Source organism: Eucyclogobius newberryi, unplaced genomic scaffold, assembly GCF_026437365.1.
Source record: "Eucyclogobius newberryi isolate DKJ021-1_F unplaced genomic scaffold, fEucNew1.0.hap1 SCAF_2, whole genome shotgun sequence".
Lineage (NCBI taxonomy): Eukaryota > Metazoa > Chordata > Actinopteri > Gobiiformes > Gobiidae > Eucyclogobius > Eucyclogobius newberryi.
The window spans coordinates 40,510,130-40,617,581 of NW_027315834.1; the positions used below are offsets into that span (position 1 = coordinate 40,510,130).

The 107,452-nt window shown below is 42.5% G+C and overlaps 4 protein-coding genes across 8 annotated transcripts; all 4 read right to left on the reverse strand.

Moving 5' to 3' along the window:
• Positions 1–11,351: 11,351 nt before the first annotated feature.
• rabgap1 (RAB GTPase activating protein 1) lies at positions 11,352–45,864 on the reverse strand. 2 transcript variants are annotated; one of them, XM_072455330.1, is made up of 27 exons: positions 45,730–45,864; positions 40,710–40,942; positions 39,451–39,480; positions 38,484–38,724; positions 37,332–37,545; positions 37,073–37,247; positions 36,711–36,868; positions 36,386–36,496; positions 36,202–36,268; positions 36,030–36,132; positions 35,779–35,948; positions 35,551–35,719; positions 35,352–35,445; positions 34,207–34,357; positions 22,099–22,212; positions 21,458–21,532; positions 20,350–20,475; positions 20,075–20,218; positions 19,160–19,201; positions 18,964–19,092; positions 18,263–18,355; positions 17,783–17,893; positions 17,483–17,587; positions 17,026–17,109; positions 14,147–14,218; positions 13,374–13,574; positions 11,352–13,305 (listed from the first exon to the last, which is right to left on the reverse strand). In XM_072455330.1, the coding sequence occupies exons 2-27, from the start codon at positions 40,860–40,862 to the stop codon at positions 13,183–13,185; spliced, it is 3,255 nt and encodes a 1,084-aa protein (XP_072311431.1). In that variant the 5' UTR covers positions 40,863–40,942; positions 45,730–45,864; the 3' UTR covers positions 11,352–13,182. The 2 variants fall into 2 exon arrangements, with proteins under 2 accessions (XP_072311431.1, XP_072311432.1); XM_072455331.1 differs by lacking the exon at positions 39,451–39,480.
• LOC140368347 (probable G-protein coupled receptor 21) lies at positions 27,568–29,949 on the reverse strand. Its single transcript, XM_072455332.1, has one exon. It carries the CDS (start codon positions 29,886–29,888, stop codon positions 28,635–28,637), a length of 1,254 nt encoding a protein of 417 aa, XP_072311433.1. The 5' UTR covers positions 29,889–29,949; the 3' UTR covers positions 27,568–28,634.
• A 1,397-nt stretch (positions 45,865–47,261) lies between the features above and the next one.
• Positions 47,262–95,517, reverse strand: rc3h2 (ring finger and CCCH-type domains 2). Of its 4 annotated transcripts, none has more exons than XM_072455336.1 (20): positions 95,126–95,517; positions 86,943–87,259; positions 86,523–86,640; positions 86,158–86,385; positions 85,329–85,504; positions 83,003–83,203; positions 82,791–82,923; positions 82,546–82,664; positions 82,375–82,487; positions 81,840–82,139; positions 81,156–81,355; positions 80,246–80,559; positions 79,719–79,862; positions 78,208–78,348; positions 77,428–77,589; positions 77,098–77,338; positions 76,902–76,977; positions 75,930–76,122; positions 49,579–49,724; positions 47,262–49,495 (listed from the first exon to the last, which is right to left on the reverse strand). In XM_072455336.1, exons 2-20 carry the CDS (start codon positions 87,171–87,173, stop codon positions 49,345–49,347), a joined length of 3,387 nt encoding a protein of 1,128 aa, XP_072311437.1. In that variant the 5' UTR covers positions 87,174–87,259; positions 95,126–95,517; the 3' UTR covers positions 47,262–49,344. The 4 variants fall into 4 exon arrangements, with proteins under 4 accessions (XP_072311437.1, XP_072311436.1, XP_072311434.1 ...); XM_072455335.1 differs by having other exon boundaries at positions 75,930–76,149; positions 80,246–80,556; positions 95,126–95,516; XM_072455333.1 differs by having other exon boundaries at positions 75,930–76,149; positions 95,126–95,515.
• An 846-nt stretch (positions 95,518–96,363) lies between these two features.
• On the reverse strand, positions 96,364–98,169 carry LOC140367565 (zinc finger and BTB domain-containing protein 26-like). Its single transcript, XM_072454092.1, has 2 exons — positions 97,862–98,169; positions 96,364–97,363 (listed from the first exon to the last, which is right to left on the reverse strand). The coding sequence occupies exons 1-2, from the start codon at positions 98,165–98,167 to the stop codon at positions 96,476–96,478; spliced, it is 1,194 nt and encodes a 397-aa protein (XP_072310193.1). The 5' UTR covers positions 98,168–98,169; the 3' UTR covers positions 96,364–96,475.
• Between the last annotated feature and the right edge of the window lie 9,283 nt (positions 98,170–107,452).

Sequence of the window (107,452 nt, forward strand, 5' to 3'; positions counted from 1 at the left end):
ACTCCCCCCCCCTCTTCCCCCGACGACTATGCTGTCATGCTCAACACCACCCTCTCCGACTCCCTTGACTCCCTAGCCCCCTGGAAAACCTCCTCCGTCTCATACATCAACCCCGCCCCCTGGTACACCCCTGAACTCCGCACCATGAAGCAGACTGGCCGCCAACTCGAACGACTCCTCAAAAGAACCCGCCTCACCGTCCACGCCGAAGCTTTCAAATTACACATCTCCTCCTACCGTGACGCTCTCCAAGCCGCCAAATCTGCCCACCTCTCCACCCTCATCAACAGCTCCCACCGGAGCCCTCGCACCCTGTTCTCCACCGTCAACAAGCTGCTCCAGCCACCGGACATCACTCCACCCTCCTCCCCTGACCTCTGCAACTCTTTCCTCCTTGCCTTCAATGACTAAATTTCCAAAATCAACAGCTCCATGACTGCCGTCTCCATTAACTCCATCACCACCCCCACCCCTGCCCCCCCTCCTCTCCCTGACCACCCACCCTTCCCTGCCCTCACCACCTTCTCCTCTGTTAACTCCTCTCATATCATAGACCTCATCACCGCTTCCAAAACCACCACCTGCTCTCTCGACCCCCTCCCAACGACTCTAACCAAGGCCTGCCTCCCTGCTCTCATCCCCCATCTCACCACCCTCTTCAACCAGTCTTTATCCCTCGGCCATGTTCCTTCCATCTACAAACTGGCCTCCATCACCCCCATCCTCAAAAAACCCACCCTAGACTCCGCCAACCTCTCCAACTACCGCCCCATCTCCAACCTGCCGTTCCTCTCAAAAACGCTGGAACGCATCGTCGCCGCCCAACTTCACACCCACCTCCAGTCAAACAACCTCTATGAACCCCTCCAATCTGGCTTCCGCCCACTTCACAGCACTGAAACAGCCCTGGTCAAAGTACTCAACGATCTCCTCACCTCTGCAGACTCCGGGGCCCTCAACATCCTGTTACTACTAGACCTCAGCGCAGCCTTTGACACTATAAACCATTCCATCCTCCTACAAAGGCTGCGCCAACTGGGTGTTGAGGGCTCTGCACTTGACTGGCTCACATCCTACCTCACCAACAGGCAAGAGTTCATTTCCCTCTCCGGTCACTCATCCACCCTCTCCCCAGTAACGCAGGGGTCCCCCAGGGCTCAGTCCTCGGCCCCCTCCTCTTCATCTGCTACATCTTCCCCCTTGGTCACATCCTCCGCCAACTCAACCTGGACTTTCACTGCTACGCTAACACACCCAGATATACCTCACCACCAAATCCACCCAAAACCCTCCCCTCAGCCACATTGAAACCTGCATCTCTACAATAAAATCATGGCTCACTCTCAACTTCCTCAAACTGAACAGTGACAAAACAGAGCTCCTCCTCATTGGCACCAAATCCACTCTCAATAAAACTGGTCCCTTTTCACTCAGCATCGACACCTCGACCATCACCCCCTCTACCCTGGTACGCAATCTCGGTGTCATCATGGACCCCACCCTCTCCTTCACTCCCCATGTCAGCCACATTGTCAAGACCTCATACTTCCACCTCCGCCGCATCGCCAAAATCCGACACTGCCTCACCCTCCCCGCTGCTGAATCCCTCATCCATGCCTTCATCTCCTCCCGCCTTGACTACTGCAACTCCCTCCTCACTGGCATCTCCTCCCATTCCCTCCATAGACTCCAAATGGTCCAAAACTCCGCTGCCCGCCTCCTCACCCACACCCGGTCCCGTGATCACATCACTCCCGTTCTCCGCTCTCTCCACTGGCTCCCCATCAAGCAGCGCATAAACTTTAAAATACTCCTCCTCACCTTCAAAGCTCTTCACCACCTTGCCCCCCCCTACCTGTCTGACCTCCTCATCCCCCACCGCCCCACCCGAGCTCTCCGATCCTCCTCCTCTCTCACCCTGACTGCACCAACATCCCGACTCAAAACTTTTGGCGACAGAGCATTCTCCCGAACAGCACCCCGACTCTGGAACTCCCTCCCCCAACCTGTCCGCCACTCTCCCTCACTCACAACATTCAAATCCCGCCTAAAAACATACCTCTTCACCCAAGCCTATGACCTCCCCTACCCCTAGCCTCCTCTACCCCATTGCCTACACTTCTACCCCCTGTTACATCCCCATCTTTTTCTCTCTACTTCTTCTGTCTTGTTCATTTTATCTGTATATTAATGTGTTCTGTACGTGTTGTCCCCCCTGTCTGTAAATACCCCCCCCCCCCCCCCCTTTTTATTATGTTCAGCGTCTTTGGGTCACTGAAAAGCGCTATATAAAAATAAAAGTTATTATTATTATTATTATTATTAAGACAAAAGTAAATTAAACTAAACCACAGCAAATATATATACAAGTAGCTTCTAAAATGCTGCTTGAGGTTCATGCAGTTGCTCTTCAGGTGGAAAAACACATTATTTTGACGTCATGTAAATGTCTAAAGAGACATAAAGACATAAAGAGACATGAAGACATAAAGAGACATAAAGACATAAAGAGACATGAAGACATAAAGAGACATGAAGACATAAAGAGACATAAAGGCATAAAGAGACATAAAGACATAAAGAGACATAAAGACATCAATAGACATAAAGACATCAAGAGACATAAAGACATAAAGACATACAGAGACATAAAGACATAAAGAGACATAAAGGCATCAAGAGACATAAAGGCATCAAGAGACATAAAGACATCAAGAGACATAAAGACATCAAGAGACATAAAGACATAAAGACATACAGAGACATAAAGACATAAAGAGACAAAGACATACAGAGACATAAAGACATAAAGAGACATAAAGACATAAAGAGACATAAAGAGACATAAAGACATAAAGACATACAGAGACATAAAGACATAAAGAGACATAAAGACATCAAGAGACATAAAGACATCAAGAGACATAAAGACATACAGAGACATAAAGAGACATAAAGAGACATAAAGAGACATAAGGACATAAAGACATACAAAGACATAAAGACATCAAGAGACATAAAGACATAAAGACATACAGAGACATAAAGACATACAGAGACATAAAGACATAAAGAGACATAAAGACATAAAGAGAGATATAGACATAAAGAGACATAAAGACATCAAGAGACATAAAGACATCAAGAGACATTAAGACATAAAGACATACAGAGACATAAAGACATAAAGAGACAAATACATACAGAGACATAAAGACATAAAGAGACATAAAGGCATCAAGAGACATAAAGACATACAGAGAAATAAAGACATAAAGAGACATAAAGACATAAAGAGACATAAAGACATCAAGAGACATAAAGACATCAAGAGACATAAAGACATAAAGAGACATAAAGACATAAAGAGACATAAAGACATCAAGAGACATAAAGACATCAAGAGACATAAAGACATACAGAGACATAAAGACATACAGAGACATAAAGACATACAGAGACATAAAGAGACATAAAGACATAAAGAGACATAAAGAGACATAAAGACATAAAGAGACATAAGGACATAAAGACATACAAAGACATAAAGAGACATAAAGACATCAAGAGACATAAAGACATAAAGAGACATAAAGACATACAGAGACATAAAGACATACAGAGACATAAAGACATAAAGAGACATAAAGACATAAAGAGACATAAAGACATAAAGAGAGATATAGACATCAAGAGACATAAAGACATACAGAGACATAAAGACATAAAGAGACAAAGACATACAAAGACATAAAGAGACATAAAGACATCAAGAGACATAAAGACATAAAGAGACATAAAGACATAAAAAGACATAAAGACATAAAGAGACATAATATGAGCCATAGAAGTTTGTCTTTGTTTCTAAACCCACTTATCCTCTGATTATAATACTTATTCTCTTTGGTGTGATCACATGAACAGTCACTTTAGTACATTTTGTCTGAACATAGTCATGTTAGACTGCTGCCATGACGACAAGAGTTTTACTTGTATCTGTGAGCTCTGGTGGACAACAAGTCAAAAAGTAAAAATCTTAGCTATTTTTTATTCTTTACGTTTTTTGAGAGAAAGTATGTGTACTCTCTACTCCACTACTACTAGTACTACTCCACTACTACTACTACTACTACTACTACTACTACTACTCCACTACTACTACTACTCCACTACTACTACTACTACTCCACTACTACTACTACTACTACTCCACTACTACTACTACTCCTCCACTACTACTACTACTACTACTACTACTACTACTCCACTACAACTACTACTCCACTACTACTACTACTACTACTACTACTCCACTACTACTACTACTCCACTACTACTACTACTACTACTACTCCACTACTACTACTACTACTACTCCACTACTACTACTACTCCACTACTACTACTACTACTACTACTCCACTACTACTCCAACTCCACTACTACTACTACACTACTACTACTACTACTCCACTACTACTCCAACTCCACTACTACTACTACTACTCCACTACTACTACTACTACTACTACTACTACACTTCTACTACTACTACTCCACTACTACTACTACTACTACTACTCATATGTCGTGACACATATTCATGTGCAATTACTGTCGTGATCACATGCAATGGTATTTATGTATTTATTTATTCATTTGTCTATGGGAGTTTTTTATTTATTTATAGGAGATCTTCTACTGAAAGTGTTTTTCAGACTTCCTATAAGTGATCTGTTCTTCTGTATTTACCTCTGTATCTACCAGCGTTGCACCAATGAAATTTCCCCATGTGGGACAATAAAGGAATATCTCATCTTACTCCACTACTACTACTACTACTACTCCACTACATACTTTAACTGAAGTGTTACTGTAGAAAGTATTTTCCATCTGGTTTGAGGAGTTATTTAAGACACAAATATGCATAAAGATGAATAGAAAAACAATGTGTTTGAATTGCTTGTGATCAGCACAAATATTTATTAAAATCACACTTTTAACAATGTAAGAAGCTACTTTTACTTACACCATATTTTAAACTTGATTTGAATAATTTATATGCACAATTTTACTTAATTTACTAAATTAAGTACTGGTACTTCTTCCATCATTGCGAGTGGCTAGAAATAAATTCACATCTTCTAAAATTGAATCAACACATAGTCTTACTTACTAGTCTGATTGGAAGGCACTGCTAATATAATACTAAGCGCATGGATCTATCATAATATAGTTCCCTCAGTGTACGGGACAAAATGAAGACGGAGAAAGACAGTTCGAGCTGACGCAGAAGAAGACGGAAATCTACGTGAGACGAGAGATGCGATGGGATCCGTCGCACTAATAAACAAACGCACGTGTGTGTTGTATCAGTCCACACGGGGGAGTGGCATGTGCACGGGGGAGTGGCATGTGCACTTCCGCCTGAGTTCTCAAATCACCCAAAAATCGTCCATTACACCTTTAAGCTTAATCAGCTTTATTGAGCGTTTAACCTTGTTACAACAGTGTTTCCTCGTCATTATCTTACTCAGAATTGTATCTTCATTGATTCCTGCATGTTTGATTTTATCCAGAATAGTTCTGCAACTGGGGCTTGACTGCTCAGAAAAGTCTTGTTTTCACCTACCCCCTATCCCCACCCACATCCCTCTTCTTAGATACTTAGATGATTATTTGAAGATATAAGACTCTGAGTGACACATGTAAGGTTGCAATTTCACTTAGCAACATTTTGAAAATAAAAACACGTAAATAACAATCTGCAGAGGAACGTCAGTATGAAGAGGCGGAGCTAATCAGTCCTGCAGTTTTGAACAGGAAGTCAATGGACCCGTTCTATTGTCCGGACTGACTGGATGTTTGACCTAAGGTAATAGGAAATAAAACTGTTCATTTGGACCACATGTGTTTAAAATGGACAGTTTACAAAATACAAAATGACATGCTTCAATAAACACATTAAAATATCCACAACACAGTGTTGGATTGAATACAAATACCTAAAATACATATCAGAATACACATTTTCTTGATTTGGTGGTATTCTAGTTAATTTCCTCAATCAAAGGAATATATTTCTTCATCAGACTGCATGGTATTTATGTGTCTAGTGGAATAAAGAAAAAATGTATGTGAGATTTTTGCCTCTTCAACTAATAATAAATAAATGCAGAACAAACAGAAAGCTGCCGTTTACACTTTATCATAAAGCAACTCAACGTGAAAGCATTTTAAATATTCAGAATATGTTCTCATTTTGTACGTTCCAAAATACTTTTTAACACAGTATTCAAAAATAGTGCAACATACTTTTCCCCAAACTGCCATTACTGCATAAGAGTATTTGGTCACATTGTTATGGGAGTAAGAGTGTTTTGGGGCTTTTGAGTTCCATTGGAAAGAAGCAGGAGAAACACTTTGAACTCTTGGATCTCTGCACTTTCCGAACAGAATCATCATTTATTTATCTCGAGATTCTCGTGTGGAGTTTTGTCAAATCCCGATCCAAATGGAACGGCTTTAGTCAACAATTTAGCTCAAAGTGTTCACACAAACCAAGTCACGTGTGCAAACTGTGACGGTTCAGACTCGTGTGGGTCAGAGCACGACATTCTGGTCCATTAGAACTTCCTCACATAAACAAGAGGACGTTAAGACATATACGAAGCATTTACAAAGATGTATTAATCATTAACAAATCATGAGCAAATGTTAAATCATAATTTACTGATCGTGAATGACAAAAAGAGACAAATCTACAAAGTATTTATAAATGTTCAATCATCACAAACTAAACCTTTCATTCAAGATCATCAACTTTAACCCAGTAAATCATTCTTTAACATGATTGGTTTGGATTTGGTCAGTGGCGAGTTAATGTTTCCTTAACACCTGCTTCATAAACTTATTGTAAAGTGTTTTCTTTTTGGTTTGAGATAACGGACTGTGGTAATTACAGAAACTATAATGGAACCGAAATAATTGGTGGTTATTTGTGCGGAAATCATCATCAATCTTGCAAATAAATCCATTGTTTATGTTTAATCATTATTAACTTTGACGATGCATAAAATGTTGTCTATAAAACGAGTCTGGTGCAAAACTATTGGTTCATTTGATACTTTTAAACGCACAGCAGCTATTCACAAGGGCCCCTCTGATGAATTCCTGGTCCCTCATGTGTAAAATGTATGCGGCGTGCAGGGCTGTCAGGAGATCAGTTGACAGGGGTCATGAGGTCACGAGGTCATGAGGCAACTGTCACCTTTGGACTGTCTGTTTCTGCCTCTTTGCGTTTGTATTTTTAGCTCAGGATGAAAAGCGTTGGAGGCAGAACCAATGTATCGAGGGCTTGAAGACGTGCCACGTGTTTGAGGCAAACGTCTGACAAATGTGTCAGGATCTCGCACAGAAACAACACACGGCAAATCAAAGGAAAAAATGCATTCAAATCACAAAACAGATAAAGGCCAGAAAAAAGAAAAGAGCAAATACAATCTTTTCAGAGACCGTTCCAGATTTAGCTGCATAAAACTGAAACGGTGATTTACCATGTTTTAGTCCTGACTCTGGGCACCAGCAGGAGGCCGGTCCATGTTGAGTCCTGACTCTGGCACCAGCAGGAGGCCGGTCCATGTTGAGTCCTGACTCTGGCACCAGCAGGAGGCCGGTCCATGTTGAGTCCTGACTCTGGCACCAGCAGGAGGCCGGTCCATGTTGAGTCCTGACTCTGGCACCAGCAGGAGGCCGGTCCATGTTTAGTCCTGACTCTGGCACCAGGAGGAGGCCGGTCCATGTTTAGCCCTGACTCTGGCACCAGCAGGAGGCCGGTCCGTGTTTAGTTCTGACTCTGGCACCAGCAGGAGGCCGGTCCGTGTTTAGTCCTGACTCTGGCACCAGCAGGAGGCCGGTCCATGTTGAGTCCTGACTCTGGCACCAGCAGGAGGCCGGTCCATGTTGAGTCCTGACTCTGGCACCAGCAGGAGGCCGGTCCATGTTGAGTCCTGACTCTGGCACCAGCAGGAGGCCGGTCCATGTTTAGTCCCGACTCTGGCACCAGCAGGAGGCCGGTCCATGTTTAGTCCTGACTCTGGCACCAGCAGGAGGCCGGTCCATGTTTAGCCCTGACTCTGGCACCAGCAGGAGGCCGGTCCATGTTTAGTTCTGACTCTGGCACCAGCAGGAGGCCGGTCCATGTTTAGTCCTGACTCTGGCACCAGCAGGAGGCCGGTACATGTTTAGTCCTGACTCTGGCACCAGCAGGAGGCCGGTCCGTGTTTAGTCCTGACTCTGGCACCAGCAGGAGGCCGGTCCATGTTTAGTCCTGACTCTGGCACCAGCAGGAGGCCGGTACATGTTTAGTCCTGACTCTGGCACCAGCAGGAGGCCGGTCCGTGTTTAGTCCTGACTCTGGCACCAGCAGGAGGCCGGTCCGTGTTTAGTTCTGACTCTGGCACCAGCAGGAGGCCGGTCCGTGTTTAGTCCTGACTCTGGCACCAGCAGGAGGCCGGTCCATGTTGAGTCCTGACTCTGGCACCAGCAGGAGGCCGGTCCATGTTGAGTCCTGACTCTGGCACCAGCAGGAGGCCGGTCCATGTTGAGTCCTGACTCTGGCACCAGCAGGAGGCCGGTCCATGTTTAGTCCCGACTCTGGCACCAGCAGGAGGCCGGTCCATGTTTAGTCCCGACTCTGGCACCAGCAGGAGGCCGGTCCATGTTTAGCCCTGACTCTGGCACCAGCAGGAGGCCGGTCCATGTTTAGTTCTGACTCTGGCACCAGCAGGAGGCCGGTCCATGTTTAGTCCTGACTCTGGCACCAGCAGGAGGCCGGTACATGTTTAGTCCTGACTCTGGCACCAGCAGGAGGCCGGTCCGTGTTTAGTCCTGACTCTGGCACCAGCAGGAGGCCGGTCCATGTTTAGTCCTGACTCTGGCACCAGCAGGAGGCCGGTCCATGTTTAGTCCTGACTCTGGCACCAGCAGGAGGCCGGTACATGTTTAGTCCTGACTCTGGCACCAGCAGGAGGCCGGTCCATGTTTAGTCCTGACTCTGGCACCAGCAGGAGGCCGGTCCATGTTTAGTCCTGACTCTGGCACCAGCAGGAGGCCGGTCCATGTTTAGTCCTGACTCTGGCACCAGCAGGAGGCCGGTCCATGTTTAGTCCTGACTCTAGCACCAGCAGGAGGCCGGTCCATGTTTAGTCCTGACTCTAGCACCAGCAGGAGGCCGGTCCATGTTTAGTCCTGACTCTGGCACCAGCAGGAGGCCGGTCCCTGAGGTCCTCAGAGTCCGAGATGGTTCATATGGCACTAACATGTCTGAGATGTACTTTGGTGCTGGGCCATGGAGAGACTTGTGCACAAGCAGAGCTGCTTTAAAGTCTATTCTCTGAGCCACAGGAGCCAGTGCAGAGACCTGAGAACAGGACTAATGTGATCATACTTCCTGGTTCTAGTCAGGACCCGAGCAGCAGCGTTCTGGATGTACTGCAGCTGTTTTACAACTCGTTTGGAGAGACCAGTGAGCGGCCGTTACAGTAGTCTAATCTACTGGAGACAAACACATGGATAAGTCTGGTTTCCACACTAAACGTGTGGAGGTGGTCTTAGGTATATTAGCTGTGGATTTGATAGCATTTTTTATGCCAAGAACTTTGGTAAACTCATTACACTTAGATGTGGAAAGTAGTTCTAATGGCAGCTGAGCTGGAGGGTTGTTAAATCTGTTTATTGTGGCAAACACGACATTTATACAACAAATGATATTGTACAAAAGTACAGCTGCATTTATAAAATGAAAAAAATACAAAATGTAAACCCTTCCCATAGAAACAATGTCCATGACCTGCCACAAGTTAGTTCCATTCCTCTTAATCTATGTGATGTACATTGGCATGATGAAGAAAAAGATCTAGTCTTTATCATTTATAATCAATATAATCATATCAATTCTATTTGTCCTTAAACTCCTGTTTTATACCAATGAGAAAATCACCAAATCTCTGACATTTCCACATTTTTACACTTCATACTTCTACAAACTCCTCCATGGGTGAAAGCCCGAGCAAGCTTACATTTGGTGAAAATCATCTTGAGTGGGGCTTCAACAGTTATTAAATGTTTAATTCTAACATTTAGAATAAATTTGATAAGAATTTCAAAAACAGTGCCTTTTTGTATGGGGAGTAAAAAATGTACTTTTCCTAAACTTTAGCCTGACCAAACTCACATTTTAGTCTCAGTGCGGCGGAGCTGGCAGTTTCACTTACCAAAGCAGAACTACACCATGTCCAATGTGTTGTTTGTTTGTTTGTGACAAAGCTCAACTACACCTCAAAGCCCATAATAAATACAATGGTCTCTATAGTAACGAGAGCCTGCGAAGTTCGTTTGATGCCGCTTGTAGCTTTCATTTTTAGTCGTTTTGTGTTTGGGCATCACTATGGAAACCGTTTTTGTTTGTACAGTAAAATGTGCTTTAAAAAGTGTATTTGGTCGACTGAAGACGTCATTGCAAATGTGTAAATGGGATCTCTTTGTAACCCTGGAGTTAAACGCTCCTTTCGGTGTGCAGCCCTCGGGGGACATCACAGATGTCCCAGCAGCCATCATCACTGGAGGTGCAAGTTTTATGGGCTCACACAAAGTTATAAACACCTCAGTGGAAGTATTTTGACAAACAAATGGGGCATACTGCATTTGTGATGGAGCATCAGACACAATGGGGACAGAAGTGTCGCCAAAACAGAAAAGGTTGGTTTTGGGCTCAGGGGAAGCAGCCTGTTCAAGTAGCAGGCAGATGGAAGTATGTTTTTAATTGGCTATATCGTTTTTGTGCGTGTTCATGGTTAAAAACTCTTCTCTATATCAATAGTTTTCCCTGATGGATAGATACAAATATCCACTGCAGCATGTGGCCCTTTTATCATTATTCTCTTTTATTCTGAGAAAAAGGGAAAATATCTGGATCAGATTTATGGACTCTAAAGAGCTCGGGAAACTGATAACTTTGTAATTGTATTTTAAACGTTTTCTCGATTTAGAACGTTTAAAAAAAGAAACAAATGTATGATATATACACAATTTTTAAATGATTTAAGAGTTTGCATGAGAACACAACAGGAATAACATGATGGATAATAAGGAAAATATTCATATTGGTATAAAATGCATTATTTTAACATTAAAAGCAAGTAGAAACAGTAAATAAGTAAAAGTTGCGCAGTACAGACTGTTTGTATTGAGCACAACATTAAAATTGTACTTTTGATGTAGTTGAAAAGAAGAATATAAGTGATTGAAAACATAAGACGGCCCCTGTGTGTCATGAACAAAGACTGAGACAGTTGTTTGTGTTGATATCTTTATATTTAAAGTCATGATGTATACACAATGCGTCTACACTATTACAATGTCACACGTTGATAATATACTTGTTGTTGAATCATAAAGCTACGTTTTGGCATAAACCAAACAGCAGTCTGAGTGAGAAGCATGGTTCAAACTATCATAAAAACATAAAAGGTGGATTAAATGGTAGCGCGCAGCAGGTAGGTACAAGTATGCCACATTAGTAATAGTTACACGTTTAAAAACAACAAAAGTCAGTAATAGTTTTTTACCACTCAGTGCTTTGAGGAGCTGTTCTTATTTTAACCTCCTTTAACTTTTCTTTGATTCAAATCAGTCAGCGCCTTCTTCAAGATGCAGTAAACAGTAACAATATAAGTGGGATGTGATGATTTCTGAAATAAATAGGAATGTTGTTAACCACATAGTTTAACAGTGGCTTTGCTGTGTTTAACTTGAAAAACTGGCATTTTAAACTTCAATGTTTAATTTTAGTTCCTGCAGGTTTTTTAATTCCAAGGATTTACAATGTAGTGGACACTGTGTACTACTGTTTTATCACCATGTTATAAGGCCTACCTTAATAGTTTTATATTTTAGGAAGAGGCAACTGAATTATTAATGTTCCTTCTGTACTAAAGCTGTATCAGGGGCATGATTTAAGACACTGCAGAGGACTGTTCTGCTGAAGTGGCAAACGTGGAAACAAAAAGTACTTAACCACTTGTGACTTGAGCCTCTAAACAGTGCATTCTGCCATAAACCTTCACCAGAAGATCTCGCCACAACAATGTTTAGCAGTGGTGAATCTCAAGCCGTTACCGAGTCATATTTAGTTTGCTTTCTGATTTATCCAATGACATTTGCTGCAAAGTGCCAAATAAAACCTTGACATACAATGACATATATGACATATGTTTAGGGCATTATTTTAGTGTGCGCAGAGCTCAACGGACCGACATCCAAACATGCATTTTTTTGGAAGTTGTTAAACTTTAAACTTGTGCTGAAATGCAAACAAAATAAACCTCAACAGCATCATTTGCACTTTTTAAAACTTTTTTTTTTAAAACTGTAAATGACATGTAGATGTCTTGTATTTATCTCATCATGACACGTTCCTATTTTAAGCCTCTGACTGTACATCACTGCCGGGAGCAGGCCTTACCTCATTCCTGCATGCTCTCATACATGTTCTTAGTGCTTTATAGTTCTTGGACTTGCGCACATTGTTGTATACACAATAGTTAATCCAATCATTCTGATTCTCACAGACACACAACACTCTCATTTTCTGTTAGCACACTCAGATACAAACATAAAAAACTCTTGCTCAAAGTAAATTAGAAAAGCTCTGTTTGACTAGGCAACTATCATCACTCGTACCTATAAAATTAACAAAACATAGTTTGTGCCAGTAGTTTTAGAGGATTACGCAGCGCATTGTGAGACAGAGTACAAGTTTAAATGTCTTTCCTCAGATTTCAGCAGTACTCAGACAAACCAGAGGAGCAGCTGTCCTCTTGACACATCTCTGTGACACTGAAGTAATATCGCACTTCATACCGTGTTTTCCAGCCCCTCCTCATCAGCGCAGCCCGCTGCAGTCCTTTGGGTTGGGGAAAGAAATGGCTAGGACTTATTAGATCGAGAGAAATGGGTTACAAGAACATTTGAAAGATTTCCGAATGATCCGTTTCGACAGTCTTGGGGTTCAATGTCAGTGTTAAAATAATGGCCCGGGGCTGTACAATGTCGGGCTCCACAGGTTTCGGCTTGAACACTTCTCCAGATGAAGTGGAGTGGTTTAAGTCGGGGGCTGGCATATTAGGAAGTCTCCTTCCCCTGCGTCCCAGTGACCGTCTTGATGGAGGTTAGAGTTCGGTTGAACCAGGTTTTCTTGGCCGCTTGCACCTCGTTCAGGGCGAGCCCCAGTGTGTGCTCCAGATCCTGTGAAAGCAGACCATGTTAGGCCTCAGTGCCGTGTGTAGAATCTGTGCAGAGCTTGTAATCATCACCTGGATTTTACACTCAGCCTCCACCAGCTGCAGTTTGGTCTGAGCCAGCTCCAGCTCCATCTCCCTCAGCTGGTTCTTCAATGCCTCCTTCTCCTCATCAGTCTCTTCTGAGCCTCCAGGGGGCGCCGAGCTCATGGCGGCCCTCACGCGACCCTCTTTGTTGAACAGACTGCTGCACTTCTCACAGCCATCTACTTTGGACTAACAAGGCAAAACGATACCTTCATGTATTCATTGAATCATTGCTTTTCTCCCATTGTAAAGATAGAATAAAAGTAGCTCCATATTTTCTAACTGAATGTGACGTCAGTCCTTCAACGTAGGTTTTCCACTTTAGTATTACCCCAGTGTCGACATCATTCACTACAGTTATATGCAGTTAGATTTATGCCTTACTTTTTTACACCCTTGTCCCGGTCTACAGGCAGGTCAAAGAAATGAACAGGGGGCAAACGGGGTATAAGAGACGTTCAAGGCCGTCTAGTCATTTAGCATTAGTGATAGAACTTTGTAGCTAAATAAAAATGGCATAGAAAAACCTACACTTTTTGCAACCATCTGGTCCAAACACATGTGTAATATTGTCCTGACTGTTTACCTGATGCCTCTTCTATTCTGCTCTCGTCTTTATTACATGCAGCAGGAACAGGACAGACACATATACGTTTTTGTGAAATTAGACTAGGCCATTTATCCGGGGTCTTTTTGCAAAGACAGTCATTGTGTAGTTGCCATTCTGCATCACAGCTTATTTGGAGTTTGGAAAGACTTACCCGGATCTTCTCCAGCTCTCCGCGGGTGGCTGTCTGTTGTTTCTCCAGTCGTTCACTCAGCTGGGAGCAGATCTATAGAAATAAGAGGCGTATATTTGAAGAAAATCTGAAGGCCACTTGCCAATGCTCACAAAATAAATGCTTTGGAAGTCAAACTGATGATGTTGTAATAATCATTCTTATTACACAGAACTAAATAACTATTCTAAAAACAATTTACTTTCATTTTGTTTTTTGGTCCGTAGGCTTTATTGGCAGGACAGATCAGTGTGAAATGGGGTTAAGAGAGGGAAGGACATTCAGAAAATTCTCTCTTTCCACGTTTTCAGAGATGGATTCTGCTTCCTTCCACATGGCACTATTTCAGTATTTATGTCTCTGTAAACAGGTTCGCTCAGACAATGCATCCTTGTCTCCAGCAGACACACTCTGGGGGACTTGGTCACATGGTAACCAGCCCTGGATGAAGTACACTTTCCTCCAAACGCCAGGGGACAGACCCATAGAGTATGTGTCAAAATGACACATTTCCAATGTAGATCATTTCTGTTAATATCCATTTCATGGAGCATTGATGGGTGTAATAATACCTATTCAGACTTTAGAATTTAACACATTTATCCCAGTCTTCTCTGATAAAAACCTCACATTATTTGCAAGAATTGAGGCCCAAATGTGCAATGAGATCCCTCATCTCACATGGTTTTAAGACTTTACTTCTACCGTTTTTGATCCATGGGCACATCTACCATTTTGAAGTTTTGCTGGCGGCTGCAGAAATGTCTTCACCAGATCACTTTCATCAGACAACTTTTTGTTCTCTTTAAACAATCGCCCATTTGAACAAAAGTGTCTCTCTAAATTGGCATTTTACTTTTATAAGAAATTGGGATGATCTCCTCAAATAAACTCCTGATCCTCCAAATAACCTGCCATAACCATTGAGCCCAATATATAAGCAGTTTACACATCTCACTTCGAGGATAACATTGTATTTTCTTTTTGTTCTTCTCAGTGAAACAGTAACTTATTTCATCTCCCCTTTTATTTATTAATTCAACATCACTGATGCTATTGGAGTGACCAGATGACATGACAAATCTGAAAAGTCGTTTTTATGAGTTCGCTTTAGTTAACACTATATTTCAGGCTGTTTGCAGAGCCGAGTAGTGCCGCTCATTTGTGCTGCTGTATCTTTCCTGTTCATTCTAAACACACTGTGGATGCTTAAAGACACTCACAGGCTGCACTCAGATCAATGTGACATGAGTCATCCTAGCGGGTACATTGGGTCGTCCCACCTCTCGACAGACAGCTCCAGCTGCTCTCGCTCTTTCTCTTCCCTGTGGCAAACACTGTATCTCTTCAACGTGGAAATGTGATATCTTTGTGTGAGATCCACAAATCTCTTTGATCTTTATTTTCTGTCTCTGGTCTTCTTCATTTGTGCTTCACTGCCACTGTTCCACCATCCTCTTCTTGTTTGTCCATCATGAGCTGCAGCTTTCATCTTACACTTACTCCTTTCTTACCCTCATTTCACCTCTACCACCCTGTAAATCTACAGAACTAACTGTGACAATAATACATTAAGAAAACTGAAATTAGACACTAAAGTAATATATAATCTGTGAAGTAGAAACACTAAAGTGAAAGTTGTCTCCTTCCACATTGTTACCGTAATAAGGCATTTGAACAATTTTCTTCTGCCTTTACAAGTAGTTGTTCTTTCATTGTATTTGAAAGCATTACATTTACTTTTAAGTCAAGTATACACAGTCAAGTTGAGGCCAATTTTGTCATCTTGATAATTAATAATAAAAAAGGTAGCGTTCCAATCACACAATTAGCTCAACTTGTCCCTCCTGCCGTTACCACTTGTGTTCATTTTCAAATGTTGGTCTATCACGTCTTTTGTGCGTCTGTCTGTCAAAGTTTTTTTTTTTTTTTTAAACAAACCCCCTATTAACATACTCAGCCCGGCTCTCAGTGACATAGTCTCCAATCTTCACATGAGCTGTCAGTTCCGATCCGTGCCATTTTAGACTCAGGTGGAGATAAGACCCGTTCTAAATGAGTCTCATTGCTATTTCTGTCTGACTGCACTGAACTGTGGCATAATGTTACTGCAAAGCCTCTAATAGTGCGTGATCAGGGCAGCTTTAGGGTCTAGAGTGAAATTACAAAACTGAAATTACAAACTCACAAAACTGACTTCTTTCCAAAAACAAAAAGCCATTTCTCCCACGCGTTTGAGTGTTCTCTGCACATCTTTTCAATATTTACCAGCTTTAAAAAGGCAGCAGAACACTATCATTATAATTGCAATTGCTGTATTTATGATATCATCAAACTGACAAGATTGTGTGTTGGTCCTGGAAATGTTATGACCCAAACAACAATCAAGTATTGCATCTAAATTTCAGTTTATTTCAGCTTATAAACGTTATCTTTATTATGTGAATTATCATTGCATTCAAAGTTTGTCTCTTGACACTACAAACTATTGATTACTTTCACGATTCTTAATAACATTGTCAGATATTTCAGACCTTGAAATCCCTCAGGAGATGTTATCCTGCATGAATCCTACACATGTATTGATTATGTCCATTTTTATAGCTGAAACCATCTGTTACCAGTCAAGGACATTTGCCCATGTGACCTGGGGACAGTGATTAAAATAAACATCCATAAGCAAATGCATCACTGTAAAGGCAATTAGTTGGGAATTTGTATGATCAAAACTTAATGTTGTCACAGTGAATGTGTGTTATGTTGTGAGCAGTGAAAAGCATGTGTCCAGTTAAAGTAGAAGCAACCACATTAGAAGTAAATAGTGGTAAGTGCATGATAAACGTGATTCCTGATGTTCTTACCTGTTTATATTCCCCAATGATGGAGCCATTCTTCTTGATTTCGGATTCTGATTTGTCCAGCTCTCGTCGGCACATCTCCTTGAGCTGTGAACACACAGTTTAGGTTTAGTGCAGAGGGCACAGAGCAAGGACACAGACCCCCCAGAGACCACATGACATCCTGCTGATGTAAAGAAGACAGAAAAGGCTATTGGCAAAATCGAAGCGTACACACATCACCCATCTTTAAGACACAGACATTTGGAGGTCAGTGAGAAGCACCCATGGGACCAAGAGCAGCAGATCAGACCTCTGCCCTGAGGGGCCCCACCTGATCTGAACGACACAAGGTGACCTCCACAGTCTTGGGTGATCAGGTGATGATTACTGTATATGTATGTGTTAATTATATTCATTTACAGTGAGCATTGTAATGTGAAATGGTTGAAATGGACGCTGTGGCTTTTTGAGCTCTGACCTGTGCCGACTCTTCCTCTAGACGCCTCTTCTCGTCCTCAGACTCGACCAGCTTCTGTTTGGTCAGCAGTAATTCTTTATTCAGAGCATCAGCCTTCTCCTCAGCCTGGGGAGCACAACACCGCACACTATAACCTCCCGGGCACAAGGGCACAGAGGAAGTGACACCAGCTGCACTTTCTCCTCACATCGCTCTTTTTTATCAAGGACACGATACTCTGTACAGTCCAACCCAGGATTTAACCATGACTGGGTGCAGTGGCGGCTTTTACGAGGTGAAAATGTGTACGCCAACACTTACGTTGTCGAGGTCTTTGCGCAGGGCGATCTTGCTGCTCACTAGCTCATGTGCCAGGTCGTCATTTTCCTGCTCCAGGCGCATGTTGGCCTCCTGAAGTCGCCGGTTCTCACGCTGGACAGAGCCGGGACAAACGAGAATGTCACAAACAGAGAAGGGAAGTTAATCATTAGAGTTTGAAGAAAAAGAAACGGTGTGGATAGAGAGCATAGACAGTCACAGGGGAAGACTACAATTACACAGTAAAGGATGTCTGTAATGTTTAACTGACTTGTACATAATTAACAGTGCCAGCTCTGCATCAGAACTCATTCTACAGACGGCAAAATAATTAGATGCTGCATTAAGCGTTTCAGCCAGAAAACAGAAAACTAAATATGAAATACCTGTAATTGGGTTATAACCTTGTTTTTACCAATTGATGACATTAAAATGCAGGTGTTTTTCAGTGTTACAGTTGAGGATTCAGAATGTGACGTCTACCTCGTATCTCTCGATGGGTGCCTCCTGCTGCTCCTGCTGCTCTCGTATTGTGTGATACTCCTTCTCAAATTTCTTTAGCTTTTTCTGGCTGATCTGTGAATGCAAACATTATTAGAAGTTAGCCAATTAGCAATTGCCGAATCAAGTCCCTGTTGTTTACTTTCATTTACCACTTTCAACACATATAACACACCTTAGAATTAGTAGTCAGGTGTGTGCAGTATATTCAATCATTCCTACATCAGCAGATCCTGAATACTATTTTCCAGTGTCTCCAGGGAAAGTAAATGTCACCAGGATTCATCACTCAATGACATTGGGGACAGGTTTAGGCTCTGGTTAGTGGCTCAATGTGCTCCAGAAATTGTGAAAACTGGGACAAAGCGTCTTTTTGCTTCGTTAACAGTTCAGCAAATAATGAAAAAAGATGATAAAAAATGCCAAATATAGTAGATGGCCATGTTAAAAATGATAGGTGACCCAATCAAATGACTTTCCAGGCAGCCGATAATTGTTTCTATAATAAGATGTGTATTTTCAAGCACACAAAGTGGAGTTTGAAATCAGTTCAGGACATGTGTGAAGGAGAGGAACCTCATTTTTATTCTGCGCCAACATTTTGTCAAGGTCCAATAACTCCCCCTAGTGGACATCTATGTACTTACAACTGTCAATGTGTAAAAGTAAAGAGATTCTCTCACCTTCATGCTACAAGCCAGCTCCATCAGTTTCTTAGCGTTTTCTTCAGAGCGGTACCTCTTTGGAACAGGAACTCGAAAGAACTTAAGTGCCCCTTCAAAGTCTGCTTGAATCAGGTCATCTTTTGAGGTCTACAAAGATGAACATGTCCTTAGAAAATGAACAATGCAATACGGTACAGAGTAGTAGTGGACTTACCTTGAGAAGTGCCAAAGCAACGTTGAAGATGACACTGATGCCCTAAAAAAATATAGTTTATGAGCACATTTGTGTACAATGTAAGCCATTTAGGACAAGCGGTCATAAAGTGAGACCAGTAGCCTGGATTTGGGCAGACTTACTGCACTCATCCCAAAAGCACCCCGCTGCTGTTACTACTCATGTTTGAAGGTGAAACTTCTCTTACTGTCAATTGGCAGTAGTTTCACCCTGAAGTTGGCAGGGTTTAAATAAAATGATCACAAACATGCCAGGTGCCTTCTGTCATGCTGCAGTCCTCGAAATCAGTACATGTTACTATTCATTTAAACTATACCTTTTAATTATTTTAACTCCCTCAAAAAATGTTAGGTTAAGAAGTGGGACCAATAATTGCATACTACACTACTTTGATTAAAATGAATTTACTTATTGAAATTTAAATTACTTTACCTATATTAACTTCATTTGGTACATAAAGCATAAATCCAAAACATTCAAAGTATAACTGAAAAACATTTCTGGTTTACCGAAGTGTCTGAAGATTAAATCAATAGGGATGGACAAAATCTCATGCCAAAAGGTCTTCAAATATGCTCTAAAACTGATTTATCTGATCTAAAAAAGATTGTGCACACATGAGGAAAATCATCTTGAGGTTTTTTTTTTTTTAAATTGCGTTTACATTTAGCTAAAGAAATAAAAAAGGTTACGCTGCAGTTCAGTTCCATCTCTTGAGACGCTTTAGTTCCAAAAAGCAGTGTAGTACAATGACAAAATTGCGAGGCCAAAATTGTGACCTCAACCATACAATTTGTCTTATCATTTTATTCTGCTATGAATTATCAAACTATTTAAAACTCTTATTTTTTACCTAAATGTATCTTTTCTGCTCAAACGACTTGGTGAGTTTACCTCGCACAGCAGCAGGTCAATGATATGGAAGACCATGTAGAGAGGGAACTTGGCTGTGAAGAGCGTGAGGAACCACTGGGAGGCGTACATGTGCGCTTCCAGACCCACGTTCAAGAAGTGGGCGTACAGATCTGGGATGTACTCCTGTTCAACATAGACGGGAGTCAACAGAAATGCTAACGCCAATAGTAATCATTAGAAACACATGAGAATCAGTCCTATGCACTTTAAATCATGACTAATAAAAAAATTCTATATATTAATAAATCACGCACCTGCATGAGTCTTTCAAGTTGGAAGAACTTGCAATGCAGATCCTCAAAGTTCTGCTTGAAAAGGTCCCTGAGGCCATAGTCAAACATAATCTTGACCAGTACACTGAAGGCCTGCTCCTCTGGCATCTGAAGAAGCAAGAGCATCAGTAACTTCTTATTACCTTTTATTACCTCATACTTCCACAAGATGGTACCATTCATTAAAATAGTTGATTCAATATGGACTGGAAAAACAAAACAAAAAAGCCTCAGAATCTCTAGGCATCCTCCTGGGTATTATAATGAACTAATAATCAAATGTGCCACTCAAAATCCATAACAACCATTACTTGTTTTTTATTTACATCATTACGACACAGAAATATTGTTAATTCCTTTAGCAATTCAAAACTTGTACATAAAGTAATTACTGGCAGATACATATTTTTGTCATTTATGCATCTCTCCAACTTAGGGTTTAATAAGGCAATTAAAGGTGGTATGGACTATTTTTTTCAGCACATTTTTTATCATATTTCCTCGTGGCGTGGATAAATCATTTGTCCTGCCACGTATCCATCATAAAACGCACCTACCGCTCACCTGCAGCCGCGTCAGGCTCGTCCCCACGTTTCCGCGTGCCTAAGCGCATGGATCTATCATAATATAGTTCCCTCAGTGTACGGGGCAATGAAGACGGAGAACGACAGTTCGAGCTGACGCAGAAGTGGACAGAAATCTACGGGAGACGAGCGATGCGATGCGCTAATAAACAAACGCACGTGTGTTGTATCAGTCCGCACAGGGGAGTGCGCATGCGCACTTCCGCCTGCGTTCTCAAATCGCCGAAAAATCGTCCATACCGCCTTTAATCTACTATTCTGTAACAAGTCGGCACAAGTTTAAGAAAGGACCTTTTTTCATACCGTTTGAATAGAATCAAATTAGGGTTAAAATGGCTATTATAGCTGTTGCTAATCACTAGCGTTTGGATAGCGTAACGCTTTTAGACTGATGTAGACGTATAGGCTTCAGGAATTATACCATTCCCACAGAACGTCAGAAAGATAGAGATAAAAACAAAACAATTCCCTTTTCATGTAGATGGAAAGGCATCCTGGAAACTCACGTGCAGGAGCAGCACAGCAGCCAAGAAGGATTGTCCCTGGCAGTATCCAATCTCCTCGTCATATACAGAGTACGCCTGGAGAAAATGCAGAGTTTTTCCATTTCAAAAAACGGCTACACAACCATAGTGGCCAATTGAGCTATTAACACAATTAAGGCTTATTAATAGAGAGTGTGAGGATCAATTTGACTCGGAGAAAAAGGAGGGGAGGACACTGAATAATTCAAACCCACCTGAGGAGTTTCCTGCCCGCGCACAGATGAACGTGCTCACCTGAGCTGTGCATAATGTATGTGTTGGGAATGGACATCGTGCACAAGCCCGTGTCAGAGCTACTACACCAAACATCTCTTTTTCTATCTCTTCTCAGAGTTTGATGGCAGCGTGCGTGTGTCGGTGCATGTTTTCAGTGAGAGCGCAGTGCAGCAAAATAAATCCCATCGAACTGTGTGAAGTTTATTCAATTGCAGATTTGTTTTGCATTATTCGACAGGCACGCTGCTATGAACCCAATGAACCCGCGACAGTCATTGCTGGTTTTCTGTTTGCACACGATATTTCTACTGTTGCTTATACTATAGCAGTCGTGAATTATGTTAAAAAGAATGTGATTAAATGAAATAATGCGTGTGCATTGCCACCTTGCAGATCTTGTAGAGTGAATCTTGTCCATCTCCACCAGTGTCTTTGAAGTAGTCATGAGCTGGAAATGTCCTGTTTATGTCTCTGGTGATCGCACTGTCCTGTGGAGATTCCTGTGAACAAGACAATTATAAAAAATTAACAAGGGAGTGAATTGTGTTATGACTTAAAAAACACCGCTTCCATGAAATCCCCACAGCAGTCAATTGAATTCAGCATCTTGTGGTTCAGCACAAGCTTTATCACAAAGAGCACATGACTAACTGGCAGCGTCCTCTCCCAAGGAACACACCATCTATTACAGGGCTTTCGGCGAGTTTGCCTCCGTACTTCTGACATCCTAAAAGGTCCCGTTTTAGATCCTGCTACGATTGAAATCTGGTGGTGCACTGTCGATGCCTGTGTGCTTGCAGAGAGAAACATTGCATACTGTCGTCACATCAAAACTGTATGTAATACAACAGAAACTTGAATATTCAGCAAAATACAAAATGTATCAATGAATGAATATTAATATAAAATGCATTGCGAATACAAAATTATACAAACAATTCAAGCAGGGTCGAATAGTCTTTTCAAGAGTGAACGATGCAACTCAAGATCAGAGAATGATGTCGCTGTAGCCTCCAACAGAACACACAGCTCAACTGACCCTTTTTTTCATACACTGCAGTGTTGACAACAGTGTTGACTGTTTTTCTTTTGTACCTAGTACTGGCAACAACCGGACTATTCAAAGTCCAAGTAACCTGACCTTTACATAATAAGATTTATATTTTTGAAGCACATCCCATTATGCCGCCACTTTTAGGAAATAAGGCTTTTGCTGAACAGCCACATCAAATCAACATCAGCAGCTTTTTATCATCTAAAAACATTGCCAAAATCAAAAATAGTGTCCAAACCAGATTTGGAGAGTCTTATCCATGTGTTTGTCTCCAGTAAATTAGACTACTGTAACGGCCTGCTCACTGGCCTCTCCAAACGAGTTGTAAAACAGCTGCAGTACATCCAGAACGCTGCTGCTCGGGTCCTGACTAGAACCAGGAAGTATGATCACATTAGTCCTGTTCTCAGGTCTCTGCACTGGCTCCTGTGGCTCAGAGAATAGACTTTAAAGCAGCTCTGCTTGTGTACAAGTCTCTCCATGGCCTAGCACCAAAGTACATGTTAGTGCCATATGAACCATCTCGGACTCTGAGGACCTCAGGGACCGGCCTCCTGCTGGTGCCAGAGTCAGGACTAAACATGGACCGGCCTCCTGCTGGTGCCCAGAGTCAGGACTAAAACATGGACCGGCCTCCTGCTGGTGCCAGAGTCAGGACTAAAACATGGACCGGCCTCCTGCTGGTGCCAGAGTCAGGACTAAACATGGACCGGCCTCCTGCTGGTGCCAGAGTCAGGACTAAACATGGACCGGCCTCCTGCTGGTGCCAGAGTCAGGACTAAACATGGGGAATCTGCGTTTCAGTTTTATGCAGCTAAAATCTGGAACAGTCTTCCTGAAGATGTGAGACAGGCTTCTACTCTGACAATGTTCCATCCAAGCTAAAAACAGTTTTGTTTAGCTGCGCATTTGACTGAGGGATTTTTCTTTGCACTCTTCTCTTTAATGCCTTAAATTGTTTTGTGATTTCATTAGTTTAGACAATCAGTTCTCTACAAATAAACTTGTCTTGCCTGAACCGTCTTCTGTCAAACAAATACTGGTAATGTTGTCACTGCTGTGTCAAACTTTAATAAATCTAATTTAAATGATCTGTGAAGCTGTGAATACAAGCTTTGTTTAATTCAGGCCAGCATGAGGTTCCCCTTGCAACTTTTCCCAAGGCCTAAAGTCTACTTCCACAGCGGAAGTGAGTAAAACAAAACATAATGAGTATAAGAAGAGATGCAGGAAGAAAGGAATTTTGGAACAAAGTGAGCTAATGGCACTCAGAGACCAGTGGCAGCAAGATTATTTTTAAATCCTGACAAACACCTATTGAAATTCTCTCACCACACCCTGGAGCCCAAAGTAACAGGCCGTTTTCCATGGGAAAACAATCACATTTTGAATAGAATTTAATTGATTTAAAACATTTTTGCTTATCAGGTTACGTAATTATGGCCAGTGTAAATGCAGTACAATGTAATAAACAGCTCAGTGGTTGAGTAGCCAGGACCCTCACCTCACAGTCGAAAGGTCACAGGTTCTCAGCACATGTTTGCCAAAACATGCACCAGAATCAGATATGGTTCTGACCAAGACTAAATCAAGATCTGAAGATGGGGCGCCCACTGCTTCTGCCAGGTTCTTCAGCAGCACTGAAGGATGGGTCAAACGCAGAGGACAAATTTCTCCATGAGGACAGTAAAGTCAGCCTAATCTAGACAGTCAGTGTGTAGCTGGATTAAACAGTTGAAAGAATACGGATAGCACTATTAATATCGTCACAACTATCACATTATTTTACTGGAGTAAAAGCAACATGGATTCCATTGTTCCATTATGTGCTATAAATGTTAGTCTATTCTAATCTACTTTCAAGGCAATCAAAGTGCCATTCACCCTTTCAAGGCAAGGCAAGGCAAGGCAAGTTTATTTGTAGAGCACATTTCATACACAAGGCAATTCAAAGTGCTTCACACAGCAGGAAAAATGCATTCAAATCACAAAGAAATTACAGAAATACAATAAAATTAACTAAATTAAAAATTATCAATCCAACTGATTTTCTAAACTAATAAAATCACAAACAAAAGAGAAGAGTGCAACGATAAAAATTAACTACAATAAAATTAACTAAATTAAAAATTATCAATCCAACTGATTTTCTAAACTAATAAAATCACAAACAAAAGAGAAGAGTGCAAAGAAAAAATCCTTTCAGTCATATGCGCAGCTAAACAAAACTGTTTTTAGCTTAGATTTGAACATAGTCAGAGTAGAAGCCTGTCTCACATCTTCAGGAAGACTGTTCCAGATTTTAGCTGCATAAAACTGAAACGCAGATTCCCCATGTTTTGTCCTGACTCTGGGCACCAGCAGGAGGCCGGTCCCTGAGGTCCTCAGAGTCCGAGATGGTTCATATGGCACTAACATATCCAAGATGTACTTTGGTGCTAGGCCATGGAGAGACTTGTACACAAGCAGAGCTGCTTTAAAGTCTATTCTCTGAGCCACAGGGAGCCAGTGCAGAGACCTGAGAACAGGACTAATGTGATCATACTTCCTGGTTCTAGTCAGGACCCGAGCAGCAGCGTTCTGGATGTACTGCAGCTGTTTTACAACTCGTTTCACATACACAATCACACACCAGGGGGTGAGGCAGGATAAGTGTCTTGAGGAAAGTTGAATTTTATGCTAAGATTTGTTTGTTCATTTTCTTTGATGCAACTGCTGTTGTGATACTGGACTCTACAAAATGTAATTCAATTCACAGTTAAAATGTAAATAAACATTCAGAGTTGCACCATGTACATGTGCACCCACAAACCAGTGGGTAGGTAGTTCAGATCTTGCCTGGGCACAAGACAAGTTGGTTTCCCGTCACAGCATTTACTGTGACTAGAGTAAAAACAATTGTCTTTGACAAAAGGGCCTTCCTCTGGCAAAAGAACGCCTGGCATTAAAACATGCCAAATCACCATAACTTGTTTGCAATTGTAATTCCTGAGAAAGGGCAACTAGGTGAATGAAACAGCCTTGACGTAATTACTATTGTCTGTAGCCGAGTCGACACGGGGCTAGAGCCTATGAGAAAGATCCATGTTACACAAGCACCACTTATTCATCTGAAGAGCAGTACAAAGACCCTCCACATAATGACCCATTAGCTTCTTTTTCCTCACTATTGGTAAAAGTCATTGAATGAGAGGCCTAGAAAAACATTGTCTTGGTAGTGTGATGGACAGAAACTAGAAGGGAAAGTAAAAACTCTTTACAGCCCTGCTTGGCAGAAAGTAAGGTATCTGGGCTGGGCTATATTTGGCCAAAATACAATTTTGTTTCACTTTTATTAAATCAACCATTATTATTATTGACTATTATCAATTGTAAAATTGTAATGAACACAAACAAGGTACTACCTTGTTAAATCAATGCTCCAAACCACATGCTTTTACTGACTGTTGGACTAATGGCTGTAGACTACTTGATAAAAAAGACACTTATCAGAAGATGTGAAGTTATAGAATGGTGAATCAATATATGTTGTATTAACATTTGCACCGCTCTGTGTGAAAAATGAATTAATTTGTACAGTTTTTTGGATGTGTGGTAAAGGTACTAGTCCTGGCTGCGAGTATGGACACAGTGTTCTCGCTGAGGGGTTTCAGCATTGCGGGTACTTTTTGCAAGCGCCACATGGTTTGTCCTTCAACCTCAGCCCAGCGAGAACACTGGGACAAGAAAACCGCAGAGCAGGTCATCTGTGGGCGGGCTGAGAATATCCTGCTGAGATTCCAAAAATTACACAGGATAATTTCTATCAAACCTCCATTCAAACTCCCTTGTGATATAGAAATAGCTAGTTAGATTGGCCTTTATTGTCCGCATAGAGAAATTTGTATTTGACCCATCCTTCAACCAGTGCCACCCGTCTGTGCTGCAGCGCTCAGGGACCCATCTCCATCTTTGTGCTACGGGCTTAATGGGGTGAACAGGAGTCCAGAGGAAACTCACTCAGACTTGGGGAGATACATACAACCTCTGCACAGAAATCTGTTTAAATGTACTTTCAAAATAGGATGTCTATATTAAAATCCTAACTTTCTTACTTACAGCCAAAGCCTAGAAAAGCATGACATTGTTCCAATACATTTAGTTAAGATGTATCTTCTCAGAAGAGTTACACGACATGTACATCACCAACATGGCATGACAGGATAAAATATCTAATTGGTCACAGAGAATCACGGTGCATTTTTTATATAATTGGCATACGAGACCATGAATCATTCTGTCTATGACGAAAGCAAACACAGCAAATGGTCCTAGAAATTCAGAGCAGCATTTTGTATGGTGACCAGTCTTCTCTTAATTTGATAAGGCTGCCCTTCAAAGCATCAGGTCATGAGTCGCTTCTAAGTGTAGGTCTGCGGTGTCTTATTAATGTAAAGAGCACAAGAGGAGCTGTTGACGCTCCGGTCAGGCTCCACCAAGCAAAGAGGTCCTTAGCTTCAGTCAAGTTGGTTAGCTTTGTAGAGTAAATCTACAAAACTGTTATTTAACTATGTGATAATGGATGGCTTCATTAGGCGGATTGAAAACCTTAAATTGTTATTCCTTAAAAAAAAAAGTATGCTTACTTTAGTAATCCGGTGTGAAAATGTTAAATTAGTTAAATTATGGCGAACACATCTCAAAGCATAGGCAAAATGATTATTGAATAAGGTTTATTTGTACAAGGTTTTTGTGAAGACATGCTACCATGTTGTTGCACACCATACAGTTTATTAAAAAAATAAAGAAGTAGTTGATCAACCGCATTTAACTTTCAATCAATCTTTTTTAAAATATATTTGGCACTGCTTCACTCGGATAGTGTGCATACATATAAAGTTCACATGACAAGGACACCAGAATAACTAACCTCACACATCTGGCCAAACTTTAGACAGAAACATAACTTAATCTCATCATCTCATGTAATGTAACAGTTATATTTGTATTGGGTTGACTAAATGAAACTATTGCACGTTATGGACATGTGTCTTTCAGAATTTCGTCATGGAAAAACAATCTATAGCACATTTACAGTATTAAGTACAAACTAGTTACATTCGAGTAGATCACATTTATCTTAGTCATGGTGGGAATGTGCAACATATGGAGCCACGATGAGTGCACCGACGTATCAGACTCAGGAAATGGAGGTCAAGCTCCTGCTGCCATACAGGGGGTTTGTGAGAAAAAGAGCTTCTTGTCTGCTTTGTGCACATGTACTTTGTGTGTTCAAGTGTGTGCATACATTCGCACACAAACTCTGAACTCAGCCACTAAACAGCCAACATTCTCTATTTAGTCACAGTTCAAATGTCACCTACACAAGAGATTTGCAGCAGTTAGGTTCTTTCAAAGTGCTTTAACAAACATTTCAAACAATTACTCACTGAAATTACCTTACACATTTGGGGCACAGAATAAAAGTTTCAATCTTTCTTTTAGATGATGTAGTGTTAACGGCGTTAACGGTCTCTGTACAAATGTAAATACTCAATTTATATTGTCTTTTTATGGCCCCAAAAAACACACCAAAAGTCACAAAAATTAAATAATACCCACCATATACATCTTTTACTTTAGTAACCACATATTTTAAAACCCAGACCGCTACAGTACTGGGGCACACCAGTAGCTCACTGTTGGTTCTGGCAGATAACAGAACAGGTTTCATAATTTTAAATGTATATAATCTTGCAGGTTCCTTCAAGCCATCACTACATTTTTGGCCATTTATCTCGAACCTGACCTGAGCAGTTAGGCTGGTTCATTCCTTTAGTGATTCTACAAAGTCTTGTGAGTACTAGTGTACGGTATATAAGCTGAGAATTACACATGAGAAATTCTACCCATCCTTGTTTCCTCATGGTCATATCCATACCCAGGGCTAGCGCAAGCTTTTTCAATAGAACCTACATACGTCTTTTTGGTGTGTCTGACTCCAACACCACTACTGCTGCGCTGTAAACACAAGGAGCAAAGGCGCTTAAGGCCCTTTCTGAAAGCTGAATTAGACAAGCTGTAAATGAGACAGTTACAGAAACTGTTGCTAATAGCAAGCCATGTGGTAATAAATGATGCTGCTGGATGGTGGTAGATTCCTGCACTTTCTAACAGGAAGTAGAGGATGTAGGGCAGCCACAGGATATAGAACACACTGGTAATGCGGAACAGCACCATGGCATAGCGTCTGTCGGGGTAATTTGATGACTGCTGATGCTCTGGCTGATGGTGATGAGGGATTTGGGTGTGGGACAAATGAGAAGATTGCTTTGTGGAGCTGTCTTTGTCCCTGGAGCCCTCAGCGGGCCCCCGGTACCGGGCATGACGCTCGCTGATCTCTCGTGTGTGCTGTCGGCAAATTTTGAAGATGTTGGCATAGGTAAAACAAACCGTTAGTGTGGCAGGGGCATAAAGCAGAGCAACAATGAGAGAAGTAAAGGCCGGACTGGTCTTCCATTTGAGTGCACACCACTCTACAACGTCACCATGGTAGCCCGGTTTACCCCATCCCAGGAAGGATGGCAAAAAGACTAGAGCCGAGTACAGCCATATCAAAACAATGCAGCAGCGCACGCGACACGGTGACACAAGGGATCCATAAGTCAAAGGTTGTGTGATAGCAATGTAGCGATCAACACTAACACATGCTAATGATGCCATGGAAACAGACTTCAGAACTGACACTAGGTACCCAAACACCTGGCAGGTAAGTTTGGGGTCGAGGCCTTGGAGATGGGACAGCAGCGACATGGAGGGACAGAGGCAGCTGACTCCCACCAGCAGATCAGCGTAGGCCATAGTCTGGATAAAAACACTGGTCGTGTGGTGGCTCAATGAGGGTGCACAGTGAAACACAAAGATCACAACCAGATTCCCAGAGATGATCAGCACAGTGAGAAGGAGTATAACAGACACTTCCAGGAGACAGGTGTTAAAGATGTGGGAATACCCAGTCTCCAGCAGGCAAAAGGGGGTAGAATGGTTTGACACGTCCGCCGAGCTCTGTTTTAGAGGGTCAAGAGACAAATTCATCGTCTTGGGCAGGACAAGATGCTTACATAATCCACTGGCCATATACATTTCTGGGAATAGATCCTGGTGAGGTTTTATTTGAGTCAAAATCCTCCATCTTGTACAGCCGCATTTAAAAACTGTCCATTCAAGTCCAAATATTATTTACATAATCAAACTATAATACGTTGATAGGAATTCAGATCCAACTTGTGCTTGTTTTGCCGTCTCTTTCTCTTTAAAGTCATTGATAAAGTCATAAACAGTGATTGTGTCCTTTAGTTTTCCTTCCTTCAGACAGTTTTAGTCTGGTCCTTCACAAGTGGATTAAGGCATATTAGCATGACGAGGATGAAGCCATGGGAGACTGATAATTCAAAGCACATGTAAATCCAAATAAAATCTCAGTTTGGTTGTAATGTCCGTTTAGAACAGCAGCTGAAGAAATGTCTGGAGTAAAAGACAAGGGCAGCCATTCCAGTGCAGGGAGTCCCCCAGTACATTGATCTAGCGTTGCGCTCGCTTCCTCTCTCCCTTGTTCTCCCTGCTGAAGAAACCGTGGCAAACTAGCCCTGCCTCTTTCATGGGACTTTGACCAATCATTAGCAGCAGAGAAACAGCTCTGTCTTCCTCTCTCTCTTCTAATATAATGTTTTTCAGGAGGTATATCAGATACAAAATCCCCGTTTAAGAACATGGAGTTTTGACACTGACTTTTTGGCTACATACGGTTATATTTACAGCAGGGTAATATGCATTTTAGGCAGTACAAACAGCATCATGGACAAAACAAGATTTACAGTGTAGGTCAATTTACTTAATTTTATTTATATGTGGTTGATGGGATTTACCGTTACCAACAATATGTTTTAAATGGCAAGTTAAAAATGTTACTCAAAGCTTGATTTGAACTTCAAAAGAAGCACAACTAAAAAGAATATCGGATCATACCTACTTAAAAAAACAAAAAATAAACTAATAACATAAGACAGAACCAAATATGCATATTTGTTAAAACAGAATTAAAGTTTGAACAAAATATGTTTCTGCCAAATTGTTCCATTGTTTTCAATACTGTTGAGAGATGGGGAAAATGTGATTTGGCGATGACAAAATTAGAAACCTCACATGGGAAAACACAGTCCCTACACTGTTTGCCTAAGCAACCCATGATCTAAACCAGGGGTGCCATTGTGTCGATCGCGATCTACCAGCCGACCCTTAGGACACGTTTTTAGTTTATAGCCTGACATTACAAGTGAGAGCTCTACAGCAGCACGAGTGGACCGAGAGCTACAATCAGCATGTTAGTATTTTAGCCGCTTTTCCATGAATTTCAGCAAGAACACCACTGTGGGCTCGACACACAGCATGAGCATGTTTGTGAATTTTGTCCATTGACAATGGCAATAAACCTTATTCTGGATCTGAGCAGCAAGCGGCTCGCTGAAGCGGCTCGGCAGGCTGAAAGCGGCTCGGCTGGCTGAAAGCGGCTCGGCTGGCTGAAAGCGGCTCGGCTGGCTGAAAGCGGCTCGGCTGGCTGAAAGCGGCTCTGCTGGCTGAAAGCGGCTGGCTGTAAGCGGATCGCTGAAGCGGCTCACTGAAAGCGGCTCGCCAAAGAGCGCGAGCCGCGTAACGCTGTTAGAGAGAGGAGAGAGAGTCAAAGCAAGAGAGGCGAGAGAGTCAAAGCAAGAGAGGAGAGAGAGTCAAAGAAAGAGAGGAGAGAGTCAAAGCAAGAGAGGAGAGAGTCAAAGCAAGAGAGGAGAGAGTCAAAGCAAGAGAGGAGAGAGAGTCAAAGACACTTCTGTTTTTAGTTTATAGCCTGACATTACAAGTGAGAGCTCTACAGCAGCACGAGTGGACCGAGAGCTACAATCAGCATGTTAGTATTTTGGCCGCTTTTCCATGAGTTTCAGCAAGAACACCACTGTGGGCTCGACACACAGCATGAGCATGTTTGTGAATTTTGTTCATTGACAATGGCAATAAACCTTATTCTGAATCTGAGCAGCAAGCGGCTCGCTGAAGCGGCTCGGCTCGCTGAAAGCGGCTCGGCTGGCTGAAAGCGGCTCGGCTGGCTGAAAGCGGCTCGGCTGGCTGAAAGCGGCTCGGCTGAAGCGGCTCACTGAAAGCGGCTCGCCAAAGAGCGCGAGTCGTGTAACGCTGTTAGAGAGAGGCGAGAGAGTCAAAGCAAGAAGCAGGAGGAGAGAGGAAGTGAGTAGTTATGGCCAGTATATATTAAATGGTCTAGTTCAGGGGTGGGCAATTATTTTCCTCCGAGGGCCATATTCGAATCCAGGCAAGTAGCGGAGGGCCGGACCGCAATCATTGGTGTGAAAAAAAAAATAAAAAAATCCAAAAAATTAAATATCAAATAAAATATCCCTTTTCTGTCAAATATAGGCTATTGAATCTATTATTTAATTCATTTCACATACTATTTATTAAGGATACACGTGCAGACAGATGCCTGAGGACAAAAAAGGAAAAAAAACAAAAATTATATTTTCTAATATTACTTGGACAAGCTTGGCGGGCCGGATTGAAAGGCCCGGCGGGCCGGATGTGGCTCGCGGGCCGTAGTTTGCCCACCCCTGGTCAAGTTAAATAGCAGATTTTCTCTCCCCTTTTTATATTGCACATTTGTATATAATAAACAATATTAGGCTATTAATGAAATATAGCATAATTATGGTTAAACAAAACTAAAAACCTGTTTAATACTGACAATAAAAAATAATACAAAATTATACAATAATTTAGATCTATAGGTAGATCTTCAAGCTTTGTTGAATATAAAAGTAGCTCGAAAACATGTGGGCACCCCTGGTCCAAACACCCTTTTCACACACCGACTCGTCCCACCACACGAGAAGATACAATTCTGTAGATGACACTATCAAAAGAAAATCAAGGGGGGGATGTCCATCCATCCATTTTCTACCACTTCCCTTTCGGGGTTGCGGGTGACTGGACCCTATCCCAGTGACTTTGGGCCTTAGGCGGGGTCCACCCTGGACAGTGGCCAACTCGTCGTAGGGCAAGGGGGGGATGTATTTATCAAAAATAAGTTATCAAAGTAATAGACTTCACGTTTAAAACGGAACGAACATAAACAAGATGAATGGAAAGAGGACGGTCACACATGGTTTTTTTAACATGTTTTTAATGTAGAGCCGTTGAAGAAAAGCTAAACGCTAAAATAAAACAAACCATTATAATGCATTAGTGTATCTTGGTAAATGCAATTAGTCTAATATTCATAGTGTAACATTAATTAGGAATTGAGTATCAAAAAACAGCAATAATGTGAGCACATTTTAACTTGGTTAAAAGTATGGTGAAAAGTTTAAGTGAAATAAGGAAATGCTGGAAGAAGAAAAACAAACACTCCATTGTGTGTAAAGTTGCATAGTTCTAAACTGCAGGCTGCATGTCCCCTCCATGTTCTCCATGGTTCTTTGTCCCAAGAACTCATGAGTCCAAATGTGGGTCAGAAGTTCAACTGCCTAATGAGTTTATTTTGTGACTGGCTGGCTGTTAATTAGTCATGTTTCTAAGCTCATATCAGTACTTGTAGTACTTGGCAGCAGCTGCAGTAAGTTGCTCCATAAAGGGCCTTATGTGTAAAGATGAACACCAAGTACATTTCTGCTTCAATCAAAGGCTTTCTATCAGAGATACAGGGGCACAAGAGAGTCCTCACTGGGACATGTTGTGCACTGTGCATAAAGCTCATTCCCCCACAAAAAGAAGGTCACAAAGAACACAATACAAATAACTGGCGCGTAAGAATGGCATGTTCTCATGTCAAAAAGCACATGAGATGATGAGATTCATTAGCAATCAGTTCAAAAGAAAAACATGCATCAAGGAACAATGTTCTTAACGGACTCATCCCACAAAGACTTTTGTCAGAGTCATTTTGAGACTAAAATAAAATATATTAAATTTTGAACATTTAAGATGAATTGATGCAGTAAAAACACTCCAATGTATTATCAGTAGAGTAAAAAATGAATGTAATTGATGTGAATTATGGGATGTAGAATTTGAGTATTTAAATACCGTAACACATTGACAGCTGTGTCATGTTAAAGCAGCACTGACCATCTTAAATAAAACATAAAAATAAAGAAAGAAAAGCATTCCAATCAGTTATAGTGGAGTTTTGTAACACTCTTGTATAACCATAGTCAGGTCACTAGCAGTGCCCCATCACAAGGTTGGAGCACATGAGAGATAAACATATTTATTAAAGGTGGCCCCTGAGGATGCAACAGGCCTTAGTTTTACACAGCAGAGATCGCAGAGATCACCAACAAGAGCTGTATTATAAAACTGAGCCAGAGCAATGTAAACAGGGAACAAGTGAAATACATCTTACCTTTGTAATTAGAGTACGATATTCTTCAACTAAGTGATCGTTGTTATGGCAACCTGCCAGAAGCTGCCAAACTTCCCCTCGAAGTGCTTCAGGAACGCCATTTCGCACCAAGGCAGGCAGTTGTCTGGGACGCACTGACAAATTCAGGTGCCTTAAATTAAGCAGAAAAAGACTGGGTTGTGTTCAAAAAAATCGAGTATCGATTTATTTATTTTATTCCGTTTTTTTAAAGATTTTTGTGGCCCGTAGGCTTTACTAGACAGGAGAGGCCAGGGTGAAGTGGGGGATGAGAGAGAGGGGAGGACACGCAGCAAACAGCCAGTTGAGTCGGGACCCAAACCCACAGCCGGAGCCTGGCATACGTGTGCTGCGCCGTAACCACTCGACCACCGGGCAGCACACAGTATCGATACTTTTAAACAACATTCATTTATTATGAATTGTCCAGACGGCCATTTAGAAGACAACGCGCTGTTACTGTCCAGAAGCTGCTCGATCTGCCAGAACACAAGCTAATGACTGACGTGCAAACGAGTTGGAATAGTTCTTTTGATATGCCGTTTGTGCTGCGCTCAGCTGTGGACCTGATCAGATGCTCCTCTCAGCTGAGGTGAGGAGGAGCTGTGGACCTGATCAGATGCTCCTCTCAGCTGAGGTGAGGAGGAGCTGTGGACCTGATCAGATGCTCCTCTCAGCTGAGGTGAGGAGGAGCTGTGGACCTGATCAGATGCTCCTCTCAGCTGAGGTGAGGAGGAGCTGTGGACCTGATCAGATGCTCCTCTCAGCTGAGGTGAGGAGGAGCTGTGGACCTGATCAGATGCTCCTCTCAGCTGAGGTGAGGAGGAGCTGTGGACCTGATCAGATGCTGATCTGTGCAGAAGATGCTGCTGCAGCAAGTTCAGATCAGGCCAATAGTTTGGCAAGAAATATGCAATACTTTACTAGATTGTGTTCCTTATATTTCTATTTGGATCAGTTGGTTGGATGTATGAAGTTATTATAGCATAATGGATTTATAAATAAGTGCTCTGTGGATAAACATGAAATTTCATAATTTTTTGTATCTAGAGTAAAAAAATTACCCATTTGGTTAAATACAATTAATTAATTAATTAATTAATTATAGACTTTCACAAAAATCCTACCACTTAGACAGCAAGTCTCCCCAAGTTTCCAGGATCTTCTCCGCACACTCCTTTGAAACATCGCCAGAGCCACTAAGTAAGGGTTCATCATTATCTAACAAAAAAAGGCAAAATAAATATTACATATTTGTTTTCTAATTGAAAATGAGCTCTTGAAAAACAATATGCTCCAGTCTGTTTAAGCCAATGAGAAAGTTACCTTCTTCCTCATCATCCTCGGGAGGTGAGGGGACCATGTTTCCTGGTCCACTGAGCTGGATGCCAGGACTTGCTGTGGTCTTACGCTTCTCTCTCTCAGTTTCACTGTCCAAACTTACTACCTCGTATAATGTATCTGACGATGGACTCTTGCGCTCCTTTCGCTCCATCTAAAAAATTTACAAGTGTTAAATTCCATCACAGAACCGTAAAACAAGGCTTTTCATACCTGCCGCAGTTTAAGGTAGAACGTTTCAGTGTAGCTACGCTTGCTAAACGGCCAGAAGAGTCTGTCATTTGGAGAACACACTCTGACACGTGTCTCCAGTAAAAATCTAACTGGTTCTTCTACCTCAGTTATCACTAGGTCCACTGCAGTGGTCATATACATGAATTTATCTGTTAAAAAAATTCAATTAAATGTTAAAACCACATGCCAACTGATATGCACCAAAGCCAGATCATATATTCAGCAGTCACCTTTAGGGGTTTCCTCATTTACAGGTTGAAACTGTGGCGTGTTGGGGTTCCAACTTCCTGTGATGATGTAAGATTTCCCATCAGAGCTTTTACCCATTGATTCCTAAAGAACAACAATTACAGCTGAAATAAAAAATGGAAGACACCGAAGATACAACGCCGGGACACTCACCAGGTCAAGCAGGTGCATGTCACTATTCTTTACATTTTTTCCAGGGCTTAACAGGAGACCAAAACACCTGAGGAACAAAGAAATATACAAAGCTTAGCTTACCAAATGAAGAAATAGGAATTATGTTATTGGTGTAGGTATTGCAATGTTGTGTCAGATGCTTGATCAGTGTCACTAAAAATACCTTTCGATGGCTAATTCCTTATTGGAATTCTGTTGAATATAAATAACAATTTTCTTGTCCATTCCTGCTCGGAGTTTGAAACTTTGCTTGTCTTTGTCCTTTGCTACAGCACTGAAACATGTATAAACAAATCCAAATATTACACATCAATGCGACATTTTGGAGTGCAAAAGATGCAGAAGACCTGGTATCTGGTATGTCAGAAAACATTCAAGTTTATTTTTAATAGAAATGAAAAGCAGCAGTACTACAATACTTTCAGTCATCCCTTTATATCACTATACATACACATAGTGTTATAACTCAAATTAATCAGATTTCTTACCTGAAGGTCCCTTTCCCATCATCCTCTTTGATTTCAAGACTGACAGTAAAAGTGAAGAGATCACTGTCAGGGGTTAGGGGCGGAGCTTGTTGAGAGAGCAGGGACTTTTTCGCCGAACGTCGAAAAGCCGTAGCGAAGCTGTACAATATCCGACTCACCTGAAGAAAACACAATGCGGAAACAATCACAACATTTGAAGAAACGGTTTAATTAAGGTTTAAAAAATTAATGTTTTTAGGTGGATGCTGCGTGAAAGAGCTGTATGAGTTTGGAGAATATCTTATAGGTTACTGTGGCCATTTTGCATGTCAAGTAGTGATTTGTAGATGCAGTACATTTTGTACAGAATTTTTGTCTCTTACCGCCTCCTGAATTTGGCAACGAAATACATGAATCCTGAAGATTTCAGCATTGTAATGGCTCTCAGTAAAGGCAAAACAGTCACTCTCTGGTGTACCGTCGTGGCCTCGCACACAAAACAGAATCTTGTAGATGGGGTAGTTGGCAATTTCAGTGCTGTTGTGTGGATCTATTAACCTGTACAAAGAAAATTAGAATAAATTAGATTTTGTTTATTAGTAGTAAATACATAAATATGAATGATCCAATCCACTTATCTACCTGACAGTGCCTTCAGATACTCCTGGCACAGACAGTGTGACATCCAGGGGAAGTTGGCACTGCCCTCTGAGGATACTCATCATGCGGAGAGCCTCGACCTCACTGCGAGGGGCGTTGACCGAAGCGCACCCCAGATATGTCAGCTGGCTAAACACAATACTGTCCTCATCTGGGATAGGACTGATGGGACTGCCTTCTGATGACGATTCATCACCTGGAGACATTTGGACACGTTACAGTGACCTACACAGCTTGTCTACTTTCACTGACCTGTGGTCTTTTACTGGCTCGGAGAAAGCTCAAGATAATTTCAAATCTGTTAAGGATAGGCCAAATTGCGTCTCGTTAATGAGTGTTTCTTAAATTTTGCCCAAAAATGTCTAGACCTGAATAGAGATTTGTCATAGTCCACAATGTTTCCTCTACATTTAATAGTTGTGCCGTGTACGTGGTCAATCATTCGTTCTCGTGCGCCGTAGTGGAACAATATAGGCCTACGGTACAAGTTTATAATTGTTAATCATATTATTTGCATTAAATTTAAATGTTATTTAATGCTATTTAAAAAAGGTATTAAATCTCTATAAAAGGTCTTAAACATTTCTTAGGGGGTTTGGGCCATTGTAAGTACTTGTAGTACGTTTCATTTCATATTTCATAAACAAAATTTAATTGATGAATTAATAATTCTGCACAACTTGCATTTTGTCACACAACAAATTGGGACAGTTATTGCATCTGTCACATGGTCGTGTTTGCAAGAAGCAGCGCTGCTGCTGCTGCTGCTGCTGCTGCTGCTGCTTATGAAAGCACGTCGCAGCCACGGAGATGCAAAATACGGACCAGATGAGTGGAGTTACGGATTGGATTAGGCAGGAGAAGCATGAAAGAAAACATACTGGATTTCTATGTAGCAGTAGTCTCTTATGGAGTAGCAGAACAGCTCGTTTTGATGATCAATGATTAGCGCTGCATAATTTGATTGAGAGGGCAGGGGGGACGCTGTTGGTGAGGCGCCCTGCCTTCATAATCTAGAATAGTTTATGAAGGTTTCAATTTATTGAAGCGACTGGATGATCAAAGTCATAGTAAATACATGAAATACATGAAAAAGGCAAAGAGCAAACTAATGAAGGGCTCTAAATTGCTGACCTCGATAAGACCTTTCATTCAGCTCACTCTCCTGAGCAGTCTGCACTGGAAGAGCCATTTCCACAGAGGGTGGGCTGGTGCTCAGGGGGTCACAACCTGGTGGCACTGCAGACACAGTGAGGTGTCCACTGAGACCTTCCATGCCAGAGTCTGGTCCAGGCCTAGTGTCAGACACAGGCGGCTCCATCAGGATGTCCTCCAACTCTCTCTGCAGCTGCTGCTCGCTTCCATTCCCCACGATCTGGACAAAAGTGTAAACCGCAGACAAAGAGACATCCAGAAGACAGAAAAAAACAAATTTAGATAATTTCAAAACAGTAAAAAAAAGAGTAAAAAAATATTTGATTTGACATTTGAGATGTAAGGTCAAATAAGTCAAACATTTGCCAAGTAATCCAAGTGGTTCAAGTGAGCCAAAGGACTAGAACAAAGGAGGTGGTGCTGAGAGAAAGTGTGTTACTGTTGATAAAACAATATTCTTCATCCATGTCTAGCACATATAAGATCAGGTTGTTAGTGTAAACAAGAACATGCTATTAACTTACCTGGGCAAAGGTTACATTTTAAAAGTATCAGGAATCACAATGCACAGCAGCAGCAAGAGGACAGGAGCAGCAATGTTTTGCTAATTAATAATAATAAATGTATATGTCTTTATGTATACATGAGATTGTTATTTCCAATAGACAACCAAAATCAGTTTCACAAAAGCGTGGACATCTATTGAGTGTCATTTGTCTAGCCCAAAATTCTATTTGCATCAGCTTAAAGCCAAAGCTTCAGCAAGTTAAAGGTACGTTTGACTAAACTAGGGTCAAAGTGTGTACAAGCTACCACCAGCATCAGTCAACAGCCAGCAAATATACAAGAAGCACTAGTCACAAAGATTCACCACTACAGTGTGACATCACAGAAAAAACAAGTAGAGACTAGAGAGAGAGAGAGGACTGGGAGCAAAGAGACTGACCTTAAAGCTGACCCCTTCCTCAGAAATCACCTGCATAACAAATAATAAGTTTAGACACACTGGCTTCTCTCGCTCAGAGTGGCCTGACTCAAAAGTGCGCAGGATGTGTGGGTCAAAACCAAAACGTGATGTCTGAAATGACTGGGTGAACGGGGGTGAATGGGTGTGATTTCACTAACCATGTATAACAACAAACACCAATACAAGTCGAGTGCTTACGGTCCCTTCACACAGATGCCACTGCACATAAAACTACACTGGCACACTACCAGACGCTGCTGCCCGTTTGAGGTGCACTGTAGGACATTTGAAAGTTTCTGGCCCCATCTTGTGGACAGACTTTTAATTCATATTTGATCACAGTAAATCATAAAGTAAACATGTAATAAAATATCATAAAAATAAAGAGAACGCAAAATTACACTTTGTAATTTTCTCTTCAACATTTAAAATACATATACGGTCACTGGGGTCACCTGTCCTAAAACCACATTCAAAACACCCAGCCACTAAAAGGAACTATGTATTCAGGACACAAAACAAAGAAAAAATGTTAGTTTTTTGTTGTTAGCAGGTCAGGGAAAAAACACAAGTGAAAGGAAAAAGATGAATGAAGAAGTTACACTAATGTAAATGTGAACAAAGTAAATACAGTCTGGTAAGGCAGTGGTTCTCAACCTGGGGGTTGGGACCCCCATGGGGGTTGTGAGTGGGGTTGTTTCAGGGGGTCTCCAGATGATGTGGGGAATATTGAAAATGTATGTAATAGTCTTAAATAAAGCTTGACAAATGTAGATTCCAGCCAACTGGAATCTATAATGGAATTTTAATTTACGAATCAATTTATCTCGGCCTATCCCCTGAAAATATAATCAATTAACAGAAATAAAGCTACTTTATCACTTTGCGGGTAGTCCATCTTTTGTGTTTGGGGGTCACGAACACAAACAGTTATTTTTTATGGGTGTCGCAATGGAAAACGTTTGAGAACCACTGTGGTAAGGGATGATGGACTTTGCTTCAAACTACTTTCTGCAATCATTCAGTTTACATAATATAATACTAATGGCAATACAATCAAGTACAAATTTTACAGTTGTTCCCTTTTGGTATCACATGGTACTGGATTGTTTTAGAACTACAAGAACAACGGTCTTAGATTAGCTATGATACAAACTAAATATGTTGAATATACATGATCATGAAATAGAATTAATCTATTTCGTCATCTTCTTGTACACTTGCCTCAGTGGCCTTACCTTCAGTCCTGTCTTTTCATCGTCACTACCATTATTAGTGGACGAGGGTGTGTCGTCCCCCAGCCGGGACACAAGCACAAAGTCCTCACTGTTGAGCGTGGACACTGAGTCTGAAGACACACTAATCTTCCCCACCGAGCCCTTGTCATCCATGGTGGCTTCACTTAAAGCCAGGCTTCACGCAGCTCATGAATGGAAGACAGGAGGAGGTGAGAGATGACGAGCAAAATCACCTGAAAAAGGAACAAATGAACAAAAACAAGCAGAGGTTTGTTATGATGAGATGAAGAGCACATTCGGCTACTTTTTCTTTTTCATAGTATATTGCGGACAAGCCTGTACATTGCATATGCGTCAGACTTGTTCTTGGCTGCCTTCTTTTATTACACTTCCTGTCAAATCAATCTTCTCCTCTCCTTGGCTTTACAAATATGGGCATTATTGTGTACTAACGTTTTCAATATTTTGGGCAAAGTTTACTCTGCCACCAAGGCCATTTGGATAACTTTTGATACCCCTTTGTTAATGTATTAAGTGTAAAAAATTCTGCCGACTTTCCCAATGGAAAAACATGAGATTTCTGTCATTGCTACGGCTACGCCGAAAGAAATATGACAAAGCTCTCGTTGACAAAATGGAATTTTGTGCCAAATTTCATTAAATTTCGAAAAAGAGAAATGTTTGCCCAACATAAAAACATTTATTTAACTCTGCAGGGGGCGCTAATGTACCAAATTCAATTATTTCACATCAAGTTGGTTCAGTTAAAAAACTGATTCAAATTTGACACAATTTGGACTTTGTGGGCCGTATTTTGTCCCCGTATTTAGAGTGAACAGGATCCTTTTACAGGGGGCTATTTTGAAACCTTCCTGATCTTAACGCTGGTGTAAAGAGGCTGTGCTTGGCCAAATAAAGAAGGATACATTTATTGAAAGGAAGTTTTAAAAAGACGGATTGTCAGTTTAAAAATAGTCTTTTTGTTTTATCAAGTATCTCTTGATTAAACAAATTTCAAACAGAATCAAGAGGTTTTAACCCAATCTGCATCTCTGAGCTCTGTCCAATCAGAGCTAATCAGAGGTAATGAGGTGCTGTTATGTGTCTGTAGAAAGAGCAGATACAGCAGTGGACTGGGATGACTTGTGCTCAAATGTTTTAAAATATCAACTGTAAAAATAAATAAAATATAATGCATAAGAGAAGCAGAAGCTGCAGAAGCATAGAAAAAACTGAAATGTTCAGGAAAACAGCCAATAGCTAGCTACTGAGATTACTTTATTGTATAATGTTTATATGGAGGAGTAATGGCAGATATGAAGTAGTATCTGTGAAAGTTAAACTAACAAGAAACCTCTTGATCATAGAATTTGCATTTTTATTGTTCAAAAAAACAATGTAAATGGGTATTGGTTGGACCTATAAATTGATGTAAAGAGACAATTCAGTGTTGACCCAAGCTAAAAAGTCCCATAATGTTAAAATTTGTATTATTCTATAACTTTTTATTATAAATCAAAGTATTAACATTGGTATCAGAGCAGGAAAAGTTGTTTCAGGGCATCTATAAAATCTATAGATGGAAGTTGAATCAGTAGAATCTTTTAAATGTAGATTTGACAAGCTTGATGTCCAAGGGAAAGCATTTATCTTATGAGTGCAGACTGGCCCAAAAGCTTAAACCAGAAAGAGTGTTGCTTGCAGTGTCTCGCCTTGAAATGGACAAATAATGAGGACATTATTAGTATTTGTTTTACATTTTCTGACATTTAAATAATTTGGTCTTACACAAGAAATGTTTTCCTGGTCTTAGAGACTGCTTTTCTGAGGATTTCTCTCAATCAGCAATTTTACTGCACAAAATGTCCACTGTCAACTAAACCTTGATTCATTTTTTTTTTTTATCGTGACAACAGCTGCACACACACATGCTAGCAGCTCCAGAGAGGCTCATAATGGCAGCTGTGTTGCCCGTATTCAAACAAAAGCTCTGTTACTTACTTCTGCTGCCAAACTAGTGCTTATCAACGTTATCTACAGTTTCATTTTACTATGTCAATATTCTCCAATATTGTTTCCGTAGTGCGATTCTAAATGTAGTAGCCACATGCGAGACAAAATGTACCTATAAGCAGAGTGCCATTTTAAAAGTTGTCACCAGAAACCTATTAGACAATTATAATAGGTGTTCAATAGTGACCGCACAACTGCAGGTCAATTACTTCAAACCACACACTAGTTCACAGTCCATAGTTTGCCTTCAAGATGCATAAACAATATAGAAAAGACTCAAATACAAGACAAACCAGTTGCCTGGCCACCTAAGAACACACTGGGATCTTCTCTTCCGGAGTTCAGTGGGCGAGACTGACTGATGAATTAACCAATCAGAGAAAATCAGCCACTGTGATATAACAACACTTCTGCTTCGTATACACGGATATTCATGAGGAAATGTCTTCCGTTGTGCTACAAATAATTGTAAACCAGTATGCCAATATTACCTTTGTGTACCATGTTATAATTCAAGACGCATGCAGCAGGGATGTCACAATAAAACTAAAGTATTGTTGTGAGAATAGACATCATAATTTAACAGTTACTCATGATTATTGACCTGACCAAAAGACCTAAAATGACACTTTACAGTTAGGGTATATTTTTTTCTGGCTACAGGTTGAATTGAAATGACTTATTTTTGCTTCTAAAATTGACACGGTATATTGTGAGCACAGACTCCGCTTAAAGAGCTGGCAGATTGGTGTGGTCTCGTTCCCATGATTTTCATTGCGTTGCTTATCGCAGGAGCATTGTTTTCAGTAGCACACAAAGGTTCTCTATACCAGGTAGTTAATGCGTATCTGACCACGCTCTCCAGCTCAGTTGGCGCAGAAAATAAAGCTGCTGTTGAAGCTGAGAGCACATACTGTCCACTTGAACGCTCCAGGTGAATGAACATCTACTTGGAGTCGGAATATCTGTAAGTGGAGACCTGCTCAATTACAGTGTCATGAATGACTCCGAGGCTGAGGCTACAAATCACCAACACACTCAGGATCTGCAACCACTTATTTTGTCTTATTAATAAAGTAGCAACAGCCCATAAAATTACCTCAGCTCCGTACACTCCGTCTCTGAAGATAAACAGGCCAGTGTCACGTGTTTATCCAAACACAGACACTCACTCTGTCTCCTTCCTCTGAGCTGAACTGTGTGTTCTGGGCTGCCAGCTGAGCCCTGTGTGCACCTCAGAGAGCCACAAAGAACCACGGAGCAGTCAGGCCAGTCAGTCAGAGTGACACACAGGGGGGTACGAGTAAGAAAATAATAGGGCCGGATTACTTTGATCGTTAAGTCAATTACTCGGTCGATGGTGTTTTAGCCGACCAAGATTTTTATGACTTGACAAATTATTTTATTTAGATTAAAAATATGTATATGGAACAACAGCAAAAATTAAAAGATACAGAGTGAGTTAGTTGAAGATTTGGGAGTGAATCATGAGTTTAATCTATATCCCTAACATAAAAATACACTGTTTACTACACAGTTTTGTACCTTTCAGTATAGCTGTAGTCTTTTGAGTGCCAAGATACATGGAGATACTTCCTAGTGTAGATGTGTTTGTCCTGTTTTGCCACACCCCCTTTTGGTCTGCTATTTGGTTGCTAGGGCATGACTTTAGTCAACAACAGCTCTACAAAGTAATAGGAAGATCCAAAAAAATAAGCTGCAACAATAAGCGTAGTTGGAATGTAATTTCTTAAAATTGTATTAACTTTTATTTGGACTATTGGCATGAGTGTCACTGTGTGCACATTCACTTATCACTACAAAAAGAATGGCTGGTCACATTAGTTGATGCTCATTATGTGAAACTGACGCACAGTCATATAAAACTGCCCCATAACATAACTGCATATCTCAAATTATCTAAAATCCTGTATCATACCATAAGATAAAGTTTTAATTTGCAAGTGGCAGACTTTGAAATTCACTACTGTCATGTGCTCCAGTTTTGTTTTGTATCTCCATCAGAAAATCTTGGTCACAATTTATTTAACATTGTGTGGCTTCAGGAAAAAAACAACACACAGATGATCACACATGCAGTCCAGTACAATGGGTTCATGTTGGTTTGTTTTGACCCATTGTGAACTTTTAAAGCTGCTTCAGATCAGAGAGCTCACTGTTCACTGTTGTAAAGTGTAACGTGGATGAATGTAGGGATGGATGGATGTATGTAGGGATGGATGGATGTATGGATGAATGGAGGGATGGATGGATGAATGGAGGGGTGGATGGATGTATGTATGTATGTAGGGATGGATGGATGGATGAATGGAGGGATGGATGGATGAATGGAGGGATGGATGGATGAATGGAGGGATGGATGGATGAATGGATGGACGTCTTGAGCAGATGACGTGTTCTGTCCGTGCATTACTCTTTCTACTGTCACAATCAGAGCTGGCTTGGTCCTCACCTGCGCCTCTTACTCATGGCCCGAGCTGCACACCTGCACAAAGTGAACTCAGACATGTCTGATGTCCACCTCACACACATGAAGCAGAGGCCGATCTGAGGCACGACTTGACATACCAAGCTTTGGAAAATATGACAAAAAGTGTCGTTGAAAGCAATTCATAATTACAAACTATCAGTGCCCATGCTTTATTGTCAACTTCAACCAGAGACGTAAAGGGTGACACGTTAGCTTGGATGCTAACACTGTAGCATCACCGATCAAAGGTCTGACAGACACTTAAGATCAATTTAGGCTACTGTGTTAGAGAGATGCTAGACAACTATGAGTTTCAAATTAGTTATGGATATCAATTAAATGTATTCTTTAATTCTCGTAGCCAAAGGCAGGGATACAGGCCACTAATGTATACTGTGGCTGCTTGCTAGCGACTGCTAGCCATGCTACCTTTATAGTTTGAAATTTAGTTAAATTTCACAAAGTATATGCACATTATATTGAAGGCAAGAGCGTGTATTGGAGCATATAACTTACCCTTTCTCCACAAATGTGTTTATTTCCACCAAGGTTGTCACAACATTGCACTTTCCCGTATCATCAGCAGCCAACTGCATCCAGCCCGAGCCGAGCTGTAAACACGACCTGCTGACAGTACACTGCGCATGCGCCTGTCAGCTCCGTGCTACAAAGGCGTTGGCAGTTGGTGAAATATCAAATAAACATTTACAAGGCCAGAATAAAATCTGACAACTAGAATAATCAGATAATCCAAAAACATTTTTGTAGCCTGGTAAATTGTAACAGTAGGCATATAATGAATTTTAAAATAATCATCATCATTTCATTGTTTGTCTATGCCACATTGGATTTTTTTTTCTAAAAGTATAAAAGTGTGAGCAATCAGAAAACATCAGATTACTCTCATCAGATATTACTGTTTACATGACATGTCAATAATCTGATAACTCCAGAAATCCAATTATGATTAGATTTCTGCTGGATCTAAACATAGTTGTTGAGTGTAACTTAGTTACCAAAAGCCTCCTTAGTTACTGTCTGCGAGAGGCTAATTTAGGCTATGCAATATTACAATTAATGTAGCCTACTCCCCAAGTACTGTAAATAACTTTCTTGAGGCAACCAAGCAGTGTAATATATTAGGCATACATTTTAACAAGTAACTAGTAATGTGCAACTAATTCATTTTTCAAAGTAACTTGAAATACAATTTAAATTATACTATTATAATATTTTATAGTATTTTATAGTATTTTTGTTCAGTTTTTTTGCATGAAATCTACTAACAATCAACAGGCCTCCTAGTAATGCATGTACAGATCCTCCAATAATATTGGCATAAAAGTAATTTTGTCTTTGTGGTTTAATTGAAACATGTTTTAACCCTAATCATGCTGTTTAGTATGTTTCATATATTTTCTAATTTGAATAAGTTATGTATGACTTTTATCATGTTTATTATAATATAATTTTATTATAATAACAATATTGTAGACATACACTACTGTACCGTTTTGCTTCTGTTCACAACGTTAGGGGTTTGTTAGACCTATCCTATACTGTAATGTATTTAAGTTCTACAGTCAATTACGTAAATATAGACAATGGCACATTTAAACCAAGAGGTCTATATTAATGAATACAGAGTTGAATAATACATTTTTTGTATTGTTTATTGTAGCATGCTATTTTGTATGCTTAATTCTTCGTTGTCATGTTTGCTGTTCCAAATGCAACTCAATAATAATAACAAGATGCCACATGGGCACACAGTCGGTAGTCACAATTATATACACAGAAGAAGAAATCGTTCAAATAATGTACAATTCATCAATAATTAAAAGCACAAACATCTTGCTATAATTTGGTATTATAATATAATAAGTAAAAGGCAAACCTTTCACGTGGTATTTCCGAGGAAATAAATGTAATACATAACAGTATTATTCATTATTGGAGCTTGCTGTCTCCATCCATATAGTAAAATACTATACGGCTGCTCGATTCATTGAACACATTTAAATATAGGCCAGTATCTAATTCTCACAGGTTTTATAAATGCATTTGTACTATAAGTCCATCTAATGATGGTGTCAGACTGTTGTCTGACCATACAATGACGGTTGTGTACCATCTCTAAGTTCACTTTACCCACATATCAACAGGTTTACAAAATAAATGTCTAAAACAGACATGAAGTCATAATACATTTGTTCAGTCTTATTTCACAATCAACAAAATTACTGTACAACAACAGCAATCAAATGTGGTAATAACAATACTAGTATAGAATTTATATATTCAGCAAACGATAATAATGCTGCAGGCAAACTTGAGCATTGACGTGGCCACACAGTGGGCATGTGCAGAACTCTTACAGCGCTGGGTGTGTTGTATCACAACTACAAAGTCATCAATACTCCTCCACCATCACAACACGGGCTATGGCATGCATGACAATAGAGCGAGCAAAGGAGGGTGAGGGACGAGGTGGGCTTGCACACTCTGCCAGTGATGTGAAGGCAAAGAAAAGTGCAGTTACCAGTGCAGTGCAGCAGTGCAGTAACTTAAACATACAATACTGGTAGTACCATGAAAATGTTGGGCTTATAATAAACATTTATAGAATCAAAACACTAAAAAAATACTTACTCAAGCAATAAAATGAGATGAAATTCAAACCTGATATAGTTTGTTAAAAATGTGTGATAACATGTTAACCCAAATATATTTTAACAATGTGATGCTGAAGCAGCAGAGAAACATCTCCCCTGATCTTCCCTGAGCAAACTGCACACACATTGATCTAGCAGCCTCTACTGGAGACAAGTACAACTGCACGGCTAAGATCAGAACTGTTTAGTTCAACTCTGTCCCGTTTTTCCAGAGGAGTCTATCAAAGCAAGGGACAGTGCAAGGCAGAGACTTTAAAGTCAAACTATATCTCATGGTACTTGGTGTTATTTGCAAACAGATGCAAAATGTGACTATTGCAAAGAAAAAATGTTCTATACAAATGAACAAGTCCTAGTGTTTACTTGACCTGGTTTAATGGTCAACAGTAAAATTAATGTAAATTCCCTTCAAAACAAGAAGTAGACTTTGATATTATAAAGACATTTCCTTAAATCTTCGGGTCAATGGAACTATTAATTTAAGTCATTATGACTAAAAAGTGTATTTTCAATGAAAAGAATTAGGTTGGGCAGCTTGAAAATTGATTGTACGAAACAAAGTGAACTTTGTCAAGGACAGTAGACGCAAACATGCGTAATTATATGATTAAATCTGATTTACTTACTTGAGCAATTTAAATCTTCAAGACACAATTATACCCAAATACAAAAATACTTACAAACAACTTCACAGAAGTCAGCAAAGCACAAGCAAAAATAATATTTCTTGAGAAAAATGCTAAAGAAACACAAAAACATCTTCACTTTACATTATGTTTAGATGTAGGATCTAGAATATAAATTTTCATCATAATATTTATGTGGAGTAATTGTTGAGCTGGAACAGAAATATCCAGAATTCAGAGACTTTTGAAAGGAGACCAATGGCACATAACAATGAACATTCAATGATCATTCAAAAAGGGTATTTTTACTCTCCTTACTCCTTGTTTTTATGATGTCAAAATGGTCTCAAAGGCTTGGTCCCATGACTGCAGAGACTGTCAGTGCATCATATGACTACCAAAGACTAAGGTCCTTCACTACTGAAAGTCCTCTGTTGAAGAGCTCAGTCTTAATACTTTAACTGAATGTCCAATAAATGGTTACTTCCTTGATATCACAGTTATCTTAATATCAATTTTGAAAAGCTAAGAATATATTATACTTGTGTATATATCATAAAGAGCAAAGAGCAGCACTACTACCAGTGTAGTTTGACTTGTTTGATTTGTATAACTAGTGCAAGCTTGGAAGAAAGCAAGCATTTATCAAGTGTTAATGGGCAAAGTATTGTCTTATCTAAATATTAATTTGTATGAGTAGACATTTCCTCCCTCTGCATACAATCATACTTATTTGGACAGAGTGGAAGGTATTTTGTACCAGGATGTAAAATCATTTGAGTACATAGCTACACATTTGAATCCTGTGCAGTATGTCAATGTTCAAACCTCTAGCTTCCATTGAGCAGCACTGCTGTAGATGCTGTCATTTCAGAACAAGCACAGGAAGTAGTGTCTCCCAAATGGGGAGGTCCTGTTCGGAGCACCAATTTTCCCACACCCAAATCTCCTGATACTATTCCACTGGGAGTAACTGACTTCCTGTAAAACAAAGTACAGCATTAAGCTAAACAATAATGTAAATGTAAAAGGGGTTCAATGCAACACAATTGTAAAAGAATCACCTAAAAGCCATCTTCTTCAGCAGACTAATGTCCATCTTGTCAGGTAAAGAAACGTCAGTTTCCGAGCGTTCCTCCATTTGGGATGTGAGCAGTGGTGAGGGGCAGGAAGTGTCCTGGGACTGGGGAGAGGCCAGGTCTTCTGACTCCTAAAAAAAGGAGGATCATTTAAATTCTAGAGAGAGGTAAATAACATTATATATATAGAAAACAAATTGAAATATTAAAGCCGCAAGCGGCATCCAACGGCCCTCGCGGGCCGCCGACCTTCCGACTCTGCGCTTTCGACTTCATAAAGATGGCGCCCTTATTGTGTGTTGAATAAAAAAAGAACTTGACAGACGGCGACACGTTGGACATGGCCAATCCAGTGCAAATGAACACAAGTGTCAGTCAAATTTGCTGCGCCGCCGCACAGAGACCGTAGCACTTGGAATAAAAATATGGATAACTTTTGATGCCCCGCTTGTGTAGATGATTTTCCCCAAATATGAGCTTGATCGAGCTATTGCCCACAGAGGAGTTCATTAAAGTGTGAAGCGTAAATGTGAACATTTCAGAGATTTCGCTGTTTTCCCATTTCTGACATATATTTGCGGGTCCGCCACACAGAGACCGTAGCACTTAGAATAAGGATAAGTTTTGATGCCCCGCTTGTGTAGATGATATTCTCCAAATATGAACTTGATCGGACAATCGCCCTAGGAGGAATTTGTTAAAGTGTGAAGCGTAAAAATGTGGTGATTTGAGCAATTCTATGATTTTCCCATAAGGATAACATGGGATGTTTCTGTCATCGCTACGGTTACGCCGTACAAAATATGACTTTGGCTCTCATACTTTTGTGATCAGGATGGCAAATTAGAATTTTGTTCAAAATATCATGTCATTTGGAAAAACTCTATTGTTTATAGGCCACTCTGAAGGCCAAATAGTCAGAATTCTGGGAAACGTTTGCGGCTCCGTCGCACAGAGACCGTAAAAGCTATCCTTAAAATTTGGATAACTTTAGATGCCCCACTTGTCTAGAGGACGTACACCGATTTTGAGGTCGGTGGGCAAAACGCACTAGGAGGAGTTCGTCAAAGTTTGAAACAGAAAAATGTGGATATTCGAGAGATTTAGCGGTTTTCCCATAGGGATAACATGGGAGGTTTATGTCATCGCTACGACTACGCCGTAAAAATTAAGGCATTTGTCTGATTGGCTTTTTTGATCGGGACGCCAAAATAGAATTTTGGGTAAAGTTTAGAAAATTTTGGTAAAACTAATTTTTGACCTTCAATGTTAATTTAAAGGTCACTCTGTAGGGGGCGCTATCGCGCCCATTTAAATTTTGTCACCATAAACTGGTCCAAACTAGAAAGTTGAACAACTGATTCAAATTTGGTCCTAATCGGACTCGTTTTGATCAAATGGGAGCAATTTTTAGATCTGCAATATTCCAAAATAAGTGGTCCAACTTTGCGGCTGAAAAATTTTGTTTTTTCTGGGCCATTTTGAGCATGTTCAGGGGGTCAAATTAGAGCTCAAAGCGCAGAAGAAGAACAAGAAAAATTAAAGCCGCAAGCGGCATCCAACAGCCCTCGCGGGCTGCCGGCCTTCCGACTCTGCTCTCTGCATTTTACAGAGATGGCGCTAACGTAATTGTCTAAGAACTAAGACAGCGACACATTGTACATGTTCAATGCTGTGCTTAACCAGTGCAAATGAAGACAAATGTGGGTCGGATGTGCGGCTCCAGCGCACAGAGACCGTGACACTTGGAATAAAAATATGGATAACTTTTGATGCTCCGCTTGTGTAGATGATTTTCCCAAAATATGAGCTTGATCGAGCTATTGCCCACAGAGGAGTTCATTAAAGTGTGAAGCAAAAATGTGAACATTTCAAGGATTTGGCGTTTTTCCCATTTGTGACATATATTTGCGGCTCTACCGCACAGAGACCCTAGTACTTAAAATTAAAATATGGATAACTTTTGATGCCCCGCTTGTGTAGATGATTCTCCCCAAATATGAACTTGATCGGGTAATCGCCCTAGGAGGAGTTTGTTACATTGTAAAGCGTAAAAATTTGGTCATTTTAGAGATTTTGCGGTTTCCCCATAGGGATAACATGGGATGTTTCTGTCATCGCTACGGCTACGCTTTACCAAATATGACTTTGGGGATGGCAAATGAGAATTGTGTGCAAAATATCATGTGGAAAAACTCTTGTTTATAGGCCACTCTGAAAGCCAAATAGTCCAAATTCTGCGAAAAGTTTGCGGCTCAGCTGCACAGAGACCGTAAATGTTATCCATAAAATTTGAATAACTTTAGATGCCCCACTTGTCTAGAGGACGTACACCGATTTTGAGATTGGTGGGCCAAACGCACTAGGAGGAGTTTGTTAAAGTGTGAAGCGTAAATGTGAACATTTCAAGGATTTGGCGTTTTTCCCATTTGTGACAGTATATTTGCAGCTCCACGGCACAGAGACCGTACCACTTAAAATCAAAATATGGATAACTTTTGATGCCCCGTTTGTGTAGATGATTTTCCCCAAATATGAGTTTGATCGGACAATCGCCCTAGGAGGAGTTTGTCAAAGTGTGAAGCGTAAAAATGTGGTGATTTGAGCGATTTTGCGATTTTCCCATAAGGATAACATGGGATGTTTCTGTCATCGCTACGGTTACGCTGTACAAAATATGACTTTGGCTCTTATACTTGTATGATCAGGATGGCAAATTAGAATTTAGTGCAAAATGTCATGTAATTTGGAAAAACTCTATTGTTTATAGGCCACTCTGAAGGCCAAATAGTCAGAATTCTGGGAAACGTTTGCGGCTCCGTCGCACAGAGACCGTAAAAGTTATCCTTAAAATTTGGATAACTTTAGATGCACCACTTGTCTAGAGGACGTACACCGATTTTGAGGTTGGTGGGCAAAACGCACTAGGAGGAGTTCGTTAAAGTGTGAAACATAAAAATGTGGATATTTGAGAGATTTTGCGGTTTTCCCATAGGGATAACATGGGAGGTTTCTGTCATCGCTACGACTACGCCGTAAAAAATAAGTTATTTGTCTGATTGGCTTTTTTGATCGGGGCGCCAAAATAGAATTTTGGGTAAAGTTTAGAACATTTTGGTAAAACAAATTTTTGACCTTCAATGTTAATTTAAAGTTCACTCTGTAGGGGGCGCTATCGCGCCCATTTCAATTTTGTCATCATAAACTGGTCCAAACTAGAAAGTTTAACAACTGATTCAAATTTGGTCCTAATCGGACTCGTTTTGATCAAATGGGAGCAATTTTTAGATCTGCAATATTCCAAAATAAGTTGTCCAACTTTGCGGCTGCGCCGCACACAGACCGTAAAAGGTATCTAAAAAAATTGGATAACTTTAGATGCCCCACTTGTCCAGAGGACGTAGGCCGATTTTGAAGTCGGTGGGCAAAACGCCCTAGGAGGAGTTCGTCAAAGTTTGACGTGAACAAAATGGCTAACACAGCGTGTTTTCATTTTCAAAGGAAGATGGCGGCCATAGGGTTAGTCTGGGGGCGTGGCCACAATGATTTTTTTTTTTTGTCCTCACGAGAGGAATGCGTGTCCCGAATTTCGTAGCTTTACGCCAAAGTTGACCTCGGGGCGTCTCCCATAGGCGCAATGTATTTTGACTTTTGTCGGTGGCGCTGTCGCGCCATTTTTTAACGGAAAAAAAAATGGCCCAGAAAAAACAAAAATTTTCGCCGATTCTGAATTTTGGGCAAAGTTTGGTGAGTTTTTGAGCATGTTCAGGGGGTCAAATTAGAGATCAAAGCGCTGAAGAAGAACAAGAAAAATTAAAGCCGCAAGCGGCATCCAACGGCCCTCGCGGGCCGCCGGCCTTCCGACTCTGCGCTTTCGACTTGATAAAGATGGCGCCCTTATTGTGTGTTGAATAAAAAAAGAACTTGACAGACGGCGACACATTGGACATGGCCAATCCAGTGCAAATGAACACAAGTGTCAGTCAAATTTGCTGCCCACGGAGGAGTTTGTTAAAGTGTGAAGCGTAAATGTGAACATTTCAAGGATTTGGCGTTTTTCCCATTTGTGACAGTATATTTGCAGCTCCACGGCACAGAGACCGTACCACTTAAAATCAAAATATGGATAACTTTTGATGCCCCGTTTGTGTAGATGATTTTCCCCAAATATGAGCTTGATCGGGCAATCGGCCTAGGAGGAGTTCGTTAAAGTGTGAAGCGTAAAAATGTGGTGATTTTAGAGATTTCGCTGTTTTCCCATTTCTGACATATATTTGCGGGTCCGCCACACAGAGACCGTAGCACTTAGAATCAAAATATGGGTAAGTTTTGATGCCCCGCTTGTGTAGATGATATTCTCCAAATATGAACTTGATCGGACAATCGCCCTAGGAGGAGTTTGTTAAAGTGTGAAGCGTAAAAATGTGGTGATTTGAGCGATTCTACGATTTTCCCATAAGGATAACATGGGATGTTTCTGTCAACGCTACGGTTACGCCGTACAAAATATGACTTTGGCTCTCATACTTGTATGATCAGGATGGCAAATTAGAATTTCGTTCAAAATATCATGTCATTTGGAAAAACTCTATTGTTTATAGGCCACTCTGAAGGCCAAATAGTCAGAATTCTGGGAAACGTTTGCGGCTCCGTCGCACAAAGACCGTAAAAGTTATCCTTAAAATTTGGATAACTTTAGATACACCACTTGTCTAGAGGACGTACACCGATTTTGAGGTCGGTGGGCAAAACGCACTAGGAGGACTTCGTTAAAGTGTAAAACATAAAAATGTGGTAATTTGAGAGATTTTGTGGTTTTCCCATAGGGATAACATGGGAGGTTTCTGTCATCGCTACGACTACGGCGTAAAAATTTAGGCATTTTTGTGATTGGCTTTTGTGATCGGGACGGCAAAATAGAATTTTGGGTAAAGTTTAGACAATTTTGGTAAAACTAATTTTTGACCTTCAATGTTAATTTAAAGGTCACTCTGTAGGGGGCGCTATCACTGCCATTTCAATTTTGTCAGCCTAAACTGGTCCAAACTAGAAAGTTTAACAACTGATTAAATTTGGTCCTAATCGGACTGGTTTTGATCAAATGGGAGCAATTTTTAGACCTGCAATATTCCAAAATAAGTTGTCCAACTTTGCGGCTGCGCCGCACACAGACCGTAAAAGGTATCTCAAAAAATTGAATAACTTTAGATGCCCCACTTGTCCAGAGGACGTACGCCGATTTTGAAGTCGGTGGGCAAAACGCCCTAGGAGGAGTTCGTCAAAGTTTGACGTAAACAAAATGGCTAACTCAGCTTGTTTTCATTTTCAAAGGAAGATGGCGGCCATAGGGTAAGTTTGGGGGCGTGGCCACAATGATTTTTTTTGTTTATCCTCACGAGAGGAATGCGTGTCCCGAATTTCGTAGCTTTACGCCAAAGTTGACCTCGGGGCGTCTCCCATAGGCGCAATGTATTTTGACTTTTGTCGGTGGCGCTGTCGCGCCATTTTTTAACGAAAAAAAAAATGGCCCAGAAAAAATAAAATTTTTCGCCGATTCTGAATTTTGGGCAAAGTTTGGTGAGTTTTTGAGCATGTTCAGGGGGTCAAATTAGAGATCAAAGCGCTGAAGAAGAACAAGAAAAATAATAATAATAATAATAATAATAATAATATTTTTAGCAAAAACAATATAGCCGTTTTTACTATAACAACAAATGATACATCGTTTGAAAGCTCTAAGCCTTCCCGATGCCGCCATGGGGTGGAATCATCATTACGAGCGCTTACGCGCTCGTCACTCCCTATTCCGTCGGGATGCCCCGCCCACTCCCCATAGACTTCCATTGATTTGAGCAGATACAAGCATGGCCCATGCCTGCGGCATGGATTCTCGCGTACGGGACGATGCCAGGAGGGTTTTTGGAGGAATGCAGCGCTTCGCGCTGCTGTTGTCAACAATTAGTGAATGGGCTACGCCCATTCACTAATTGTTGACTATTTCTGTCATAGCAGGAGTAAGTATGCATGATCCATGCCTTCGGCATGGGCTAGTTCACTGTACTTGCCAGGGGCGACGGGGTACCAAACATGCGGGCTGCGCCCGCATGTTTGGTCAGACAGTTGCAACGCTGCCTTCGGCAGCGTTGCGGGAGCAATAGGCCCTCCCCCTGCTGGGGCTCGGGCCTAATAATAAAAATAATAATATTTTTAGCAAAAACAATATAGCCGTTTCCACTATAAGAACAAATTATACATCGTTTGAAAGCTCTAAGCCTTCCCGATGCCGCCATGGGGTGGAATCATCATTACGAGCGCTTACGCGCTCGTCACTCCCTATTCCGTCTGGATGCCCCGCCCACTCCCCATAGACTTTCATTGATTTGAGCAGATACAAGCATGGCCCATGCCTGCGGCATGGACTCTCGCGTACAGGACGATGCCAGGAGGGTTTTTGGAGGAATGCAGCGCTTCGCGCTGCTGTTGTCAACAATAAGTGAATGGGCTACGCCCATTCACTCATTGTTGACTATTTCTGTCATAGCAGGAGTAAGTATGCATGATCCATGCCTTCGGCATGGGCTAGTTCACTGTACTTGCCAGGGGCGACGGGGTACCAAACATGCGGGAGCAATAGGCCCTCCGCCCTGCTGGGGCTCGGGCCTAATTAAAGCCGCAAGCGGCATCCAACGGCCCTCTCGGGCCGCCGGCCTTCCGGCTCTGCGCTTTCGACTTGATAAAGATGGCGCCCTTATTGTGTGTTGAATAAAAAAAGAACTTGACAGACGGCGACACGTTGGACATGGCCAATCCAGTGCAAATGAACACAAGTGTCAGTCAAATGTGCTGCGCCGCCGCACAGAGACCGTAGCACTTGGAATAAAAATATGGATAACTTTTGATGCCCCGCTTGTGTAGATGATTTTCCCCAAATATGAGCTTGATCGAGCTATTGCCCACAGAGGAGTTCATTAAAGTGTGAAGCGTAAATGTGAACATTTCAGAGATTTCGCTGTTTTCCCATTTCTGACATATATTTGCGGGTCCGCCACACAGAGACCGTAGCACTTAGAATCAAAATATGGATAAGTTTTGATGCCCCGCTTGTGTAGATGATATTCTCCAAATATGAACTTGATCGGACAATCGCCCTAGGAGGAGTTCGTTAAAGTGTGAAGCGTAAAAATGTGGTGATTTGAGCAATTCTATGATTTTCCCATAAGGATAACATGGGATGTTTCTGTCATCGCTACGGTTACGCTGTACAAAATATGACTTTGGCTCTTATACTTGTATGATCAGGATGGCAAATTAGAATTTAGTGCAAAATGTCATGTCATTTGGAAAAACTCTATTGTTTATAGGCCACTCTGAAGGCCAAATAGTCAGAATTCTGGGAAACGTTTGCGGCTCCGTCGCACAGAGACCGTAAAAGTTATCCTTAAAATTTGGATAACTTTAGATGCACCACTTGTCTAGAGGACGTACACCGATTTTGAGGTTGGTGGGCAAAACGCACTAGGAGGAGTTCGTTAAAGTGTGAAACATAAAAATGTGGATATTTGAGAGATTTTGCGGTTTTCCCATAGGGATAACATGGGAGGTTTCTGTCATCGCTACGACTACGCCGTAAAAAATAAGTTATTTGTCTGATTGGCTTTTTTGATCGGGGCGCCAAAATAGAATTTTGGGTAAAGTTTAGAACATTTTGGTAAAACAAATTTTTGACCTTCAATGTTAATTTAAAGTTCACTCTGTAGGGGGCGCTATCGCGCCCATTTCAATTTTGTCATCATAAACTGGTCCAAACTAGAAAGTTTAACAACTGATTCAAATTTGGTCCTAATCGGACACGTTTTGATCAAATGGGAGCAATTTTTAGATCTGCAATATTCCAAAATAAGTTGTCCAACTTTGCGGCTGCGCCGCACACAGACCGTAAAAGGTATCTAAAAAAATTGGATAACTTTAGATGCCCCACTTGTCCAGAGGACGTAGGCCGATTTTGAAGTCGGTGGGCAAAACGCCCTAGGAGGAGTTCGTCAAAGTTTGACGTGAACAAAATGGCTAACACAGCGTGTTTTCATTTTCAAAGGAAGATGGCGGCCATAGGGTTAGTCTGGGGGCGTGGCCACAATGATTTTTTTTTTTTGTCCTCACGAGAGGAATGCGTGTCCCAAATTTCGTAGCTCTACGACAAAGTTGACCTCGGGGCGTCTCCCATAGGCGCAATGTATTTTGACTTTTGTCGGTGGCGCTGTCGCGCCATTTTTTAACGAAAAAAAAAAATGGCCCAGAAAAAACAAAATTTTTCGCCGATTCTGAATTTTGGGCAAAGTTTGGTGAGTTTTTGAGCATGTTCAGGGGGTCAAATTAGAGATCAAAGCGCTGAAGAAGAACAAGAAAAATTAAAGCCGCAAGCGGCATCCAACGGCCCTCGCGGGCCGCCGGCCTTCCGACTCTGCTCTCTGCATTTTACAGAGATGGCGCTAACGCAATTGTCTAAGAACTAAGACAGCGACACATTGGACATGTACAATGCTGTGCTTAACCAGTGCAAATTAACACAAATGTCGGTCAAATGTGCAGCTCCAGCGCACAGAGACCGTGACACTTGGAATAAAAATATGGATAACTTTTGATGCTCCGCTTGTGTAGATTATTTTTCCCAAATATGAGCTTGATCGAGCTTTTGCCCACAGAGGAGTTCATTAAAGTGTGAAGCGTAAATGTGAACATTTCAAGGATTTGGTGTTTTTCCCATTTGTGACAATATATTTGCAGCTCCACGGCACAGAGACCGTACCACTTAAAATCAAAATATGGATAACTTTTGATGCCCCATTTGTGTAGATGATTTTCCCCAAATATGAGCTTGATCGGGCAATCGGCCTAGGAGGAGTTGGTGAAAGTGTGAAGCGTGAAAATGTGGTCATTTTAGAGATTTCGCTGTTTTCCCATTTCTGACATATATTTGCGGGTCCGCCACACAGAGACCGTAGCACTTAGAATCAAAATATGGGTAAGTTTTGATGCCCCGCTTGTGTAGATGATATTCTCCAAATATGAACTTGATCGGACAATCGCCCTAGGAGGAGTTTGTTAAAGTGTGAAGTGTAAAAATGTGGTGATTTGAGCGATTCTACGATTTTCCCATAAGGATAACATGGGATGTTTCTGTCAACGCTACGGTTACGCCGTACAAAATATGACTTTGGCTCTCATACTTGTATGATCAGGATGGCAAATTAGAATTTTTTTCAAAATATCATGTCATTTGGAAAAACTCTATTGTTTATAGGCCACTCTGAAGGCCAAATAGTCAGAATTCTGGGAAACGTTTGCGGCTCCGTCGCACAAAGACCGTAAAAGTTATCCTTAAAATTTGGATAACTTTAGATACACCACTTGTCTAGAGGACGTACACCGATTTTGAGGTCGGTGGGCAAAACGCACTAGGAGGACTTCGTTAAAGTGTAAAACATAAAAATGTGGTAATTTGAGAGATTTTGTGGTTTTCCCATAGGGATAACATGGGAGGTTTCTGTCATCGCTACGACTACGGCGTAAAAATTTAGGCATTTTTGAGATTGGCTTTTGTGATCGGGACGGCAAAATAGAATTTTGGGTAAAGTTTAGACAATTTTGGTAAAACTAATTTTTGACCTTCAATGTTAATTTAAAGGTCACTCTGTAGGGGGCGCTATCACTGCCATTTCAATTTTGTCAGCCTAAACTGGTCCAAACTAGAAAGTTTAACAACTGATTCAAATTTGGTCCTAATCGGACTGGTTTTGATCAAATGGGAGCAATTTTTAGACCTGCAATATTCCAAAATAAGTTGTCCAACTTTGCGGCTGCGCCGCACACAGACCGTAAAAGGTATCTCAAAAAATTGAATAACTTTAGATGCCCCACTTGTCCAGAGGACGTACGCCGATTTTGAAGTCGGTGGGCAAAACGCCCTAGGAGGAGTTCGTCAAAGTTTGACGTAAACAAAATGGCTAACTCAGCTTGTTTTCATTTTCAAAGGAAGATGGCGGCCATAGGGTAAGTTTGGGGGCGTGGCCACAATGATTTTTTTTGTTTATCCTCACGAGAGGAATGCGTGTCCCGAATTTCGTAGCTTTACGCCAAAGTTGACCTCGGGGCGTCTCCCATAGGCGCAATGTATTTTGACTTTTGTCGGTGGCGCTGTCGCGCCATTTTTTAACGAAAAAAAAAATGGCCCAGAAAAAATAAAATTTTTCGCCGATTCTGAATTTTGGGCAAAGTTTGGTGAGTTTTTGAGCATGTTCAGGGGGTCAAATTAGAGATCAAAGCGCTGAAGAAGAACAAGAAAAATAATAATAATAATAATAATAATAATAATATTTTTAGCAAAAACAATATAGCCGTTTTTACTATAACAACAAATGATACATCGTTTGAAAGCTCTAAGCCTTCCCGATGCCGCCATGGGGTGGAATCATCATTACGAGCGCTTACGCGCTCGTCACTCCCTATTCCGTCGGGATGCCCCGCCCACTCCCCATAGACTTCCATTGATTTGAGCAGATACAAGCATGGCCCATGCCTGCGGCATGGATTCTCGCGTACGGGACGATGCCAGGAGGGTTTTTGGAGGAATGCAGCGCTTCGCGCTGCTGTTGTCAACAATTAGTGAATGGGCTACGCCCATTCACTAATTGTTGACTATTTCTGTCATAGCAGGAGTAAGTATGCATGATCCATGCCTTCGGCATGGGCTAGTTCACTGTACTTGCCAGGGGCGACGGGGTACCAAACATGCGGGCTGCGCCCGCATGTTTGGTCAGACAGTTGCAACGCTGCCTTCGGCAGCGTTGCGGGAGCAATAGGCCCTCCCCCTGCTGGGGCTCGGGCCTAATAATAAAAATAATAATATTTTTAGCAAAAACAATATAGCCGTTTCCACTATAAGAACAAATTATACATCGTTTGAAAGCTCTAAGCCTTCCCGATGCCGCCATGGGGTGGAATCATCATTACGAGCGCTTACGCGCTCGTCACTCCCTATTCCGTCTGGATGCCCCGCCCACTCCCCATAGACTTTCATTGATTTGAGCAGATACAAGCATGGCCCATGCCTGCGGCATGGACTCTCGCGTACAGGACGATGCCAGGAGGGTTTTTGGAGGAATGCAGCGCTTCGCGCTGCTGTTGTCAACAATGAGTGAATGGGCTACGTCCATTCACTCATTGTTGACTATTTCTGTCATAGCAGGAGTAAGTATGCATGATCCATGCCTTCGGCATGGGCTAGTTCACTGTACTTGCCAGGGGCGACGGGGTACCAAACATGCGGGAGCAATAGGCCCTCCGCCCTGCTGGGGCTCGGGCCTAATTAAAGCCGCAAGCGGCATCCAACGGCCCTCGCGGGCCGCCGGCCTTCCGGCTCTGCGCTTTCGACTTGATAAAGATGGCGCCCTTATTGTGTGTTGAATAAAAAAATAACTTGACAGACGGCGACACGTTGGACATGGCCAATCCAGTGCAAATGAACACAAGTGTCAGTCAAATGTGCTGCGCCGCCGCACAGAGACCGTAGCACTTGGAATAAAAATATGGATAACTTTTGATGCCCCGCTTGTGTAGATGATTTTCCCCAAATATGAGCTTGATCGAGCTATTGCCCATAGAGGAGTTCATTAAAGTGTGAAGCGTAAATGTGAACATTTCAGAGATTTCGCTGTTTTCCCATTTCTGACATATATTTGCGGGTCCGCCACACAGAGACCGTAGCACTTAGAATCAAAATATGGATAAGTTTTGATGCCCCGCTTGTGTAGATGATATTCTCCAAATATGAACTTGATCGGACAATCGCCCTAGGAGGAGTTCGTTAAAGTGTGAAGCGTAAAAATGTGGTGATTTGAGCAATTCTATGATTTTCCCATAAGGATAACATGGGATGTTTCTGTCATCGCTACGGTTACGCCGTACAAAATATGACTTTGGCTCTCATACTTTTGTGATCAGGATGGCAAATTAGAATTTTGTTCAAAATATCATGTCATTTGGAAAAACTATTGTTAATAGGCCACTCTGAAGGCCAAATAGTCAGAATTCTGGGAAACGTTTGCGGCTCCGTCGCACAGAGACCGTAAAAGCTATCCTTAAAATTTTGATAACTTTAGATGCCCCACTTGTCTAGAGGACGTACACCGATTTTGAGGTTGGTGGGCAAAACGCACTAGGAGGACTTCGTTAAAGTGTAAAACATAAAAATGTGGATATTCGAGAGATTTAGCGGTTTTCCCATAGGGATAACATGGGAGGTTTATGTCATCGCTACGACTACGCCGTAAAAAATAAGGCATTTGTCTGATTGGCTTTTTGATCGCGACGCCAAAATAGAATTTTGGGTAAAGTTTAGAAAATTTTGGTAAAACTAATTTTTGACCTTCAATGTTAATTTAAAGGTCACTCTGTAGGGGGCGCTATCGCGGCCATTTCAATTTTGTCATCATAAACTGGTCCAAACTAGAAAGTTTAACAACTGATTCAAATTTGGTCCTAATCGGACTCGTTTTGATCAAATGGGAGCAATTTTTAGATCCGCAATATTCCAAAATAAGTTGTCCAACTTTGCGGCTGCGCCGCACACAGACCGTAAAAGATATCTCAAAAAATTGGATAACTTTAGATGCCCCACTTGTCCAGAGAACGTACGCCGATTTTGAAGTCGGTGGGCAAAACGCCCTAGGAGGAGTTCGTCAAACTTTGACGTGAACAAAATGGCTAACACAGCGTGTTTTCATTTTCAAAGGAAAATGGCGGCCATAGGGTAAGTCTGGGGGCGTGGCCACAATGATTATTTTTTTTTGTCCTCACGAGAGGAATGCGTGTCCCGAATTTCGTAGCTTTACGACAAAGTTGACCTCGGGGCGTCTCCCATAGGCGCAATGTATTTTGACTTTTGTCGGTGGCGCTGTCGCGCCATTTTTTAACGAAAAAAAAAATGGCCCAGAAAAAACTAAATTTTTCGCCGATTCTGAATTTTGGGCAAAGTTTGGTGAGTTTTTGAGCATGTTCAGGGGGTCAAATTAGAGCTCAAAGCGCTGAAGAAGAACAAGAAAAATAATTAAAATTAAAGCCGCAAGCGGCATCCAACGGCCCTCGCGGGCCGCCGGCCTTCCGACTCTGCGCTTTCGACTTGATAAAGATGGCGCCCTTATTGTGTGTTGAATAAAAAAAGAACTTGACAGACGGCGACACATTGGACATGGCCAATCCAGTGCAAATGAACACAAGTGTCAGTCAAATTTGCTGCGCCGCCGCACAGAGACCGTAGCACTTGGAATAAAAATATGGATAACTTTTGATGCCGCGCTTGTGTAGATAATTTTTCCCAAAGTAAAGCTTGATCGAGCTATTGCCCACGGAGGAGTTTGTTAAAGTGTGAAGCGTAAATGTGAACATTTCAAGGATTTGGCGTTTTTCCCATTTGTGACAGTATATTTGCAGCTCCACGGCACAGAGACCGTACCACTTAAAATCAAAATATGGATAACTTTTGATGCCCCGTTTGTGTAGATGATTTTCCCCAAATATGAGCTTGATCGGGCAATCGGCCTAGGAGGAGTTCGTTAAAGTGTGAAGCGTAAAAATGTGGTGATTTTAGAGATTTCGCTGTTTTCCCATTTCTGACATATATTTGCGGGTCCGCCACACAGAGACCGTAGCACTTAGAATCAAAATATGGGTAAGTTTTGATGCCCCGCTTGTGTAGATGATATTCTCCAAATATGAACTTGATCGGACAATCGCCCTAGGAGGAGTTTGTTAAAGTGTGAAGCGTAAAAATGTGGTGATTTGAGCGATTCTACGATTTTCCCATAAGGATAACATGGGATGTTTCTGTCAACGCTACGGTTACGCCGTACAAAATATGACTTTGGCTCTCATACTTGTATGATCAGGATGGCAAATTAGAATTTCGTTCAAAATATCATGTCATTTGGAAAAACTCTATTGTTTATAGGCCACTCTGAAGGCCAAATAGTCAGAATTCTGGGAAACGTTTGCGGCTCCGTCGCACAAAGACCGTAAAAGTTATCCTTAAAATTTGGATAACTTTAGATACACCACTTGTCTAGAGGACGTACACCGATTTTGAGGTTGGTGGGCAAAACGCACTAGGAGGACTTCGTTAAAGTGTAAAACATAAAAATGTGGTAATTTGAGAGATTTTGTGGTTTTCCCATAGGGATAACATGGGAGGTTTCTGTCATCGATACGACTACGGCGTAAAAATTTAGGCATTTTTGTGATTGGCTTTTGTGATCGGGACGGCAAAATAGAATTTTGGGTAAAGTTTAGACAATTTTGGTAAAACTAATTTTTGACCTTCAATGTTAATTTAAAGGTCACTCTGTAGGGGGCGCTATCACTGCCATTTCAATTTTGTCAGCCTAAACTGGTCCAAACTAGAAAGTTTAACAACTGATTCAAATTTGGTCCTAATCGGACTGGTTTTGATCAAATGGGAGCAATTTTTAGACCTGCAATATTCCAAAATAAGTTGTCCAACTTTGCGGCTGCGCCGCACACAGACCGTAAAAGGTATCTCAAAAAATTGAATAACTTTAGATGCCCCACTTGTCCAGAGGACGTACGCCGATTTTGAAGTCGGTGGGCAAAACGCCCTAGGAGGAGTTCGTCAAAGTTTGACGTAAACAAAATGGCTAACTCAGCTTGTTTTCATTTTCAAAGGAAGATGGCGGCCATAGGGTAAGTTTGGGGGCGTGGCCACAATGATTTTTTTTGTTTATCCTCACGAGAGGAATGCGTGTCCCGAATTTCGTAGCTTTACGCCAAAGTTGACCTCGGGGCGTCTCCCATAGGCGCAATGTATTTTGACTTTTGTCGGTGGCGCTGTCGCGCCATTTTTTAACGAAAAAAAAAATGGCCCAGAAAAAATAAAATTTTTCGCCGATTCTGAATTTTGGGCAAAGTTTGGTGAGTTTTTGAGCATGTTCAGGGGGTCAAATTAGAGATCAAAGCGCTGAAGAAGAACAAGAAAAATAATAATAATAATAATAATAATAATAATATTTTTAGCAAAAACAATATAGCCGTTTTTACTATAACAACAAATGATACATCGTTTGAAAGCTCTAAGCCTTCCCGATGCCGCCATGGGGTGGAATCATCATTACGAGCGCTTACGCGCTCGTCACTCCCTATTCCGTCGGGATGCCCCGCCCACTCCCCATAGACTTCCATTGATTTGAGCAGATACAAGCATGGCCCATGCCTGCGGCATGGATTCTCGCGTACGGGACGATGCCAGGAGGGTTTTTGGAGGAATGCAGCGCTTCGCGCTGCTGTTGTCAACAATTAGTGAATGGGCTACGCCCATTCACTAATTGTTGACTATTTCTGTCATAGCAGGAGTAAGTATGCATGATCCATGCCTTCGGCATGGGCTAGTTCACTGTACTTGCCAGGGGCGACGGGGTACCAAACATGCGGGCTGCGCCCGCATGTTTGGTCAGACAGTTGCAACGCTGCCTTCGGCAGCGTTGCGGGAGCAATAGGCCCTCCCCCTGCTGGGGCTCGGGCCTAAATATAGCCGCAAGCGGCAATGATCGGCCCTCGCCACGCCGCCGCCACGCCGCAAGAGGAGGGGGCGCTAACGCGCCCCAATTGTCCTTTTATTACGCCTACTGCTGAATCTGTGACGCTGTCACATCTTCTCCCCTTTGTTTTACCATCAAAAAGCTATTTTATTTTGAATTCTTGGCAAAATGTGCGGCTTTGCCGCACAGACACCGTGACTCTTTGAATAAAAATGTGGATAACTTTTGATGGTCCACCCCTGAAGATGAGTCTCACCAAATTTCAGGTTAATAGGGCTAAAGCCCTGGGAGGAGTTTGTGAAAGTATAAAGTGTAAACATGTTCTGGCGATTTCCCCATTGGAATAACATGGGAGGTTTCGGTCATCGTTACGGCAACGCCATAACAATTATGACATGGGTCTTATTGACTTTTTTGATGGGGATGCTAAAATTGAGTTGTGTGTCAAATTTCATATAATTTCGCAAAACTAAACATTTAACCTCCATATAAAATCTGTAGGGGGCGCTGTGGCGCCAAATGAATTTATTTCACTTCAAGTAGGTTTAGGGCAAAGAGTTTAACAACTGATTCTAATTTGACGCAATTCGGACTTTATCTGCGCAAACGGCAGAAATTTTAAATATGGGAGATTTCTGAAATTCTAGCTACAGTTTGCGGCTTCGCCGCACAGAGGCCGTGAGAGGTATCAATGTAATTTGGATAACTTTTGATGTCCCACTCCTCAGTAGCATTTTCACCAAATTTCAGCTTTTTAGGGCTAACGCCCTGGGAGGAGTTCGTAAAAGTACGACGTTTGGAAAAACTCCGAAGTCATGTTTAGCCATTTTTGAAGCAATATGGCCGACATCTGGTTGGGCGGACGGCGTTGCCGAAATAATATTTTTTACTTCTCTTGTCACCATCTACCTCTGCGCCAAATTTCATGATTCTACGATCAGATTTTTTTTGGGTCATTTCCCCTCTCTCAATGCATTTTTGGTACATTTGGGGGCGCTGACGCGCCAATTTTTTTTATTTTAGAAAAGGGAAATAGCCAGAATGTAGAGAGGCACGATTTTTAGAGGTGTGAACATTTTTGTGACTTTTCGTCAATGTTCACTGGGTGAAAAATAGGGGGGTTGGTCCCGAGAAGAAGAAGAAGAAGAAGAAGAAGAAGAAGAAGAAGAAGAAGAAAGAATAATATTCCGATGCGAAAACAATGTTTCCCATTTTTCAAATATCATAAACTATACATTTTCGGAAAGCGCTCGCGCTTTCCTACCTCATGGTGTGGGTCCCTGGTCACTGACGGGTACTTTCGTTAATTTTGAGTGGGCTCCGCCCACTTTGTGTTTTTGGCCCTCTATACAGTAATAATGTTCAATTTTTGCATTACATGCTTATATGCACGGAACATGCAAGAGATGGGGAACGTATTCGTGAGCTACTTAGCGCAAATGAGTGCTTTATATGGGGATGACGACCGCTTCGCGGTCGTCAACCCAATGTAAAGTGCTCGTTTAGTGCGAACTTTTGCACGGGCTTCGCCCGTTTACAACGGTAATGTTCCATTTTCCTACAACTAATTAGTATGCACGGGGCGTGCATGAGTGGAGGAGTGCGTTAGTGAGTGTTTGGAAGTGGGCGAGCGCTTCGCGCTCGATTTCGTGCGCACTACGTGCGCACTTTCGCAGCCGTGCTTCGCACGGCCTTACGAGATTAATAGGCCTCTCGCGAGCTTGTGGCGCTCGGGCCTAATTAAAATTAAAGCCGCAAGCGGCATCCAACGGCCCTCGCGGGCCGCCGGCCTTCCGACTCTGCGCTTTCGACTTGATAAAGATGGCGCCCTTATTGTGTGTTGAATTAAAAAAGAACTTGACAGACGGCGACACATTGGACATGGCCAATCCAGTGCAAATCAACACAAGTGTCAGTCAAATTTGCTGCGCCGCCGCACAGAGACCGTAGCACTTGGAATAAAAATATGGATAACTTTTGATGCCGCGCTTGTGTAGATGATTTTTCCCAAAGTAAAGCTTGATCGAGCTATTGCCCACGGAGGAGTTTGTTAAAGTGTGAAGCGTAAATGTGAACATTTCAAGGATTTGGCGTTTTTCCCATTTGTGACAGTATATTTGCAGCTCCACGGCACAGAGACCGTACCACTTAAAATCAAAATATGGATAACTTTTGATGCCCCGTTTGTGTAGATGATTTTCCCCAAATATGAGCTTGATCGGGCAATCGGCCTAGGAGGAGTTCGTTAAAGTGTGAAGCGTAAAAATGTGGTGATTTTAGAGATTTCGCTGTTTTCCCATTTCTGACATATATTTGCGGGTCCGCCACACAGAGACCGTAGCACTTAGAATCAAAATATGGGTAAGTTTTGATGCCCCGCTTGTGTAGATGATATTCTCCAAATATGAACTTGATCGGACAATCGCCCTAGGAGGAGTTTGTTAAAGTGTGAAGCGTAAAAATGTGGTGATTTGAGCGATTCTACGATTTTCCCATAAGGATAACATGGGATGTTTCTGTCAACGCTACGGTTACGCCGTACAAAATATGACTTTGGCTCTCATACTTTTATGATCAGGATGGCAAATTAGAATTTTGTTCAAAATATCATGTCATTTGGAAAAACTCTATTGTTTATAGGCCACTCTGAAGGCCAAATAGTCAGAATTCTGGGAAACGTTTGCGGCTCCGTCGCACAAAGACCGTAAAAGTTATCCTTAAAATTTGGATAACTTTAGATACACCACTTGTCTAGAGGACGTACACCGATTTTGAGGTTGGTGGGCAAAACGCACTAGGAGGACTTCGTTAAAGTGTAAAACATAAAAATGTGGTAATTTGAGAGATTTTGTGGTTTTCCCATAGGGATAACATGGGAGGTTTCTGTCATCGCTACGACTACGGCGTAAAAATTTAGGCATTTTTGTGATTGGCTTTTGTGATCGGGACGGCAAAATAGAATTTTGGGTAAAGTTTAGACAATTTTGGTAAAACTAATTTTTGACCTTCAATGTTAATTTAAAGGTCACTCTGTAGGGGGCGCTATCACTGCCATTTCAATTTTGTCAGCCTAAACTGGTCCAAACTAGAAAGTTTAACAACTGATTCAAATTTGGTCCTAATCGGACTGGTTTTGATCAAATGGGAGCAATTTTTAGACCTGCAATATTCCAAAATAAGTTGTCCAACTTTGCGGCTGCGCCGCACACAGACCGTAAAAGGTATCTCAAAAAATTGAACAACTTTAGATGCCCCACTTGTCCAGAGGACGTACGCCGATTTTGAAGTCGGTGGGCAAAACGCCCTAGGAGGAGTTCGTCAAAGTTTGACGTAAACAAAATGGCTAACTCAGCTTGTTTTCATTTTCAAAGGAAGATGGCGGCCATAGGGTAAGTTTGGGGGCGTGGCCACAATGATTTTTTTTGTTTATCCTCACGAGAGGAATGCGTGTCCCGAATTTCGTAGCTCTACGACAAAGTTGACCTCGGGGCGTCTTCCATAGGCGCAATGTATTTTGACTTTTGTCGGTGGCGCTGTCGCGCCATTTTTTAACGAAAAAAAAAATGGCCCAGAAAAAACAAAATTTTTCGCCGATTCTGAATTTTGGGCAAAGTTTGGTGAGTTTTTGAGCATGTTCAGGGGGTCAAATTAGAGATCAAAGCGATGAAGAACAAGAAAAATTAAAGCCGCAAGCGGCATCCAACGGCCCTCGCGGGCCGCCGGCCTTCCGACTCTGCGCTTTCGACTTGATAAAGATGGCGCCCTTATTGTGTGTTGAATAAAAAAAGAACTTGACAGACGGCGACACAATTGACATGGCAAATCCAGTGCAAAAAAGTTTCAGTCAAATTTGCTGCGCCGCCGCACAGAGACCGTAGCACTTGGAATAAAAATATGGATAACTTTTGATGCCCCGCTTGTGTAGATGATTTTTCCCAAAGTAAAGCTTGATCGAGCTATTGCCCACGGAGGAGTTTGTTAAAGTGTGAAGCGTAAATGTGAACATTTCAGAGATTTCGCTGTTTTCCCATTTCTGACATATTTGCGGGTCCGCCACACAGAGACCGTAGCACTTAGAATCAAAATATGGATAAGTTTTGATGCCCCGCTTGTGTAGATGATATTCTCCAAATATGAACTTGATCGGACAATCGCCCTAGGAGGAGTTCGTTAAAGTGTGAAGCGTAAAAATGTGGTGATTTGAGCAATTCTATGATTTTCCCATAAGGATAACATGGGATGTTTCTGTCATCGCTACGGTTACGCCGTACAAAATATGACTTTGGCTCTCATACTTTTGTGATCAGGATGGCAAATTAGAATTTTGTTCAAAATATCATGTCATTTGGAAAAACTCTATTGTTTATAGGCCACTCTGAAGGCCAAATAGTCAGAATTCTGGGAAACGTTTGCGGCTCCGTCGCACAGAGACCGTAAAAGCTATCCTTAAAATTTGGATAACTTTAGATGCCCCACTTGTCTAGAGGACGTACACCGATTTTGAGGTCGGTGGGCAAAACGCACTAGGAGGACTTCGTTAAAGTGTAAAACATAAAAATGTGGATATTCGAGAGATTTAGCGGTTTTCCCATAGGGATAACATGGGAGGTTTATGTCATCGCTACGACTACGCCGTAAAAATTAAGGCATTTGTCTGATTGGCTTTTTTGATCGCGACGCCAAAATAGAATTTTGGGTAAAGTTTAGAAAATTTTGGTAAAACTAATTTTTGACCTTCAATGTTAATTTAAAGGTCACTCTGTAGGGGGCGCTATCGCGCCCATTTCAATTTTGTCATCATAAACTGGTCCAAACTAGAAAGTTGAACAACTGATTCAAATTTGGTCCTAATCGGACTTGTTTTGATCAAATGGGAACAATTTTTAGATCTGCAATATTCCCAAAATAAGTTGTCCAACTTTGCGGCTGCGCCGCACACAGACCGTAAAAGGTATCTCAAAAAATTGGATAACTTTAGATGCCCCACTTGTCCAGAGGACGTCCGCCGATTTTGAAGTCGATGGGCAAAACGCCCTAGGAGGAGTTCGTCAAAGTTTGACGTGAACAAAATGGCTAACACAGCATGTTTTCATTTTCAAAGGAAGATGGCGGGCATAGGGTAATTCTGGGGGCGTGGCCACAATAATATTTGTTTTTTGTCCTCACGAGAGGAATGCGTGTTCCGAATTTCGTAGCTCTACGACAAAGTTGACCTCGGGGCGTCTCCCATAGGCGCAATGTATTTTGACTTTTGTCGGTGGCGCTGTCGCGCCATTTTTTAACGAAAAAAAAAATGTCCCAGTAAAAACAAAATTTTTCGCCGATTTTGAATTTTGGGTAAAGTTTGGTGAGTTTTTGAGCATGTTCAGGGGGTCAAATTAGAGTTCAAAGCGCTGAAGAAGAACAAGAAAAATTAAAGCCGCAAGCGGCATCCAACGGCCCTCGCGGGCCGCTGGCCTTCCGACTCTGCGCTTTCGACTTGATAAAGATGGCGCCCTTATTGTGTTGGATTAAAAAAGAACTTGACAGACGGCGACACAATTGACATGGCCAATCCAGTGCAAATCAACACAAGTGTCGGTCAAATGTGCGGGTCCGCCACACAGAGACCTTGACACTTGGAATAAAAATATGGATAACTTTTGATGCTCCGCTTGTGTAGATGATTTTCCCCAAATATGAGCTTGATCGAGCTATTGCCCTTAGAGGAGTTTGTTAAAGTGTGAAGCGTAAATGTGAACATTTCAGAGATTTCGCTGTTTTCCCATTTCTGACATATATTTGCGGGTCCGCCACACAGAGACCGTAGCACTTAGAATCAAAATATGGATACGTTTTGATGCCTCGCTTGTGTAGGTGATATTCTCCAAATATGAACTTGATTGGACAATTGCCCTAGGAGGAGTTCGTTAAAGTGTGAAGCGTAAAAATGTGGTGATTTGAGCGATTCTACGATTTTCCAATAAGGATAACATGGGATGTTTCTGTCATCGCTACGGTTACGCCGTACAAAATATGACTTTGGCTCTCATACTTTTATGATCAGGATGGCAAATTAGAATTTTGTTCAAAATATCATGTCATTTGGAAAAACTCTATTGTTTATAGGCCACTCTGAAGGCCAAATAGTCAGAATTCTGGGAAACGTTTGCGGCTCCGTCGCACAGAGACCGTAAAAGCTATCCTTGAAATTTGGATAACTTTAGATGCCCCACTTGTCTAGAGGACGTACACCGATTTTGAGGTCGGTGGGCAAAACGCACTAGGAGGAGTTCGTTAAAGTGTGAAGCGTAAAAATGTGGATATTCGAGAGATTTAGCGGTTTTCCCATAGGGATAACATGGGAGGTTTATCTCATCGCTACGACTACGCCGTAAAAATTAAGGCATTTGTCTGATTGGCTTTTTTGATCGGGACGCCAAAATAGAATTTTGGGTAAAGTTTAGAAAATTTAGGTAAAACAAATTTTTGACCTTCGATGTTAATTTAAAGGTCACTCTGTAGGGGGCGCTATCGCGCCCATTTAAATTTTGTCATCATAAACTGGTCCAAACTAGAAAGTTGAACAACTGATTCAAATTTGGTCCTAATCGGACTCGTTTTGATCAAATGGGAACAATTTTTAGATCTGCAATATCCCAAAATAAGTTGTCCAACTTTGCGGCTGCGCCGCACACAGACCGTAAAAGGTATCTCAAAAAATTGGATAACTTTAGATGCCCCACTTGTCCAGAGGACGTACGCCGATTTTGAAGTCGGTGGGCAAAACGCCCTAGGAGGAGTTCGTCAAAGTTTGACGTGAACAAAATGGCTAACACAGCGTGTTTTCATTTTCAAAGGAAGATGGCGGCCATAGGGTAAGTCTGGGGGCGTGGCCACAATAATATTTGTTTTTTGTCCTCACAAGAGGAATGCGTGTTCCGAATTTCGTAGCTCTACGACAAAGTTGACCTCGGGGCGTCTCCCATAGGCGCAATGTATTTTGACTTTTGTCGGTGGCGCTGTCGCGCCATTTTTTTAGGAAAAAAAAAATGGCCCAGAAAAAACAAAATTTTTCGCCGATTCTGAATTTTGGACAAAGTTTGGTGAGTTTTTGAGCATGTTCAGGGGGTCAAATTAGAGTTCAAAGCGATGAAGAACAAGAAAAATTAAAGCCGCAAGCGGCATCCAACGGCCCTCGCGGGCCGCCGGCCTTCCGACTCTGCGCTTTCGACTTGATAAAGATGGCGCCCTTATTGTGTCTTGAATAAAAAAAGAACTTGACAGACGGCGACACATTGGACATGGCCAATCCAGTGCAAATGAACACAAGTGTCAGTCAAATTTGCTGCGCCGCCGCACAGAGACCGTAGCACTTGGAATAAAAATATGGATACCTTTTGATGCCCCGCTTGTGTAGATGATTTTTCCCAAAGTAAAGCTTGATCGAGCTATTGCCCACGGAGGAGTTTGTTAAAGTGTGAAGCGTAAATGTGAACATTTCAAGGATTTGGCGTTTTTCCCATTTGTGACAGTATATTTGCAGCTCCACGGCACAGAGACCGTACCACTTAAAATCAAAATATGGATAACTTTTGATGCCCCGTTTGTGTAGATGATTTTCCCCAAATATGAGCTTGATCGGGCAATCGCCCTAGGAGGAGTTCGTTAAAGTGTGAAGCGTAAAAATGTGGTGATTTTAGAGATTTCGCTGTTTTCCCATTTCTGACATATATTTGCGGGTCCGCCACACAGAGACCGTAGCACTTAGAATCAAAATATGGGTAAGTTTTGATGCCCCGCTTGTGTAGATGATATTCTCCAAATATGAACTTGATCGGACAATCGCCCTAGGAGGAGTTCATTAAAGTGTGAAGCGTAAAAATGTGGTGATTTGAGCGATTCTACGATTTTCCCATAAGGATAACATGGGATGTTTCTGTCAACGCTACGGTTACGCCGTACAAAATATGACTTTGGCTCTCATACTTTTATGATCAGGATGGCAAATTAGAATTTTGTTCAAAATATCATGTCATTTGGAAAAACTCTATTGTTTATAGGCCACTCTGAAGGCCAAATAGTCAGAATTCTGGGAAACGTTTGCGGCTCCGTCGCACAAAGACCGTAAAAGTTATCCTTAAAATTTGGATAACTTTAGATGCACCACTTGTCTAGAGGACGTACACCGATTTTGAGGTTGGTGGGCAAAACGCACTAGGAGGACTTCGTTAAAGTGTAAAACATAAAAATGTGGTAATTTGAGAGATTTTGTGGTTTTCCCATAGGGATAACATGGGAGGTTTCTGTCATCGCTACGACTACGGCGTAAAAATTTAGGCATTTTTGTGATTGGCTTTTGTGATCGGGACGGCAAAATAGAATTTTGGGTAAAGTTTAGACAATTTTGGTAAAACTAATTTTTGACCTTCAATGTTAATTTAAAGGTCACTCTGTAGGGGGCGCTATCACTGCCATTTCAATTTTGTCAGCCTAAACTGGTCCAAACTAGAAAGTTTAACAACTGATTCAAATTTGGTCCTAATCGGACTGGTTTTGATCAAATGGGAGCAATTTTTAGACCTGCAATATTCCAAAATAAGTTGTCCAACTTTGCGGCTGCGCCGCACACAGACCGTAAAAGGTATCTCAAAAAATTGAATAACTTTAGATGCCCCACTTGTCCAGAGGACGTACGCCGATTTTGAAGTCGGTGGGCAAAACGCCCTAGGAGGAGTTCGTCAAAGTTTGACGTAAACAAAATGGCTAACTCAGCTTGTTTTCATTTTCAAAGGAAGATGGCGGCCATAGGGTAAGTTTGGGGGCGTGGCCACAATGTTTTTTTTTGTTTATCCTCACGAGAGGAATGCGTGTCCCGAATTTCGTAGCTTTACGCCAAAGTTGACCTCGGGGCGTCTCCCATAGGCGCAATGTATTTTGACTTTTGTCGGTGGCGCTGTCGCGCCATTTTTTAACGAAAAAAAAAATGGCCCAGAAAAAATAAATTTTTTCACCGATTCTGAATTTTGGGCAAAGTTTGGTGAGTTTTTGAGCATGTTCAGGGGGTCAAATTAGAGATCAAAGCGCTGAAGAAGAACAAGAAAAATAATAATAATATTTTTAGCAAAAACAATATAGCCGTTTTTACTATAACAACAAATGATACATCGTTTGAAAGCTCTAAGCCTTCCCGATGCCGCCATGGGGTGGAATTATCATTACGAGCGCTTACACGCTCGTCACTCCCTATTCCGTCGGGATGCCCCGCCCACTCCCCATAGACTTCCATTGATTTGAGCAGATACAAGCATGGCCCATGCCTGCGGCATGGATTCTCGCATACGGGACGATGCCAGGAGGGTTTTTGGAGGAATGCAGCGCTTCGCGCTGCTGTTGTCAACAATTAGTGAATGGGCTACGCCCATTCACTAATTGTTGACTATTTCTGTCATAGCAGGAGTAAGTATGCATGATCCATGCCTTCGGCATGGGCTAGTTCACTGTACTTGCCAGGGGCGACGGGGTACCAAACATGCGGGCTGCGCCCGCATGTTTGGTCAGACAGTTGCAACGCTGCCTTCGGCAGCGTTGCGGGAGCAATAGGCCCTCCCCCTGCTGGGGCTCGGGCCTAATAATAATAATATTTTTAGCAAAAACAATATAGCCGTTTCCACTATAACAACAAATTATACATCATTTGAAAGCTCTAAGCCTTCCCGATGCCGCCATGGGGTGGAATCATCATTACGAGCGCTTACGCGCTCGTCACTCCCTATTCCATCGGGATGCCCCGCCCACTCCCCATAGACTTCCATTGATTTGAGCAGATACAAGCATGGCCCATGCCTGCGGCATGGATTCTCGCGTACGGGACGATGCCAGGAGGGTTTTTGGAGGAATGCAGCGCTTCGCGCTGCTTGTGTCAACAATTAGTGAATGGGCTACGCCCATTCACTAATTGTTGACTATTTCTGTCATAGCAGGAGTAAGTATGCATGATCCATGCCTTCGGCATGGGCTAGTTCACTGTACTTGCCAGGGGCGACGGGGTACCAAACATGCGGGCTGCGCCCGCATGTTTGGTCAGACAGTTGCAACGCTGCCTTCGGCAGCGTTGCGGGAGCAATAGGCCCTCCGCCCTGCTGGGGCTCGGGCCTAATAATAATAATAATATTTTTAGCAAAAACAATATAGCCGTTTCCACTATAACAACAAATTATACATCGTTTGAAAGCTCTAAGCCTTCCCCATGCCGCCATGGGGTGGAATCATCATTACGAGCGCTTACGCGCTCGTCACTCCCCATTCCGTCGGGATGACCCGCCCACTCCCCATAGACTTCCATTGATTTGAGCAGATACAAGCATGGCCCATGCCTGCGGCATGGATTCTCGCGTACAGGCAATGCCAGGAGGGTTTTTGGAGGAATGCAGCGCTTCGCGCTGCTGTTGTCAACAATTTGTGAATGGGCTACGCCCATTCACAAATTGTTGACTATTTCTGTCATAGCAGGAGTAAGTATGCATGATCCATGCCTTCGGCATGGGCTAGTTCACTGTACTTGCCAGGGGCGACGCTGCCTTTGGCAGCGTTGCGGGAGCAATAGGCCCTCCGCCCTGCTGGGGCTCGGGCCTAATTATGTTTATATTGCTTTGGAGTCAATAATATTGTTAGACGGTCTGACATGTAAATGTAGTGATTAGCAAATATTGTGTTGTTGAGTAGTAGTTGTTGTTGTTACTCGTTAGTTCTTACACTGTCCTGTGACTTGACATCCTGCTGGTCTGAGTCATCCTCCATGTCAAGAGCACATAGTTCCAGTTCAATGTCCCGGTCGGGCTCTGGTTCACTCTCACAAAGTCTCTCCTCATCCAGGCCATACACAGCTCGATACGGCTGCAGCTCCGACACTATTTTCTCCCCAGTCCCAATAGAAGTTCGCCTTCCTCTTAGATCAGATGAACAAAGCTGCTTACTAAAAAACATAAAAACAAACTGACATTTATCAAAATTGTAAAAGAACTGTGTGAGCGCTCTAGATTTAGAGTAAAGGAATTTTCCAGTGAACATGTGGGTTTCAACAGGTGACTTTATTTTTAGTCCACCACAAAATGGAGACAATTCTGAGAGGGAAAATGCAATAAGCACAACTTCTCCGAACTGTGCCCAGAGAAGTCAATTGTGAAATTGACTAGTGTAATTTATTTTAAAATATTCTATTCTATATATATCTATTATGGGGCTCTTTTTTCATGAAGTGAACATCATAGGGCTAACAGATCTGAAGATGGTGGCTACTTAACAAGGTCATTTGCATTATTAAAGCACATTTGTGGTAATTTTTCGAAGTCATATCTTATTCATTACCATGAGTTTTTTGTCCCAATAAGTGAACGCATCACAACTGTACCAGGTTTAGCCTGAGGTTGTGTCTTATTCGTGTATTTTATTTTATTTTAGAATTGTTTTTTGAGACAGTGATAGTGAACTATACATTATAGTTGAAGGACCTGTACCAGGTTGTAGTGCTGGCTGTTGATTTGTAAAAGAAAGACAAGAACATTTACATGACAATAATCTGTGCAATAGTATTGAACCCCTCCCACTAAAATCAACGGATCCAACTCAACACTGCTGATCCTCTCCTTGGGGATCATTTGCACAACCACTTTTTATTATGGCAGCATTTGGCCTGTGCGCTGATGCCAAACAGAAGCCTGAGTGTACCTGTCCAGAAAACTGGAATGGCTGGAAGAGTTTGATCCTCTCGAGTTCCATCTGTAGTCATTGTGGTCATTGTAGTCTGTTGTTGGTAAACAGGAACCAATAAAAGACATTAGATTCATTGTAAACTGCATATAAACAGGGGATGATGTTTGGATGTTTAAAAATGAGTTTTCATTAAGTGTAAATGAGATCTTGCCTCTGAAGTTGATGGCAGTGGTGCTGGCACTGCCCTGGCAGGCTGTGGCTTGGACCGGGTCAGTGGTGTGATAGCCAGTGCGAGAGGCTCGAGATATGGCCCCCCACTTTGATATAATAGGCCCCTCACTGAAAGGAATGATTGGATCTTCATCTTTGAGTCGACGGTAGTGATCTAATGAATGCAGCCATGGCTTCGCTACACCATTACCACTGCACCCACTCTCGTTATTTTTCAACTCCTACAGGGAAAAAGAGCGAAGCATTATGCAAAGTGAGAAGTAGAAATCGATGATAATCATAAAAAGTGTAAAGCACATTAGTTCCTCACCACATGCTCAGAGCAGGAGTGGGCTGTATGTGTGAGCGAGTCAGGCTCAAAGGAGCTGAGGCAGGGACCCAGAGAGCCACAAGACCAAGGAGAGTAGTGCGCTAAACTCTCCTCCCCTCTGAATCGACAGCCCATACAAGGACTTCCTCTCCCCTCCACGTGCTGAAAAGACAGAGGACAATTACAAGAGACTTGTTAGTGAAGAATTTTGTTGTTGTTTGTGTTCCCTCCATCCATACACACTTATGCACATGTGTGTGTGGTGTGTGTGTGTGTGTGTGTGTATGTATTTGTGTGTGTGTGTGTGTGTGTGCGCTTGCATGTGGGATTGTTTTAATACACACTGTAAAGCACTTTACGTTACATTTTATACATGAAAAGTGCTTTATAAATAAAGTTTGATTGATTGATTGAAAGTTTTTAGAAGCTCAAACTCATTGCTTAAGAAATTATCAATTCAATTACACAAACCATGTAATATTAATGATGTTCAGTGAAACAAAGGCATAGTTGTCTAAAAGTCACCACTTGTTAAAGTCTTGTGCTCACTTCCTATCACACACATTTTCACATAATCTTCCCTCTCAGTTGCTAAGCAACTATCCCCAGACTTAAATAGTACTGGTCCTTCATGCAGCTATCACACTAGCACGTATCAGATGGCAGATGTCACATTCAAACTACCCCATTAACTGTTTCCTTGTATGCTAGCCGTGCATGTGCTTTGTGACCTGGTCAGCTGAATATAAACACTATTGACCATGCTCAGAGCTGTTTTACCTCTGTTCCAAAATCAATGGTGAAAATGGGGGAGGGCTGAGTTGGTCGGTTGGCATTATGATGATGGTGGTGATGGTGAGCCCACTGCTCCTGTTTCCTTCTGAACAGATCCTCATAGCCCAGGGGAACACGGCCATAGTCCTGATTGGAGGAACAAAAAAATAATAATAATAATAATTTAAAATCTTGTTGCACTTGGGGTAATAATGCTGATGAGCCATCCAAAGAAGTCAATAACCCATTCAAAAGGAGAATAAACTGTAACTGTGTAAACGGGCAATTACACTTCCCTGGGGCACTCCAGATTGCACTGGTGAGGAGGACGAAAATGAGAGTCAAGTAATTACTTAATTAATCACAAATTGAGGTGAGCATTTTCTCTCAGTAACCAAATGCCAGAAGTTGGTGTAGGACGGCCTTGAATGCTACAAACCAAGTTTCCTTTTTTTCTTTTAACCAAATACAATGCCAGTAGATACAATGTCGAGTGTTTAGGTAGATATCAAGATTGATGCTCAAATATTAGTGAATTTTCCAACACAAAACTCATCAGCCTGTTATTTCCAATGCAGGCGGCTAAGGATATCGGACTATTTACTAAGGTCTTTTTTCAAGCTTAATTGTTTGACAATGTGATATTTAATATAGTAATAATATAATAACAATATTTAAGAAAACATGTTATGGAAACAACATGTGACCAAATAAAGTATGTCATAAGTAATAAAAGCCAATCAACTTGACATGCAGAATATACTTATCGCCCTAAATGTAGATTAAAGACAATCATTCTTGCCCAATTCATGTGTGTGCACGATCAGTAAGGATGTTTTAAAGTGTGAGAAGAATAGAAAGAGTAAGAGAAGCAGATACATATTTGGGTGAGGAGTGGGAGGATGGCGGGGGAGGCTACAGCTCCACTGCACACTGCGACGCTGTAGATGGCTGCAAAGGTAGAGGTGAGAGCGTGTGGGAGGGAACACAGAAACATAACTGAATGCATGCTGGGATTAGTTCATTTTCAGCAAGTTATGTAGCTTCTGTGCAAATGAAAAGTAAGGCTTTCATTGTGTTTACAATGTATACAACTGTAATCAGTAAAATATGTAAGCTCTTTGACGTTCATATACTATTTTGGCAAAACAGTAGAAATTCAGATATCGTGAGTCAATTTGAGCTCCTTTTCTTTAGCATCTCACACACATGACATTAAAGGGTATTTCTGCATGTCTAGTGTTATATTTTCTGGAATATATACCAGTGATCAAAATAAAACATTTTAACAACTTTCTATCAGTCAGGCTTTCCCTCATCAGGATTTGTGTTAGCACTACATCTACTGTCAGCAGAGGGCATTACCATGAAGAGAAAAAACAAAAGCTAGCTCCCTGACATGCAAATATTAGCACACAGTTTTAATGAGCGTTAATAGATGAACGAGCTTAGCGATGATGAAAGCCCTCCTGATCACCATCTCTGACATCACAAACCTGTCTTAAAAGGACACTTACCCTGTGTACTCCTCTGTGTTCTGCCCCTGAGCAGTAGTTACTGTCTAAAGAGTTGAATCTCTCTCTTAGTGGAGGCTGATAGACAGTTGAATGCAGCACTTCTGGGGGGAGCGAGTTGCTCCTTGCATCTTCTCTGTGGTACAACTGTAATTACAACAATGATTATGCAAGCGCTTTAAATTTGCATGTGCAATATCGAAAATACTACATGGAATTGCACCTTCACCATCAAGGAATAACACAAAAATGAAGTCAACTGTTGGTGCAGTCGCTAGGTCAGGTTTTTTCAGGTAGGTAGCATTGAACTATAACCTAAGTAGATACTTGTTTTACATTTGTGCACACTGTAAACATAACACACACAATACTGATCCCACCGTAACAAGCAGCGGTTTGTTATTTTGCAGTACAATACAGGATTATTCAAACGTGTAAGAGTCTATCAATATACAACTAAACTAATAGTGAGGAAACATTGCTGCAACCAGTTAAAAGCTCATAGGTGAGAGATGAGAATTAAGATTTACCTGTGGCCTCCAGACCCTCCTGCTGTCGTAGAGAGGGGCGTAAACACCATGGGCCGGAGCCAGGGGGCCGTACTGAGGCTGACCTGGGTGGCCATGGAAAGCAGGGTGGCTCATTCGCTCTCTCAGTGGGTGCGGTGCGTATCCAGAGGACGAAGAGGAGGGTGGGTGTGGGGTTTGAAGATCACTGGGGAAGGAAGACGGTGGAGGGCCCAGGGACGGAGGCAGAGAGGATTCTGGGACATTTGAGGAGCGAAGGAATCGAGCCATGCATGTTTTGTGAGGGGCGTGAAGAGCGGAGGGGTAGAAGGAGCCTGCTGGTGAAGAAAGGAAACCACATTATTCTTCACATTATTATTTAGATTGGAAACAATAAGATGTCGAAAATATCATATCACATGAAATTAAATTAAGTGTAGGGCTGTAGTTGACAAAAGGAATTCTAGGTCGAATAACATCTTGCTTTGTGCAGCAATTAATCGTCAAAAAAGGAGTCACTGTATTGGGCTGTCTAAACTATCTCTGTGATCAGACCCACCCATATCCGACCCACACCACAAGATCAAGTTCATGAGAGTTCACACAATTACAAATATTTTTTGTATGGCAAAAGATGCAAAAATGTTTAAAGGCAGCTTAAAAACAAATCACAAGAATGAAAGTCTCTCCAAGCCTTCTCCGTTCTGCTGTGATCCTTTTAAAAGATCCAACAATATGCATTTTTCATAGCCAATTCTGACATCAATTGTTTAGAATACAGATAAGGCTGATATGTTATTATGTAATTTAGGCAGCACCTTCTTTGCAAGTGTTCAAATATAGCTTTATGCATATTCGTGAGGCAGCAGGCTGGGTAAATATACGCGCTAAATATATGTGGATCTGTTTTTTCTTTATGAATAAATGTACTCACATGCCGGTTGAAACTGGGGAGAGTCATAAGGCGAATGTGCATCCTGGTAATACAGCTCAGAGCCTTGAGAAGGATGTGATGCACGTGTTAAAAAAGGACTGTGTTTGGGCACTTGGGAACCACCATCAGCACATCCAGTGGTCAAAGGGGAAGACACCAGGGAATGGCTCACAGGAGTTCTTGGAGGCGAAATTGATTTTCTAAACAGCAACAACAAAAAAGCATTTCATGTTAGTCATATGTGAGTTTTGCCTGTTCTAAAGTGAATGTACCGGTAATAAAAATATTATCTCGACAATGAGAAGATTGTTAAATAAAGGTAGAGTGCTAAATGTAAGCTAATATTTGTTTGTTTTTTATTTACTTTTAATGACTGGAGGTGGGGAGTATGCTGTTTTGAAGAATTTTGATATTGAGTATATTGTTTATAGTAAAAATTGCTACAAAAAGACACAATTTGTGATTCATTTAACAGACATTTCACATTTGTCTGATAAATATACCTCAACTAATAAGTTTAAACACATGTTTCAACACTGTTGGATGGACATGATGTCATCTGAATATTGTTATCTGGATATTTAAAAACATGTTTTGTCAATATTGCCAATCCCTATTAATGACCTCATATGTTGTAAATAAGTTATAAACACTGGACAATGTATTTTAATTGGTAATTCTTACTGTTCCGCTGACCCAGACAATGCCCTGGTGGTGGAACACAGCTCGTTGGGTCCACTTCCCACATTGGATTCATTTGGCGGCGCTCTCGTGACGTCCTCCAACATGTCAGGCCCTCTGCAGATGACCTGGGGATGGCTGAGGTTTCCCTCTATCACTGCACTGTCTCCTAAGCTTATGGAGTCCTGACCCGCTTCAGTGCAAACGTCTGAGCCCTCGATGGTGAAGGTCTTGCCCAAAACCCCCTGCACTAAGTGGACGGAACGACTAAGGCTGCCACTTTTCTTGTTTCTTAGACGGAACCTTCAAAGAAAGCAAATAAACTATTAATTACCTGATAACTGATAAAGGAAGACACCATTTTTAATGTTACAGTATAGAGCGCAAAACTGTTTAGTTCATTCCCTAAGCCCAAATTGGATTGTTTCAAGAGGAAGAAGACTTGATGATGAACTGTAATTCATCAAATTGAATATAGTATTTGGCCGTTTTTATCTAGTAGTATAGTATAGTAACATGAAGGCCAGAGCTTGCATACTTCTCCAGTTCATCCTGTGTGTGTGCAAATGTACAGTTGGTTCCTCTGGGACAGCCTCCCTGTTGACGCAGATCCCTGCACATACTGGTTTTGTACTTGCTGTTGGTCTGAGGCTGCAGAAAAGAAAAACCTTAGAAACTGTTTTATTCATTCATTATTAAAATGGCATACCTGAGGAGCATCATGGCTCTTCTTACTGAAGTTCTGTATAAATTCAACCAGTCCATGAACCACTTGTTTTACAGCTAACATCACATTTTCCAGCTCCTCCCATGAAGGCGGTGGTGCATCTGAACAGAGACCAATCAGTAATTTATGCTGTGGTACAAGATCCATGTGAGAAATGGTTAAATATAGCAGTAATTACTTTGCATTCAGTAAGAACAAAACATACACGTACGATGCTGGAGACAAACCTGGATTGTGGTCTATGTTAGCGAGTAGTTCCAGATTTGGTCTCAAACTGGTGAGATTAGCTGGATCTCCAGTTCTTTGCAAAACAATTGTCAACTCCTGCACGCTTTTTGCAAATGACTCTGGAGACTGCAACTAAAAAACACAAATGAGACAGAACTTAGTCTCAAATTCAAACATATTTTATTGCAGTTTTTAATATAAAATACGCCACCTTATCAATAATGGACTGCATGTGTGATTTATGAACCAGATCTCCATACAACAGCGAGGACCATTGTTCAGGTGATATGCGTAGGCCCGCTTCCATGGCAATGTGTACGATCTGTGCATCATGCTCTCTTCTGAGCGCCTCGTAAGTTCTGAACTCTTCCTTCAGCTGCATCAGGGAGGAGTCCTCATCGCGCTTAGTCACCTGAAAGTCCAGAGGTTTTAGGATTCTGTATTTAGGTGGTGGGTGTACACTCTGGTCATGCACAGCAGAAGCCCTGTTATTATCCTGCTGCCGTGACAGGCTTAATTGTTGAAACCCATGGATTAACAGATAATGGTTATAGACCTACTGAATGACAATGGGATTTTAAGTGTGACGTCACAGTTTGAGTCCAAACACTCAGACAGGGACTTTGCCTGAACCTCCTGATGAATTAATGCTGTGTTCCAGTCATTGTCTTAGAGTGTCTGTGTTCCAGTCGTCAAGTCAGAAACACATTTACTAGTATTACAGTAACAACTCAATCAAGTAATACAAATAAAAACTCAAATCAGCCAAAATGCGGGTCCATTTAAGTTAATTTATTGCCCTGACACTGTTATTACATTACAATTGCACTTACAATTGTACATTACAATACAATTAAATTTGAGAGTGATTTCTTTTTTGCTTTGGCATAGCTCCATGTAGACGTTCAGAACATTCTCATAACTGTGCAATAATAACTGCAGAAGCTCAGAGGCAACTCAAGAGCAGGTTCACAGAGAGTGAGTGGACAGAGAGCAAATAAAAGTACTAGCATTATTTAATCTGTTGGGTGTTTATCTTTCACCAAACAAAGGGTACTTTCAAGCCGAGTTTCCAAATAGGAATTCCGTGTTGGAAAGTTGTTAGTTTACAAGTCAGAACTTGGACGATCCGGGCTCTGAGGACGACTGGAACACACCATCATGACATCAGGGACGGAAACTGTGTTTCACACTAAATTAAATCAGTGGGAATACCTTTTTACAACAATGTAGTTTACTTTAGCATTTTTTAAAAATTATATTGGTAAATATATTTTGGAAGAACTCTTTAGAAGAAGGAGACTTTACTTATTGATTGTCTGTACTATTTTACATTTGAAAACAGCATTTTGAAAAGCCCAGGAGCAGGATAAAATCTGTCAAAATGCCATTATAGTGAATGAGGTTATAAACCTTTGGACACAGAAGTAGCCTCATCATTTAAAACTTGCCTATGAAAATATACCGTACTAATTATAAATGGTGCTTACAAAATGTACCTTTCAATTTTGACTTAAGGTGCAGCTTTCTGGTACAGTGTCCACCACCTGTTGGTCTCATGAAGCTTTTATTGATTTGCCTGGAACGTTCCACAGTCTGGTATGAACTTCTTTATTTTGCATTTGAAAATACATTGATTTGATGGTATCCCCTGCTTGTTTACAGAGACTTTGTTGAACAGACCATAAAAACAACATTTCTATGGAGAAAATACGTTTTTGGACCACTACAAAATAGTGCGCCTTTTCATTCAATTTGTGGAAATCAGTGGAGAATCTGACAATGATTGATTGAGCAGCAACAACTGTCCGTCTGAAATGACCAGAGCAAATTTAGCCTTGTTGTTACATCACTGGTGGATAACTGGCATTTCCTGGCTTCCCACCCACACTACCATCAGAAAACCTGTTCCAGAAATAAACACGCCAACTTTCAGGAGAAACTAATACAACTATAATACTACTATAAATACAAGAATAAAGAAGTAGTTTTGAATCATGTTCCGAAAGAGCCTTGTGTATCCCACCGAAGTCTGTATTTTTCTGGCGGAGATCCTGTGCGAATGGAAGAATGAAGTGAGACTCTAGGACAAGTGTTCGCCCTAAATCAGAAACTGCAGTCACGCTAACAGACACCTGTTCCTCCCTGAACAACTGCTGCATCCTATTTTCAACACAACTCAAGTGTGAAAGATCAGGAGAAACTAAAATACAGCAAACAGTACCATCAAAATTAAATTGGTAATCACTTTTTTCTGTAACAAAAAATATAGCACCATGTTTGTGAAATGGAAAATCTTTAATACTTAAATTGTTTTTAAAATCACTAGACATTTGCAATCATTTTAAACATTCTAATTCAGAGTTAAACGTCTTTCCAGTTCTGTTAGAGAAATGTTACTTTTTCAATATTGTATTACAAGTGAATATTACATTTGCATGCTGATATAATCTTTAAACTAATTATACATTTTGTTTTAAGAACATTTTTACATTGCCAGCTTGGTCAATAAGTCACGATTTCAGTCTCATATTTACCTTGAAACATGAAGCTCTGTAGAGCAGCTGAACAACATGGCCGATGCTAGTTTTGGAGGCCTGCGGGAACCGGGCCTCCAGCTTCTGCACCACAAACAAAACCAAGACCTTCCGGGAGAGAGCAGAGCCGTCCTCAAGCGCCAACAGAACTAACTTCAGGGCATCCTCCTGCATAGCTGCCATCAAGTGTAAGGGAAAGATAATGAGAATGTATTTACTTTCCTTTACAGAAAACAATGCAGTGAACGTGTAGTGGTGAAAGCAGGTGTCCTCAGACTTGAAATGAACCCATAGTTTTATCATGATGAGAAATGTTTTCTCAGTCAGAATCTGCCCTATGAGTAATCATCACAGGACATGGGCTGCGGCACGAGCGATCAGAATAAACAAGAAATTTAACATTTGACTGTCATCCACATCCCTACCAAAACAATGATATATAGTTTTGCGGTAGGAATAGGGATGACGTGATTATTAGGTTTAATAGATGATTGTGATTATTCAAGTCACAACATAATGTAATAATAATGTAACAACCAAAAAATCATAATGGTGACAATTTTAGAAGCAAATGTATGTATTTTTTATACAAGATTTTGAGTTGACCGTGAGATAGAGCTCTAAGGAATTTTGAAAGTCAGCTTAGCCACAAAGAGCTAGGACAGCCTCATGGTGCAAGGACCAGGGCCAGATAAACATAATGGACTGTGTCAGGTAGGATCTCTGTCAAAAAACTAGGCTAGTTAATAAGCTGAAATTAATCGACTGATCGCCCTGTGGTGCTCCAATATTTCTTTAGTAGTGTGTATCATGAGGACGCTAGTCTTACCCGGTCCGAGGAACTGGCAGCCTCGAGCCCTGACGGCGGCCCACAGGTTTGCAGAGAGCTGCTGAGGGTTTTGGTGCTGCAGGATGAGCTCTGTTACGGTGCGTTCCCCCAGAGAACGGCCCGCCCTCACAGCCCGCACCCGGCCCTCCTCCTCCACCAGCTGACAGTTCACAAGAGTGACCAGCTTCCTCTGCATGGGCCGGCTCAGCAGACTTGGGTTTGCTACACCTGCAATAAATAAGATTGCCATTAAGGGTTAAAGCCTCATGATTAAACCAAAGATAGAGGTATTTTGTGTATTAAGTCTCAGATTTTGCATTATGAACAAGTGTGACATGCATGTCCCAGTTACACGCAGACTTTACCTTTGACTCCGGCAATAGGTTTTAGGTAGAGTGCCAGCTCCTCCACACACTCCCTGCACACCTCATAGTGCATCACTTCTACAGCACTGTTCAGGCTTAAAGGGCTCACATCTGGGACCTGGAACACACACACACAGGCCGGTACGCACTATGTTAGGGACGTAACTAACTATTATTTAGAGAATTCATTAATCTGTAGAATGACTATAACATGTGCTTTTTTACTCAATTGGAACCACATGTGAAAACTAAGAAGCATGGGGACTTATTAGTAATTCTATTCATCATTTTTTGTAATAATAATAATAATAATAATAATAATAATAATCCCTTATGGGCTGTGATGCGTGAACAGTAAATGAACAATGGATTTGTGTGAATGAATGCATATGAATGTCAGGCTGAACATTGCGTCCTCACCTGCGCTTCGACCAGCTGCAGCAGGGCACAGTTGACAGGCAGCAGGTCGATGTCTGTGCTGATGGGTGTCTGGTCGAAGGGACAGGCCTTACGGTGCAGCTTGTGTAAGCAGGTTTTACACACTGTATGAGAGCAGCCCAGGCTGATGGGCTGGTGACCACTGCTATCAAACTCATTGTAGCATATCGGACAGGACAGAAACTCTGTCCACTGGGCGGCCTGCACAGGCATTCTGCCACACAGGAGCAGGACGCCAGCTCAGAGGGAACTCATGTCCAGCCCACGTCTGAAGACAGTTCTTCAAGATCCTGTGTCCACTGGTGAAAGAAATACATCGTTTTGAACATACAAGTATAATCTCCTAATACTTTACACATACTTTACAGACATTTTATCAAATTACAAATCTTTGTTGCATATTAAATTCACTATGAAAGCATGTTCCTAAAGACCAAATGTGTTCAGTCTGATAACCACAAACCTTTATGAAATTTACAGAAAATTAAAATTAAAAACCGAACTTGTAGAACTTCTAAAGCAGCGTGACAGACGATTAGTGCAGATACCGTTTGGACAATATGCTGCAGATGCACTCGTGTGATTAGGACTTCCAGCCATATGCTTCACATAATCTTCCATTAATATGTTCATTGCATTATATTTTCGGAATAAACATTGCGCGCGCCACAGGAAGTCCAAACAGCCACATGAAGCTTACATTTTCTTAAATCACATGTATTTAAGAAATGGGTCTAGGGAGTAGACTTTCCCAATTCCATGTCCTCCTTCACACACCTTTCAAAGTACTTTATTCCCGCGTCAGCCTCGTGAACAGCAGCTCTTTGATCACCGCGCGTCATGTTTCCGTAATTTCCAAATAAAACAACTTGCGATGCGCGGCGCGTCAGTAAAATATCCGGAAACTGTTGTGAGAAGAAACAAAGACGTAGTTTTGATGTTCCAGAAGATACTTGTGGAACCCGTCTTGTGTACTTTCCTCGCGGAGATCCCGTGCGACTGGAAGAATGAAGTGAGAGACTCCGGGACAAGTGTTGGCCTTAAATCACACTGACAGACACCTGTTCCTCCTGAACAACTGCTGCGTCCTATTTCCAACACCACTCAAGGATCCAAGTGTGAAAGAACTTACTGTGCGTTTAATACAGGAAATTAGGGCCGCGCACCGCAAACTACGCCTCATTATGAGCCTAATGAATCAGGACTATTATAATGGTAAGTTGGTGGTGGTAAATACAACATATTTTCTGTAGAATACTGCCGAAAGAATCCAGACAATCTGCATTTGCCATCTAATCTGTTAGATACAATCATTTTTAATCGATAATAATATTTGTAGACTATAGTCCAGTACAGAGAATACTTACACCTCCTGCATTCCTAAACAACCCCCAACACACAACAGCCCCCCCCAAACAACAGCCCCCCACACACAAAGCCCCCCCCCCCAAACAACAGCCCCCCACACACAAAGCCCCCCACACACAACAGCCCCACACACACAACAGCCCCACACACACAACAGCCCCACACACAACAGCCCCCCCCCAAACAACAGCCCCCCACACACAACAGCCCCACACACACAACAGCCCCACACACACAACAGCCCCACACACACAACAGCCCCACACACAACAGCCCCCCCCCAAACAACAGCCCCCCACACACAACAGCCCCACACACAACAGCCCCACACACAACAGCCCCACACACAACAGCCCCCCCAAACAACAGCCCCCCACACACAACAGCCCCACACACACAACAGCCCCACACACACAACAGCCCCACACACAACAGCCCCCCCCAAACAACAGCCCCCCACACACAACAGCCCCACACACACAACAGCGCCACACACAACAGCCCCCCCCCCAAACAACAGCCCCCCACACACAACAGCCCCACACACACAACAGCCCCCCACACACAACAGCCCCACACACACAACAGCCCCACACACAACAGCCCCCCCCAAACAACAGCCCCCCACACACAAAGCCCCCCACACACAACAGCCCCCCACACACAACAGCCCCCCCCAAACAACAGCCCCCCACACACAACAGCCCCACACACACAACAGCCCCACACACAACAGCCCCCCCCCAAACAACAGCCCCCCACACACAACAGCCCCACACACAACAACAGCCCCACACACAACAGCCCCCCCCAAACAACAGCCCCCCACACACAACAGCCCCCCCCAAACAACAGCCCCCCACACACAACAGCCCCACACACACAACAGCCCCCCACACACACAACAGCCCCACACACACAACAGCCCCACACACAACAGCCCCCCCAAACAACAGCCCCCCACACACCAGCCCCCCCAAACAACAGCCCCCCACACACAACAGCCCCCCCAAACAACAGCCCCCCCAAACAACAGCCCCCCCCAAACAACAGCCCCCCACACACAACAGCCCCATACACACAACAGCCCCACACACAACAGCTCCCCCAAAACAACAGCCCCACACACAACCGCCCCCCCAAACAACAGCCCCCCCCAAACAACAGCCCCCCACACACACAACAGCCCCCCGCCAAACAACAGCCCCACACACACAACAGCCCCACACACACAACAGCCCCACACACACACACACACACACACATAACAGCCCCCCCACACACACACAACAGCCCCACACACACACACACACACACACAACAGCCCCACACACAACAGCCCCCCCCCCCCCACACACACACAACAGCCCCACACACACACACACACACACAACAGCCCCACACACAACAGCCCCACACACACAACAGCCCCACACACACAACAGCCCACCATACACACACAACAGCCCCACACACACACACACACACACACACACAACAGCCCCCCACACACACACACAACAGCCCCCCCCACACACACAACAGCCCCACACACACACACACACAACAGCCCCACACACAACAGCCCCACACAACAGCCCCACACACAACAGCCCCCCCCCCACACACACACACACAACAGCCCCACACACACACACAACAGCCCCTCACACACACACACAACAGCCCCCCCCACACACAACACCCCCCCCACACACACACAACAGCCCCCCCATACACACACAACAGCCCCCCACACACACACACAACAGCCCCACACACACACAACAGCCCCCCCACACACACAGCAGCCCCCCACACACACACAAGAGCCCCCCACACACACACAACAGCCCCACACACACACAACAGCCCCACACACACACAACAGCCCCCCCCACACACACAACAGCCCCACACACACACACACACAACAGCCCCACACACACACAACAGCCCCCCCACACACACAACAGCCCCCCCACACACACAACAGCCCCACACACACACAACAGCCCCCCACACACACACACAACAGCCCCCCACACACACACACAACAGCCCCCCACACACACACAACAGCCCCACACACACACAACAGCCCCCCACACACACACACAACAGCCCCCCATACACACACAACAGCCCCCATCTCACACACACACACAACAGCCCCACACACACACAACAGCCCCCCCCCACACACACAACAGCCCCCCACACACACACAACAGCCCCCCACACACACACAACAGCCCCACACACACACAACAGCCCCCCCCACACACACACAACAGCCCCACACACACACACAACAGCCCCACACACACACAACAGCCCCCCCACACACACACAACAGCGCCACACACACACACACACACACACAACAGCCCCACACACACACAACAGCCCCCCACACACACACAACAGCCCCACACACACACAACAGCCCCCCACACACACACACAACAGCCCCACACACACACACACACACACACACAACAGCCCCACACACACACAACAGCCCCACACACACACAACAGCCCCCCACATGAGTAATGCAAGTCTTGTGACACAGCAGCAGCAGCAGAAGGACATTTTCCTCAACAGCCCTTTCTTTTGGAGGATGTTTTTACAATGTCATTTGGAACGTTGTGGTTTGGAATGTTGGGCAAAAGCACTGTTTCACCTGAAGCCTACAACTTGTTAGTGAGAATCCTGTTGTGAGGTGTCTAAAAATGACGTTTTTACTGCAGCCCTAAAGTGGTGAGAGAGAGCACATGGCCCCTGACAGTGCTGAGAGGAGGATGAGAAGACCATTGTGACTTTACAGCCAACAGTTGGCTGGCTCTCATCTGGCTCAGGACAGTGAGTCCTGACTTGGCCTCGGTTCAAGAGGAGGCTGCTTACAGTTTTCTTTTGCTTCTGTCAAGATAGAAACAAGGAGGAAGATAGTTTGGATGTACTCGCTCACTGATGTAAAGGTCCTGACGGTCAGACATTCTGACTGTGTTATTCTTCTCAATAGAATACTGTCAAGAAGTCTACAGTGTTGGTCATAACACGGATGAATCTTGCTCAACCTGTTTGAACCATTCAACTGTGGCACTGTCAAGGCTCATATCTTATAACTGCAGATGTAACATATCCAGTGTTAAGGATTTATTTTTGGCTTTTCACTTCCACCAAGCACCAATGGACCCAAGCTGAACACGTGTGTCCCTCAGAATCTTTAGTTGGAACCGGGAACATGCCTGTCTTCTGTCGAAAGTACAAAGAGAAGGTCCTGAAATCTGTGTGACTTCATGAGGACCTTTTTGCATTGTTGTCTCCACAGTGAGGTGAATCCTTCAACATTAGATCAACAACATGGTTTACAGTTGATTGGTTTATTTGTTTTTTATTATTCACTTCTGTGCCTACTTGCAACACTGAAATTTCCCCATTGTTATCTTATCTTGTCTTATATTATTTAAATTAAGTTTGGTGTTTATGTTAAGGTTGATTCTATAAGAGGAAAAACAGTTCATTACATGTTTGCATAATCCCCAGAACATGGCTGATTTCTCCCTGGAATATTTCTACAATCGTCAATATGTGTGTCACAATACATGTGATGTATTTATAGTTACATTCAACAGTAACAATTGTGAAACCGTTGCTAGGAGGCAAGGCATGCTCCATTATTGGCTCAGCAAAGTACTTTTATTTTTAGTTCAGTTGATTTATTGATTTGTATTTATTTTATTTAATGACATGGACAGTTCACAATATACAATAACCTTAACAAGATGTATTGCAGCAGGTTGTAGCTCGAGTGCTCATTTCCACCTGTAGTTCGGTCAGGGCACAGAAAAGGGAGTGCCGCAGGGCCGAACGGAAATGGCGCAAGTCAAAGCTCCAGGTTCAAAAAGAGATTTACAAAGAAAAGCTGAATATGTACAACCTAATCTTATGTAGAACTAGGGAAAGATATTTTTCTGAAATAATTGGAAGCTGCAGTAACAACTCGCGTGTCCTGTTTGCCACAGTAAACAGATTAACAAACCCTCCAGCTCAGCTGCCGTTAGAACTCATTTCCACATCCAAGTGTAATGAGTTTGCATTATTCTTTAATGACAAAGTTCAGGGCATTAAAAATGCTATAAATCCCACAATGCAAAAAATTACCCTAAAACCACCAAGACACTTAGAGCTGACTCACTTTGCACCAGTAACTGACAAAACTGTCCATGAGATCATCACCAGTCTGAGTTCATCTACATGCTGCCTTGATGTGTTACCCACCAAATTTCTAAAGTCTGTGCTGAACAGTTTGTTAGCACCACTCACTCACATAGTTAACATGTCGCTTCAATCTGGAACATTCCCAATGTCTTTGAAAACTGCGGTCATAAAGCCTCTCCTAAAGAAGAGCAGTCTTGATGCCGCAGTACTGAGTCATTACCGGCCCATCTCTAATCTGCCATTTTGGGGCAAAGTCCTTGAAAAGGTTGTTTACCAACAGCTCACAGATTTCCTCTTAATAAACAACTCATTTGATGTTTTTCAGTCAGGTTTTAGACCTCATCACAGCACTGAGACTGCTCTTGTCAAGGTGACAAATGACATCCGCCTGAACACTGACACGGGCAAAGCCTCAGTCTTAATTCTGTTAGATCTGAGTGCTGCTTTTGACACTGTCGATCATGGGATCCTCTTACAGAGACTAGAGGACTGGGTGGGCATCACTGGCACTGCCCTAAACTGGTTAAGGTCCTATCTGGAAGACAGGAAGTACTTTGTTGAAATTGGTAGCTGTGTCTCAGACCACATGACCCTGACCTGTGGAGTGCCCCAAGGGTCAGTCCTGGGTCCCCTTCTGTTCAACCTCTACATGCTGCCGTTAGGTCAGTTGATACGCAGTGAAAATGTGTCCTATCACAATTATGCAGACGACACTCAGATCTATGTTTCACTATCGGCAGGTGACTATGGACCAGTAGATTCACTCTGTCACTGCATCCAACAGATCAGTTTGTGGATGCAAAACAACTTTCTCCAGCTGAACTCAGACAAGACTGAAATAATCGTTTTTGGTCCACAGAAACAAAGAGAAAGTGTTAGCGGTCACCTCCAGAGTCTCGCTCTAAAACCTACAAACCAAATTAGAAATCTGGGGGTAATAATGGACTCAGACTTGAACTTTAATAGCCACGTCAAATCAATAACATCAGCAGCTTTTTACCATCTAAAAAACATTGCCAAAATCAAAAATATAGTGTCAAAACCAGATTTAGAGAGACTTATCCACGCGTTTGTCTCCAGTAGATTAGACTACTGTAACGGCCTGCTCACTGGTCTCTCCAAACGAGCTGTAAAACAGCTGCAGTACATCCAGAACGCTGCTGCTCGGGTCCTGACTAGAACCAGGAAGTATGATCACATTAGTCCTGTTCTCAGGTCTCTGCACTGGCTCCCTGTGGCTCAGAGAATAGACTTTAAAGCAGCTCTGCTTGTGTACAAGTCTCTCCATGGCCTAGCACCAAAGTACATCTTGGATATGTTAGTGCCATATGAACCATCTCGGACTCTGAGGACCTCAGGGACCGGCCTCCTGCTGGTGCCCAGAGTCAGGACTAAACATGGGGAATCTGCGTTTCAGTTTTATGCAGCTAAAATCTGGAACAGTCTTCCTGAAGATGTGAGACAGGCTTCTACTCTGACAATGTTCAAATCTAAGCTAAAAACTGTTTTGTTTAGCTGCGCATATGACTAAAAGGATTTTTTCTTTGCACTCTTCTCTTTTGTTTGTGATTTTATTAGTTTAGAAAATCAGTTGGATTGATAATTTTTAATTTAGTTAATTTTATTGTATTTCTGTAATTTCTTTGTAATTTGAATGCATTTTTCCTGCTGTGAAGCACTTTGAATTGCCTTGTGTATGAAATGTGCTCTACAAATAAACTTGCCTTGCCTTGCCTAGTCCCCGTGCAGGCTGCTGTTGTTAAGTCCCACTGAGATGTAGCATCTCTTTTTCAGAGGATCCAGGACTGTGAAGAGAGTGCAAACGGTTATGGTTGGCCTGTACGAAAAAGTAAGGATGAAAACCAATAAACTTCTCTTAAACAAGAAAGATGCACCTTTACAATTTGTACAACATCTTACAAACAGGGAAATATCTATCTCTACAGTATACTATGCCCTGCACGCTTTTCCCCTCATGTCAGTGCTTTTGAGTGTAATGGATGAGTCTATGGGTCTTTGGTCACTTATTCATAAGTTCTGTCATCCCTGAGTGTGGGGGCAATGTTTGAATGGGAGGCAGGGCTTTCATACAATCTGCAATAGAGAGTAAAAGTATTTTAACACTGCTGTTGTAATGTGTGCAGCACAAACACCAGTTATGTAATCTCAACACTAGTTTGATGCAGCCTTGGATAATGATATGAGAATAATAGATGACCTGGTCTCCTGGTTATTCATTAACAACTGCTGCTGCTGCAAACTTTATATTAAACTTTATTACCCAGAGCTATGGTTATAAAAAAAACATGCCACACATGCCTCAAGACTGTTGTAACTATAAATGCAGACTTTCTACATTACACATTTAAAAAAAATGCATTATGTCATTAGAGATTTAACCAGAATCTCAGCAGCCAATTTAAATGCAACGTACTAAGTCGTTTAATAACACAGTAGGCACCAGTTGCAAAGAATACTTCCGGACAGAATTATACCATAAGCAGTTTGGTTACAGTATTTGCACATGAAGATATATTGGAATTGAATTTGTCTCTGGAAGAATGACATACCTCACGCTCTCCACTGGAGTACCAGAATAAACATATTCACTGTCATCCACGAGTGTCCATCCAAAAAAAAAAAAAACATCATTGGCCAAATCTACACAGCAACCAGGCCTTGGACATGACGATCGATGTTAAAGGCAAAAAGCAGCGCATTTCAGAGTCCAGCAGACGGATCCTTTTAGTCCAAATTCCACTGTCAGCCTCTTTCCTCTCAGTACGTGCAGGTAGCGCGAGCCACACACCCTCCTCTTGACAAATCAGGAGGAGAGACGCTTGTATCGCTCCGCCACTGATGGAGCCAGTGCTGCGTCTCTGCACGATGAGGACAATGAGACATTCTAGCGCGCTGACCGGGCGCCAAACCCCATCAACAATGACCAGAGAGCAAGCGTGTGATTTACAGATTATGCGCGTAATGTAGCGCGAAGCACGCACGAGCACTACTTTAATGTGTTGGGCAAGGATAAATAGATGTGCAGGGGCAAGCCGGAACAAGCCGCTTTTCGAGGCGTGGGCTGCGGAGTTTAAAGGAACAGCGCGGCAGCGGCAGAGCGGCGCAGAGCGGCAGAGCGGCGCAGAGCGGCAGAGCGGCGCAGAGCGGCAGAGCGGCGCAGAGCGGCAGAGCGGCGCAGAGCGGCAGAGCGGCGCAGAGCGGCAGAGCGGCGCAGAGCGGCAGAGCGGCGCAGAGCGGCAGAGCGCAGCAGCGCGTCCAGTCCACGGTCCAGACTCCAGACCAGTGTCAAAGAGGAAGTAGACCTACAACATGTCAATGTTTTACACATTTATTTATTTATAATGATTTTATACAGCATAATAATGTTAATCATGGTCTGGACTGCTCTGTTCCACGCAGGTGTCCTACTGTCCTTGGCCTACTCTCTGACATGATGTTGATGACGTTTGTGGGCCAGGAGGATAGAAGTGTGTTTGGGGGAATCCTGGTGATACAGAACATGGAAACCCTCTCAGACCCGGTCTCAGACGCACTGCAGAATTCACTCACACTGGAATGCTCAGTGAACTGCTTCAGGTCAGGCTGTCTGTGCTGTCTGTGTAATTAAAAAAATATAAGCTCCAAAAAAAATCTGTCCGTCTTTTTTATTACAATGTCATTTAAACAAATATGATGACATTCAATTTATATTCAATTCAATTTATATTTGTAACACCCCAAATCCCAAACGCAGTTGCCTCGATGGGAGACAAAGACATGAGATTAGTCAAAACCTTTTTGCTTTCTTTTTTTCTCTTCCTGAGCTACACATGCAGCACATAAGACGCACACTGGTGAACACAGAACATGTATATTACATTTATTTTTACTCTTTAAAAGTACAGGCTGTTGAAGATGTTTTAACAGTCATCTTCCTCAAGCACATTTTCCAGATTGCTCATCTCATGAGTGTCCTTTAGGTGGCGCCTTGGGCCTGGTTTGAGATTGAATTGTGCTGTGCAGTAGTTGCACTTGTGTGGCTTGCCTATGTGAAGATTGATGTGGTATTGCAGCGAGGCCTTGTTGGGGAAGGTGCTATGACACAGAGGACATCTGTAAGGCTTGACTGGGCTGTGGACACGTACATGGCGAGACAAGGCAATCTTTTGGGGGAAACTCTTCTTACAAACTAAACACTGATAATAGTGGTGGTCTTTTATGTGCTGGACATAATGATCCATGCGCTGGAAGACGTGGTCACATTGTTGGCACAAATATGACTTTGGGAAACGGTTGTCCACTCTATCTGCTTTAACTGTACTTTGTGTTGGCGTATCCAGAGGAACAGCAATCTCATGTTCTGCCACAGGTTCTTCAGTTGTACTATTTAGTTCACCTTTTCCATCATCTTTGTCCGGCAAACTGTCCAGCAGTCTTTCGTCTTCATTGGGATATTCTCTGTTTGTTGATGTGGTGCCATTTGCAGGACTGTGTAGTTCAAATTTAGCATTAGACAGGCCTACATGTTTCCAATTGTCATTGGTCATTATGTTACTTTCTAATTCCAATACCTTCAGGCAGCATATTGCATTTTCATAATCAACTTCGCCCATTTGAGGGTCAATAATAGCTTTCTGCTTTAAAGTAGCATTGGCGCCCTGTGTCTGCTGGATTTCCTCTTCTTTTGAGGTGTTCTCCGGGGCGGGGCTGAAGTGAAGGGAAATGGCTTGAGCACACTTTTCCACCACACGACTCATTTGCAGAGCACTGGCTGCTGTGAGGTATGTAACCAGTTCACATCGAGGGACCTAAACATATAAATATAGGGACATTAAAGTGGGAAAATAAAACAAAACATGATCAATATTACTGCAGTGGTGGGCAAAATGATCGGAACCCTTGCCATGTCTGTTAAAACACCCACAAAAAGAAGTGAAAGGAAATAGCTTTACGTAAAAATGCATGAGTATTTGAGTCAGTTGGAATCATGATATTATTTTGAATTTCGTTTTGTTCTGTCAAAAGTCCATGAGTAGATGACAAATGATTATTTATTGGTATTTTTTTAGGATTGTTAATTTAGTTTTGCTCTTGAAGAAGAGAAAACAGAACCATTTTGTCAATTATTTGAGTAATCATTTTTGTAATTGATTGATTGTCCAAAGCCATAATGAAGAATTGTTAATGACTAACTTGCCAGATGGCCCCGGTTAACAACGTGGCACAGTTAAGTGTTTCGCCTAAGGACAGTTCTAGGAAATGTGAGACACTTATGATGATATTGTCCACCTCTGTTCTTGGATCACCTCTAGGACTCCAGTGTAGCAAGACAGCAATAATCTTTCCCCCACTTCAACATCGGTAACCACGCCAACAGCCAGCTCCGCCCGACCGTCATGAAGTAAAAACTGGTCCCGAAGAAAGTCAGAAGCTGCAGCCAACACCACTTTGTGACCATGAAAACTGAGCTTTTCGGTAGCACCCAAAGGACCTCTCAGCAGGAGCGTGATGTCACAGAAGTGCCTCTCCTCTCGCAGGGCGTTCATTCTGCTGAGCACAGCTTCAGGGTGGGAGGGGAGTCTGAACTGAAGAGAATCAGGTTGGTCTGACATGAGGCTGCTGTTTTGGAAACAGAGGGTTTACGGTGAGCACAATGCATTATACTGCAATATATCACAACTTTTCATTTATGTTTGTTAGGGATGGATAATTCAAAAATATGTAATGGGAATATTTTTAAAACTGGTATCAAAACAGAAAAACTCTAAAATAACCCTTTATAGAAGTATTCAAAAGTGGTCCTAGTACAGTAGCCTATTTCTAAAAACTTGTATTTGAGTTACACAAATATGCAAATTCACTTTTCTTTTTTGTCTTTACATTACTGCATTGCTGGGTTACATTTGACAGATTTTATGTGGCGTAATCCAGCCCCATGCACATACCTGTAGTGTAGGTTACTCACTCTCTGATAGATCCTTGCACACAAACCACTTCTCTTCACTGTCTCCTCCTTCACTCGTCCACACTGGTCAGTAAAGGAATGGTCTGGCTGAGGGTGTGTGCTTTTCTGCTGAGGACCCTGAATCAAAAGAGAAAATGAGTTAACCCTTTCAGTGTCCTCCTGGGCCAGGATTTAGTGGCACTTCTGTTGTATTTTTGACTAATAACAAAACAGGTCCTATAATAGTCCTATAATAGCCCTTTTATTGTCCTTTTATAGTCCTATAGTCCTGTAACAGTCCTGTAATAGTCCTGTTATAGCCCTGTAATAGTCCTGTTATAGTCTTAGAATAGTCCTTTTATAGTCCTGTTATAGTCCTGTAATAGTCCTGTAATAATCCCGTTGTAGTCCGAGAATAGTCTTGGAATAGTCGTGTTATAGTCCTGTAATAGTCCTGTTATAGCACTGTTATAGTCCTTTTATAGTCCTGTAATAGTCCTGTAATAGTCCTGTTATAGTCCGAGAATAGTCTTGGAATAGTCCTGTTATAGTCCTGAAATAGTCCTGTTATAGCACTGTTATAGTCCTTATATAGTCCTGTTATAGTCCTGTAATAGTCCTGTTATAGTCCGAGAATAGAGATAACATTGTTATACATTATGTTGGCCATAATGTATAACAGTGTTATGGTCCTGTTATAGTCCTGTTATAGTCCTGTTATAGTCCTGGAATAGTCCCGTTATAAATCGTTATAGTCCTGTTATAAGTTGTTAAAGTCCTGTATTAGTCCTGTTATAGTCCTGTAATAGTCCTGTTATAGTCCTGTAATAGTCCTGTAATAGTCCTGTTATAGTCCTGTTATAAGTTGTTATAGTCCTGTAATAGTCCTGTAATAGTCCTGTTATAAGTTGTTATAGTCCTGTATTAGTCCTGTATTAGTCCTGTTATAGTCCTGTAGTAGTCCTGTAATAGTCCTGTTATAGTCCTGTTATAAGTTGTTATAGTCCTGTAATAGTCCTGTAATAGTCTTGTTATAGTCCTGTTATAGTCCTGTTATAAGTTGTTATAGTATTGGTACTGTCACAGAAGGCCAAAATATTTGGTGTAAAAATATATTGGACTATTATTGGACCAGTGAAAACAGTTTAGTTACAGAGTAATAGAATAAGCTCTGTCTCTGTCCTTGAAGCCCCACTGCCCCAGACACCACCGTCAGTGTGAATAATGTGCAGCAGCACTTTGCCACAGCCGCACAGTCATGCGGCGAAGAGGAGCCAAAGCCGCGTCTGCTCCGCCCTCATACCGTCCACGAAGCCCCGCTCTGCAGCTCGACCCTCGTGAGAACGGACTCGGTTTTCTTCCTGCTTCTCACTAATTTGTCAGTCCAGGCTTTACGGAAGCAGGGTCAAGACGCGTTTAGCTTGAGCTCCGGGAACACTGACATGTAAAGAAGACTCGACTCCGTCCGCAACAAGTCCAGACGCGCGTCGGACCACGAAGACCGAACAACTGCGCTGTGCTGGAAGAGGACCCCGAAGCCAGAGGACACACACGGCGTAAGTACTTTGAAACCGCCCGGTGCACATGCAAAACGCTGTTGTGTTTCTTTTAAGATCCCGCAGAGAACGTCAAAAGTCCGTAAACATTGTTGTGCGCAATGTAAGTCAAGTGTCGAATCTGCCCAAGCATCATGTTGGCCATAATGTTAGAATCCTAGAGGACTGCGTGGCGTCTCATCACATCTGCCCCACTGTCAGACTAATATTATCATTATTATCATAATTATCATTATTATCATGGGCCAAAGCCAGAATACAACAGCAGTTTATCAAGATGGATACAGTACATCCACTTATTAGGCCACTATTATTATTCTTATGGGTTTGAGAAATAAAAAAGAAGAACTGAGTGGAGGAGGTGCAAAAAAGAGGTTGAGTTTGGAACACTTACAATTGTTATTAGAGAAGGAGCTTTTGTATGTAATGGCTTTGCAAAGAGCTCATTTCAGAGGGTCCCGTGCCAATGATGCACAGACCCGAATAAAACCATGTGCGAGTCTGAAAAAGACTCATGGTGGACAAAGTAGACAGTAGAATAGCAAAGGCTTAGTATTGCAGGAGATAGATTTTATTCGTTTATACAAGAAAAACATTGCCATTTGGAGATTACAAAACTTAAATTGGGTTTACGTTACATTACATTACTTTACGTTACATTACATTACATTGCATTACATTACATTACAGCAACTTACACAGTATTTAGAAGAAACAATGGCCTGCTGGTTTAGGTTTCTCTGAACTTCTCACAGCTACAGTTTTTGTTGTGGTTCTGAGACTGATGACTTGCAACTGGAGCTTTTGATTGAGTCACTTGTGATTCATAAAAAGTCTTCCTCTGACAGTTGATTGAGCACATCTCTGAAGAACAATGCGGGCAATTGTTGCTGAAAGTACTTTTTCTATCTCGTTATGATGTAAATTTATAATAGTATGTAATATGTTGGCTGTAATTGAATGCAGAAAGAATGGTTTATGTTTAGAAATACTGTTTCTAATTGCGATTTTTCTGACAAATATTGCGTTTGTGAAAAGAATACAAGTTGATCAAATGTCAAAAGTAATAGCACACGTACTACTGCAAACTGGCACGCTGTGGACCGTGGCACACTGTGGACCGTGGCACACTGTGGACCGTGGCACGCTGTGGACCGTGGCACGCTGTGGACCGTGGCACGCTGTGGACCGTGGCACACTGTGGACCATGGCACACTGTGGACCGTGGCACGCTGTGGACCATGGCATAATGTGGACCATGGCACGCTGTGTACCGTGGCACGTTGTGGACCGTGGCACGCAGTGGACCGTGGCACACTTTGGACCATGGCACACTTTGGAGCATGGCACACTTTGGACCATGGCACACTTTGGACCATGGCACACTTTGGACCATGGCACACTCTGGACCATGGCACGCTGTGGACCATGGCACGCTTTGGACCATGGCACATTGTGGACCGTGGCACACTTTGGACCATGGCACACTTTGGAGCATGGCACACTTTGGAGCATGGCACACTTTGGAGCATGGCACACTTTGGACCATGGCACACTCTGGACCATGGCACGCTGTGGACCGTGGCACGCTTTGGACCATGGCACATTGTGGACCATGGCACGCTGTGGACCATGGCACGCTGTGGACCATGGCACGCTGTGGACCATGGCACACTGTGGACCGTGGCACATTGTGGACCATGGCACGCTGTGGACCATGGCACGCTGTGGACCATGGCACACTGTGGACCATGGCATAATGTGGACCATGGCACGCTGTGGACCGTGGCACGTTGTGGACCATGGCACGTTGTGGACCATGGCACGCTGTGGACCATGGCACGCTGTGGACCATGGCACGTTGTGGACCATGGCACGTTGTGGACCATGGCACATTGTGGACCATGGCATGCTGTGGACCATGGCACGCTGTGGACCATGGCACATTGTGGACCATGGCACGCTGTGGACCATGGCACATTGTGGACCATGGCACGCTGTGGACCATGGCACGCTGTGGACCATGGCACATTGTGGACCATGGCACGCTGTGGACCATGGCACATTGTGGACCATGGCACGCTGTGGACCATGGCACGCTGTGGACCATGGCACACATTGTGGACCATGGCATGCTGTGGACCATGGCACATTGTGGACCATGGCACGCTGTGGACCATGGCACGCTGTGGACCATGGCACATTGTGGACCATGGCACGCTGTGGACCATGGCACATTGTGGACGATGGCACACTGTGGACGATGGCACACTGTGGACCATGGCACGCTGTGGACCATGGCACGCTGTGGACCATGGCACAATGTGGACCATGGCAGAATGTGGACCATGGCACATTGTGGACCATGGCATAATGTGGACCATGGCACGCTGTGGACCATGGCACATTGTGTACCATGGCACGCTGTGGACCATGGCACGCTGTGGACCATGGCACATTGTGGACCATGGCACGCTGTGGACCATGGCACACTGTGGACCGTGGCACATTGTGGACCATGGCACGCTGTGGACCATGGCACGCTGTGGACCATGGCACACTGTGGACCATGGCATAATGTGGACCATGGCACGCTGTGGACCATGGCACGCTGTGGACCGTGGCACGTTGTGGACCGTGGCACGCAGTGGACCGTGGCACGCTGTGGACCATGGCACACTTTGGACCATGGCACGCTGTGGACCGTGGCACGCTGTGGACCGTGGCACACTGTGGACCATGGCACACTGTGGACCGTGGCACGCTGTGGACCATGGCATAATGTGGACCATGGCACGCTGTGTACCGTGGCACGTTGTGGACCGTGGCACGCAGTGGACCGTGGCACACTTTGGACCATGGCACACTTTGGACCATGGCACACTCTGGACCATGGCACGCTGTGGACCATGGCACGCTTTGGACCATGGCACATTGTGGACCGTGGCACACTTTGGACCATGGCACACTTTGGAGCATGGCACACTTTGGAGCATGGCACACTTTGGAGCATGGCACACTTTGGACCATGGCACACTCTGGACCATGGCACGCTGTGGACCGTGGCACGCTTTGGACCATGGCACATTGTGGACCATGGCACGCTGTGGACCATGGCACATTGTGGACGATGGCACACTGTGGACGATGGCACACTGTGGACCATGGCACGCTGTGGACCATGGCACGCTGTGGACCATGGCACAATGTGGACCATGGCAGAATGTGGACCATGGCACATTGTGGACCATGGCACACTGTGGACGATGGCACACTGTGGACCATGGCACGCTGTGGACCATGGCACGCTGTGGACCATGGCACAATGTGGACCATGGCAGAATGTGGACCATGGCACATTGTGGACCATGGCATAATGTGGACCATGGCACGCTGTGGACCATGGCACATTGTGGACCATGGCACGCTGTGGACCATGGCACGCTGTGGACCATGGCACATTGTGGACCATGGCACGCTGTGGACCATGGCACACTGTGGACCGTGGCACATTGTGGACCATGGCACGCTGTGGACCATGGCACGCTGTGGACCATGGCACACTGTGGACCATGGCATAATGTGGACCATGGCACGCTGTGGACCATGGCACGCTGTGGACCGTGGCACGTTGTGGACCGTGGCACGCAGTGGACCGTGGCACGCTGTGGACCATGGCACACTTTGGACCATGGCACACTTTGGACCATGGCACACTTTGGACCATGGCACACTCTGGACCATGGCACGCTGTGGACCATGGCACGCTTTGGACCATGGCACATTGTGGACCATGGCACGCTGTGGACCATGGCACGCTGTGGACCATGGCACACTGTGGACCATGGCACAATGTGGACCATGGCATAATGTGGACCATGGCACATTGTGGACCATGGCACGCTGTGGACCATGGCACGCTGTGGACCATGGCACATTGTGGACCATGGCACGCTGTGGACCATGGCACACTGTGGACCATGGCACAATGTGGACCATGGCATAATGTGGACCATGGCACATTGTGGACCATGGCACGCTGTGGACCATGGCACGCTGTGGACCATGGCACGCTGTGGACCATGGCACATTGTGGACCATGGCACGCTGTGGACCATGGCACGTTGTGGACCATGGCACGCTGTGGACCATGGCACGCTGTGGACCATGGCACGTTGTGGACCATGGCACGTTGTGGACCATGGCACATTGTGGACCATGGCACGCTGTGGACCATGGCACACTGTGGACCATGGCACATTGTGGACCATGGCACGCTGTGGACCATGGCACATTGTGGACCATGGCACGCTGTGGACCATGGCACGCTGTGGACCATGGCACATTGTGGACCATGGCACGCTGTGGACCATGGCACGTTGTGGACGATGGCACGCTGTGGACCATGGCACGCTGTGGACCATGGCACGCTGTGGACCATGGCACAATGTGGACCATGGCACAATGTGGACCATGGCACATTGTGGACCATGGCATAATGTGGACCATGGCACGCTGTGGACCATGGCACATTGTGGACCATGGCACGCTGTGGACCATGGCACGCTGTGGACCATGGCACATTGTGGACCATGGCACGCTGTGGACCATGGCACATTGTGGACCATGGCACGCTGTGGACCATGGCACATTGTGGACCATGGCACATTGTGGACCATGGCACGCTGTGGACCATGGCACAATGTGGACCATGGCACGCTGTGGACCATGGCATAATGTGGACCATGGCACGCTGTGGACCATGGCACGCTGTGGACCATGCCATAATGTGGACCATGGCACGCTGTGGACCATGGCACGCTGTGGACCATGGCATAATGTGGACCATGGCACGCTGTGGACCATGGCACGCTGTGGACCATGGCACGCTGTGGACCATGGCACGCTGTGGACCATGGCACGCTGTGGACCATGGCACGTTGTGTATCTTCCAGGGAACACACTTTGGACAGTTGCATTTTGTTTTAGCTTTGTCAACAAGAGTCTGGCAAATGACAACTATGGATAGAGTTGTTAAGATATTCTCAAAGAAGATCAATGACACTATAAAATAATATTACTCAAGTAAAACACAAAGTACAAAGTAGAGTTCTAAGAAATAAGAGTAAGAGTAATAAAGTACTTTTGGGGGAAACTTCATGTAATGACAAAACATTAAATAATACACAAAATCTAGTATTTTTATTTTCAAAATGAGACAATTAAATCATATGCAAGAAACACAAATGCTCAGATCATTTACCATGGTCTGCATGAAGCTTTTGCCAGGGAAGACTGAGTAGTTACATCATTACATTACATTAGGAGTAAAATTATGCTGTCTGAAAACAACTCTTCAAAATGTTATTTGCGTAAATTATGTAATTGAGTAAGTGAGTACAACCCACCTCTGACAATGGACATTACAAACTGTGCAACTTAAGAGCAAGTAGTGGGCTTTACAGTGGCTTCAGCTCTGACACAGATAAGGCCAAGGCAGAAAACTGGAGAAAACTCTGCACTCTGATAATCGTTTGGGTGTGTGCGGCTGACAGAGCTGCACTTTTCAGTTTCAGTAGTTTGACTGCACTAGTATGACAAACGTGTGAGCTTAGTTTGTGGTGCGATGAGCTCTTGGTTTGGTGCAACCTTCACATTGTTTAGAGCATCTTGCCTAAAATGTGAATGAACTAAGGCTAGTCTACAGTTTCCATTTAAGATAAGATATTCCTTTATTGTCCACACATGGGGAAATGTCGTTGTTGCGTTTGAATAATAGTACACTTTCTTTGTCTTTGTATGACTCAATTCATTACCATTCTGTATTGTTGCCGTGTGCTCTCCTTTATCACCAAAGATGACTGAAAAAGTTTTAATTTCAAAGACTTAAGTACATGTTTGCAGTGCAGTGTTGTGCCTCCGCTTCAGTTTCCTCTTGTCAGCTGGTCAGAGCAGGAGGAACACGGCAGCCACATGTAGAGAGTAGAGCTGCTTCACAACAGTCACTCACAGGAAGCAAGTGAGGAAGTTGCTCAAACCTCACAAAAACAAAGGTTTGGCTTCTTGTCACTTGACTTCGAGTGTAGATCTTTTGTTTTAGACAGCTGTAACTCTTCGTAGGAGATTATGTAAGAGAAAGCAGGAAACATTTGGCTTAATGTAAATTAAGAATTACATATAAATATTAAGTTAGGATGATTTGTTTTCATTATAACAATGTCTAAATCACCTAACACAGTCTATCTTAGGTCAAAGTGGGTGGAAACTATATTGAATTTTAGATCATATTGTGAATTTAGTTTTGAAGAAATGCAAAATTTGACTATTGAGTACCGGTATATCGTTTATAGTGAAAAATGCAACAAAAAGAGAGAGCTGATTAAAAATACAAATAAGTCTGCACTTTTGTGCTTCATTTTACAGACATTAACCCTGCAACAATCAGGGCCCTGTCCAGGGTGTACCCCGCCTAAGGCCCAAAGTCACTGGGATAGACTCCAGTCGTCCCCGACCTCTAACGGGAACGAGCCGTAGAGAATGAATGAATAAATTAATTTACAGCCATTTTACATTTTTCTGATAATGAAACCTCAACAGGCTTAAATACATATTTTATCACATTTCTGTTGTATTGACAAAATGTTGTGGATATTGTTATTAAGATACTACAATATTTTTTGTCAATGTCAACAAGCCCTAGATGCATGTGCATCTAGGTGGGCAAACTACGGCCTGCGGGCCACATGTGGCCCATTTGTCATTATAATTTGTCTTTATAATAAAAAAAAAAAAAAAAAGTCTTATTCCTTTTTTGCCCTCAGGCATCTGTCTGCACTTGTATCCTTAATCAAATGTAGTGAAATGAATTAAATAATAGATTCAATAGCCTATATTTGACAGAAAAGTTATATTTTATTTGATATTTAATTTTTGGGATATTTTTTTCTTCATACCAATGATGGCGGGCCGGCCCTCCGCTTTTTCCCTTGATTCGAATATGGCCCTCGGAGGAAAATAATTGCCCACCCCTGTGCTATAGTGTACTAACATACAGGAAGTGACCGCTTAACTCTTACTACTCCTGTGTGATAAGTAATCTCATTGCTAATCTCTAGTGTCATCCACATAATTGGTGATGATAAGTAAACACTTCACAGAGTCATTATTTGCTCTCACAATCAGTTGTAACAAGACAAGTTGTATTGTTATGCAACACTTCGGTCTGTTTACTATTCACATAAGTTTGAATAGGTATACGATAGATAATGCGCTATTTGGTCAACAACAAATAAAAATGTCTTGCAGTATTCATTTCCAGGACATAAATGAGATAGACTTTTAATAATTGCTATTTAAAACAAAAAAATTGTGAAATATCTTCATCCAAAAGGCTGTGT

Excerpts from the sequence above, each read along its gene's own strand:
- LOC140367565 (XM_072454092.1), bottom strand. The coding sequence starts at position 98,167 with ATGTCAGACCAACCTGATTCTCTTCAGTTCAGACTCCCCTCCCACCCT. Across the intron at positions 97,364-97,861 it reads GCTACACTGGAGTCCTAGAG|GTCCCTCGATGTGAACTGGT; the intron begins GTGATCCAAGAA and ends TTATATGTTTAG.
- rc3h2 (XM_072455333.1), bottom strand. The coding sequence starts at position 87,173 with ATGCCTGTGCAGGCCGCCCAGTGGACAGAGTTTCTGTCCTGTCCGATA. Across the intron at positions 82,488-82,545 it reads AGAGCCATGATGCTCCTCAG|CCTCAGACCAACAGCAAGTA; the intron begins GTATGCCATTTT and ends TCTTTTCTGCAG. Across the intron at positions 76,978-77,097 it reads CACTGCCATCAACTTCAGAG|ACTACAATGACCACAATGAC; the intron begins GCAAGATCTCAT and ends TACCAACAACAG.
- rabgap1 (XM_072455330.1), bottom strand. The coding sequence starts at position 40,862 with ATGGATGACAAGGGCTCGGTGGGGAAGATTAGTGTGTCTTCAGACTCA. Across the intron at positions 22,213-34,206 it reads ATCGTACTCTAATTACAAAG|GAATCTCCACAGGACAGTGC; the intron begins GTAAGATGTATT and ends TCTTGTTCACAG. Across the intron at positions 20,219-20,349 it reads AACTTGAAAGACTCATGCAG|GAGTACATCCCAGATCTGTA; the intron begins GTGCGTGATTTA and ends TATGTTGAACAG.
- LOC140368347 (XM_072455332.1), bottom strand. The coding sequence starts at position 29,888 with ATGTATATGGCCAGTGGATTATGTAAGCATCTTGTCCTGCCCAAGACG.